The sequence below is a fragment of the Nomascus leucogenys genome, chromosome 25 (genome assembly GCF_006542625.1).
Source record: "Nomascus leucogenys isolate Asia chromosome 25, Asia_NLE_v1, whole genome shotgun sequence".
In the NCBI taxonomy this organism is placed as follows: Eukaryota; Metazoa; Chordata; class Mammalia; order Primates; family Hylobatidae; genus Nomascus; species Nomascus leucogenys.
In genome coordinates this window covers 28869618-29012325 of record NC_044405.1, presented here as the reverse complement: position 1 = coordinate 29012325, position 142708 = coordinate 28869618, and the positions used below count along the sequence as shown (strand labels likewise).

Here is a 142708-nt window from a genome sequence, read left to right as displayed (position 1 = left end):
CCGGTGACACATCGTCTCACAGAGCTTCCTGTTTCAGCCCAGATCAGAAGCACCATGAGACGCTCAAGGAGGAATATTTTAATACTTCTGCTATTTGGCCTCACCCAAAACCAGGAAGTGCAGGGAGTCGTGAAAATGAAGAAAATGATCAGAACCTGAGGGACCAGGCCATGCCATCCGAAGACAATCCTGGGATCTCTCTCCGGGCCCCGCCCGCCCCTCCCTCTCTGCCCCCAGCAGGAGCCCCCTTGTCCCTTGGGGCCAAGAACCCAGGCCACAGGCCACACAGGGTGCAGAAGACCCGCCAGGGAGGCCACAGTAGGGGACAGAAAAGAAGGCCTGTCGCCGGCATGAGAGGTGCCTTCCGTGTGGGGAAACTGAGTCAGTAGCCATTCCTGATTGAAGGTCCTAATCAGGTCAGGTATGCGGGCATCACACCATCAGCCAAGACCACAGCCCCACCTCCTCAACAGCTGGGCCCACGCCATCGGGGGGCGTTCCAAGAGACTTAAAAAAACCATAACCCAACCCCGAGGAGGTGCCCTCTGAGGTGGGGTGTCCCACACTAGAGTCAGGGTGACCTGAGGACAGGCCAGGCACACGGGGCCACCCTGAGTAAAGACGGGGGACCCAGGAGGGGCTGGGACTAGCCAGGATGGTGGCTGCTGTGTTGAGAGGGCAACTGGGACCCCAGCCCGCAGCCCCTCCTTGTCTCCTTGTGAGCCGTGGGGCCTCAGGAAATGCACCCCATTCCGTGCCTCAGTTTCCCTCCTGGGCTGAACTGTGTCCCCCACAGCCATGTGTCAAGGTCCTGACCCCAGACCTGTGAGTGTGACCTTATTTGGAGGCAGGGTCTGCACAGAGGTAATGAGGTTAAAGCGAGGTCAGCCGGGTGGGCCCTGACCCACCCAGACACACAGAGAGAGAGCAGGCCACATGACACGGGGCCAAGGCCATGGCAGTACTTCTGCCAGCCAAGGAGCACTGAAGACCTCAGGCCACAAAGCCAGGAGCGGCCTGGGACAGACTCCCCCTCACAGCCTCAGGGGCCAGCCCTGCCCACACCTGACCTTGGACTTCTGGCACCACAACCGTGGGAGGGTGAATCTCTGCTGGTTTGGGGGTGTGCGGTGAATCTCTGCTGGTTTGGGGGTGTGCGGTGAATCTCTGCTGGTTTGGGCGTGTGGGGTGAATCTGCTGGTTTGGGGGTGTGCGGTGAATCTCTGCTGGTTTGGGCGTGTGGGGGTGAATCTGCTGGTTTGGGGGTGTGGGTGAATCTGCTGGTTTGGGGGTGTGGGGTGAATCTGCTGGTTTGGGGGTGTGGGGTGAATCTCTGCTGGTTTGGGGGTGTGGGGTGAATCTGCTGGTTTGGGGGTGTGGGGTGAATCTGCTGGTTTGGGGGTGGGGTGAATCTGCTGGTTTGGGGGTGTGGGGTGAATCTCTGCTGGTTTGGGGTGTGGTGATTTTTGCCACAGCAGCGCTGGGTTTCTGATACGGCTACAATGCACGTCGGCAGCGACGGCTAAATGAGGTAAAATACGTAGAGCCAGCACGTGGTGGGCACGCCCTCGGAAGAAGTGGTGCGAGTAACAGGGCCCTGGAAGGTTCCAGAAGGCCTAAAAGATGGGAGAAGAATGTGAGCCGAGCTGTGGGATGGACCAAAGAATTCCAGAAGGGGTTGGGGCACCGAGTCTGACCTGGGGGGCTCCTCTGAGCAACCCCAAACCTCCCAGACACCCACGAGCCGCCTTGGCTCTGGGCCAGCACTGAGCCCCAACTGCTGACGAATCGAGGGCCCGCCAGCCCTGTGCACTTGCTCGGAGCCGCGCAGGTTTACAGCACGGTCTGGTGTGTGACCGCACTTGGTCCTCGGAACATTCGGAGGGTGTGTCCCAGCCGCAGCCCGAGGACCAGCAATGTGGGCGTCCCACAAGCCAGACACCACATGGCAGGAGCAAACTGCCAATCCTCCCCTCTGCCCACCAGGCAGAGGCGGGAGCCGGGACAGCCAGAGTGCCTGATAGCCCTGGACTGCCACCACCACAGGAGCGGGAGCGCCCGGCCAGCTCCAGGCTTAGAGACGACGCCCTCCCGGCTCCTGCCAGCCACAGGCTCCGCATTCGCCATAGAAAGGCTCTGCTGCACTCAGCACCCAGCCCATGTCTCTAAATGACTGGCTGCTGTTTGTTTTTCTTGTGGCTACAGTGGTTTTCTAAGAAGGTAACTCACACTGCAAGGCAATAAAAATAGTTACCATTCATGCCACACCTGCAGGCTGGGGCCTACCGGACCTGGTCCCAGAGGCTTACACATGTGCACAGATACACACATCACACATGCCTATGTGCACACATGTGCACACACACCTGCCTGCCCACAGGTGCGCTGCACACCTGCACACACACATGCACAGATACACACATCACACATGCCTATGTGCACACATGTGCACACACACCTGCCTGCCCACAGGTGCGCTGCACACCTGCGCACACACATGCACGGATACACACATCACACATGCCTATGTGCACACATGTGCACATACACCTGCCTGCCCACAGGTGCGCTGCACACCTGCACACACACATGCACGGATACACACATCACACATGCCTATGTGCACACCTGCACACACATGCAGTTCAAGTCCTTGCAAGCCCCATGAGCAGGTGTCCTCAGCCCCTTTCTCTGGAGCCGCAGCGGGCACGTGATTTGTCTAAGGTCCCACGGCAGGAGAGTCAGCTGCTGAGCTGCAATCAGGAACTAGGCCTGGCTGGCCAACACTGCTTGTCTGGGCAGTGAAACTCCTTCCTCATGAGGCCCTCAAGGCAACTCTGTGGCCGTGGGAAGAACGCCCTGCCCCGCTTTCCCCTGCCCCTCCCGCAGCACCAGCCAGGGTGCTGCACTCTTCTCGCTGGGGGCCTGCCAAGTCGTCATCAGAGATGGAATCTGCCCCGTCGGATGTCCAAACCACGCCCCCAGGGCCCTGAGATCAGGTCCCCAGGAGGAGCGGGAAGGGACTGGCTGGTGTCCCGGTAGCCCTGAGCTCCGCGAGGGCAGGGTCTGCCCGCTCGGGGAGGTCTGTCCTTTTGAGGCCAGGCACCCAGTCCTGGTCGTCCGGGTCCACCCAGGATGACCCTGCCCTGTTCCTGCTTCTCCCAAGCACCCGTGACCCTGGGAAGCCTGTCACAAACACCTCCCTGGACAATCCACGCTACAGAGTGCACTGCTCCATTCCCACCACAGCCTCAGGCAGCACTGGCACCCGCAGCAGAGGCCGCCCTCACAATCTCACACTTCAGGAGCCCGGGTGGGACGCTAGCCAGGCTCCCTAGAGGTGGCTTGGCCGGCCCAGGCAGCCGCATCTCTCCGGGACCCCACTGCTCCCCGGGTCCGGCCCGGGCCCTGCATTCGGCAGTGGCTCCATAAACAAGTAAAATGAGAATATGCACGGGGCCCACACTTAGGGGACTCCTGTCACATGGTGTCCAGCATGGCTCGTGGGTGAGGACAGCAAAACCGCCAAGAAACGACCCGAGAGGCCAACAGCAGCTCCCTGGGAAGGCCTGGCCAGAAATCCCCACAACCACCTCACATCCATTATCAACAAAAACAGTGACAAGTGTTGGCGAGGATGTGGGGAAACCGGAAGCCTTGTGTAGCGCTGCTGGGATGGAACATGGTGCAGCTGCAGGGAAGACAGGAAGGCAGTTCCTCAAGTCAGAACGACCACATGACGCGGCAATTCCACTTCCAGGCGTGTACCCAGAAGAACCGAAAGTGAGTCTCAGAGGGACACCTGGAGCCCATGTGCACGGCAGCGTTATTCATACCGGCTAAAACCTGGAACCAGCCCAAGTGTCCGTCACCAGAGGAATGAACACACAAAATGTGGCCCACGCACACGATGGAATATTTTTCAGCCATAAGAAGGAAATTCTGACAACACAGATGGGCCCAAGGACATGATGCTGAGTGAAATTGAGAGATTTTGTTAGTGGCTTGAAACAACCATCATTGTGTTTGCTCACAATCCCGTGAGTCAGCCGTTTGGTTTGGGCCGGTCTCCCAGCCTGGTCTACCCAGGCCGCCCCCACCCCTGAAGCCCTTGGTGGTTAGTGCCGGCCAATGACCCCGTGGTGCACACCTGGCTGACTTCCCAGGTTCCAGCTCCTCCCCTCTAGGGCAGCCTCTGGGCCTCAGGGTTGGGGTGACTGAGGCTGACGGAGATGGCACAGTCTCCTCCACGGCTGTGCCCAGGGAGGCTGCCAGGCACCCATCTACGCAGCAGCACAGTCAAAAGCCAGCCAGCCCCTCCCTCGGCCCCCACCCACGCCTTTCTCACCACGACTGGAGGCCCCAGGAAAGCAACACAGACACAGGGGTAGGGAGCACTTCCAGACCCAGCAGCAGCAGCCTGGCAGGCTTCCACAGCCACACCCCATTCCTGCAGGGAAACGCTGGCAGCAGCCGGGGTGAGTCCTGGAACTGTCTGCCCTGCGGGGTGCCTGTCCAGGCACCAAGTCCTGCTTGTGTTTGAGAGCAGGCTAAAAGCGGTATCATGCCCAATCTACATCTAGGCATTTGGTATCGACACTGCAGAAAGTTAAAGAAACAATCTTCAAAGAAGCCAGCACGGGGTGGGGAGGAACACTAAACTACAGACGAAGAATACATTCATTGCTTATAGAATTAGTTTTGACTTTTCAGAAACTGGGCAACTCAAAAGACAGTGGACTGAAATATTTAAAGTGTTGAGAAAAGATCCACAAGCCTAGAATTCTGTATCCAGCGAAATTATCCTTCAAAAGTCAAGGAAAAATAGACTGAGACAAAAATCGAGAATTCGTTACTAGTAGCCCTGCTTTGCAAAAGGTGTTAAAAGTTCTTTAGAGAGGAAAAAAATGTACAAGTCAGAAACTCGGATTTACATCAAGAAAGGCACGAGTGATGGAGAAGGAACAAGAAAGGTAATAAAAGCTTTTATTTTTCTTATTCTTTTTTTTGAGACAGGGTCTTGTTCTGTCACCCAGGTTGGAGTGCAATGGTCTAATCACTGCAATCTTGATCACTCGGGCTCAAGCGATCTTCCCACCTCAGCCTCCCAAGTAGCTGGGACCACAGGTGCACACTACCATGCCCAGCTAGTTTTTTTTTTTTTTGAGACAGAGTCTCGCTCTGTCGCCCAGGCTGGAGTGCAGTGGCATGATCTCCGCTCACTGCAAGCTCCGCCTCCCGGGTTCACGCCATTCTCCCGCCTCAGCCTCCCGAGTAGCTGGGACTACAGGCGCCCCTCACCGCACCCGGCTAAGTTTTTGTATTTTTAGTAGAGACGGGGTTTCACTGTGTTAGCCAGGATGGTCTCGATCTCCTGACCTCGTGATCCACCCGCCTCGGCCTCCCAAAGTGCTGGGATTACAGGCGTGAGCCACTGCGCCCGGCCGCCCAGCCAGTTTTTTAATTTTTGGAGAGATGGGGTCTCACTGTGTTGCTCAAGCTGGTCTTGAACTCCTGGCCTCAAACGATCCTCCCACCTCAGTCTCCCAAAGTGTTGGGATTATAAGTATGAGCCACAATGCCTGGCCATTAATCTTAATTGAACAGACAGAAGTTTGTTAAAGTTATAACAATGTACTTGATTATATATGCTTATGTATAAGTGAAACTAATAATAGCAGTGATACAGGGGACAGGAGTGAAGAATTGGGAACGTACTGTTATTAAAAGATACTTTTGGTGGGGCACAGAGGTTCACGCCTTGGGAGGCCAAGGCAGGTGGATCGCTTGAGCCCAGGAGTTTGAGGCCAGCCTGGGCAATGTGGCAAAACCTCGTCTCTATAAAAAATACAAAAATTAGCCAGGTGCTGTGGCATGCGCCTGTGGTCTCAGCAACTCAGGAGGCTGAGGTGGGAGGACTGATTGAGCCAAGAGTTCCAGGCTGCAGTGAGCCGTCATCACATCACTGCACTCCAGCCTGGGCGACGGAGCAAGACCCTGTCTCAAACAACAACAAAATAAAAAGATACTTGTGCTACCGATTAGCAAGCAGTTCAGTGTTATTTGAAAGTGGGCTTGAAATAGTTGGAAATGTGTATCACAAAATCTAGGGTAACCACTGAAAATGTGAAAAAGTATAATTGATGTCCAAGAAAGAATAGAAAATAAAATCATAAAATGGTCAATTAAAACCACAAAAGGCAGAAAAAATAAAAAACAAAAATAGAAAATAGGAACAAACATGGTAGATATTAATCCAACTATATCAATAGTGACTTTGAATGTCAGTGGTATAAATGCACCAATTAAAAGACAGAGATTGTCAAAATGGATCAAAAAATAAGACCTAACTATATGTTATCTACACAAAACCCACTTTAAAAATAAAAACAATGGCTGGGTGCAGTGGCTCACACCTGTAACCCCAGCACTTTGGGAGGCAGAGGCGGGCGGATCACTTGAAGTCAGGAGTTCGAGACCAGCCTGGCCAATGTGCCAAAACCCCATCTCTACTAAAAATACAAAAATTAGCCGGGCGTGGTGGCTTGTGCCTGTAGACCAGTTACTCAGGAGGCTGAGGCAGGAGAATCACTTGAACCCAGGAGGTGAAGGTTGCAGTGAGCCATGATCTCATCACTGTAGAGATGGGTGGCAGAGCAAGACTCTGTCTCTAAATAAATAAATAAATAAATAAACAGACACATGTAGATTAAAAGTAAATGAACAGAGAAAGAAATATCATACTCACATTAATCACAAGAAAGCTGGAATAGCTATATTAATTTCAGAGCAGACTTCAAAGAAGCTTATCAGGAATAAAAGGGGTTATGCATAATAAGGGATGTGGAATATCTTTCCATTTTACGTCTTTGACTTATTAAAGTTTTATAATTTTCCTCACAGATCTTGTAAATATCTTGTTAGATTTCTACCTAAGTTGTGTGTTCCAGAGCTGCTATGTCTTCCTGGAGAGTGTGGCCTTCCCAGGGAGCTGCTGTTGGCCTCTTGGGTCATTTCTTGGTGGTGTTGCTGTCCTCACCCACGAGCCATGCTGGACACCATGTGACAGGAGTCCCCTAAGTGTGGGCCCCGTGCATATTCTCATTTTACTTCTTTATGGAGCTGCTGCTGAATCAGGGCCTGGGCTGGACCCGGGGAGCAGTGGGGTCCCGGAGAGATGGGGCTGCCTGGGCCGGCATAGCCACCTCTAGGGAGCCTGGCTAGCGTCCCACCCGGGCTCCTGAAGTGTGAGATTGTGAGGGTGGCCTCTGTTGTGGGTGCCAGTGCTGCCTGAGGCTGTGGTGGGAACGGCGTGGTGCACTCTACAGCATGGGTTGTCTAGGGAGGCATTTGTGATGGGCTTCCCAGGGTCACGGGTGCTTGGAAGAAGCAGGAACAGGGCAGGGTCATACTAGGCAGACCAGGACAACCAGGGTTGGGTGTCTGGCCTTGTGAGGACAGACCTCCCAGAGCAGGCAGACCCTGGTCTCCTGGCACTCAGGGCTACGGGGACTCCAGCCAGGCCCTCCTGGGGACCTGATCTCAGGGCCCTGGGGGCATGTTTTGGACATCTGATAGGGGCAGATTCCAACTCTGATGACTTGGCAGGCTCCGGACTTACTATAAAGCTACAGTACTCACGACAGGGTGCTGGCAAAACAGACCAATGAAAGCAGAGAGAGAGCCCAGAAACAAACCCGCATGGAGAGTCAACTGGTCTGTGACAAAGTGGCAAAAGCAATGCAATGGGGCACAGCCTCCACCAAATGGAGCCAAACAACGGGGCGTTCACATTCCAAAAATGAATCCCAACACACGCGTTCCACCCCTACAGCAATCCACTCAGAATGATCACAGACCTAAATGTGAAATGCAAAACTATCAAACTCCTAGAAGATAACACAGGAGAAAATCTAGATGACCGAGGGTTTGGTGATGAGTTTTAAAAACACAAGACTGAGCCCAGTGGCTCCCACCTGGCATCCCAGCACTTTGGAAGACTGAGGCAGGAGGATCAGTTGAGCCCAGGAGTTTGGGACCAGCCTGGGCAACATAGTGAGACCCTGTTTCTTTCTTTCTTTCTTTTTTAATAAGGAGGGGGAAAAACACAATCCAAGAAGAAACCAGTGAGAAACTCGATTTCATTAAAATTAAAAACTGCTCTGTGAAGGCACTGTGAAGAGAAGAAGAAGACAAGCCCCAAACCTGGAGAAAATAACTAGAAATGAGATATTCATGAAAGGATTACGATCCACAATTTACAAACAACTCAACAAAAAGAAAAGGAACAACCAATTTAAAAATGGGCAAAAATTCTGAGCAGATAACTCACCAAAGAAGATACGCAGATAGTAAATAAGCCATGAAAAGGGGCTCAACATCATATGTCACTAGGAAATGGCAAATTAAAACAATATACCACTACACACCTATCAGCTGGCCAAAATCCAAAACACGAACACCACCAAATGCTGGTGAGGACGTGGAGCAACAGGAATGCCCATTCATTGCTGGTGGGAACGCAAAATGGTGCAGCCACTTGGGGAGACAGTTTGGCAGCTTCTTGCAAAACTCTCACCATATGATCTGGCAATCACACTCCCCGGTATTTACCCAAAGGAGGTGAGAATGTATGTCCACACCAAAACCTCCACACTGGTGTTTATAGCAGCTTTATTCATAAATGCCCCAAACTGGGACAAACCTAAGATGCTCTTGAGAGGGTAAATGGATAAACTGTGGTAAAGCCAAACAATGGAATATTATTCGGCACTAAAAAGAAATGAGCTTCAAGCCATGAAAACACACGGAGGAAATATAAATGCCTATCACCAGGCGAAAGGAGTCAATCAGAAAAGGCCACATAGTGTATGAGTCCAACCACATGACATTCTGGAAAAGGCAAAACTGTGGGGACAGTAAAAACCATCAGTGGTTACGGGGGTGGAGGGTGGGGGAGGAATGGGCAGAGCCGAGGGTTTTCAGGGCAATGAAACCATTTTGCATTCTCTGTAAATGGCGGACCCATGTCCTACATTTGTCCGAATCTACAGAACGGCTAACACCAAGAGTGAACTCTAATGGACGCCGTGGACTCGGGGTGATGACGCGTCCGTGTGGGTTGGTTGCCTATAATAAATGTGTGCTCTGGCGGGCGGGGGTGTGCGGGGGTGATGGTGAGGGAGGCTGTGCATGCGTGGGGGCAGGGAGTGTGTGGGACTCTCTGTACCTTCCACTCCATTTTGCCATGAACCTAACACTGTGCTAGAAAATAAAGTCTATTTAAAACAAAACAGAAAAGGTGATGTTGAGGGAGCCCTAGAGGAAGACACTGGCCAGCAGTAGGTTGAAGGGGTCTGGGAGCGGGCAGGTGCCAAGGTGGGCATGTCAGGTCCATGAGCCTTGGGCCTCGCAGCATGCACTGGCCGGCTCATGCCAAGAGCCCACCACCTCAGGGCCCAGGCCTGGCCGGGGAAGATGGAGGGGCACCCATGAGGCCCCCATCCTCTCTCCTGACGTTCCCAGTGCAGTGGGGAGACAGATGACAAAGCTGTGATACGTGTGTACTCACAGACCTCGAGATCTGTGAGGCGAGTGGCCCAGGGGCGTTGAGTGTGGAGGAGCTGGGAGTGGTGGGGGAGCTGGGGGCTGAGTATGGAGCAGCTGGGAGTGGTGGGGGAGCTGGGGGCTGAGTGTGGAGCAGCTGGGAGTGGTGGGGGAGCTAGGGGTTGAGTGTGGAGGAGTTGGGAGTGGTGGGGGAGCTGGGAGTGGTGGAAAAGTGGAGAATGAAGAAAGGATTATCGGGGAATGGGGCATGTCCACAGCTGGAGCTCTGATGACCTGGACAGGAGATGAGGAGGTAACCTGGAAGGAAACAAGAGGGATAGGGCAAAGGGGTGGGGCGTGTGGAGACCAGAGAGGGCTTCAGCAGACGATAGCCCAGACTCTGATGGCGCCAACAGGAAGCAGCTTGGTGGGGGGCTGCCTGCCCGTTGTCAGCCCCAAAGACAGTTCTGCCATGCCCCCTGGTGGCAGCGCCTAAAGCCACAACCACGTTCCAGGGTGCACAGCCCGTGGGATGCAGAGGCCTCTGGGATGGCAGGAGGGGCTGGTCCCGGGAACCATGCATGTCACCAGCGCCCCTCCCTCCCCACGCCCTGACCTTGAACCCCTGGTTAGCTCCTGTTCCCACTGGACCCCTTGTCCCCTTCCTTGATCACTTTATGCATGCCTGGCACTGCCATCCTCCTTCCCAGCATGTCCACACCCCCACCACTGCCAGGGGGACTCCATGGCTCACCGGGCCACGTACTGGCTGCCCCCACCTGAGCTCCAGGACGAGGACATGCTCATGACAGTGCCCTTGGTACCTGAAGGCGCCTGGCATGCAGCAGCCACGGAGTCACTGCCCAGTGAACCCAGGACCGAACTCCCCTCCAGTGAACCCAGGACCCCCCCCAGGACCCCTCTCCTCCAGTGAACCGACCCCTCCAGTGAACCCAGGACCGAGCTCTCCTCCAGTGAACCCAGGACCGAGCTCTCCGGTTCTGTCACGGCCCCTCTCTGGGCTTCCCAACGTCCCAAGATCTATTTCTAGGGCTGGGGTTCTGGTGCTGCGCTGCCGGGAGCTGAGTCCCAGCCAAGCCCTACAAGCTGCAGGGCTCTGGGCAAAGCAAAGCCTCATCTGCAAGTGGAGACACTGAGGACCCCTAGAGCCACCTAGGCTAAGGACAGATGCAGGTGAGGACAGGCCTGGCCCAGCAGAAGCACCTGAGTGTGGGGCGCCACACTGGATCACCTCAGAGAGAGAGAGAGAGCCAGAGAGAGTGCGCAAACAAGCGCGCAGCCGGTGCCTGCAGGAGGCTGAGAGGCTCTGGCAACAGTGCCACCGTTCCAGGCCCCGAGCTATGGTTTGGCGCATTTGCTTTGTGGAAACCCCAAAGTGAATGCTTGTGACTTGTGCACTTTTCCATACACTCACACATACGTGAATAAACATGCATGGTATACGGGTACCCCCCCACCGACCATGCAAAATGTGTCCATACCAGCCTATGAGAAAGGGGAGGAGCCCCACCTTACCCTGGACATGGGAGGCTCCTCCGCTGCCCGGGCCAGGGTAATCCTGGCCCCAAGGCGAGTGCTGTGGGCGTGTGCAGCGGGTGTGGGCGCCCGTGAGGCCTTCCTGAGGCCCGGCCTCAGTGGGAGGAAGGCCACTGGAGAACCCAGTTCCCACGGAGGAAGAACCAGAAGCGTCAGGCCGAGACCCGATGCGGGGTGCACCGGGGCCTTCCTGCCTTACCCATGGGCCCCCCACACCCTCTCAAGGCGGTGGAATGAATCCGCTGATTCCACGCAGCAGGTGGAGAGGGCCGAGGGGCTGTGGTGGGTACCAGTGCAACTGAGGGTTCGAGTCTTGCGGGACCAGGGCCTGCACCTCCGTTTCGGGCCCAGCACCTGACACACAGGGAGGTGCAAACCAGACCACACGGAACAGCCATACCAGCAGCCAGAGCGGGTGTTTCCCACACCGCCACCCCAACGCTGGGCAGGTCCTGCTACCCACCCAGTGTGGGGCCTCTCAGGCTAGCCTGGCCCTGGCTGCTCAGGCAGAGACAGACCCAAAAGGCAACAGATATGTGACACTGAGTGAAGTGTGCAGACACCTGACTCCCACCCCAAATGCTTTCTCCCCCAAACAACCCTGCACACACAGATGAACGCAGCACAAAGTTGAACGCCAACACACTTTATTTCCCTTCGGATGCATCTGCAAGCTTCTGCCACACCTGAACCCACGGCCTAGCACCAACGCTACAATCACTCCCCAGAGGTCAATCTTGGGGGCTGAGGAGCTGCAATTTCCCTTTCTTCCTGAAAATTAGGAGAACTGAGACTAATTGAAGAAACCTCACTGCCATTCCTCACTCAGCAGTCTCAGCAGGCCTGAAATGTGGCTGTGGGAAGTTGCCATTTTGGGAAGGCGTTTATTCTCTGCGGCTACAGGGATTGCCTGCTTTAGAAACCCCCTTAGGCTGATTAACTCAAAAGTCCCTTCAGAGTCAAGAACCAACCTTTCATGGTCCATAAATGTGGTATTTCTGGTTTCCTGATCAGGAGACTTGCAAACCTAAAAATGTTCTTCCTTCCAAAAACTAACCTGAAGTATAAAACCTCAGATGGCAGAATTTTCTATTTCTGGAAAAGCTGGCTGCGATTTGTTTTTGGGACACAGTGAGGCAAGTCCCTGTGGCAGAGAACGAATTGGCTCCTCGGCCTCTGTATGTGAGAGCAGCCCAGCCATGCCCAGGAAGAAACATCCCCCCATGCACTGCAGCACACCCTCCTTACAGAGAGAACGCCTGCAGGTTTCAGAAAAAAAAAAAAAAAAAAAAAAAAAAAGGCCTGCCAGACTCCCAGATGGATGGAAAGCAGCTGACAGCTCCTCAGCCAGAGGGTGAGGCCAAGTCCTGGAACCTAGCTGGGCCCCCGTCCATGAGCATCACTTTCCAGTGAGTTCCAGCACCTTCCTCACCATGGCTCCGATCCCGTCGTGGATGTGGTGGAGTGCCGTCTCGCACATGAAGGCTGGGGTAGTGACCACCTTGTTTTTCTGGTCCACGTGAGCTTCGTGTGCAGAGTTACGGAAAAAGCCACCCAGCATGGACCCGAGGGACTTTCAGGTGTGGAGCCCCAATCCCTCCCCCACCCTCACCGCGTGTCCTTTGTTCTCAGGTAACTTGGAACAGGAGAACTCACTCCTGGTGCAGTCTGTGCCAGCAGGACCCTACTTTATGTATGATTTATGCTGCTGAACAACGTAAGAAGGAAGCTGTTCCCAATTCACATGCATTCTAGAGGAAGAAAGCAGCGGGAAATTCCAGGGAATGGGGCACCTTTCAGCCAGCATCACACAGGCCCAACACCCACACATGGCCACGAGCTGCCCCGCCATGGGGCGCACACATGACTGGGGTCCTCACAACCACCACGGGAGGCAGTGGCAGCGCCTCCACTTTTCAGATGAAGAACTGGCCGTGAGGGAGCCGGTCCTTATGCTGCAGGGCAACAGGCAACAGGGCAGCAGGCGGCACTACTGGGGCCGGCCAGCCACAGACCTGAGCCTCCCCAGCACCACGCACATAACCACTGGCCAGGCCTCCACACCAACCAAGACATGTGCCCCCATCTTCCCGCAAGCAGTCAGAGGCCTGGGGCCAGCCTTGGCCTGCGCTCCTGCCCGGCAGGAAAGCCGCAGGGAGTGAGACGGGGCCTGACGTCCGAAGCTGCCTGTGAGTAAAAGGCTGCCCCACTAAGAGGAACTGCACCCTTCAGAACAACACCTGCAGGGGACCAGGTCCATGCTCTACTCATTCCAGTACCGTCCGGCACCCTGGAGTGTTCTGTTCTCTCAATTGGGCCCATGTGGACATTCTCCCAGATCCAGGCAGGGCCTTCCAGGAGCCTGCCTCCAAATCTCCCGGGGCAACAGCCCCGCTGGCATTCTCGGTCCATCATCTCAGAACGCAGGGACACACCTCAACAGGAGGGGCCGGGGGCCGCGAGGTGGGCTGAATCACCTGGCCACCAAAACTGGCCTGAGAACTTCCGCCCAAATAAAGCCAGGAAACCCCTGCCTCCTGCACGCCCGGCCGCTCTCCCTCCACACCTCGCACACACTCTTTCCTCACCCTCCCCCGGCTGGGGGGAGTGTGGCTGCCTGGGGGTTGCTGAACAGACTCAACAGTCAGGCTAGGGACCTGGATCTGCCAACCACGCACCACAGCTGCGCTTTTGACGTGTGTCTGCGACCCACCTCACACCAGCTGGGCTGTCACAGCCATCTGCTCTATGCCCTCAGACACGTGGCCGCGGTGCCCACTGGGGGAGGCCCCACAGGGAGAGCAGCAGGTGCAGCTCCCGGTGAAGAGGCCGCCCACCAAGGCAGCCCGGAGCGGAGGGCGTCCCTACGCACATCTCAGGGACAAGCGCGACGGTGGGCCGGGCCTGGCTACCAGGAAGGATATGATCACTTCCTTCACGCAGTGCTTGGCACCCAGGGCCGTGATGGCCTCCGCGGTCCTGGCGTAAGGCCACTTGCCACCTTCCTCATGCTCGTGGCCCACGGTGACTTCAACGCCTCTGAGCACCTTGGCCGCGAGGACAGGCGCGATGCAGCACAAGCTGAAAGGTGAGAAGGACACGGGTCAGGCAGGCTGCATGGCCTGCAGAACAGAAATTACCCTCGCCACGACCCCAGGCTGCCCTGCCACGGGAGCCCTGCCGTCCCTGCCCCTTGTGAGCCTGGGCTGCCAGAAGGCTGTGGCCCATGGGATGTGATGGAGGTGGCACCAGGTGACTCAAGGCTGAGAGTGAGGTGTCCTCAGCCCCACTCCCCGCCGAGCACTCCCTGCAGGCACTCAAGCACCAGGCCAAGGACCCCCGAGGGGAGTCCCTAACAGCCATGGGCTAAGCCCCAAGCCCCAGGACACCCCAGACTGGTGCGAGTCCCGGGCTGCCGAAGTCCACTCACAGAGAGGGTAATGATATGCGGCTGCCCCAGCCCTGAGTTGTGGGGTGGTCTGTGACCCAGCAACAGGTAACACAGCTGCACTTATCAGTCACACCAGCCCCCCTTCTACAGGAGGCACAACGGGCCAGGAGCAGCCTTGCCAGCCTCTGACCTGCAGCACAACTCTCGGCAAGTGCAGGCCGGTGGGCGCACGCCCGACCCTGACACACAGGCCGCAGCAGCTCTGCCCAGGCCACATCCACCCCTGGGACCTGCTTCTGCTTCACCAGGAACCCCTCCTTGCCCAGCCAACAGAGGCCCCTCTGTGTGCCAGGCACTGTGCCCACAGCAGGGCCTTCAGTGACCTGTGTTGTCCAGCACCTCACGGCCACCCAGGGGCAACAGTGGAAGGGGCACGGCCTCATTAAACAGCAGCCCCATCCCCTGGCAACCTGTGGTGTAGCCCACAGCTCTCAGGCCCCATCCTGCCCTCAACACCTCACACCTTGGCCCGTCTTCCTTCATCCCTCCTCCCGCCGTCTACAGTCCTACCCACTCCCGACAGGCCCAGGTGGAAACTGCTACCATGGGCTGTTAACAAAACACGGTTAAAAACACATTTCACAGCCAGGTGCAGTGGCTCATGCCTGTAATCCCAGCACTTTGGGTGGCTGAGACAGGCAGATTACCTGAGGTTGGGAGTTCAAGACCCGCCTGACTAACATGGCGAAAACTCGTCTCTATTAGATGAAATCCCCCTGCCGCCCTCTGAGCAGGCAGGAAGTCCGGGAAGCAGATTCTCAGTAGCTCCCGATGCTGCACGCAGCTGCCCAGCCATCAAGTGCCAGCTACAGATGCCACAGCGGCTCCTGACACAGCCCAGCACCCACCTCGACTACTGCATTCAAGGAAGGGGTCCTAGCAGTGAGCGGCGGGGCCGCCTAGCAGTCCCTGGCTGGCCACGCAGGCCTCTGGCACCAGGCTGAGGGGTGGGTGGGGCCGGCTGCAGGAGGGACCTCAAGGCAGGCTGACATGGAAAGGGTGTGCCCGCCCACAGAGCCACTGCCATGCCCCTTCTTCTCTTAGGAAAGCTGCAGCGGTTAAGGATTTAGGTTTCCTCAGGAAAAGAGCCTATGGGTCACCGTGCACGGAAGCCCCATGGCTGGACTGGGGAGCAGACGGGCTTGCGCCCCGCAGTTTTCAGCGGAGCCTCATGGCTGGACTGGGGAGGAGACAGGCTTGCGCCCTGTGCTGTTTCCAGAGGAGCCTCATGGCTGGACTGGGGAGGAGACGGGTTTGCGCCCTGCAGTTTTCAGGGGAGGCATGCTCAGAGGCAGTGGTTCGCCTGCCAGGGGCTGTCTTGTTTCACCGAGATTTTGAATCAGTCACAAAAGAAAGGGCCACGGCCTCCTCCCTCTGGGCGCTCATCCTGGGAACGTTTCTCTGACAAGGATGGGATCCCGAGGTGGAGACCGCGGGTGAAATCTTCACCCCGGCTGTGACGCGGCTGCAGCAGGGACCTCCTTCAGGAGCTCTGAGCCTGCACCTCTTCCTGTGGCTCCGCCTTAGGGGCCTCCCTGGACGGTGACCAGGCAGGTCCTTAAGTGAGTGACTGTGGGTGGGGAGTGTTTTTTCCAGCCCTGCTCAGACAGAGGATTCCGATACAGCCTTATCCTTGTTCGGTTGACAGAACCCGGTAGTGAGCGGCCATTGCGAGTGCGCCTCACAGATGTTCATCAACACAAGTGCGGCTCTCGCCCTGCCAGCACCAGATGCAGCTGAGACCTGGACAGCGCAGCGCCGCGTTCCAGGACCACCAAGGAGCAGGTGCCGGGAGGCTCGTGGAAGCATCACACCTGCCGAGGCGGAACCCGGCCTTGCTGGGTCACCCTCACACATCTGGGAGTGACTTCCCGGCAGCAGACGGTGAAGAGCACACACTCCCTGCGGGGCCGTGACCCGCCACGTAAGCCAAGGCGCTTATGTGGATGAAGGAGTGGGCACCCTACTCGTGCCGCCAGCCTCAGGACCCAGGCTTTGTCTGAGCAGGGACAAAGGGGTGTGGTCGGCTGTGGCTCCCCAGGAGGGAGGCCGCTGGGAGTGGACAGCGTCAGGGCCAGTGCACGTGCTGCAGTGACTGGCCAGAAGTCAGCGGGGTTGGGGGTACTGTGGCTAAGGGGATTGGGAGAAGGGGTCTGGTAAAGGCTAGGGGTCCTGAGGGACTGCCTAGGGATGCCTCTGGGAGCCAGGAGAATTCCAGGTCTCCTCTAGGGAAGTGGAGTTGCCCTCTCCTTTCTGTTAAGTCACCAGTGACGTCGTGTGAAATTCCCTCAGTTAAAACAAGAAAACCAGCTGTGAGTTTTCAGGATCAGTCACAGCTCCTGGCTGAGAACAGAGGCCGCAGGCCCACGCACCCTCCTCCCTCGCTCCCCGAGGCCTGCGCGGCTGTACACACCCGACGGGCTTCCCGGCCTGGTGGAACTCCTTCAGGACACGCTCCACTTCTTTATTCACCTTGCAATCTTTCCCGTCCACGGCAAACGTGCTCCTACCGGGAGACAAAAGGCCTCCTCAGACAGCCTCACAACTAGGGTCTATTCCTGGGGGGCTTCCTAGGCACAGCTCCAGACCCTCAGTCAGCTGCAGCAAGGGACATGGGCATGGCTGCACATATGCGCGTTAGATGTGAACACATTTTCCTGTTTTTTAAACAGAAAGAAGCATAGAAAGCAGGAGGATCAGGAAGTGGTGCAGCAGGAGGCCACCAGGGCGAGAGGGCCCACGCCCTGGAACCTTCCGCAGCAGCTGGCGGAACCCGGGCTGCGGTGCTGAGACTCAGACACTGGTTTCTGGCTCCTAACTCCCATGGTGCTTGTTAGCTTTCTGTTATGACATTGGCTGTGTCAGGCCTCAGGCAGCCTCTGACCTCCTGCCCGCCTTTCACCTGCCCCAAAGCAGGACTCTAATGTTCCCCGCCTTTCTGACTGTGGGTCTCAGGACCCTCTCCTGAGAGGGTCCCCCACTCCCTGGGGGAGAATGCTGATGTCATGTTTCCCTGAGCACTGTGAGCCACTCCAGCAAACGGGGTTGTGGGAACCCCAACTTGAAGCCAATCGGTCAGTTCCAGAGGCTCAGACTGGTTACCGGTGTGTGTCAGAGGGCAGTTTTGGGGATGGAGCCCTCAACCTGTGGGATCGGATGCTACCCCGGGTCCATACTGTCGGAACTGAATTAGAAGGCAGCAGTGACCCCTGCGTGGTGCGTGGGGAAGACCCTTCACACCCACCTTCTGTGTGGACGACTGTCGTGGTGGGAGGAGGAGAAACATGGTGTGAGAGTTTTTCCTTAAAACAAAGGGGCAGCAGGAAACTCCAGGAGTTCCCGGAAAAAGAAACGCAATCGGCCTCCAGGCATACCAAGCACTCTTGCTTCGACGACCGTGAAAGAAACGCCAGTTTACCTGCGACACCAGCATCCACACCTCAGGCCGAGGAGCAGGAGCTGTGGAGGGCACGCGGGGCAGGGGAGGTCTCGCCACACTGCCCATGGGGCATGTGATTTGGCAATGCCACCAAATCTACAAGTGGACACACCTTCCCACGAACCCACCCTTGGGCTCTACGCCACCCTCACGCACCCTAGTCCTCTGCCCCTGCATTTTCCACATGGCTTTGCTGGCAGAGTGCTGGGAATCTTCTGGAGGTAGTGGGTGTTTGCCGTCCCCATGGGTGACCGTCTCAGAGGGTGCAGAGTGGCCACGGCTGCAGCTCATCAGAGCGCGCCGCACCATGAACGCGCAGGGCAGGCTCACCCAGAATGCTCTGGACAGGTCAGTGAAAATGGGAGCTTCGCCCAGGGGACGTGGGCTCAGACACACAGGCACATCAACACCTTGAAGGCCAAGGCCAAGACCCACCGACCCCGAGAACCACCACACACCTCACGCCTGTGCCTCTGGGTTGGCAAACCGTGGAGGAGCCATGCCAGGGCACCTAGCCCCCAGCACACCCTCCAGCTGCCCCTGTGCCCCGCCACACAGTGTCAGTGGTCAGGGCCTCGTGGAGACGGCAGCGACGCGGGGACAACTGGACAAAAGATCGAGCCTGAAGTGGGGCTGCGTGAGGTCAGGGGTGTGGGCGGCACCGACGAGGCTTGCTGCCTTTCAGGAGAGGGGGGACGACAGGCTGGGGTGGGGCTTCCGGTGAGAGATAGGGGTGAGGGCATGGCCAAGGGCACTGAGAAAACGGCTGGCATCTGAGGAAGGAGGCCTCTGAGGTTTCAGGATAAGGAAGGGCGCATTCTTCGGATGGAGCCTGCCTGCCCCCCCGACTCTGGGTGCAGGCTGCCCAGGGTGGGGCGAGCGGCCAGCCAGCCTCCAGCCTGCCCTTGAAACAGGAGCTGCCGACCGACTGGGGCTGGCCCTGCTGGGGCTGCCACCCACACCGCGGCACAGAAGCCACCTGCACGCTCAGATGCACTGTGGCCAGTGCTCCTGCAGGTGGCAGAGCTGTCCCTGGAGGATCAGCCCAGCACTACCTCCACCTCGCAGGCAGGGCCATGGGGGCGGTGCCCAGAGAACCTCCATGAAAGTGCAAAGAGAGAGAGGAGACACAGAGAACAGAAAGAGGGTCTGGAACTCAAGGACGCCACCGTGTGGGAGCCGGCCAGGCCTCCACGGTTCACGGTCCAGCTACCATGGAAACAACCCTAACAGCCACGCCAAGGCGGCCTCCCTTCTTCCTGTCAGGACCACTGCCCAACCAAGAAGGAAACCCATTTCTGATCCTGCAAGGTTCCGTAAGAGAACTGGGGCCGGGCGCGGTGGCTCAGGCCTGGAATCCCAGCACTTTGGGAGGCAGGAGGGTCACTTGAGCCCAGAAGTTCCCAACCAATTTGGGCTACATACATGGCTACAAAAAAAAAAAAAAAACATGGGCATGGTGGCATGCACCTATAGTCCCAGCTACTCAGGAAGATGAGGCTGGAGGATGGCTTGAGCACAGGAGATCATGGCTGCAGGGAGCTGGGATCGTGCCACCGCATCCCTGCCTGGGCAACAGACCAAGACCTCATCTCTACAGAAAAAAAAAAAGAGAGAGAGAGAGAGAAAACTGGTACCCGCAAGGAGTAAATACTCAGAGACTGCTTTCAATGTGACGAGACCTACCAGCACAGTGATGAGATAAGAGGGAGCCCCAAACCCACTCTGACAGCTGTTGGGTACCAGGAATGCTCAGAGAAGAGGCAGCAGAGAAGCAGGAGAAAAAACATGTCTTGTAAAACGCTACCTAAGACCCAACCCTGAGAATGGCTCCCAAATCAGACGGCAGGCACGTGCCCTGCCCAGACCCTAAACCCAGAGGCTGCTCCTATCACCACCCCCTCCCATCGCCGCTCCACTGCCCACATCGGACAGCAGGCAGGTGCACCCCCTTCCCATCTGCTCCACATGGAAAGTGGAAGACCTTGAAGCTCAAATACGCACAGGTTTTTAGCCGCTCCAAAGCCTCCTGGAAAGATGGCGGCATCATGGTTGGCTGCACTGAGGTTGGCCAGGTCTGTGATCTTGCCACGGGCGATCCTTGCAGACTCGGTCAAAACATTCCTGGGAAAGAGCACAGGGCAAAAAGCCTCAGCATGCAGGTGGAGGACTGTGGAGCGGGGCAGGGGCACAGCCCACAGGCAACACACTCCACACACGTGGCTCTCAGCCACACGGGGACTTACTTCCAGGTCAGCATGTTTGGTCACTACCTGGAAAGGCAACATGGTTCTAGCAATGCTAAATCTATGCTGGGCTCTTCAGATCAGCACTTCAGAACCTGCGCCAAATCACTCTGAATCTTCTGCACCATCAGTCAAGGCCCATGAGAAATGGAAGTCTCTCCGAGTGTCTAAAGCAGACAGAATTCTGTGCACTCATCAGGACGGTGGGACTCAGAGGGGAAGGTAGGAAGCCAGGACTCAGGACCAGTGAAGCAACCCGAAGGCCAGCCACCGCAGGAAGCTGCTAGCCCCCAGGTGTGGGGGACAAAGATGCAAGTCCAGGTGCAGAAGCCAGGGTCCCAGGCAGGGAAAGAAATCACAGGGGTCCCCACTGGTGAGAAGCACAGCCCCAGGAGGCAGCTATGGCTTCTTTTTCGAATCTCCAGCCCTGACCTCTCATGGTCCAAAGCCAGCTGGAAGGCATCTGGGAATGGCCTGCACAAGGCTGTCGGGTAGGATGCGCAAGGGAAGGGGATCTCGGGCCACACAGGCCAGAACCACACACACCGCAGTAACAGACATGCTGCTGGGAACGAGCAAAACAGATCTGGAGTCCAGACAGGGGAAGAAGGTGGGCGGCCAAACTGAGAAACAGCACCTTTGCTCAAGACCAAGGTATGAGCAGCTTTACTCAGTACTCAGTGGGAAGCGATATGGTCGCTATTTTCACCCCTCCTGTGAGTACTGGAAGGAAGGCACTCCTGAGCCTCGGCAGCATTACTTCCAGAACAGGCTGAGCACAGCTGCTCAGAAGGATGTTCATTTGCACACAAGACTTGGTTTAAGCTAAGCCAGCAAAAAAAGGCTGCACCGTCGGAGGTGGACAAGAAGCAAGTTCCAATCCCACCCCCACACCTGCTCTCGCCTTCGGACGGCTGCCCCTTGGTGTGATCAATCACGTGCATCTGAGGGACGTCAGGAGCAAAGATCTGGACTTCAGCCCCTCCACGGCTCAGGTGCACCAGGATCCTGCATGGGGGAAAACCAGAGACAACTCTTCAAAACGTGCCCCACTCAGATTTGTGTTAACACATTTTTAAAAAGAGGATTTTAGCTAAGTGCCAGGAGCAAATTCCTAATGTATATTAATATCTTACTTGCTCTGCAAAAAGTTACGGTTGGTTCCATACCAAGCCAAATGTCCCCTACACCCCCATTCCAATTCACTGTCGGTTGCTGGGTTACGACTACGACAGACCCTCAGAAGTAGGCTATGGAGATCAGCTGGTCCCAACACCTCCCTTTGCAAACTGGGGTATGGGGGCCGGGTGACTCCACTGAGGGCACAGCCTGGAGGCGTGCGGGTCCCCGGCTGCTGAGTGCTCTGCCTACACCCAGGGCCTGGCTGCCCTCCTCCAGTTGCTTGCTGCAAGCACCAAGAGTGAGAAGCAGCAGTGTGCTCAGAGTGCCACGTGCACAGAGGGTGTGACGGGGCTTTCGGTCACTACTTAGTTCAATTTCTAGTCTCCCTCAACTTTCCCACCACAGATGGTGGGAGAGACACAGAGACCCCAGGACAACACCACAGGCCGGGCAGCTCCATCTCTCCAAGGGCAAGGGCAACAGAAGCTCCTCCTGGGGACAACAGCTGACATTATGAGGGCTCACGCTGGCCTCCGCAACTCCCGGTGCCAACAGGAGATAGGTCGCTAAGCCCACCCACACGCTAAGCCCTCACTGCCCCTTACATGGAGGAGGAAACGGAGGCATGAAGTGCAGTGACTTGTCAGACGGAAAGGTCAGGACCTGGCCCTGGCACTTGGGTTCCCCTACCCATAAGAAATCCACCCAGACACCCCAGACACAAGACCCTGCCGTTCTGCCTGGGAGGGCTCAAGCTATTCTGGGGCTATTTTCTATCCCATCAAGGCCAAATCATGAAACACATCCTGGCCCTTTCCCCCAGCTCACTCTGCCTAGTGCCAACTCCAACTGGCCAAGGTGGGCCGCCCACAAAGCACCAGCCTCAGGCCCCTCTCCATGGCCTGACACCCCTTGGCCACCACCCAGCTCTGCCCTCTCCAGTTCACCCTGAACCACATGGGAACTACAGGTACCTGGCACGCGTGGTGGCCTCCTGCCCTACCGGTTCGGCCTGCAGTCATTTCCAGTAACACAGGAAATCAGGCCACCAACCACTCAGCAATAGCTGACCAGTTACATAAACAGTAACCTGTCTAGGACCCAGAAATACCACACAACTGTTAAAATGATGTTGAGAACTGAATGAATGGGAATTACTTCCCATGCGTCAGAAACATTTGCAAAACACGGGTGAGCGTGATCTCAGTGTTTTCAAAATGTGTGTGTCCTGAAAAACACTCAAGTGAAATGCTGAGTGATCACCTCTAGGTGACAGCATAAGCAACACTTAAAAACTGTTCTTCCTTAGTGTCTCCCTGGGTTTTGCGAGTCGTTTTTGCTTTTTTTAACCAAGAATAGGGTATTTAAAATACAAGCTCTCTTGGCTGGGTGCAGTGGCTCATGCCTGTAATCCCAGCACTTTGGGAGGCCAAAGCGGGAGGATCACTTGAGGTCAGGAGTTTGAGACCAGCCTGGCCAACATGGTGAAACTCCGTATCTACTAAAAATACACAAATTAGTTGGGTGTGGTGGTGCATGCTTGCAGTCCCAGCTACTCGGAAGGCTGAGGCAGGAGAATCGCTTGAACCCAGGAGGCGGAGGCTGCAGTGAGCCAAGATCGCGCCACTGCACTCCAGACTGGGCGCTGTCTCAAAAGATAAAAAGTAAAAATAAAATAAAATACATGCTTTCTCTAAACTGTTCAAAAAAGAGTAAACTTCACTGGTAGAGAGGCCTTCTCGAGGTCCCCGGGGTGGTGGACCAGCTGCTCCTGAGGACTTACGCCGAGGCCTCGTGGATCTCGGTCCCATCGTAGACTCCGCATCCAGACAGCACCTGCGAGAGGAGCGGGAGCTGACCCGGGGGAAAGCGGCCGACCTGGGAGGCGGGAGTTGACTCGGGGGAAAGGGGCCGACCTGGGTAGCGGGAGCTGACCCGGGAAAATGGGGCCGACCTGGGCCGCAGGAGCCGACTCGGGGTGAAGGAGCCGACCTGGGGCGGCAGGAGCAGACCTAGGAAGAGGGGCCGACCTTGGGCAGGGAACAGCTAAGGCTGATCTCTGGAGGCGGGAGCTGACCTCACCCCCTCCGTCCACTCACCAGCGCGACCCTGGCCGCGGGGCGCGGCACGGAGAGGTGAAGGGCTGCGCGCTGGGGAGGCGTCCGACCGCCGGGGGACAGGGACGCGAATGCAGATGCCGCAGCGAGCCTCGAGGCCACCAGGGCCCTCACAGCCGCCATTGCGGTGAGGACAGCGGGGTCAAAAGGTCACGCCGGGACAGAGCGTGCGCACCTACCGGTCTACAAACGCATTGCTTGTTGGGACCGCGCCTGCGCAGCCTTCGGGGCGGAGCCAAGACCCGCCCCCGTCTCAGCCGCATCCCGTGAGTGCGCCGGTGGGCGGGGTCGCGCCTGCGCAGAGCCTCCGGGTAGAGTTCCGGGAACCCTGTCTTCCTGCTGGTGGTGGCTGAGGGCTCGGGCTCGAGGCTGAGGGATGCTGGTGACTCCTGGAGTCCCCAGCCCCGCCCCCATCGGACGCGCCCTTCCCGCCATCGGCGGAGCAGCCTTGCCTCGGGGCGGCTCAGCCCGGCGCTTCTTACCTACCTCCGTCTCATCCTTAACTCACCAGAACGAGCACCCAGGGTCCACATTCTCCTAAATGGCCACTCGTCTTAATCTCGGCGTCAGGACCCACGCGGGGTGAGGACTACCCCTCCGCTTCCATGACTGTCTCCTCGCGGCTCCCGCTCCCGCGGAGCGACCCCTCCGGGTTTTACTGACCCCGGGATGTTGTATCCTGGAAACTGCAGTTCCACCCAGGGGCTTGATCTGGGTTAGTCTGGGGGCAAGTGGGCCGCCGATTCTGTTTGGGCTTTTTTTTTTTGAGACGGAGTTTCCCTCTTGTTGCCCAGGCAGGAGTGTAATGGCGCGAACTCGGCTCAACACAACCTCCGCCTCCCAGGTTCAAGCGACTCTTCTGCCTCAGCCTCCCGAATAGCTGGGGCTACAGGCATGCGCCACCACGCCAGGCTAATTTTGTATTTTTAGTAGAGACGGGGTTTCTCCATGTTGGTCTGGCTGGTCTTGAACTCCCGACCTCAGGTGATCTGCCCGCCTCGGCCTCCCATAGTGCTGGGATTACCGGCGTGAGCCACCACTCCCGGGCACTGTTTGGGTGTTTTTTTTTTTTTTTACGTTCACAGCATGGATGGTCGGTGTGAAGATCCCAGCTGTTCAGGTCCTAGCTGGAATTCTTCCATTAAAAAAATCTATTTGTTATGCATGCATTAGTTCACAGAGGAATGGCTGGATAAGTGCTGGCTTTTTCCCGACTTACCCATTTTCAACCTAATAATGCAGGTTTTTGAAATAATGTGAATGGTTACTGCTGGAGGATGTTCACAGGGACACGCTGGATTCTACAGACACATCTGATAATCTAGCCCACGGCTGTCACTTTCCCCACTGTCACGTCGTCCATCATTAGGACTTTACTGCTAATCCTTGCAAGATAGTGGGGAACTAGAATAACAGACATGGGACATTACCAGTTACAACCAAAGACGAGCTTGGCACAGTTGACTGTCCTCGCTCCTGCTCCTCCATGCCTGGCCCTCTTCAGGCTTCTCAGCTCCTGGGGAGCGGCCAGCCAGGGAGCAATCAGCTGGTGGGAGCAATGGGGTTGTGGGATGGCACAAAAAAACACCAAACACCACTCGGAAAAGAAATGCCGAATGCAGACTCTCACTCACTCAGTCGGAGCGGGGGCCAGGACCCTATCTCTACCAAGTGCGCGGGAGCTGCCCCTGGCTGGGAGCTCCCAGACCCCACTGCAGAGCCACAGCTCCAGTTGTCTCAGGGGCGATTATTCAGGTGTCCATCGCCATGCACATGTGACACAGAAAAGGGTGAGGCAAGGAGGGGGAACATTGGAAATTGTTTCACAGAAAAGGGCGAGGCGAGGCAGGGGAACGGTGGAAATTGTGCTTTGGGCAGGCGATAGCTAAGGATTCTCTCCAGTCTAGGTCACAGAGATTGTGCAGCCACAGAACACCTGATGGCACCAGGGCCTGAGCTCCTCTCTTCTACAAAGACCTCTGGTCTGCAGGCCTCTAAGCACAGCGCTGTGGGCCACAAGGCACCGCTTGTCATATTCATCTCCACTCTAGCACATGAGGCCTCACACCACCCCTGGGAGGCCGGCAGGCAGCTATCAGCTCCACTTCCCAGATAAGCAAGGGAGCCAGGTACTACCCAGGGTCTTGTGGGCCACACTGCTGGCGAGGGACAGGCTGGGCCTGGCAGACAGCACTGGCAGTCATTGAAGTGCCCACCGCACTGGGTCAGCCTCAGGTCCTGACCCTGGAGGCTGTTACTGAGCTGTGGGGACCAGGATGCCCTACCATGATGGAGACCCAAGCCACTCTCATGATGATCGTTCCCAAGGGCACTGCAGAGGGGAGGAGCTGTCCCCTCCTCCGTGTGGCCCACGCAGAGCTGGTGCAGGTCTGAGTGAGCTTGCCAAGACAGGCCATTCCCAGCCCCAGACTCCAAAGTGTCCCCAAAAGGTCAGGGAGAGGCTATGTGCCCCTGACCCCAAGGATATGCACAGGTCACAGGGCAGGGCCCCCGCTAGACAGCAGGAGCATGCTGCTCTGTCAGCCTGTTTCCCCAGGACAGAAACCCTGGTGGGTGGGCAGGCAGGCAGGTCTTGAGCCCTCACAAGACACCAGAATACAACATAATCCTTTTTAATCTGAAGTGCAGACTACATCCTCACGTTAGAAAACTCCATCTTTTTTTATCCCTAAGTTCTTTATCAAACCTTTATGTTAAAGATATAAATAAGTCATACAAAGTTCATGTGAATACCTCTCTGAGAGGCATTTTCAACGTTCATGACCGTTCACCCGGCCCCACTCCTGGGGCCGGGTGCCAGTGTGTGCCGGCCCCTGGTGTGACCCATCGGCTCGCTGTCCTGATGGGCTACGTGTGTGCACAGGAAAAGCAAGTCACTATCACTAGCAACAGTATTTCAGCTGCTCTCTGGACCCCTCCTCTTTGCTGGCCCAGGGGGCACAAGGGTCCCACCTCCCTGGCAGGTCTTAGCTGGCACAATCCAACGCTGCAACCGGCTGGCTCTAGGCCAGCATCCCTTCTTCTGAGTCTCTGCCTCCTCCTCCGAGCAGGTGCAGGCTGTCGTCTTCAGATGCTTCTGCCTCCTCCTCACTTCCCAGCGGGTCTAGGGAGCGTTTTGTGCCCCGCTGCTTGGAAACTGCTAGTGCGTACTGCATGTTATAGCGGTTCCAGCTACAGCTGTCAATCACACACACGGACGGGTCAGTGCCAGCAACACCCAGGCCCTGGCCTGTCCTGCACCCCACCACCTCCTCTGCGACCCCCGAGAAAAGCAGCAGGGGCTGGACATGCCGGTTCCTCCACCTCAGCAGCCATTTGTTTCCTCTTTTCCCTGCCCCAACAATCTGGTTCTGCCCCACCCAGCCCTGGGGCAGCAAAGGCCTTCAAGGACCCAAGGACCCAACTGTAACATCCCATCCCTTTGGGGTCATGCTGGCAGCTCAGCCCTTCCGCTGGGCCCAATCTAGATGGCTTCACCAGCAAGTTCCACCAAACACTTAGGAAGAGACCGCTGCAGAGCTTATGTGGTGTTTTGGAGCGAGAGGGGAGGAAGGCACGCTCTGCATCAGTTAATTTCCTGAGTTAATGGAATAAAGGAGAAAAGTGACACCACCATCACTTTACATAGAAAAGCACCTTGTAAAGGAGAACTGAAAGATAAATGGGTGAGAAAGGAAGGAAGGCAGCGCCCCATCGCACCTGCAGGTCACAGGACCCTCTATGCAGGACTCTTCCTGACAGCCAATGGCAACCCTACAGATTGGCAGTGAACGCCTAGACAGGAGGTCCAAGGAACAATGCGCTTACGTGAACTCTAAAAACATCCCATAAGAGGGAATAAATCTAAAGGAGCTCGGCCAGGTATGGTGGCTCATACCTATAATCCCAGCACTTTGTTTGAGAGGCAGAGGCAGGCAGATCACCTGAGGTCAGGAGTTTAAGACCAGCCTGGCCAACATGGTGAAACCCTGTCTCTACTAAAAATACAAAAATTAGCTGGGGGTGCTGGCGTGTGCCTGTAACCATAGCTACTTGGAAGGCTGAGGCAGGAGAATTGCTTGAACCTGGGAGGCGGAGGTTGCAATGTGCCAAGATTGGCACACAGCCTTGGGCGACAGAGTGAGACTTCATCTCAAAAAAAAAAAAAGAATAATGAATTTAAAAATAAATAAATACATACATACATAAATAAATACAGGAGCTGGACACCCCTCCTCCTCTACAGAGCTCTGTGCAAAGTCCAGGACATCTCAGCCGAGGGAAGGCCGAGCACCAAAACTGTGGATCAGGGCACATCCCAGCCTTCTGTAGGGCACCCAGAACACGAGGGGAGGAAAGGCTTGACCTAGACTCTGGGACTCGTTCCAAAGACTGAGTGACACTTCAAGGACAGACGGGAGGACCACATGAACCCACAAGGCCCAAACTCAGGCCTCAGCCCCTGAACCCTGGACAGAGCAACTTGCAGACAGGGCAGAGAACAGACCTTTCAGAAACACAGCTGGGAAACCTGGCAACTGACTGGCAACAGAGGGTGATACCCCTCACATGGCTACTCTGAGGCTTGCCTAGTCCCGGCTCTGCTGGACCTTTAGGGAAGGTGAACTGCTAGGGACAAAAAAGGCACAAACCACAAAGAAATGACAGGAGAAGAGGCGGGCACCCCTGCAGAGTGAGCACTGTGGAGGGCCGGGCCCTGTCCTAGGCCCGCGGATGAATCCTCGCAGCAGCAGCACCCTTTTCTAGGGGAGCCACAGCTCAGGGCAGCCACACCTCCAGGACTCCAGGCTGCCCGGCTTCACAGTCCTGTGACCACCCCCACTGCCTGTGCAGGTGACCTGCAAATTCAGGAAAGGCTGCCTGGTCCTACGAATGGGGCAATCCCTCTAAGAGCCTGGAGGATTCCGGCCACCCCTGGAGCGCGCCACCTGCAGCCTGTCTGCCTGCCACAGTGCTTGCTGCTTTCCATTCAGCGCCAGGCCATTTCCCAAGCTGGTCAACCACGGGGTGGCCGGGCAAGTGCAGTTCACCCGCAGGTGAGAAGACAAGCCTCCAGCACTGGTTCCTTTTGTGCTCAAATCAGATGACACAAGGAGCACTCCACAGTGGGGACCAGCAGGGGACTGTGCACCCCACCCACCCCCAGGCCCTGTACCTGCACGTACAGTTTTGACAGGTCGTCCAGGTGCCGCTGGATGCTCTTCTGCAGGAACTGAATGACAGGCAGCAGCGTCCCAGCTCTGAAAGGGAGACTCCCTAAGCGTGCGGTGCTCACCCCATGGCACAGTGGGCTCACTTCATGCTGCATTTGCATGTCAAAGTTCCCTTTATCCAGCAGGACAAGCTGGTCCAGTGACCTGAGCCACAGATGAACTGCGGGGGAGACCCTCTACCTGGACTTCAGCTTCTGTCCGTGCAACATGAGCAGTTTGTGAGTCCAGAGGAGGTAGAATTCCAGGTGGCGAGACACTTCAAAGGAGGAAGCTAAAAACTCCAGCACTTTCTCCACATACAGTTCAGGAAGGGAGGAGGTGACCACTTCAACTGCAAAAGGAGAAAAAAACATGCTTATTCTGCCAACACCTCAAACCAGGGGAAAAGAGGGTGACCCCTGGCGCCCAACACCGAAGCCCCGACTCACTCTCGCCCCTGGGCACTGCCTCCAGGGCCTCCTGCACCAGTTTGCTCTCGTTGAGCCGGAGGGCCATGAGGATGGCCCTGGTGAAGTCCTGCTGGCGCAGTGCCTCGCGCACCCTCCCGGGGGTGACACTGGTGTCCAGCTCAAACGGGTCAAAGAGCACGCGGGTGTCCAGGGAGTAGATGAGGAGTCCCTCCGTGGTGGTGGCCGCCCAGCAGCGTCCTGGGAAATTAAGCAGTGCTTTCCTAAAAATTTAAGCTCATTCCTCCCGACATTTTTTTCTTTTCTTTTTTTTTTTTTTTAAAGAAACAGTATTAAGTACATTCCCCCGGGACAAAGTGCAAAAGTCAAGAGGAACCGGGACGTCTGCCTTTAGCCCCCACCCCACTACTCCCCTGGGAAGGAATGAATGGATCATCCCAGAAGTTACTCTCCCAGGGATGCGCATATAAGCAAATATGTACATGCATGCGTCCTCCTCTCCTGACACCAGGAGCCAGCCAAGTCTTCTGTCAAGCTCAGGCTTCTTCAGCTCCGCAGGCCCTGTGGTCTCTGCTACACCTACTCAGTGCTGCACGGAGCACTAGAGACAGCCAGAAGGATCCGCCAACGAAAAAACGCCCAGTAAAATGTCCCAGTAAAACATCAGTGACCAAAGCAGGAGGCCGGCCAGATTTGGCCTTTGGGCCCCAGGGCACAGACCCCTGGCTCACATGGGCCTCTCTGCCCCTGGCTCTGACACTCAGTCTAGGTTGGAGCACGCTTGCCAATAGCCCTGCTCCTGGCTCCTCTGTGTGGGGACTATGTGCACTGCCAGGCTCCACAGGCCCATGGCACAAACCCTCCTCCCCACTGCAAGAGGATGGGGGCAGTGCGGAGGAGACGGGCTCTCCATGATGGCAGAGCTGCCGCAGCCAGGCAGCACGTCCAGGGCACTCGGGGAGCTGCTAGAGCAAGGGCATGCCAGGCCTGCCATGTTTCAAAGCTCAGTGCATCTGAGGTTGGCACCGTCATAGCCGTCCATCCTCAGGGACAACAGCCATCTTGTGGCCTGCAGGGTTTGCAGGGCCATGTTCATACCCAGGTGCACAGGGCACAGCCCAGGGCCTGCAGGCAGCTCCATGGTGGCCAGCCTTGCCCCGGCACAGATGCCACAGTGCCCACCGGCACCAAAAGCCCATGGCTCAATGCTCACCAGTGGGAGAGAAGTGGAGTGAGGTCACCCTGATCTCAGGTTTGAAGTGCCGAGAACTCATGTCACCTGGGGAAGAAAGAAGCGACAGTGGTCACTGGACAGCACATCCAGGCTGCCCTCCCCATGAAGCAAGTCATCCTGCGGTCTGCCGGCTGTCTGGGGGGTGCCGTGGGAGCCCCATCAAGAGCAGCAGCCTCTACTCATTGGGCCCTGCACAAAACGGCGGCATAAGGAGCCCTTCCCTGGCTGCAGCTGCGGCAGGTGTGCCCGTGCTGGGGCCGCAGAGGCTGTTCTGGGTGAGCTGCCAAACAGATGGCCCAGCCCGTGGGGCAGATGCTCCAAAAAGCCAGCCCGGCCAGCAGACTGTGTGTCCAACCCAGAAAAGGGCCCCGGCCCAGCCCAGGAGTGGGTCTGCTGTGCTCAGCACGGTACCCTGGGCCTGCATATGGAGGCACTCAGGGTTTCTGGCTGGCGAGTGTCCCATCAGGATGGTCTACCTGGGACCCGGATCTTCTAGAGCACCTGGCTCTCTGTGCGGCACACGTGGCCTCATGCCAGAATGCTCCATGTGCTGTGCAGCAGACGGGGGGCACCCAGTCCCAAGAGCAAATGGATGGGTCCCACCAGGGCAGGGAGGCCACGTGCAGCAACACATGGGCAGCTTCTCCTGCCACAGGGGCTGACGGCACCAGCACCAACCCACTGGGCCTTCAACACCCCCAGTGTCCAGCAAACGTCACCACGTAGTGACCATTATTTCCACACACTGCAGCCCCAACCAGGGGCATGTGCACGGTCACCCAGGACCGGTGACTGGTGGGCAGATGCGGGAGGAACCTCTGCTCACCTTTCCTGACGCCTGGCAGTGGTATTGCGACTCCATCCTCCTGCCCAGCATCCTGATCAATTAGTGCCAGGTTGCCAAATTCTGTCATTTTTCTTCGGTTCAAAAATTCCTAGAACAGCAAAAGCAGTGGATGCCTTGCTTCTGATGGCCTGGCCACCTGGCCCTCCTCTCCTACCCTTGCTCTTTGACCCCAACACCAGACCAGCCTCAGCCCTGTCTAGAACGAGGACAGGGAGAAAGCCCTGCAGCGCCCCAGGGACCCTTCCTGCAGAGGTAGCTGCAGACAGGGTGGGTGTGGAAGCTGTGGAGCGGGGCAGGTATGGAGGCTGTGGAGGGGGATGGACTGAGGTCTACATGCCGGCATTGCTGCCACCATCACAAGGGCTGGGGCTCACAGTGAGGATGGCCGTCTACTCCCTCGTGAAAATGCCAAGGACACTTTCCCCCAGAAACACTTAGGGGACGGTGGGCTTCTGCCCCGATGGGGCGTGGACAGGTGAACCCAGCAGCCACACCCCTGCTTAGAGGCTACCAGGGCTCCCTCACTCTCATTCTGAGGTCCTGCAAGAGCCAGCATGTGAGTGGGACCTGAGCCAAGGGCTGTGCTGAGGGGGGAGGGCAGGCACCAGTGGGGACAGTGAAGGCAGAGCCCTGTACGCGGGACCCCAGGCAGGAAGCCATCGGGCAAGGCCTACCAGCACCCTCTTCATTCACTCCTTCCCTGACAGGAATCCATGTCTCCCAAGCCAGCGTGTGCTGGGCACTGCCCCCTACAGCTCCAGCCTCATAGCAACCACCCTCGGCAGAGTCATCCACAACAGGGGTCCCCAACCCCTGGTAGCAGCCCATGGCCTGTTAGGAAACAGGCTGCACAGCAGGAGGTGAGTGGTGGGCAGGTGAGTGAGTGAAGCTTCATCTGAATTTACAGCCACTCCCCATTGCTCGCATTACCACCTGAGCTCTGCCTCCTGACAGGTCAGTGGCAGCATTAGATTCTCATAGGAGCACAAACCCTATTGTGAACCACACATATGAGGGATCTAGGTTGCACCCTCCTTCTGAGAATCTAATGCCAGGTGATCTTGATCTGAGGTGAAACAGTTTCATCCCAAAACCAATTCCCCCAACCCTGTCTGTGGAAAAATTGCCTTCCACGAAACTGGTCCCAAACGCCAAAAGGGTTGGGGACCGCGGCTCCACACACGGCTGAGGCAGGCACTGGGCTTCACGGCCGGGCTATGCTGGGGCAGGTGGGGGGTCCGTGCACTTAGATACAGGACAAGCACCACAACTGTGCCCAAGGCCCCGTGGAGCCAGGAGTGCAGAATGCAGGAGCCCGACGCATTCCACCTGCACTGGAAGCAACATCCGTCCGGCCCCGCGCTGCCGGCTCACCTCCATGGCGTCCAGAGACAGGTTGCAAGAGATCTCGAACCTCTTCATGAGAATCTGCTCGCGGACGTGGTAGATGCACACGAACTTGGACATGCCTCCCGCCAGGATGCTCTGGCCGTCTGCAGAGTAGCACAGGGTGGTGAAGGCCCTGGGTGGAGAGGAGACGTGGACTTAGGGTGGCCACCGCGGAAACCTCAGCATATGGCTCCTAAAAACCAACTTCAGGCCAGCACGGTGGCTCCCGCCTGTTATCTGAGCACTTTGGGAGGCTGAGTTGGGAAGACTGCTTGAGTCCAGGAGTTCAAGACAAGCTTGGGCAATCCAGCAAGACCCTGTTCCTACGGAAAATAAAATTAACTGGGTGTGGTGGCACGTGCCTATAGTCCCAGCTACTCAGAAGGCTGATGTGGGAGGATCACTTGAGCCCGGGGGTTGGAGGCTGCAGTGAGCCATGATCGCACTCCTGTACTCTAGCCTGGGTGACAGAGCGAGACCGTCTCAAAAATCAAAAATCAAAATAAGAATAAATAAAATAAAAACTAACCTTAGGAAATAGAGGAGATCCTATACCAGCCCTCCAGGAAGCAAACGCCAGCCTCAGCAACTTTTGCCAAGGCCTGCTGCCTCAACTCAGGCGAGAATTTTAAAACCCACAACGTCCAATGGTGCTGTCACCTGGTTCAGCTCTGAGCCAGCACCACCCTTAGATGCTTCAGCTTCCTGAGAGTCAATGTCTTTTTCACAAAAGGAACAAGTGGCTCAAGGAACGGTGTTCCCTGCTGAGGTCAGCACAGAACGGCGGCCAGTCGGCCTCCACCCTAAGCAGCCTACTCTCAGTCACGTCTGCTTAGTCCTGCAGAAACCAGAAACCAGCCCTTACCGCCCCACTCAACAGACGCCTCGGGGTGGACAAGGTCCCTTAGTTATGACAGTAGAGAACAAAGAACAACAGAAAAAATGAGCAAAGTGGACGTCATCAGAACTAAGAGTGCCACCAAAACGGTGGAAAGACAGTTCACAAAGCGGAACAAATATCTGCACATCAGGTATCACAGAAACCCCTAAAATCCACAACCAAAAACCAAACAACCCAATTCAAAAACGGGCAAGAGACCTGAACAGACACTTCTCCAAAGAAGACTTACAAACGGCCAAGCTGCAGATAGAAAATGCTGAATGTTATTAGATAAACCACAATCACAACTACAGTGAGATACAAATTCACATCCACCACAACAGCTCTCATTAAAGAAAATAATAATAAAGCAACAAGCGCTGGCAAGGAGGTGGAGAAGCCAGAAGCCAACAGCGTTCCTCGTGGGAATGGCAACCGTGCAGCTCCTCCAAGCTGGAAACAGAACCACCAGCACCCAGTTCACTCTGGGCGAACCCATGAGGACTGCACACAGGTGACCACTTCCAAGACAGGGTCACTACTTCCTTCTGGAGGAAGACCCTCTGCTGAACAGGCTTCTGAGCTCCTGGGACACAGGTCCAGGCCCCAAGGCCACACCCACCCCAGGCACATCCCACAGATCCCCCCCCTTCTCCTAAGCCTGACCCCCACCCAGGTGAGCCTCATACAGCCCAGCCAGGACCCCGAACAGGCAATTCGGTGAGTGCTGTGCTGGCCCAACTCCTCGAGACAAGGTGACACTATTTCTTCACCATCCACGTAGCATTCTCTAGCCAGGTGAGGTGACTGAGGACCTGCATTTTTACTCTTAGGAGGCTGCCAGGGCTGTTTTCTGCTTTTGTTTGTTTTGTTTTTGAGACAGGGTCTTGCTCTAGCACTCACGCTGGAGTGCAATGGCATGACGCCATCTTCACTACAGCCTTGACCTCCCAGGTTCAAGCGATCCTCCTGCCTCAGCTTCCCGACTAGCCAGGACCATAGCCACCACACCTGGCTAATTTTTCTATTTTGTGTAGAGATGGTGTTTTGCCATGTAGCCCAGGCTGGTCTCAAACTCCTGGGCTCAAGCAATCCACCTGCCTCGGCCTCCCCAAGTGCCGGGTCTCTGGTGTGAGCTCGGGCACCCGGCTGCTCTCCCCTCTGCACACCAGGACAATGTCATAATTCAGGATCAAGGTTTGGAAGTGGATGCAAGCTCTCAGCTGAACAAGTTTATGTTCAGCAAATCCAGACGTCCTCCTATACTGGGGGCTGTGCAAGCCCAGGAGTTGAGGAGGACATGGCCTCTCCCCAGAGGGCTCAGGACCACCTGCCTCCACCCACAGGGACTCAGCGGTCTCAGGAACGAAGGACAAAGCCAAAAATGGAGAAGCTGCAGGAGCCTGGTGGCTGTCTGGGGTCTCGAATCAGGAGGCCCGACGCCGACACTCACTTCCCCTTGGCCGCGTGCTTGGCTGTAATCTTGTCCAGCTCCTTCCTGCCGGTCTTGAGGTCATGCCTGCCCTCAATGGAGCCCGTCTGCACCGCATTCTCGGGGTCCCAGAAGGTGATCTGTGAGTTCAATGTGGCCACAGCCAGCTCCGCACCATCAGGGCGAAAAGTCACAGCCAGAGCTAAACAGAGATGCAAAGTAAGGCCCAATGAAGACCCCAGTCTCCCACAGGCAGGCCACCAACCATCCTTGGCTGGAGACCAGGCCGTGCCCTGGCACCCCTAAGAGACCAGCGCCTGTTTGGTCTGGTACACAAGAATCTCCTCCCAGGAGAAACTCCAACAACCAGGAACAGGGCAGCAGGTGTGACGGCATGCTGCTGGTCCCCAGGCCGCTGCTGCCTGCTGCCTCGTGCTCACCATCAGAGGTCAGGGCCAGCGTCTCCTTGGTCCTCCAGCTGTCAAACATGTCCCATAGGCGCACCGTCTTGTCCCAGGAGGCACTGGCCAGGATGGACTTCATTGGGTTAAAACACAGACCACTGATGGGCCCTTCATGTCCAGACAAAACCTACCGTAGAGCAAGAAGGCGTGAAGAGTGGAGGTGGCGGCCGAGGCGGCTCTCTGGGCAGGTCTGGGCCAGGGGCATGGGCCCTCGGAGTATAACCTCAGCTCCCTGTGCTCCTCTCCCAGGAGACAGGAGGGCCCCTCCTGAGCCCCAGCCCTGCCCCTCAGGGTGCTTACGTCAAGGAGCCTGCCTGTCTGCATGGACCACACGAAAATCTCAAAGGAGTCCTGCGCCCCTGCAGAGACGATCTCGCCACTCGCATCCACCGCCACGCAGGAGAACTGGGTGGGGCGTGGAGAGGTGAAGGTGCGGAAGTTTCGGTACCTGCACAGAAGAGGCAAGGTCAGCGTCACGTGCCAGGGTGCCCTGCCCCAGCAGCTGCGCTGCAGCCTCACCCTCCACCTTCGCCTCTGCGTGGGGGAAGCCTACCCCGAGCCAACCCGGAGCAAAGACATCACCTGTGAAGGTCAAAGGCTCGCACGGTCCCGTCCATGGATGAGGTCACCACAACGTAGCCGGTGGCAGTAAAGGTCACGCCGGTCACCCCGCTGGAGTGCTCCGTAAAAGTGACGAAGCAGAAGCCGCTGAGGGTGTTCCACACCTTGACCTGCGGCAGGACAGGAGGGGCGGGGACAGACCCCAACCCTGTGTGCCACGGCTTCAGCCAGGATCCCTGTCCCCATGCCGCTCCATCTAAGGTGCTTGCCCCTGTACTGCCCCATCCCTGAGACCCTACCCGTGAGTAATACCCCATCCCTGAGACCCCCAACTGCGACTGACACCCCATCCCTGAGACCCCAACTGTGACTGACACCCCATCCCCGAGACCCCCAACTGCGACTGACACCCCATCCCTGAGACCCCCAACTGTGACTGATACCTCATCCCTGGGACCCCCGCACGTGACGCCACATGCTGAGAGCCTTGCCCCTGTGCCCACGGCTGCCCTGGCTCACCCAGCCTCCTCCACAGGCCTGAGGCTGTGATGAGTGGGTGGTGAGTGGGCAGTCTGCCCCAGTTTCTTCCTGTCACCTCCAGGAAAAGCCCATTTAAAGCCCAGATGGCCTGCGGGGGCACTGCACACACCAGAACCCTGTGGATGCTGGCCAGATGCCAGCTGCCGGTACCATGGACCCACCCTCGGCCACGTACTGGAGCCCCTTGGATGCTGGCTGGATGCCGACTGCCGGCACCACAGACCCACTCTTGGCCACGCAGCCACCACCATGCAGGAGACCAAGTCAGAAAGGGGAAAGAGGGACACCCAACCCTCTCCATTCAAATTTGTCTATGATTTTAAACGCCTACTGAGCTAATGAGCCTGGGTGAAGCTGTGAACACCAGCCCTACTGTCAAGGCACAGCCCCACAGACTGCTGCATCTTCAGAGCCCCCCAGGCACAGAGGCCAACAGGACGGGGACAGGAGCCTACCTTGCCGTCGTCCCCGCCAGTCACGATGTACTGCCCGTCGGGCGAGTAGGCCAGGGCCACCATGCTGTTGAAGTGGCCCTGCTGCTTGAGCACGTAGGACTCACTCTGCCACTCCCACACCAGCAGCTGGCCCAGGCCTGTGCACACGGGGGGAAGCTGGGGTACCTGGCTCAGGCCCACCCCAGGTCAGATGGGCCCGGCCCACCTTCCCACTTGGCACAGGCCTGAGAAAGCTGCCAGGCAGCGGGGGAAACGCACAGACCCCCAAGCATAGGCCGGGACCACTGCTCGATGCTGCAGCTCCACCAGCCAGTGATGGGCCCCGCCCATGCAACCCAGTGGCTGCCGGTCACAACTGAGACAGGCTATGACCCCCAACCCTTGAGCAAGAGGCTTAAGACAGAGAGGTGTTTGAGGAGGGCCAGGGCAGGGAGGGCACCCCCGGGAGGCAGCTGGAGGAGAAGAGGGCACCCCCTGAAAGGCAGTTGGAGGAGGAGAGGGCACCCCATGGCAGACAGCTGGGGGAGGGGAGGGCCCCTTCTGAAAGGCGGCTGGGGGAGAGGAGGGCACCCCATGGAAGACAACTGGGGGAGGGGAGGGCACCCCCAGTGGGTGGCTGTCAATCAAGTAGGCCTGTAGCCGGGCAGCAGTGGTCCCTAATGGGGAGTCCATCTCTACCACCCAGGCTGGGGACAAACCTGAACAGCCAAAAGCAATCCAGTCCCCCGAGCTATTGATGGCCACTGAGGCGATGCTCTGATCTGAGATGCTGCAGAGAACGGGCCTATAAGTGGGAGGCCAGCCTGCCCAGGCTGAAGCCCCAGTGCCCACTCAGGGCAGCCCCAGACACCAGATTCTATCCCTGTATGTCGAGCTTACCCCACCCACTCACCAGACTCCAACAGTTCACTTCAGTTCAAGTATCAGAGGGCCGGGTGCAGTGGCTCATGCCTGCCATCCCAGCACATCGGGAGGCAGAGGCAAGGATTGCTTGAACCCAGGAGTTCAAGACCAGGCTGGGAAAACCCAGCAAGACCCGTCTCTACAAAAAATTTAAAAACTAGCAGGGTGTAGTGGCGCACACCAGTGGCCCCAGCTCCTCAGGAGGCTGAAGTGGGAGGATCATTTGAGCCCCGGAGGCAGAGGTTGCAGTGAACCGAGATTACACCATTGCACTCCAGCCTGGGTGACAGAGCAAGACTCTGTCTCAAAGAAAAGAATCAGAGAAGGCCCAGAGGGGAGGCCAGGGTTCAAAAACTTGCAACTTCACAATTTTATGAGCATAGTATTTTTGTTGTCTGTGTCTCACAGATGAAGAAAAGCGGAGACAAAATCTCGAAAGGCTGTGACTGACCCGAGACCAGTGTTGCTGACTGCCGGTGGGGGCGGCAACACTGTCGCACTGACCAGCACCAGCAGCTGGGCAGGTTTCGGGCTGGCGTCCTGTAGCCTGAGCTGGCACTCCAAGTGGCTCTGCTGCCCCCACTGTTAAGGGCAGGCTTGGCTGGGCCCTGAGATTCAGGGCCAGTGAGTGCATAAAACCACATCCCACTGCAAGCAAAGGCTTACCTCAGGGAGTGGATGAGGTTAAACTCTGGCAGCTCATGAAGATGGAAGATTCCAGAAGCAAAGCCAGTGACCAAGAGGTGAGACTTCTTATGAAATGCTGCAGCTGTCAGGTTGTTAAAATCTCCTTCTTTATTGAAGAAGTACCTGAATTGACGAGAGAGAAGAGTTGTGAGGAGGAGCGCAGAGCCAGGCTGCCACCCCAGCTCGCTCTGGGCTCCAGGACACAGGCTACAGATCCAGGCGGGAGGGCCCAGACCTGCCCTCTCCCTCTCCACCTCAGGCCCCGAAGCTGCCCGCCTCCATCCCAAGCTCGGGACCCCAAGGGAACCTCACACAGCATCTCCACTGTCGCCAGCTGGCCCCACAGCAGAGCTAGTGGTGCATCCAGAGGCAGCAGTGCCCATGGGAGGCAGAGGAGGTGCGGGAGGCGCAGCATGGCTGCCGGGCATACCCCGAATCCCATCATCCCCTGCTGCTTCCTCCTCTAAGGAACCCTCGGTCCCCATCAGCAAACGAAGGTGACCCTGATGGCGCCTCCGCCCTCAAAACCTCCCCAAGTCACAGTGTAGCTCAGCCCTGGTCCTTCCCTCTTCTTTCTGGCCCCCGTCCCTCCTGAACAAGTGACAGGGAGCACTGGCTGCCAATGCAGGAGGCCCTCCCTTCACATGCTTCGCGCTGACAGCCCGCAGTCCCCACCTAGCAGGCACACTGTCTTCCTGGAGCTGCCTGGAACCTCCCTTCACCAGGGCGGGGTTGGGGGGGCCCATCATCCCTTCCTCTTCCTCCAGTCCCCGCTCAAGTCTTGACTCCAACACAACACCCCCAAGTCCCCGCGGGCACTGACCCACCCGCGGGCACTGACCCACCCGCGGGCACTGACTCACTCGCGGGTACTGACCCACTTGGACCTGTCCTGGCCACCCTCCAACTCCGCTGCCCTTGGCAAAGCACCCTCCTCCCACTGGAGTCCAGCCGGCCTCTCCCTGCTCCTCAGACCCAGGACTCTCATGGCCACAACTCCCACCTACCCATCAGACCCCAACAACCTCCAAACGCAGCCCATTCTGGCTGCCTAGCTCCCTCCACAGGCAGGGCCTCGTGTGGGTGCCTTCCCCGCCCAGGGACCCCAACTGCCACCCACCTCCGCACGCAGCCACCTCATCACTGCACCTCTCCTCCCCAGCGAAGAGGAGGCCTCCCAAGGGTGGGCAGTGTGTCTCAGTGCCAAGTTCAGAGCCCTGCACACAGCAGGTGCTAAGTAACTGCAGCAAGGAGGGGCCCAGGCTGGGACACCCGGGTGACAGAGACACCATAGCTGTGGGCAACTCTGCCTTCATGTGATCCTGACCAGCCTCCCCCACAGCCCAGATGCAGGACACCCCGAATCAGGGGGGCATCTCTGCCAGGGCTCCAGGCACAGCTAAGGCTGTCCCACGAGCAGTCCGCGGGGCCAGGCTCTGTCTCGTCTCATCTGGGGGACTGAGTTCGGATGTGGGGCTGCACAGCCCAGCTCAGTGCCCGAAAAAGCACCAAGCACCACCCACCAGCGGGCCCCGAAGCAGGACTCAGACCACCCGCTGCGCCCACTCACAGCCCGGCCCCTCCCTCCAGCCTTGCCAAATGCTCTCCCAGCGTCTCCCTGCACAAGGCCAAGGGACTATTGCTCACACCAAACTCCACAGAAGCTGGTGGGGCCACTGTCAACTCCTAACCCCCTTAGGGCCCAAGATGCTGCTATTCCCGTCACGGAGAGGCCGCACACCTCCCTACCCCCTATGCACCCCTACCCACCGCCCTCCACCCTGCCCTGGGCACACAGGCAGCTCAGATAGCCGAGGCAGGGACCCTGCTTAAGGGGCAGGGTCAACACCCAAGCACTCAAGGGTGCCCAAACCGGGGCCCTGAGACGCAGGCCTGCTCTCTGTACCTCCCACTCCTCGGCCCTGGGGACCCCACATCCAGATCCCTCCGAGGGCAAGAGATTCCCACAGGAGTGCCCCACTGCAGCCCACCACACGCTCGGAGACCTACTTGGCCAGCCGTGAGTACTTCACTTTTCCTGTCTTCTCCTCCTCGGCCGGAGTGGCTTTTCCCCGGATGGTGGTCTCTCTGTCTCCCTCCTGGTCCTCCTCCTCCTCCTCTTCCTCCTCCCGCTGCAACAGGTCTGCTTTCCAGCCTGCAGGGGGCTTCAGCCGCAAGCCCTCGGGGGGCGTGTCACACTGCCACATGCACAGCACTCCGTCCTGGCTGAGTGAGTACAGCTGCAAGGGGAAGCACAGGGTCACCCCAGCCCCAGCCACACTGGCCCAGCTGCCACAACCCAGCACCTCCCTCCAGCTCAGATCCAAGTACCAGCGGCACCGAAGGCCCCTCTGAACTCTGAGAACAACTCTCAATGGGCCGCAACAGCTGCCGTGGGTCCCTAGATGCCCCCAGGCCACATGGGAACAGCCTGGGGGAATCACAGTATGAGGCCACCTGCAGCCTGGGGCCTCCCTGAACTGGCCGCTTTTGGCCACTGTCAGGCTAGGGAACTTGGCAATGGGACGTACGTCCAGGCTGTTGGATTCAAAGAAGCAGGCCACGATGGCATCCTTATGTCCCCCCAGCGCATAGTAGATGAGGTTGTCCCAGCGCTCGGCTCCGAACACCCAGGTGGACATGTCTTTGCTCCCAATCACAAAGCACCTGGAAAAGCGGGAGGTGGCACCTCCTCAGGGCGTGGCCACGACAAAGCAGCCAGATGCACGTTCCACAGGGCCACACGGAGACCGCTACAGCCCCACGTGGTCTCAGAGTGAGCTGAGAAGCCTCCAGGCACAGGAAGACACCCCGGCACAGCCCCTGCCCTGTCTGCCTTCCTCACACCTCCCAGACGCTGCCCGAGCCAATCGCAGCATTCCTGGTTTCCGGGACAAACAGGTGAAAGAGCGGCGCAGGGGCAGGAAGCTCAGCCACAGCACACACTTCAGAGCCGCGAAGACTCGACCACAGCCACCCAGCCAGTCCCGCTGGTGCGGGCAGCACCCAGCCCCAAAGGAGACCGAGACGCCATTGCAGAACGAAGCTGCAGGGCCCAAGGGGGGGACCTGTCCAAGGGGCCTCTCTCAGGCCCCACTCCTCCCAAGCCTCCGAGGCCGCACCTGGAGTCATCCGTCCAGTCGATGCAGGTGGTCTCATCGTAGGGCCCAAAATACGTCTTGTCCAGAACAAAGGCGTTGAACTCCCGCTTCTTCCCAGGGGCATGATACATCTGGGCAATGTTACCCTTTGTGACAACAAACTTCCTATGGAAGGAATGCGGACACAGTTGATATTCAAGACCAGCAGTGGCCCTAAGGGCGCTGTGGAGTCTCAGCCTGCGCCCACCTGGGCCTTCTGGAGTCCCGCCTCCTGCAGGAAGGAGGCTGAGGAGCAGAGGAAGCGGAAGTCAGGGAAGAAACAGCCCTGGAGGGAGGGCAGCCTGGCTACACCAAGCCTTCTGCTCCAGAAAAAGGGGTCACCAGTGCCAGAGATTGGGCCGTGTGCCCAACGTCACAACCCGGGGCCCAGGGAAAAGAACTGGGCAGTGGGCCTCACTGTTGGCACGCACGGCCAACCCCCTCCTGCCCCACAGCCATCCCCCTTACCTGCCATCAGGGGAGAAGGACACGCTGTGCACAGAGCCCTTGAAGTGGAAGTGGTGCAGCACAGACCTGCAGACCAGGCTGACCAGCAGCGCATCGCCCCCTGCAGGACGCCAGAGGTCACCACCGCGCAGCTACCCCACCCAGGGGCCACCCCAGATAAACAGCTCAGGAAAAACGGAGAAAGGTCTTTCTTGCGTCCACTGTGAGGAGTCAGGACTGAGAATGCCCAAGGGCCATGAGGCCCTGCCCTGCCACAGGTGATGCCACAGACACAGCCTGCGGCGGAGACGCAGCCTCACCCGTGACACCCTCATCCCCAACCCCCACCCGGGCCCCGACACGGAAGCGACTGGGGAGTGGATTATTTCAGACCCACACAGCCCTGAGTCCTCCTCACTGGTCCCCTCAGTACCCCCCGACATCAAGGGCAAGTACCTTCATCAACGATGATAGCAAGGCGGCCATCTGGGGACAGTCCCACACACTTGACGTTGTACCGAGTGGCCAGGGGCAGCGTGTCAGATTTGTTGCTGATAAAGACAAAAACCAGTGTGCTGTTGGTCCTCAAGTCACATGAGGGAGACAGGCCAGGCCTGGCCTGGGACCAGTGGCCTACCCTCCCCAAGTAGCGCCTCCAATCTTACTGGACCCCACGTGCCAGAGCTCATCTGTGGATACCCCCCACTCCTGAAAAAGAAATGACATTGTTGGCCGGGCGTGGTGGCTCACACCTGTAACCCCAGCACTTTGGGAGGCTGAGGCGGGTGGATCACCTGAGGTCAGGAGTTCCAGACCAGCCTGGCCAACAATGATGAAACCCCATCTCTACTAAAAATACAAAAATTAGCTGGGCGTGGTGGTTGGCACCTGTAATCCCAGCTACTTGGTGGGGGGCCCGAGGCAGGAGAATCGCTTGAACCCAGGAGGTGGAGGTTGCAGTGAGCTGAGATCATGCCATCGCACTCCAGCCTGGGGGACAAGAGTGAGACATTGTCTCAAAAAAAAAAAAAAAAAAAAAAAAAGAAACCACTTGCTTTGCTCATCCATAAGCAGCAGCTCCTCATTCATTCAAGGTTGATGGCAACATTGCGGCAATTCAGTCCCATCTTCAGGCTCTGCTTTCATTTCTAATCTTCTTGCTATTTTTACTGCATCTGCAGTCACTTCTTCCACCAAAGTCTCGAACCCTTCAAAGTCATCCATGAGGCTTGGTACTAAACTTCTTTCAGACTCCTGTTAATGTCGACACTTTGCTCTCATTGAATGAATCATGAAATGACTAGAATGGTGACTCCTTCCCAGAGAGCTTTTTATTGGCTTTTCCCAGATCCATTACAGGAATCACTATCTCTGGCAGCTAGAGCCTCACAAAATATAGTTCTTAAATGGTAGGACTTGAAAGTTAAAGTTACTCCCGTAGGCTGAAGAAGAGATGTGGTGTTAGCAGGCATGAAGACAGCATCTCCTTATGCGTCTCCATCAAAGCTCATGGGTGACCAGGTACGTTGTCCAACAGCAGAAATATTTTGAAAGGAACCTTAGTGGGTTCAACAATGGGCTGGAAAGATTCAGGAAACCATACCGTAAACAGATGTGCTGTCGTCCAGGCTTTGCTGTTCCACTTATAGAGCACAGGCAGAGTAGCTTGAGCATCATTGTGAAGGGCATTAGGGTTTTCAGAACGGTGAATTAGCACTGGCTTCAACTGAATGGCCCCAGCTGCATTAGCCCCTAATAAGAGTCAGCCTGTTGCTTGAAGCCAGACATTGATTTCTCTCTAGCTATGTAAGTCCTCGATGGCATCTTTTTCTTTTTTTTGAATTTATTTATTTTTAGACAGAGTCTTGCTCTGTTGCCCAGGCTGGAGTGTACTGGCACGATCTCGGCTCACTGCAACCTCTGCTTCCCGGGTTCCAGCAATTCTTCCACCTCAGCTTCCTGAGTAGCTGGCATTACAGGAATGTGCCACCATGCCTGGCTAATTTTTGTACTTTTAGTAGAGATGGGGTTTCACTATATTGGCCAGGCTGGTCTCAAGCTCCTGGCCTCAAGTGATCTGCCTACCTTGGCTTCCCAAAGTGTTGGGATTACAGGCATGAGCCACTGCGCCTGGCCATCTTTTTCCAATAGAAGGCTGTTTTGTCTCCATTGAAATTTTGTAGTTTGGTGTAGTCAGCTTCATCAATGATCTCAGCTAGATCGTCTGGATAACTTGCTGCAGCTTCTCCACCAGCACTTGCTGCTCCGCTTTGCACTTTCATGTTGTGGAGATGGCTTCTTTCCTTAAACTTCATGAACCAACCTCTGCTAGCTTCCAACTTTTTTCCTGCAGCTTCCTCACCTCAGCCCTCACAGAACAGAGGACAGGTAGGGCCTTGCTGTGCATCAGGCTTTGACTTGCTTAAGGGAATATTGTGGCTGGTTTGATCTTCTACCTGGATCACTCAAACTTTTATCCGTATCTTCAATAAGGCTATTTTGCTTTCTTGTAATTTGTGTGTTCACTGGAGTAGCACTTTTAATTTCCTTCAAAAGCTTTTTCTTTGCATTCACAGCTTGCCTGTTTGGTGGCAGAGACCTGGCTTTTGGCCTATTTCAGCTTTTGACATGCCTTCCTCACTAAGCTGAGTCCCTTCTAGCTTCTGATTTCAGATGAGAGTTGTGTGACTCTTCCTTTCACATGAACACATAGTGGCCACTGTAGGCCATTATTAATTGGCCTAATTTCAATATTGTTTGTGTCAGGGAATAGGGAGACCCAAGTAGAGGGAGAGAGACGTCGGGGGGTGGGGAGCAGCCCGTCGGTGGAGCAGTCACAGCACACACAATGCTTACCGATTAAGCTCACCATCTTATGTGGGCATGGATCACGGCACCCCAGAACAATTACGATAGTAACAGCAAAGATGATCACAGATCATCCCCACAGGTATAATAAACTTTGAAAGATTGCAAAATTACCAAAATGTGACACAGAGACATGAAGTGAGCCCCCGCTGCTGGAAAAACGGCACCGAACGACTTTCTCCAAGCAGCGTTTCCACACACCTTCACTCTGTGGTAAAACAGCATCCGCACAGAGCCGTGAAGCAAAGCGCCAACAGCACACAGGAAGAAACCGCTAAACCCCAGTGAAAAACACTGACCTCCAGCTGCAGAGCTAGATTTGGGCCTGCCCGTCCGACTAGTGAGGCCCAGTGGCAGCAGGGCTCCCGAGCAGGGGTCCAAGGCACCTTTAAGTCCCCCAGCAGCCCTGGCCTCTCAGCCCTTAGGGGCATTCCCTGATGGGGGAAGGGCTAACCCTGCGCTACACCTTTTCCCCCACCCACCCTTCACAGCACAGAGACAGGGTCCCTTCCCAGGTAACAGAGCCAAGTGACACACCACTTTATGGGGCCTGGCTAAGGCACTAGAACGAAGAACTGGGTCTGGCTGCCAATTTCCACAACTGATCTGCGACCCTAATCCATCTTGTAGTCCTGTCCTGGGCTCCCTTAATTAACGGGTGTACCATTAAAAGGAAGGCACAGAAGACACTATCAGTTTTCATGTTACTTAAAAAATAGTGATAATATGGCCGGGCGCGGTGGCTCACGCTTGTAATCCCAGCACTTTGGGAGGCCGAGGCGGGCGGATCACGAGGTCAGGAGATCGAGACCACGGTGAAATCCCGTCTCTACTAAAAACACAAAAAATTAGCCGGACGTGGTGGCGGGCGCTTGTAGTCCCAGCTACTCGGAGAGGCTGAGGCAGGAGAATGGCGTGAACCTGGGAGGTGGAGCTTACAGTGAGTCGAGATCGTGCCACTGCACTCCAGCCTGGGTGACAGAGCAAGACTCCGTCTCAAAAAAAAAAAAATAGTGATAATAGTAATCAATATCACTATTATAAATACCACTTTCACATACTTACTTTTTAAGGTCAAATACAGTGACTCTATTGCCCACAGGACTGATAACTGAATTTCCATCGCAGGTAAAATTTAGGTTCCCACGCCGGTACACTGTACCCAGCAAATTTGAAAACTGTAAAGAAAACAAAATTGTCTTAACACAAAGAAAACAGTCGACTCCCAGAAAAGCACTAAGTGAGGCATCTGGGCAGAGAGATGGCATAGAAAACCCCACCTTGGGGGCCCGTTCACATTTCCTGGTGAAGAGAGGAAGAAGTGAGCCTGATCCTCAGGAGACCAGAGGAGCCCGGGGGGCCCCAAGCTCCCACAGAGATGGGTAAGATGTCCCTGTGAGCACTGAGGAAGCCTCCCAAGACAGGAGGCGCCTGCCAGGTGAAGAGGGGCATGGAGTCCACACTTCACCAAGAAAAAAGCTGCAACAATGGAACAGCACCCCAAAAGTGCTTAGAGCTCAAGGCATCCGGAAGTGTTGCAAGCCGGCATCCTATTGACTAATTCACGAGCACGAGCGTTCACTGGAGACTGCCATGCGCACAGACACGCACACCTTATATTCTATCTCTAGCAGGAGCGGATGAGAAGTGTGGGAGGAAGGGCTACTTTAAAGGGTGGTCACGGAGAGCCACCTGGAAGGGTCACCTGAGCTGGACTCTAAATGGGAAGGCACCAGCCAGGCCCCGAAGCTGTGAGTGGACAGCGCCCTCAGGACCTCAGGGAGGTGCTTGGTCAGCAGAAGGACTTTAAGCGGCCAGGCAGGCTCCAAGGCACATTTTTTGCCACCTTGCAATAGGAATTTGAGGGGGTTGAAGTCCTGGCCTGTGAGGACGTGGATATGGTTTCCGGTTTGGTGCTGGGCACACAGCGGTGCCTCCACCAGCACAGGGGACACAGGAGCAGCACTCTGAGGGGCCAGTACCACGCTCAGTTTCGGACACGACAAGTGTAGTACACGGTGGGCTCAGCAGCAGGCGCCCCGTGCAGTCCTGGAAGCCCCAACAGTCAGGGCCACTGTGCGAAACGCGGGCGTCCCCATAACCAGCCAGCTGTAGCAAACGCTTCAGAGACCCCCAGGCCGGCTCCGCGGCCCCCTCTTATTACCTGTCTTACCCGCTTCCTGCACTTCACATCTGAGACAAGTCTTCCCCGGCGCTCAAGGCTGAGGGCGTCTGCCTCAGGAATTCCCTCCGGCCTCGGGAAACACAACTCACACCTGGGTTCCCCGCCCTTCCGCTCACCTGGACGCTCGCTCGTTAGGGAGCAGCCCCGGGCCCCGGGTCCCTCCTGTTCTCACCCCTCCCGCGCGCGCCCACGCCCCGCCCCACCTCATCCCTCCCGAGGGTGCTGGGCCCTCCCCGACCGCACCAACTCCAGCCTTTGGGCTGGACCATACTCAGGTTAAAAATATCCCGGGACCCCGACAAATGTCCCTGTTCCCTCCGAGAAGCCGTCGGCGCCTCCGTCCCAGCTCTCCCAGGAGCCCCACCCCAGCCCGGCGTCCCCGAGGCCACGGGCGCGCAGACCGCCGGCGACCCCCACGCGGCCAGACGCCGCCAAAGCAGACCACGCGTCCCCAGCCCGCCCGGAGCCAGCACAGGCGCCGTCCACCGGAAGAGCCGCGCCGATCGAACAGACCGCCCGCCGCCCGCGCTCACCCGGTAAGCGAACTTCATCACGGCCGTCGCACGTGTGCCGCAGCTCAACCCGGCGGCCGCCCACAGAGGCACTTCCCCGGGGTCCGCGCGGCACCTCCCACAGTACGCACTTCCGGGAAGGGACGGCATGCACCGCCCACAGCGCGCGCGCCCGGGGCGGGGCCGCGCACCACAGCCCGCAGCGCCCCAGGCGGCCAGAGGAGCCTCCTCGCCCTCGCCCCGCCCCAAGGCGGAGTTTGAACGCGAGGCCCAACCCCTCCCAAGGCGGGGCCTTCTCCGGGCCCCGCCCACACCCCGGAGCCACACTGCAGGGCGCCCTCCGCACGGACGCCCAGCCTGGCACAGCAGCGTCCACAACATTTGGGTGAGCCCTGCACACCCAAATGTCTTCGTTCTTGTGAACTATTGGGTAAGGAATTATGAATAAAGTCCCGAATGCTGGCCAGTGCGGTGGCTCACGCCTGGGAGACTGAGGCGGGTGGATGACCTGAGGTCAGCAGTTCGAGACTAGCCTGGCCAACATGGTGAAACACCGTCTCTACTAACAAAAATGAGACGCATGTCTGTAGTCCCAGCTACTCGGGAGGCTGAGGCAGGAGAATGGCTTGAACCTGGCAGGTGGAGGCTGCAGTGAGCCCAGATGGCGCCACTGCACTCCAGCCTAGGCAACAGAGCATGACTGTCTCAGGAAAAAAAAAAAAAAAAAAAAAAAATCCGAATGCTTCCCAAAAGGCAAATAATCTATGCCCAAGAGTCAGGAACAAGGACTAGGGAGATAAAACAATAAAATCTTCACATTACATACTGTTGTCACACCATGTCGCAGCAAAAGATCCAGTGCAAAACAGTTTCTTCTTAAAATGTGTATTTTCAGAATTACAATGCTTACATTTTAAACAGTCTTAATACAATGGTTTTAATCTAACAATATATTACATAATATGAAAAATGACTTTTCACAGTAAACCATGAAAATGGAATACCTGCAGTGTCAAAGTCACCAACTTGTCACCTTTTCCAGTCACAAAATCCCAACACATTCTATTAATGATGCCTGGGGGTCTTACAGCCTGATGTATATAGGATGAATAAATGTAGAGAAAGGAGCATTTTCATGAAAAATAAAATTTAAAAACCAGGTAAGATTTATTTTAAAGAACACAGTTGAAAGTAAAACATTTAGATCAGCCCAGTTCGCCCTTTTATAAAAAGTAGTAGAGCTTTTCATTTTATATACAAACCTGGAGTGTCTGATTTCATTTTAAAACTTAATTTTAAGCACTAAAGAAAATTTGAATAGAAGCCTATGTGTATTTCCTCTGCTAATTCTGTATGGGATATCTAGCATCTCCACTAAGAGTAATTAATACAGGAATCTGACCCTCCTAGGCTGTGCTGACAATGGAACTGTTGTAGGTAAAGTCATTTTCAGATTAAATACAACAATTTCCACATTAGAATCAGAAGAGTTATAATTTTTCCAATCATAGGACATCCCATGAAATTCACAAAAATTATAACTTATTTTATTTTCCATTTGGCAGTATTTACATGTTCCACAGATATTTGTAAAATGGCTGCAAATTCCTTGCTTTTTAGATACATATTGTATATCTGGCTTCACAATTATTTAACATCTCTTATATCTTTATCAACAAAACCAGCTTGTCTCAAACACATAGACCTTACTTTATATAAAACAATAAACATCCAAGTACAGTTACTCTTTTAGGACTTTTATGATGAACATTAAGAAAAAAATGACAATTCTGGGTGACATTCTTCTTTGTCTTACAGAGGCAGAAGCATTCATGTAACATAGTTTGCTAAAGATCTTTTGGGTAATTAGGGGGAAAAAAACTGATAAACTTGATTTCATTCCATTTCCAGGCAATAAGAGTGCGCTGTAAACATTTTAAATTTCCCCTTCACTTTCTTCCTCTAAATATATACGTAGTTGGATAATTTCATCCTGGGAGTAGAACCAGATACAAGAAAATCAAACAGTAATAAACGAAATATTTAATCACATTCCCTCTTCCAGAAGGTAAGAGAGAAAGCTACATTATACACTGGGGAAGGCTCCCAGGCTGACAACATGGATTACAGGCTCTTCTGACACAATCAAATCTCCCATCTCTTTATTCACAGGACTTGGTAGAAATGCAGGGCAATCGTCAATTTTTACAATAAAAAACCTTATTTTAGAAACCCTAAACTTATCATTAGATTCTGAAGTTCTAATTTGCTAACTAGTTTGACCAAGTTTGTTAGTTTTAAACTGCACATGAGGAAGATAAATTTCTGCAAAGTTTAATTACACAATTATTTATCTTCTTTACGTCTCCAATTTCTACAAACGAAAAAAACAGGAGGAAAAAAAAAATCACACCACCTTTATTTATTGAATGAGCTAAAAGACAACACAGAGAATACTGGAAATGACGGCTGTCATGTTTCCCCGGTCTGTGCCTCCTTCCTCCCACGCCCCACCGCCTCCCGCAAGCACAGTGCTGGGCAGGAACCCGGTGCTCCTTCTCTCCATGACTTGCATATCCACGGGGATTCACACGAGGGCCACCCACTGCCGGACCCAACTCTATCTGCTTGCGCTAATCTTGTCAAGTTCAATTCCAAGCACATTTGCCCAGTAAATTAAGAGTACTCTATTTCAAATGTACAAAAATACGTTGCTTTGGAGAGCTGGAAAAGGTTTAATACATACAACACTTATTTACAAGCTGTGACTTTCATACCTGTAAAAACAAAACACTTATTTTTGTCCTTGATTTTTGGTGCAACTTAAACATTACATCAGTTAGTCTGTATTTTTAAAAATAATAAATCAACCATATGTACAATTAAATTTACAACCGAAAGCAAATAATCCATTGGAACAGTGTGACTGCAACTCAGTAGACCAGTGGAGGCCATTCCAGGACTTGAGTCCTTCCCTACGACCAGACCAAAAACACATGAGGACCTCTCTCATCCTCACGGTGGAACATCTTAATTTCTAAGACTTAAGATGCAAAAGAAAAATAATGATTATACAGCTACAATTACATGTAAAGACTTTAAAGGGACAGAAAAACAACATATTAACCCCCACATATATAATGATCATTAAATTAAATATATTTAACTCCCAGTACATATGATATTCTATCAACATTATGGAGGACCACAGGGTTCCAGAAACATTTATCCCTAAACCACCTCACCGCTGAGGCGCTCCTTACAGCCGGGTTTCAGCTTTCCTCAGTACCTTTCACGTGGCTCCAGCTGATGGGCCTCCAGGTCCCCCAGCTCCGGCATCCCAAGGCACAGAAGGGGTTATGATCCCTCCCTCCCCCCACCCACCTCCCCTAGAAGGGTGTTATTCTAGAAAAGCACAACGAGAGGATCTGCAGTAAACGGCTGTTTTACCCTTAGGGGACACAAATCCACCCCGATCAGGAAACTGGGCAGCTGTGTGACCAGAAAGGCACACACGTCACTAAGACTGTGAGGCCTGCTGAGTGTCTACCTGAAAGACGGCCTTCCACGAAGAGCCAGCAGACGGAGGCTGTTCCGTGGAGACGGTGTGGGTGGAAACTTTCATGAGCAGTGTGTGAGGTAGGGGAGGGAGGCCGGGGCTCTGAGTAAGCGGCGTGGGACAGGGTGAGAAAAGCAGGAATCTGAGATCACAGGCGGCATGAAAACAACAACAGAACTCAGCTGGCCAGCTGTGTGATGACACTCTCTGATGTCCCCACGGCCAGGCAGGACCACTGAAGGTCTGGTTGGAGCCAGAACGGAGAAGAGTCCAGTCACAGTCACATAAAGTGCCCTCCTAGCTGGGAAGTGGCATGTGTTCACCCTGGCGTTGTCATGTTACACTGACTTCCAGGACGTGGTCGTCTTGGCTGGGGATGACCAGCACTTGCGTGCCCGAGCTGGAGTTGAAGACCTGGCCGGCCGGCAGTGCCTGCAGCCGGGGCATGGGTAGGCCTTTGTGCTCGCTGCTGCAGGCCGAATGCACGCTGCCCCTGCTCTTGAGGCTGCTGCTGTCCGGCTGGTCGTCCCCGTGCTTGTCTACCGACAGGCTGTCGTTTTCTATCCAGCTGTCTGCAAAACACACAGGAAGTTAGACCCAAGCTGCGCCGACACTCACCTGGGGACGGGCAAAGCCACACGGAGCCAGGCTGAACGTGCAGAATGCCACCCGAGGCTGCCCCTTTACAGAGCACTCTGCGCACAGAGGCTTGGCGTTCAGAGCAGGTGCCTGAGATTCTAACAGCAGATGAGGCTCTGGTACCAGTTTCTACTGGCACTGAACACATGCCGCTAGTTCTCAAACCCGCTCAGTCCTAAGTTTATCACCTCTCGCACAAAGTGACCACCTGCTCAAATACTGAAGGTAAACTTTTTCTTAAGAAGTCCTTACCAGCGTCCAGTTGGGAGGAGTGTGCAGAATGATGGGGGAGGTACTTGAACAGCCTGACATCGGGCAGGGGGAGATACCCCGCGAAGAGCGGCATCACTTCCATGTGGACCCTGTAAGTGGCCCGAGCAGCCACTGGCATGGAGATGACACCGCAGCTTTTCCCACACACTGCCCAATTGCTACTGTTGTCGACAACTGAAATGAGAGGAAGCACTGTGTCATCCAGGACGGGCCTTCCAGTACTCAGGCGAGAGTCATGGCCATCGTTACCCAATCCTCTCACCCGACACTGACAAAACACTGCGGACACAGAGCCCAGTGCCTTGTAGCTGTGCCTGAAGATAAAGCCATGCACTTTCACGGTGACAACCCCTATTTCATTGAGTCCAATTTCAATTAGTTCTGGATTAGAATGAATTACGCTGGACGTGTACAGAAAACTGCATTTTTCCTGTGAGGTTAATAAATGAATGATTTAATTTTGTTTTCAAATTTTTGTGTCATCTTCCAAAGTATGGTTACTTTGGCAGTTAAATGAGTTCTGTCTGGTAAGTGGCTGTCTCCAAGACCACTGGGTCTGAAGCCAACTCTGCCACTCAGAAGAGCATCTCAAGGCCTCCAGGCTCAATGACCTCTGTATAGTGGTGAGAACACCACCGGCCTCACAGAGCTGCTTTTTAAGGATGGAAAGAGAATACGCATGAGGAAACGCATAATGGAAAAAGTTCACGCAAAAATGGAATCCAAAGATGAAAACAGAAAATATAAGCTTTATTTCTCAACATAAGCCCCACCAAGGTCAAGACATGTTTGTGAGCAATGATGCCATTGCTTACAATGCCATTTAGTCCGTCCCTGAAGAACTGGGAGGCCTGAGAATTTAGCCATGCCAAGGTAGTCTTTTTCTACATTATTAGCTGAATAAAAATGGGTGCCTTTTAAAGACTTTTTAAGATCAGGAAACAAAAATAAGTCAGAAGGAGCCGAATCAGGTCCACAAGGTGGATGCCTCATGATTTCCCACTGAAACCCTCACGAAGTTGGGCTTGTTAGAGGAATGAGGAGGAGCTTTGTCGTGGTGGAGGAGGACTCTCTAGTGAAGCTTCCCCACGGGTTTTTCTACCAAAGCTCTTGCTGTCTTCCTCAAAACACTCTCATAATACACAGATGCTGTTGTCCTTTGACCCTCCAGAAAGTCAACAAGCAAAATGCCTTGAGTATCCCAAAAACCTGTTGCTGTGGCCTCTGTCTTGACCAGTCTGCTTCTGCTTTGGTGGGGCCACCCCACCTCTTGGTAGCCATTGCCGTGTCTGCTTTGTCTTCAGGATGGTACTGGGAAGGCCACACTGCATCTCCTGTTAGTTCTTTGAGTAAATGCTTCAGGATCTTGATCCCGTGTGTCTGAAGTTTCCATGGGAAGCTCTGCTCTGGTCGGCCGCGGACCTGGGTACTAGGGTTTTGGCACCCACTGAGTGGAACGCTTGCTCACCCTTCAGTCATAATTGCATAAGCTGAACCAGTTGAGATGTCTGTGGTGTTGGCTGTCATTTCTGCTGTCAGTTCCCTCCAATTAGGGCATGAACAAGATGAATTTTTTTCCTTGAAAACGGACGTGGATGGTCTGCTTGCTGTGGCCTTAATCTTCGGCATCATCTCATCCCTTCTCAAAACAAGATATCCATTTGCAAACTACTAATTCTTTGGGGCACTGTCCAAAGAATTTCATAAACTCTTCATAAAGCATCAATGATTTCACCATTCTTCCACCCAAGCTTCACCATAAATTTGATGTTGGTTGTTTTGTTGTTGTTGTTGAGGCAGAGTTTTGCTCTTGTTGCCCAGGCTGGAGTGCAATGGCGCAATTTTGGCTCACTGCAACCTCTGCCTCCTGGGTTCACGCGATTCTCCTGCCTCAGCGTCCCAAGTAGCTGGGATTATAGGTGCCTGCCACCAGGCCCAGCTAATTTTTTGTATTTTTAGTAGAGGCGGGGTTTCGCCATATTAGCCAGGCTGATCTCGAACTCCTGACCTCAGGTGATCCGCCTGCCTCGGCCGCCCAAAGTGCTGGGATTACAGGTGTGAGCCACCGCGCCCGGCCAATGTTGGTTCTTGATTTAATTTTAGCAGAATTCATGTTGCTCTGATAGGGGCTTTTTTAAAACTGATGTCTTATTCTTCTTAGTGCCTCAAACTAGATCCTGCTCAGTGAGCAGGAGCTTATTTTGGTGCAAAAAGTGTTGAAATCCATGCATAGTTTTTTCATAATGTATCTTCCATGATTTTTTTGAAGACCCCTTATATGTAAAGCACTTAGTGCCACTCCTGGGACATGGTAGTGTCTTAACATATGGCGGGTGTTATTATTAACATTATTAAAACACAACCTTCATGTAATTCAATGCAATTCAAACACTTAAGCCATCATTCACTGGGACCAGCCCTGGAGATATGAAAGTAAGCAAGACAGGATCCTTGCCATCCAGTAGCAGTCGATGTGGTAAAGAGGTCGCAGCTTCCCATCATGAGGATACCGAGCAACCGCCCAGGGGGAGTGAGTGACCAGAAGGCCACGAACAGCAGAGAAGGACTCAGGGAGGTGGACATCCTGTAGGTGGGGATGGGGGACCTTTGAGGACAGGAGCTACTACAGGACACGCAGAGGCCCTAGGAGTGTCAGGAGGAAGGCCATGGAGTGACGGTTCTCAGAGTGTGGCTCTCAGGGCACCCGCAAGCTCATAGCTTTCACACTGCTGCCTTTCCACGCTGCTGACCTCGGCGCTGCTGGGGCAACCACAATGGCATGAACTCAGGGGCCTGACTGCACAGTCATGCCACTCATGTTCTTCACTACCATGAACTCACAGCAAAACACACACACAAAATGCCACGCTTCACAAAGCAGTCAAAGGTGCTCATTTTATTAAATTCAGCTCCTGAGTATACTTTTTTTAATTGTGAAATGTTTATAGACTCACAAGAAGTTGTAAAAGTAGTAGAGGGGTCACATACCTTCATCACCAGCTTCACCCGACTGTGCTATCTCATGTAACACAGGAAGCTGACACTGGTACCATACAGTGACCCAGGCTGTAGACCCCAATGGATTTCACTACAGAGTGAACCAGGCTGCAGACCTCACTGGATTTCAATACAGAGTGAACCAGGCCGCAGACTTCACTGGATTTCACTAGAGTGAACCAGGCTGCAGACCTCACTGGATTTCACTAGAGTGAACCAGGCTGCAGACCCCACTGGATTTCAATACAGAGTGACCCAGGCCGCAGACTTCACTGGATTTCACTACAGACTGAACCAGGCTGCAGACCCCACCGGATTTCACTAGAGTGAACCAGGCTGCAGACCCCACTGGATTTCGGTACAGAGTGAACCAGGCTGCAGACCTCACTGGATTTCAGTACAGAGTGAACCAGGCTGCAGACCCCACCGGATTTCACTAGAGTGAACCAGGCTGCAGACCTCACTGGATTTCGGTACAGAGTGAACCAGGCTGCAGACCTCACTGGATTTCAGTACAGAGTGAACCAGGCTGCAGACCCCACTGGATTTCAGCAGCTTTCGCAGGCATTCTTTGGGTCTAATGCTATGGCGTTTGTCACATGTGTAGATTCGTGTAACCACCACAGCAGCCCCGGCCCAGAACTCTCCATTACCACAGAGGATGGCCTCCTGCTGCCTCCTGCTGCTCCATGAAACACTGACCCGCTCTCCTTCTGAGGTTGGCATTTTGAGGATGCCATTTAGAAATGGAATCACACAGTACACCTCCTCATAGGATTGGCATTTTTCTCTTAGTATAATGCCCTTGAGATCCAACCACGGCACTGCATGTGTCAACAGTCCCTTCTGTTTCACTGCTGAGGAGGAATCAGATGTGCCAGTTTGTTTAACCACTCTCGAGCTGAAGATGTTTGAGTTATTTCCATTCTTGAGCGCTTGTGTTCTTGACATTCTCCGGGTCTCTGCTGCAGAATGACAGCTGGCTCAGGGAAAGCAAATGGGGAGCGCTCGGTGCTGTGAGCTGAAGTAGCCGCTGTTTTCACAGAACGCCCTTTTCACTTGCAAGAGTGCTGGGGAAGCTAGTTATTCAGTGTTGGGTATTTGGTAGACGTTTGATTAAAAATGAATGATGTGGCCGGGCGCGGTGGCTCACGCCTGTAATCCCAGCACTTTGGGAGGCCGAGGCAGGCGGATCACGAGGTCAGGAGATCGAGACCATCCTGGCTAACACGGTGAAACCCCGTCTCTACTAAAAAATACAAAAAAATTAGCCGGGTGAGGTGGCGGGTGCCTGTAGTCCCAGCTACACGGGAGGCTGAGGCAGGAGAATGGCATGAACCCCGGGGGACGGAGCCTGCAGTGAGCCGAGATGGCGCCACTGCACTCCAGCCTGGGTGAAAGCGCGAGACTCCTTCTCAAAAAAAAAAAAAAAAAAAAAAAGAATGATGTAAGCCTGTCACTTCAAAGGAAACAACACGAGTATTTGCTGTCAATGATGCCATCTGAGACTTTAAGCAAAAATCAGAATTTTGGAAAACTTACACTTGCCACTGTGAGCTTGAAGGAGTCCTGATGCTCCAAGCCCTACCTGAGATCACAAATGCAGATTTTAAAAAAATATCGTCAAACAAAAGGTGCCCACATTTGGAAGATCTGCACAACTCGGGAAACCACGTTTCCCACAAGACTAATGGCACAGGGTGTAACGCTATGATGCCTGGGTAAAAGAGCCATTCAAAATGCAAGATAGGCCGAGTGCAGTGCCTCACGCCTGTAATCCCAACACTCTGGGAGGCCAAGGTGGGAGGACCGCTTGAGCTCATGGGTTCGAGACCACCTACCTTCATACATAAGCTTTGTCGAAAAATGCTCATCAGATTCAGTCAGTGCTTCATCTTTATCCACCTCCAAGAGGTCTGAGAGCCTCGTGATCAAAACCTCCAGGGAGCAGAGGGAGCCTGTTCTGCAATACTCCATTCCCGAAGGGGGAAAGATCTCAGCCTTCACGTTGTATAATGTCTGGGCAGGAAAGGGAGAGAATAGAAAGGAAATGTACCTAAGTGGTCTCAAGAAATGCAACTAGAGGAAAACGCGGAGCTGCCCACAGACCCTGGAGAGCTGAGGAAAGACACCTATCTGCTCGGCTGGCCTTAGAGCAACTGTCGCCACTCACTCTCAATAATTCCCACTGGAGATGCAATGTTTTCGGAAGTCCTACACTCCGAACCTTAACATCCTCCTTTAAATTATGAACATTTTCAACCACAGGAAGAAAGGATAGCACAGTGACCCTCCAGCCGCCTATCACCCAGATCCCGAGATCTCAGCATGTTGCTGCCTCAGCATCATCTATCAAGCCATGCACATTTCTGTATTTGCCTGAGGTAATTTAAAGCGAATTTCAGGCCAGACATGGTGGCTCACGCCTGTAATCCCAGCACTTTGGGAGGCCGAGGTGGGCAGATCACTTGAGGCCAGGAGTTCGAGACCAGCCTGGCCAACGTGGTGAAACCCCGTCTCTACTAAAAATACAAAAATTAGCCGGGTACAGTGGCAGGTGCCTGTAATCCCAGCTACTTGGATTACTTAGCAGGAGACTCCCTTGAACCCAGGTGGCAAAGGATGAGATTGCACCACTGCACTGTAGCCTGGGTGACAGAGCAAGACTCATCTAAAAAAATAAAATAAAATAAAAAAGCAAATTTCAGACAACCTGTTATTTTGCCCCATCTGCTTCAGTATGCATTACTAACCACTAAGGCCCTTTTCTTACCAAAACACAATGCTATTATTACAACTAGCAAAAGCAACAGGAATTCCTTGGTATAACCCAATTCAGTCCATAATCTACTTTGTCCGTGTTTTCTTTCCATAATCAACCTATTCTCAGTGGCTATTCAAACATGCTTAACATTCTACCACCACCCATGACAAACGATCAAAACCCATCTGCCACTGCAAAGATGAAAAAGGGCTCACGCACTACAACCTGGCAGTTCCACTTCCGAGGGGAAGCGTTGTGTGTGCATGTGAGCGTGTGTGTAATACAGTATAACTTGACTTAAAAGTGTTCTATTGGCATTGTAAAATGTTCAAAGAAGAGATTTCAGTATACTAAGAAGTGTTTGTCTGGAGTCTGAGGCCAAGATGAAGCTGTTTGATGGGAGTTCACGGCCTAAACAGCAGTCCCAAGAGCGGCCTTTCTAGGTGATCTCCTACCAAATCCCCAATTACCTCTATTCAGACATGGGACAAACTCCCACCAGTCTCAAGAGGGGCCATGCTGGGACTTCCTGGGGCTCTCAAGCCACAGGGCAGAAAAGATCCCAAATACACAGATACAAAAGTGCCAGCCGTGGGCCCGGGTGCCTGTAGGTCCTGGGAACTGAAGCAGTGGAATGCTGTGCTAGAGGCCCACTGAAATACCTCCTCCTCAGAAGCTTCTGGCTGGAGCACAGTCTGAATGTTTCTGAATCCAGCAAAGAATGCAGATTTGCCTCAGGGCTTGAAGGACACCCAGAGTTGCAGTAGGACAAAGGGGGGTGTGCTGAACCTGCGTGTGCCTGAACGCTGCTCTCGGCTGCATCTGGGAAGGAGAGTGGCTGGGGGAAAGCACAGCCCAAGGCGAGCAGCAGGGGCCTCACCTGGCAGCACCTGAAGCTCAGGCACCGGGACCAGAACCGCGGAGCCTCTTCAGAGAGACACGCGAGCACTGACGGCCAGCTGGAATCTGACAAGGGGGCCAGGGCCACCCTGCAGGGAGGAAAGCATCGTCATGACAGATGGGATAGGGACACCTGATGGGTCATTTGAAAAGAACAAATTTGGACCCTACCTCTCACCATACGCAAAAATTAAGTCAAAGTAGATCACAGACCTAAACGTAAGTGCTCAAATTACGAACATCTTGGAAGAAAATGCAGGAGAAAATCTTTTTGACCAAAGGCAATGATTTTCTAGGTCCAAAGCAAAAAATTCAAGCAATAAAAGACAGAGTTGAATTGGATTTCATCAAAATTTAAAACTTTTGTGCTTCAAAAGACAACAAATGGAAGAAAATATTTGCAAATCATATATAAGGACCTGGTACCTAGGATATATAAAGAACTTACAATTCAATAATAAAAAACAAATAACCCTATTTAAACATGGGGAAAGGATCCGAACAGACATCCTTCCAAAGAAGGCAGAAAAATGGGCCACACGCCCACGAGCAGCAGCACAACATCACCAGCCACTGGGGAAACGCCCACCAAATGGGACAGCCACAACCAAACACAGTGAGACAAGTGCTGGCAGGACACACAGAAGCTGGGACTCTCTGGTCCCAGCTGGAATCCACTATGTTGCTGGTGGGAATGTAGAGCCCTCTAGAAAAAGTTGGCAGTTGCTCAAAAAGCTAACCACAGAGTTACCCTATGACCCAGAAATTCCACTCAGGTCTTTACCAGGAGAATTGAATAGATATGGCAACATAAAAACCTGTACTTTGGGCCGGGCACGGTGGCTCATGCTTGTAATCCCAGCACTTTGGGAGGCCAAGTGGGGTGGATCACGAGGTCAGGAGTTCAAGACCAGCCTGGTCAAGATGGTGAAACGCCGTCTCTACTAAAAATACAAAAAATTAGCCAGGCGTGGTGGCATGTGCCTGTTATCCCGGCTACTCTGGAGGCTGAGTCAGATAATTGCTTAAACCTAGAGGGGTGGAGGTTGCAGTGAGCCAAGATCATGCCACTGCACTCCAGCCTGGGCAACAGAGCGAGACTCCATCTCAAACAAACAAACAAACAAAAAAAACCCGTACTTTGGCCAGGCACAGTGGCTCACACCTGTAATCCCAGCATTTTGGGAGGCCAAGGCAGGCGGATCACCCGAGGTCGAGAGTTTGAGACCAGCCTGATCAACATGGAGAAACCCCGTCTCTACAAAAAATTAGCCGGGCATGGTGGTGCATGCCTGTAATCCCAGCTACTTGGGAGGCTGAGGCAGGAGAATCGCTTGAACCTGGGAGGCAGAGGTAGTGGTGAGCCGAGATCGTGCCATTGCACTCCAGCCTGGGCAACAAGTGTGAAATTCTGTCTCAAAAAAATAACAAATAAATAAAATAAAATAAAAATAATTAGCCAGGTGTGGTGACACGTGCCTGTGGTCCCAGCTACTTGGCAGGCTGAGGTGGGAAGATCATGAGCCCAGAAGGTCCAGGCTGCAGTGAGCTATGATTGTGCCACTGCACTCCAGCCTGGGCGACAGAGTGAGACCTTGTCTCATAAATAAATAATTTGTTTATATATAAATTATTATAATATATACTATTATTTGATTTAATTAAATTATTTAATAATTTGTTATTTTATTTATTCATTTAAATTTATTAAATAAGGAGAGTTATATAAAACATGAAGGTCAAAACAATTTGTCTTGGATGGAAGAAGATAGAAAAAAATTGCTAATATCAAAACTATAAAGACAAACACTTCAAACAAACATTGTCTAACAATTTCAAGTAGTAAAGAGAAGTATCACAAAATTGCAAAACATTAAGTCAAATAATCTCCCTAAAGGAACACAGCACACACCTGTATCTACTCACCTAGCTCAAGGCTACTCTTCATTCCACACTCAAACTGGCTTCTACCAAATGATGCACAAGTTCTAAGAAAATCTTCACAATATTCAGCTAGCAGTTTTCACAGGTTTTCAGCTTTTCTTTGAAAAACTAGAGATATGCCTTAGAAAGCAATGCCCCTGAAGATGAAATGACTCCGAGAAATATTTCCAGGGAGTTACTAAGTCAACATGAGAAAGGGAAAAAGATAGAAGAAAAAAGGAATCTTTGGGCTTTCCAAATGACAAACACTCCTCTTAGAGATGCCTCCAGGAGTGTGGGCATCTCAGATGTGTCACTTGAGAAGGACCTGGGGTTCTAAAATAAAGACAGTCAATGATTCAACTACCCCAACAACTGTTTTTCTCCAGCTGCTCCTTCATTATGTTGTCAGAAGCTGTCTATTCAGTTCTTCAGATTACAAAGAACATAATGCCATCTTTCGTTTTTCCACCCCACCCTCCCAAAATAATACACCACTTACAAAAAAATTTTCCACTTTAAATTCATAAGTATACGGCTTTAAGGAGATAGACAGCTGTTCCTCAGAAGCTGGGGAAAATCCAACAGAGAACCGGCAATGCAGAGAAGGGGGAGGCTCTTCTGTCCACTTGAGTTCCCAGACGAAGAACACCGACTGCTTGCTGTAGATGGGCTGGAAAGAGAGTCGGGGATCACTGTTCACACAGCACCATAACCGCAAAGAGGACACAGACACTGCAGCAAAACACACGCCATGCGAAGGGTGCTGAGCAGACACCATGGGCAGGCCCCTGCCTCACAGCACACCTGTGCATGCTGCTTTAGGCCCCATGGCACCTGTCCCTGCCCTGACTCCCTTTGCCTGGCCTTGTCCCAGCAGAAGATTGTACAAAATTGGTAAATCTTTAACTTTTTATGATTCCATAAGTTTTATATCATATGAGATCATTAAAAAGTAGCTTAATTTTTTTTTTCTTTTTGAAATGGAGTCTCGCTTTGTCGCCCAGGCTGGAGTGCAGTGATAGGATCTTGGCTCACTGCAACCTCCGCCTCCTGGGTTCAAGTGATTCTTCTGCGTCAGCCTCCCAAGTAGCTGGGACTACGGACACACGCCACCATGCCCAGCTAATTTTTTGTATTTTAGCAGAGACGGGATTTCACCGTGTTGCCTGGGCTGGTCTTGAATTCCTGAGCTCAGGCAATCCACCCGCTTCGGCCTCCCAAAGTGCTGGGATTACAGGTGTGAGCCACCGTGCCCCACTGATTTTTTTTTTCCCTTTTTTAGAGAAAGGGTCTCACTCTGTCACCCAGGCTGGAGTGCCGTGGTGCGATCACAGCTTATTGCAGCCCAACCTCCCAGGTTCAAGAGATCTTCTCACCTCAGCCTCCTGGGTAGCTGGGAATACAGGTGTGTGCCACCATGCCTGACTAATTTTTGTCTTTGTAGAGATGGGGTTTGCCATGTTGCTCAGGCTGGTCTCAAACTCCTAAGCTCAAGTGATCCACCCACCTGGGCCTTCCAAAGTGTTGGGATCACAGGTGTGACCCACCATGCCCAAAGGATATTAATTTATAGCATATCCCATGCAGCTCCAAAACAGGGGAATATATCATCAATTAATTTAACAGTACATCTTGGCTAGAGGTGGTGGCTTACAGCTGTAATCCCAACACTTTAGGGGGCCAAGGTGGGTGGGTTCACCTGAGGCCAGGAGTTCAAGACCAGCCTGACCAACATGGTGAAACCACATCTCTATTAAAAATACAAAAATTAGCTGGGCGTGTTGGCGGGTACCTGTAATCCCAGCTACTCGGGAGGCTGAGACAGGAGAATCGTTTGAACCCGGGAGGCAGAGGTTGCAGTGAGGCAAGATCACACAATTGCATTCCAGCCTGGGAGACAAGAGCGAAACTCCATCTCAAAAAAAGATAAATAAAAATTTTAAAAATAAGATAAAAAGTAAATCTTTACATCCAGCCAATTATTTTATATTTAAATTATTTTAGGAACCAGCACAACCTAATGTAGGGGCTGAACAACGCTATTACATGTAAAGTCCACACCTAAAAGCACAGTGACAAGCTCCAGTAATACCTGAAAGAGCTAAAGGATTAGTGGGGGAAAATCCTTTGAAAATGCTAAAGATTCAGACGTCCATTAAAAAAGCCTTTGATCTCTATAAACACTCAGCATTTACTGTCTAAAAACACACGTGAAAGATAAACGGAAAAGGCAAGGTCAAGATTCATCCAGGCAGCAAGGCATAAACAGAAAAAGCAAGGTCCAGATGCAGGCATGAGCATGGCTCTTTCACAAAGGCACCAACGTGTCGGGCACCATCGCTCTGGCCCTGGCAGGCATCAGGCTCTGGGCAGAGTGGAGCACCGCCCATGCAATCAACAGTGCGTTCAAACAGAAGCTTGGATCTGCACACGTCTACGCATAGAGTGGGACCAGTTTCAGATTTAATTCTTCTAAAAAGAAGAATTCATCCATCCAACCACCCACTGACTCAGCAGCAAGCCCCGATCCAGCCTCAGGGCAGCCGGAGGAGCTGCACAGGAGCCTTTACTCATCAGCAGTGCAGCTGTTCTACCTAAAGGCTCAGTTGCAACACATACTACATCATTTCCGTACACTCTGGTTCTCTGTTGAGAAGTTTATGCTCAGGTCTACACAATGTTTACCTGCTGGGACTGCGTGTTCAGTGGTACTAGCTGCAGGTCGGTACTATCACCGGTATCTACAAGATAACTATCTGACAGCTGAAAGTCAAGTTCTGACAAATTCTGGACACAAACTTGAACATATTTCCTAAAGTGGAAAAACAAAAAGAATTATTTTGATATGTAAGAACTTTATTAAATATATCTTAGCTTTGTTAAGGAGACCCTCTCTGCCTGGGGAATCAAAAAAAGCAACAAAGCAAAGTAAGCTAAGTTGTTGCATAAGTTTCCCTTCAGATTTCACACCGAAAAGTGCCAGAAAAAAAATAAACCTTTTTGGCTGGGCGCGGTGGCTCATGCCTGTAATCCCAGCACTTTAGGAGGCCGAGATGGGCAGATTATGAGGTCAGGAGATCAAGACCATCCTGGCCAACATGGTGAAACCCCATCTCTATTAAAAATATAAAAATTAGCCAGACGTGGTGGCACGTGTCTGTAATCTCAGCTACTCGGGAGGCTGAGGCACGAGAATCACTTGAACCCGGGAGGTGGAGGTTGCAGTGAGCTGAGATCGTGCCACTGCACTCCAGCCTGGTGACAGGGCGAGACTCCATCTAAAAAAAATAACAAATAAAAATAAACAAACAAACGTTTTTAAAGAGGTGATTTCTGTGAGGAAATGGAAGAAAGAATATAGTTTCTGACCAGCCTTATTAAGTGATCATGGCTGGTCACCCTCACTGGCCTTTGGGAAGCCATGAGGAGAGAGCAGCGGCCCTCCTCATTACAGGTGAAAACTCTCCATTGAGAGATGATACGCGGGGCTTATATCCATTTCCATTACATGCAAAGCTTTGAAAATATTAATAATAGTTATCATTTTTTGAGACAGAGTCTTGCTGTTGTCGCCCAGGCTGGGGTGCAATGGCACGATCTCGGCTCACTGCAACCTCTGCCTCCTGGGTTCAAGTGATTCTCCTGCCTCAGCCTCCCGAGTAGCTGGGATTACAGGCGCCCACCACCATGCCCAGCTAATTTTTGTATTTTTAGTAGAGACGGGGTTTCACTATGTTGGTCAGGCTGGTCTTGAACTCCTGACCTCGTGATCCACCTGCCTCGGCCCCCCAAAGTGCTGGAATTACAGGCACGAGCCACCACGCCCGGCTGAAAAATAATTTTTTAATAAGGTTCTTTTAGAGATTATTGATGTTTTTAACCATTAATATCTACAGTGCCCTTTGCTGTGATTTGAAGGGGAAAAAAGCTGCTAGTATAATGTTCCATTCTAAACATGGTTCTGACATTTTTGTTTCCAAATTATCCACACGTCATCAATGGATAAAAAGTTGTGGTGAGAGGCCAGGCTAGCATCCCGAGTCCACTGATCAATGCTAGCACTGTCACTAAGGTAGGACACCTGGACACCGTGGGCCTCCCGGTGCAGTCAACAGGAAGCACACAGCCCCGCCTGCCTCAAAGCAGAACTGGAGTCTACTCAAGCCTTTAGGCCGGCTATTTTCCACTGGGGCACGTCCGCCCCACCCAGAGGATACTGGGCAGTGTCTACAGACATCTGTGGCTGCCACACCTGCGGGTGGGGAGTGCTACTGGCATCTCGTGGGAGAGCCTGGGGTGCTGCTCAACACCCGACAGCACACAGGACAGCCCCTAGAACAGAGTTATCTAGCCCAAAATGTCACTAATGCCGAGCTTAAAAGCTCCTGTTCTAGAGGTTGCAGGCAATTGACAAGAAATACAGGGACAGGGGAACTAGTTAACAAATCCAGCCAAATCCAGAAAGGCGGGCCTCCAGAGGAAACCTGGCCTGCATGTGAGCAAGTCGATGGCTTGAAAACAGGGAAGAAAGGATGAACAGAGATCTGGTGGTCTGATGGAGATTTTGGACCCCGAGTCACACAAACCAACCATAAAAGATCATTTTCAGACAGTTGGGAAAACCTGAATATGAACTGGGTGTCACAGGATACCAGGGAATTGTGGATTTTAAGAGACGAACAATGGCCTTGTGGTCACATAATAAGACATCCTTGGTCATCACGAAGGCCAGCTTTGAACATTAGGAACCTCCACTTAGAAGAGTCCTGGGAAAGAAGCCAGGGCCCGCGCGCCACGCCTCCGTTACCGTGTTCCTGAGGACAGCAGGGCGTGTGTGGTCCTGAAGGGTACGCTGAAGGTCAGTGCGATGACTGTGGAGTAGATGGACCACGGGCAGTCAATCGACACCTGAGGAGGAAGCACAAAGACACTCTCAGACCACTCGCCCGACGGACAGCACAGCCACCACCACTGCTGCCCAGACACACCTGCAGTGCCTGCCCACGCCCTAGACATTTTATTATGGCTTCAACCACTCATTATCTAGGAAGCAAAGCCTTACCCAACACATATACAAACCAACGGGAAACAGGAAGCTATGTATACAGACAAGAGAAACGAACGCAGAACTGGCAAGACGTGCACACATCACCAGAGTCATCTCAACGGCGGAAGAGCACAGCCGTCCCCTAAGCAGCAGACCCACCTGCTGCTCCCATACACGCAGGGCCGCGGAGCCATGCAGGTTGCGATGTGCACAGGGTTTTGACAAAGTGCTTTCAGTCATATATTTCCAGATGACATTAGCCAATCAGTAACTACTCCACATTTAATGAATTACTAAGCATTTAATCCACGTGAGGCTGAATATGTAACTGAAAACCAAATCAGTTTAGGGGCACAGTGAGGACAAAGCTATTACATCCTTAAAGGGCAGGAATGAAGCAAGTCTCAAGCCTTATTCCCCACAGGGAAGAGGTGAATACCCCAGCACACAGCGCACGTGCCGCCAGCGCCAGGAAAGAGGTGAATACCCCAGCACACAGCATGCGTGCCGCCAGCGCCAGGGAAAAGCAGGATAACATGGCACACAGCACAGGTGCCACCAGCGCCAGGGAAGAGTGGGATAACATGGCACACAGCACAGGTGCCACCAGCACCAGAGAAGAGTGGGATAACACAGCACACAGCACAGGTGCCACCAGTGCTGTGCGCTCCTGCTGAGCTAGGCATCACCTTCGCGTCTGTGTGAGTTAAGGGAAAGACACTTCCTCAGGTGTCTTCAAAAGCTGAACATTACATTCTTCTTCAGGCGTGGACTTGTCTGGTGACTTCGTGCTTTGGAAAGACGGCATTCCTTGCCCTTTTCTCCTGCTGCTCTTGGGCCTATACTGCGACCCTTGGGCTGTTTTCGGGTCCTCAGGATTGATTTCTGGGCTACAAGACTTGGGCACACCCTGAGTAACATGATGTAGCGACACATTCCATGAGCTGATATCCTGTGGCTCTGGGACCGAAATCACATCTTTCTCAAGTAACTGTCAGTAAGTACCAGCACCAAAGCCTAAAATGAGACAGCTCCTCCCTGGCTGAGCTTATGATGTTTCAGTAGACAGACACCAAGGCACACACGACACAGACCTCCTCTGGCCTCGTCACCGGTCTAATGGACATGACCCAAGTTTAACACCCCTCATGCCTAGGCCGGCCCTAACCTCTTACAGGAAACTCCCTGGACCCTGGAACTGAGAGGGAAAGGTAGAGCTGGCTTGTCTCTGTCCTTGCAAAAAATGCACCCCTTATCTAAGAAAGGGTGATTCACAGACAGACAGAACTGCTAAACACATGCCCAGGGCATCGGGAATCAGAAGGAGCCAGGCTAACAGCAGGCATCGCTACATCGCCTTCCCAGCAGGCAGGCAGGCGGGGGAGGCCCACAAGCTAAGCTCCTCCACTGTCCCTACTCACTTTGTGGTCTGTGGTCACCATGCAGTGGCCAGTTCTCTGTTTGTCCTTATGCTTCCTATGGGGCTCTGCCGTCCCCAGCATGTCACTCTCCCCTCCGAGTGCTGGGGCTGAAGGTAAAGAGAGAACTTCCAGTTCAAATTCGATCACATGGTACGCAGGCGCAACGGGCAGACTGATGCTCGTGACCTTGTCGGAGGACTGAATCCGGAGCGCGGCCTCAGAAGACTGTTCTACGAAAGACAGAAAAAGTCACTTCAAAGCTGTTCCCTTGGTTTCACTTGTCCTTTTCCTTACAGCAGGTGACAGCCCAGCAGTGAGGCCACTGCTCAACTTCTCCCACTCCTGTGCGCCTGGCAGGCAAACCCAATAACAAAGCGCCTAGGACAGAGCAGCCCCGTGTGAAAGCCGGCAGGCGGGCGCCCAGACCCATCATTGATCTCAATCTGAAGACAGGAAAAGGACATTTCCCACGGGGCCCACCCAAGTCCTATGTAGGTCCCTGCATGACCTTCTCCCGTTCCAGCTCATCTGCAGATCCACCCCCACCCCAGGGGAGCAGGGTCCTCCCTTTCCCCTTCCTCGTGGCTTGGAGGATGGGAGTGCTCAGGGCTCTCAACAGCACCTACAAGGGCTGCTCTGCTTTTGCTTCTCGGGAGCAGGGCCAGCCCGGGGTGGACAGGGTCTGGCAGGCATCGCCACGGAACGTGACCCCAGCCGTGACCCCCATCTCCTAATCCTCAGCCAGACAAGCACTGCTCGGCCACTCAGCATGTGAACCACTCTATCACCTCAAATGGGACCCCAGCACAGGCACCAGGCCGCAGTGCTCCTATGGAACACTGACTCCAGACACTGTCGGGGGCGCTCAGCGGGATGGCAGCAAGGCCAGGCTCACCCTCACACCCACACGGTGCAGGGCAAGGTGGGCGTCCTCCTTGGGCCTGGGTGGGCGGCACCTCACCTCTTGTGTTGGAGTAGACCATGGCCCTGCTCTCCGCCTGGCACAGAATGAGCATGGCTTCTGCATTGCTGAGCTGCAGGCTGTCTCCATTCTTTATCGTATAATGGCCGGTAGTGACAGTGAACTTGACTTTCTGAGGAATGCCTGCCAGAAGGCTATCTAAAGAAAAAGAGATCACGGCTCAGCAGTGCTGCCAACCAGAAGACAGCAACTCAGGGCCTGCAATGGGGTGAAAGGGGCTCTATTTCCTTTACTATGAAAGATTTGCTCCTGTGGGATCTCCATGAATTCCCTCTACTTCCATTCCCTTCTGCCCTAACTTTTCATCTCAATGATGTGGACTACAGGGTTGAAGGAGAACCTTGCTGGGGAAAAAAGAATTCTGCGAGTCAAGGAGTCTTACACCCATCTTGGTTTAGCAAGTCAGGGATTATGATCATGACTACGTCTCTGAGGGTCACAAAATGTGCCTGCCAATAAGTAGTAGAAGAGAATCAGATAATGAGGCTTAAGAAGCGACTGTAAAGAAAACTTGACTGTGCTGGTGCTGTTCAAATATTCAAAACCTTCTCTGGCTTTTTCAGCTTCAGGCCACAGGCTTTTGGGTTAAGAACAGTCAGCAGTCAGGTGGCTCTCCCTCACTCCAAGACAGCAATGAGAGGCAGGAGTGAGCTGAGGCCTCTGAGAATCCTGCTGCAGGGAAGACAGAGGCAGGCAAGATACCAGGACCGGGGGCAGAGTGGACAGAGACGGGACACTAGGCAGGAAGCAGGAGCCAGGCCATGAGCCTGGCACTGCAGCCGCCGGGCCATGGGGAGGGCAGGGCCTGCTGGCTGGTGCTTCGGCTCCCCTGTGGGAATCGAGTTCAGCTTCTCTACACAATGTTCCAATGGAAGAATCACTGGAGAGACTGACTGCTGTGTCCCACATCTGACGGCCTTTGCTGGTGGCCACACAAGAGGCACGAATGCAGAAAAATAGAGGGAATGGGGGAATAACAGAAAAATGCTTTGTGATTTTTTTCCACATAGAAGAAACAGGCAAATAAACTGTTCCTAGCCCGAACAAAGGAGACATTCACTCACTCTTGTTCAGCTGCCACATGTTCTTCAATCATTTGTTTACAGCAACTCCTTCCAATTTTAGAACTTATCAGAAAGGACAATAGCTTTGAATTTCTCAAATGCCATGCCAGATGGACAAGTTTAATCAACCTTTCAAAGGAAAACTTTTTTTTTTTTTTTGAGATGGAGTTTTGTTCTGTCACCCACGCTGGAGAGCAGTGGCGCAATCACAGCTCCCTGAGGCCTCAAACTCCTGGGCTCAGGAGGCTGTAGCTGAGGCTCCAGCCTGTAGCTGGGAGTAGAGGCCATGGCGCACCACTACACCCAGCTAATTTACCTCACTTTTTTATTTTGTAGAGATGGGGTTTTGTCATCCTGCCCCGACTGGCTTGCCCATGCTGGTCTCAAAGCCTTGGCCTCCCAAAGTGCTGGGATCTGAGTATAGATCCTAACTAAATCTAGTGTTTAGCATTTGAAATGTACTTCTAAGCAGGAAATTATATACATATTTATGAAACTCTGTGGTAGACATTAGCTGCTTCTTGGCTAATGTGACACTGTAAAATACACATGTAGTTTTCAACCCCATTTCCAGGCATACTAGCTCCCAAATTCCTTAGAATCTCCAAAGTGATGTCTTTTTGTAGGCTAATGAGTTGACTGGAGGCTGGCAGCTCCAAGGTAGCTTTGAGATGAGGACTGGTCACCAGAATGACCAGGGCAGGATTAGAGGGGTCGGGCCTTTCAGCAGTGGCACCCAACCTCCAGGGAGGAAAGAGGGGCTGAAGGTCAAGTTGCTCATCAGTGGCCAGTGGTGTAATCGATCATGCCTGTGTAATGTCACGTCCATAAAAACCAAAGGACAGGGTCTGGAGAGCTTTCGGGCAGCTGAACACATGGAGGTGCCTGGAGGGTGGTGCCCAGGGAGGGTGTGGAAGCTCTGCACCCCTTTCCCCATACCTCGCCCTCCACACTTCATCTATATCCCTTATAATAATCCAGTCATCGTGTTTCCCTGAGTTCTGTGAGCTGTTCTAACAAATTCGTCAAACCCAGAAAGGGGGTTGTGAGAGCCCTGATTTCTAGCTAGTCGGTCAGGAGCACAAGCAAAAGAACCCTGGGCTGGTGGCTGGCATGGGAAGGGGGGACTGTCTTGGGGACTGAGCCCTCACCCTGTGGCGTCTGACACCAGCTCCAGTAGACAGGGTCAGAACTGAATTGCAGGACCCTTGCTGCAGGGCTGACTGCTTGCTTGCTGGCAGGGGGAAATCCCTGCACATATGGGCCCAGAAGTCCTCTGCATTGACCATCAGGTTGAGTGAGCCAATAAAAAAAAAATACCTTGAGTTTCTTCTTTCCACTCTCAGAGCTAATTCTTCTGTGTTTCTTATTTTCAGATACACCATGTTTATTAAACATGAAAAAGCAATTACAGGAAAGCAAATATTCAGATAAACAAAAGAGGCAGTCAGCTAGTTCCCAGGCAAAATTTCCATTATGTTACCCAAAATATCTCTTAAAGGCAGACACAGCTAAAACTTATGAGAAGCCTGGCATCTCAGCAGATCTCCTCAGAACCGCCCCAGCGGCGCGCCTCCTCAAGGGCTGGGGACCCCACTCACCAGCCAGCGGCTCCACGTGCAGCTGGGGCTCCTGCGAGTACACGTCGTACTGCACAATGGGGTAGATGTGAGGGAGGACGAACCACACAGAGCCCACCGAGGCGCACAGCTGCCTGAGTGTATACGTTCCAGGTTCCTTGGCCTAGAGTCAAAGAATCAGGCATTTGAAACCACGTCACCCAGTTTTGTAGTTAGGAGCTTCCTGCGGTAGCGCTGTGCAGGGGTCTCTCTGAACTACAGAAAGGCCTGTACTTCTTTCCCTCTTGTACCCCCTGCTCTTGTGCCTAAACCTCTAAGCTTGGGCTCTTCAAAAGGCCTTCAGAATCTCTCAATTTGTGATTTTCTGAGTAACTGATGCTTAAATTTAACTTTAATAAGGTATTTTCAACTTAATAAACTGTATTTGTGGCATTCTCTTTGAAGGGTGTATTTAGTAGAGACATTCAGCACGAGATTTAAGCCCTGCTCTAGACTAAAAAATGTGACAAACAGCTGTACTTTCCACAGGCCAAATCCTGTTGAGTTAGTGGAACTTACAGGATATCCTGTGTCAGAGAAAACTTTATGTTAGAATGGGTGAGAAACACCAGGTTTGACACCCAGCCAGCCACAAAAGGAAAATAACTTTGAGTGGGAAAGTGTACCAACTTCTTTGAAACCTCATTTTAACAAATGAGGGTGTATATTTTCATATGCAGGGGGAAAAGCTAACTGAATCCAATAATCCAATGAGTTAAAAAGCTAACTTAATCTAAGAACAAATATCTACGTTAAGAACTTCACTCAAAATTTATCAACTGTCAGAAAATTGTATAAATACAAAAGAAAACATCAGTGTATTTTTGAATAAGGATAGAGACAAAAACAGGGTTAGAACAAAGGATTCTACTCAATTCACACCACACTCCAGACAGTTCTTGTAAGCTCCATGGCCCTTCTTTACAAACTTGAAAGTCAAGTTCCCACCCTGAACGCATACCTGAGTCCTGAACGTTATCTGGTTGGCCCCTGGTTCCAGGGTCACGTGGCTGCACCTCAGCACGTGGGCCCCCTCCTCCAGAGCCACCCCTGAGGGCATCTCTAGAGAGGAGCAGCTCTCCTGCCTTCTCAGGAGCATGTGGACGTTTCTGCAGATAATCCCGGTGGTGTTCAAGGAGTTATCGGATGGGCTTCTCTCAAACATTTCATACAACTCCAGCGCGGGCAAATTGTTTTGGGATACAGGGAAAGGTGTGGTCTCAGGTGGAAAGTTAATGATCCCGTTGGACGTCTTGTGCTTGGTAAGCCACTCCGCGGTCTTCCGGTAGCTGTTTTTCTCAATGCTGAAGTGGACATTGACCACAATCTGCTCCACGTGAACAGGCACAGGCATCTGGCTGTACATGGTTATCTCAACGCACAAAACGCCGCCCACGTGGACCACGGCATTGGAGGGATCAAAATGGAGATCTCGCAGTTGTGCAAAGGAATGCATGGGTAGCACTATCTTATGACCTGTAAATAGACATTATCGTAACTGACTCCCCAAGTCACACTTCCTGGCAGTAAGCAGCAGCAGGCCGTGGACACAGCAAGATCACCGAGAGCAGACTGAAGCAAGAAGCAGTGATGTGCACAACGGCCGAGCCCAGCCTCTTGCCATCTTCACACCCCCCAAAAGCTATTGTATCAAAAGCAAAATATTAGCAAATACCTACGTAATGCCTAGAAATCATAAAATGTACAGAAATTAACCTTCTCAAGTCTGCTTTGACAAACCTAAGAGAAATACAGGTCAACTACTTCTCAGTTTCAAACTAAAATTTGTAAATAGTCCAATTTCTAGAGCTACTTCCAAGGGATTCCAATATTTTCTCACCTACTTAAAAACATGCTCAGTGAAGATGCCCAAGTGCCCTGCTGTGATGTGGAAACAAACCCCAGGTGTCTGCCAGTCTACAAGGTCAGCCGATTAAGTAGGACCCCTCTGTGCCCCCAGGCCCAGGACGGCAGCAACCAGCCAGGTCCACAGGTGCCGCTGGAGTGAGAGCCTAATGCTCTCTCTGGGCCCTTCTCTCTCTGACCCAACTGGAAGTGCCTTGGTTTTGCCTAGAAAATACACAAGGCTGCAGAACTGACCAGTTAAGTATTTATTAAATATTCATCAACTAAAGGACTTGCCAAGACTGATGCCATAGATCATGAGAAAGCAGTAAACAATTGTGGCATATTTTATTCATATAGAGATACCAAGGACTGTTGGCAGGAAAATCACAACTCAAATAGTCTCAAATACAAAGCAGCAGGTGTGGCCATGGCTCTACCAACAATCAGTTTGGGCACATTAAAGACTCTACAAAGCCAAACTCATGTCATGATGCTCCTGAGAAACCCATCCAGAGGGATCTTTTGTTTCCCCCCTTTCTTTGAGACACGGTCTCGCCCTGTCGCCCAAGTATAGTGGCACCATCTTGGCTCACTACAGCCCAGTCCTCTTGGGCTCAAGCGATCCTCCCACCTCAGCCTCCCCGGTAGCTGGGACTACAGGTGCCCGCCACCACACCTGGCTAATTTTTTTGTAGAGACAGGGTTTTGCCATGTTGCCCAGGCTGGTCTCAAACTCCTGACCTCAAGTGATCTGCCTGTCTCGGCCTCCCAAAGTGCTGGGATTACAGGTGTGAGCCACCACGCCGGGCCCCAGATGCCTATAAGTGAATACACCCCAGCAGTCAATAACCACATCAACCTGACCCTGAAACTTCTAGGAAAACTGGTTTTCAAGTAGTTAGTCATGGCTATGACTGAACTGTGTTCCCCGACTTGCATGTGGTGAAGCGCTAACCCCCAACCTGATGGTATTTGGAACCAGGCTTTGGGAGGTGCCTGGGGTTAGAGGAGATTGTGAGGGTGGGGCACACATGATGAGATTACTGTCCTTTAAGAAGAGTCAGCAGACAGCTTGCTCTCTGTTCTTTCCCACCATGTGAGGACAAGGCGAGGAGGCAGCTGTCTCCAAGCAGGGAAGGGAGCCCTCACCAGAAACTGGCCCTGGGGCACCCTGATAGCAGACTTCCAGCCTCCAGAGCTATGAGAAAATAAATCCTTGTTTATATTAGCCTGAGTAGAGTAACACAGTAACTACCTTAAATAAGTACACTTGATAAACTAAGGTGAGGAGCTCAGCTTCACAATAAATCTGATCTTACCACACAGCATGATCTACAAGTATATTTGCCAAAACAATTAATTTGACTCTAACTTCCATTTAGATGCTCCCATGAGGAAACACTGAGATAAATTCCAGAAGGCAGGCCAGCCTGTAGGACAACTGGCTTGGAGGATTCAGCAATGAAAGGACATGAAGCACTGACACAGGCCACAACGGAGATGAGCCTCGAAGACATTATGGTCAGTCAAGAACCCAGCCACAAAACACCACACACTGGACCATGTGTGAAAGTTGTCAGAATCAAAAGGGAGTCACTTGTGCTAAACAACAACAACAACAACAAAACCGTGACTAACAGAGCCAGAGAAGGCCATGAAGGGAGGGCTCTCATGCAAGCATGCCTGATAACAAAAAACGTTACAAAAGACTCCAAACGCCACAGCCGTGTGGAAAGGCCACTGCAGCCTTATACAGAACACTCTTCCACCAAGATACCTGCTCAGCAACTGCTGTCCAACCCTGACTGGCGCCACCCTGTTGATCCTTGTAGCCGAGAATCACCACCCCAGACCAGTGATGTAATCCTCATTTTCCCTTTAAAACCCCTTTCCTAAATATGCACATAGTTTACTATGGCCCGTGTCAATGCCCTATTTCCAAATAAATATCATTTTGTAGAGAGGCTCCCTATGTGTATTATTTAGGCTGACAGATTCTACAGGTTGAGTATCCCTTATCCAAAATGATTGGAACCAGAAGCGTTCTAGATTTCTGATCGTTTTGGATTTGGGAATATTTGCATGACATGCTGCTGAACATCCCTCATCTAAAAATCCAAAATGTTCCAATAAGCATTTCCTTTGAGAGTCATATTGGTCCTCAAAAAGTTTTGAATTTTAAAACATTTCAGAATTCCAGATTAGGGACACTCAACCTGTATTTGTATGAAACATCCAGAATAGGAATCTAGAGAGACAGAGAGTAGATTCGTGGCTGCAGGAAGGGGGTGGCGGGGTTAAGTATGGCATTTCTTTTTAGGGTGATAAATAAGTTTTAAAATTGACTGTGGTGGCCAGGCACGGTGGCTCACACCTGTAATTCCAGCACTTTGGGAGACTGAGGTGGGTAGATTTCTTGAGCTCAGGAGTTGAAGACCAGCCTGGGCAATATGGCAAAACCCTGTCTCTACTAAAAATACAAAAATTAGCCAGGCATGGTGTTGTGCTCCTGTAGTCCAAGCTACATGGGAGGTGGAGGTGGGAGGAGCAATTGAGCCCAAAAGGCAGAGGTTGCAGTGGGCTACAATCATGCCACTGCACTCCAACCTAGGTGACAGAGAAGAAAAAAAATAGCTGGGTATGGTGGCCCACACCTGTGGTCCCTGCCGCTCGGGAAGCCAAAGTAAGAGGATCTCTTGGCTCCAGAATATCACAATAATGCTGTCATATTTTTAAAAAAAAAGAAAAAAGAAAAAAAAAAAGCACTGTCTTAAAAAATGAAGAAAAAGGCCGGGCGCGGTGGCTCACACCCGTAATCCCAGCCCTTTGGGAGGCCGAGGTGGGTGGATCATCTGAGGTCAGGAGTTTGAGACCAGCCTGGCCAACAGAGCGAAACACTGTCTCTACTAAAAATACAAAAAATTAGCAGGGCATGGTGGCGGGCGCCCGTAACCCCAGCTACTTGGGAGGCTGAGGCAGGAGAATTGCTTGAACCCGGGAGATGGAGGTTGTGGTGAGCTGAGATTGCACCATTGCACTCCAGCCTGGAGGACAGAGCAAGACTCTGTCTCAAAAAAAAAAAGAAGAAGAAGAAAAAGAGATGGGAAGAACTTTTTTTAAATTAAAAGAGAACTGAGATCTAACAACCAGATCTAATATGTGATATCCTGTTGGACTCTATTAAAAATGATTTAGAAAATATTTTAAGACAATTAGGGAAATGTGAATATGGCCTTCTTAGTAGATGATATTAGAACCTTATTAATTCTTTGGGTGTGGTTAAGAGACTGTCCTTATTTTTACAAGATCCAATGTGGTCTAGAGTTTGACTTTAAGCAAAAATAAAAAAAGTCAAGTGAAAGACAGATACATGTTAGCTACACAGCAAAATGTTAGCAGTTCTTTACTGTAAGTGGTTGGTGTATCTTGTATTCTTTTTACTTCTGTAATATTTGAAAATATTCCTAGTAAAGTTGTAAGAACTGGTCTTACCTGGGCTGTCTGACGGCTGGCTGGCAAAGTCAAGTATCTCCTGGCAGAAGTGCTTGCGCTCCTCTTCAGTGAGGTGGTGGTCACTGGCTAAAAGGCTGCTGGTCTGCAGGTAGCTGGAGCGGAGAGGTAAGGAGCGTGGAGAGGCTCATACTGAGGAGTGCAGGGCAAAGTGGATGCAAAGTCTCCTACAGCCTTCACAGAGGCTTCAAAAGCCGAAGGGCTTTTTTTTTTTTAAGTTACTAGGACTCAAAATTAGATTATAAAAAATCGACTAGACATTTCATTCATTTTCTATACAATACATATGTATAAGTTAGGACTTTTCTCTCCTGAATAATAGGTGTGAATGAAACATTGATTGTGGGCAATGTTGCTGTATAAATAGAAAATAATTTTCCTGCTTCATGAAAACATTAAAGGATACTTTTCAATTTGTCCAAGGTGCTTTTGACATTCGGCCAGCTGCTTCCTTGTGTGTGTGATGGGGAGTGCCCAGCCCTCAGCCAGATAATTTTTCAATGCTCCTTGAAGATAGATTTCTGCCTTTTGTGGAGCCTTTTTCCTCCTTGAAAAGTCAACAAACAGTAGCCTTCATTACAGCTAGGGATAATCAACACACAGACCCCATCTCTCCCGCTTTGGCCTCCATCCTCCAGACCCCATGCCAGGACAGACTCAACATCTCTAGACAGCCCTTTTCCACCCACCCCGCTCCGTGAGAAAGAGCACCTACTCAGGACGACATAATTAGACTCCCAGGCAAAGATCTGAGAAATCGGCGTGTGGTGATAAGAGCACAACACATTGTTGGTCTGGCTTCATACACACGTCGAGGAACTTTCATAGCTGAATCTCAGGATCATGATCGCAAGCTGACAGGCAAGAGGGCCAAGGCTAAGAGAAGGTGAAGGAAGGGCTTGTCCACAAGTACACTGCTAGTCAGCAATGAAGCCAGGAAGTCCAAGTATGGGTCTACACTACCTACTAAAGGCACAGACACACAGAAGCAGTCTACAAGGCGCAAGCGGAAGGGCGCACAGAGCCACTTGGAAACTCAGGCAAAGAGCGCTCCACAGGCTCCGGCTTCCAGAGAACGCCGGAGAATTAAAATAGCAACACTTGGCCCCCAAAGCAAAGTTTAAAGCACAATTTTTTTTTAAAGATAGGGTCTTGCTCTGTCACTCAGGCTGGAATACAGTGGCGTGATCATAGCTCACTGCAGTCCCAAACTCCTCAGCTCAAGTGATCCTCCCGCCTCAGCCTCCTCCACTGTAGCTGGGACTACTGGTGTGTGTGGCCTTGCCTGCCTTTAAAATGCAAATTAATAAGGGCTTGTCAAAGCCTCAGGAGCAACAAGGATCCCCTCCCCTTTCCCAAGAAGCCTCTTTGCTTCATTAAGGAGCACCTTCCTCTTTAGATACACTACATGGAAATTCAAGACAGCTATATTCTAGCTGTGACTCTGCCGTTAATTAGTGGGTAATTGGCTAAGCTGCTCCAACCACATCTGGAAAACCAGAAAGTTCACTCAGCTGATTTAAGAATCCCTTTCCAGCCAATTCACATCAGTTCAAATCAATTCTCATTTCTTGCTTCACCTAATGAAATTACTTGAGTACAGATTTCAAGATCTCATTTCAATCATACTTTTTTTTTTTTAGAAAATGAAAACAAGCATCTTTTTCCTTATAGCTTGTGTCTCCTTTGAGTACTTTGAAATGGTAACCACATGACCCACTGGGGTTTCTTCTCTTTGATAGTCTGATTTTATGAAACACACTAGAAATACGCTAAATTTTGAGTTTTTCTGGAATCAAACTTCAAAGCTGGAGCTGGAATGGAAATCCTGCAGTATTTGTACACACCTTCTTCCAGTCATCCCTAGATCATCCCTCTTTCACAAACCTGACACATGCAGTAGCTTTACATCAATGGCCTTGAGGTTTTTCAGTCCTCTTAATACTTGATAAAACTAAAGAAATGCCATATAACAATATGTAAGAATCTATATGCCAATTTACTCACCATTATACTGTCTTATAATTCTTTAATTAAACTTAGTTACAAAAATGTATATATTTAATTAAATAAAAGAACCTCAAAGACCAATAACAGTTATTAAGAGTAACAAGCAGAAAAGCTCTCCATCTGGTTTTCAGAAGAAACTGAAAAACAAAATTATGAGGACTGGGTAAGAGAATCTACACTTTTCAATCTACAAATTTATGTACACTTTATACCAACTCCATATATAACAAATCTTCTCGTGTTATTTGTATGTTTACAATTCAAAGAAAAGTACAAAATCAATTACATGTAAAACTCTGCCAGATCTTTTCCCACAAACTTAGCAGATCGAATCCTCCCAATGCTTGTATACATTTCAATGGTGGCATGGGACAAATCCTGTGGGGAAGTAAAAACACAATTATGTACTTAAACTTTTAATGATGGACAAATACTACATTTATTCACCTAAAGCTCACGCAAAAGACACTGTTGGGTTTTTGTTTTGAGACAGAGTCTTGCTCCGTCGCCCAGGCTGGAGCACAGCGGCGAGATCTCAGCTCACTGCAACCTCCGCCTCATAGGTTTAAGTGATTCTTGTGCCTCAGCCTCCCAAGTAGCTGGGACTACACGCGCCACCACGTCCAGCTAATCTTCTGTATCTTTAGCAGAAATGGGATTTCACCATGTTGGCTAGGCTGGTCTCAAACTCCTGACCTCAAGTGATCCACCTGCCTCAGCCTCCCAAAGTGTTGAATTACAGGCATGAGCCACCATGCCCAGCCCGCAGAAGACACTGTTAATAATGTAACATTATTTTTTCCTTTGCATCTATTTTTGTGAATTTTTCTGTAATATATAATCAAAATTGGTAACCTGTGTATAAATTATGAAGCATAATAATAAAAGAAACCCACAAACTCATCCAAAACATCTAACTTTTCCAAGGACTTTCTGCATGTGGTGACATGCTGGGTATTTTCATACCTGTGTGTACAAGAGGTACAGCCATTACGGGCAGACCAAACACTCAAGTTGCCCATGACCCGGGGATGATGCTGACCCACCACACTTCTGCCTACACCGTTTTTTAAAGTTTTGCTAATTTAAGTCTTTCAAAATCAAAAACAATAGCTCTGCCCAAGTCCAAATTACTCCTTTTTACAAAGAAAAGTATTCACTATCCTCTCTTATAATTTCTGCGTGAGCAGACCCAATTTGAACAAAACTGTAAATATTCAAAGATGATTCCGTGCCTAATATGGTACCATGGGTACTAATACACATTTGATGAACAACTATTCCATGTTTTGTCCACAACTCCCCAGGTACCAAAGAAACTAAAAAAAAACAAGAAGGGGCCCCGAATACTAGCTCCTTCCCAACTCAACAGGCCATGTAGCAAAGCCTTCTAGAGACAGGTATTCATGGAACAGACATTGAACACTTGTTAATACTTACTAAGTAGTGTTTTTCAAAAGCTTCCACTGATGATAATGCTTCTTTCAGTTTCTTATAAGGACTCTGAGCTGTGTTGGCTTAAACAGAAAGAAATGAGAGTTCCTCTTCATCTTCATCATGTCCAGTCACATGACTTTACATTCACCTTCACATACTGCAGGTAGATGACCTCATCTGACTCTTGTGAAATTACAAACTGGCCAATGCCAACAGAAACTACATGATCATGTACATTCTCTTTCAATTCACATATTCATAAGATAGTCAAAACGCTTTGTGTCATGCTTTTCTCTGATCTTTAGAACTAGACTTTTTTAGAAATATATATTATAAATACTCCAATGAATTAAATTACTTCCAAAGTGATCTGAAATGCTCTCAAGTTGAAACAGTGAAATATAAATACTATGTATTTTTTCGCTTAAACATTTATTCAATTTACTAAGAATGCTTTCAGCTCATCAGATATTCTTTAGCAACAGTCTTGCTAAATAATACTCATCATATATTCCTACGTAAAACAATGAGTAATCCTCCTTTCAAAGAGCCTTATTATCCAGGAGAATTTTTTTTTTTTTAAACGGAGTTTTGCTCTTGTTGCCCAGGCTGGAGTGCAATGGAGCAATCTTTGCTCACCACAACCTCCACCTCCCAGGTTCAAGCGATTCTCCTGCCTCAGCCTCCCGAGTAGCTGGGATTACAGGCATGCACCACCATGCCTGGCTAATTTTGTATTTTTAGTAGAGACAGGGTTTCTCCATGTTGGTCAGGCTGGTCTCGAATTCCCGACCTCAGGTGATCCGCCCACCTCAGCCTCCCAAAGTGCTGGGATTACAGGTGGGAGCCACTGTGCCCGGCCAATTTATTTAAAAAAATTTGCTGGGAGGCCAGGGCAGGAGGATCACTTTAGGCCAGGAGTTGAGACCAGCCTGGGCAATACAGCGAGACTCCATCTCTACAAAAAATTAAAAAATCAGCCAAGTGTGGTAGCACACACCTGTAGTCCCAGCTACTTGGGAGGCTGAGGCAAGAGGACCCCTTGAGCCCAGGAGGTCAAGGCTGCAATGAGCCAAGATTGTGCAACTACACTCTAGTCTGGGCAACACAGTGAGATCCTGTCTCTTAAAAAAAAACCAAAAAAACATCAGGTCGTATTGTTAGAAAGACAGATCATCTGTAATTGAGAGAGAGGGTGGCGCATGTGAACACGAGCTTAAAGCCCCTCAAGCCCAGGGGAAACTCAGCTACATTTCTGAAACTCCTTCCAATTTCTCCAACTATTTCTAATACTGCATTATGCTGTTAAAAGGTAAACTATCACGTGCTTTCATCCAGTCAGCTAATAATGGGCATAATTTTCCAAATGGTGAGTAATATGATTACTCTTAGAACTTGGGTTACATGTGCCAACTTGCAAAGGACATTTTCATTATTGTCCACCTCACCACTCACATAGGTACACACAAAAAAGTACCTGTTTCTGGTCGTTCAGCTCCCAAACCTGCCAAAAGGTCAACTGTCCTGTTGAGATCTTCTGAGTTAGGTCCTTTCTCTGACACAAGTCCACATAGATAGCCCAAGGACTTTAACTGTTAAGATAAATCCACAATTTCAATTAATTTGCCATAAGAGTCATCAGGGAATTCAAGAATTTAAATACGGCTGGGCACGGTGGCTCACGCCCATAATCCCAGCACTTTGGGAGGCTGAGGCGGGCGGATCACGAGGTCAGGAGATCGAGACCATCCTGGCTAACACGGTGAAACCCCGTCTCTACTAAAAAAATACAAAAAATTAGCCGGGCGCGGTGGCGGGCGCCTGTAGTCCCAGCTACTCGGGAGGCTGAGGCAGGAAAATGGCGTGAACCCAGGAGGCGGAGCTTACAGTGAGCCAAGATAGCGCCACTGCACTCCAGCCTGGGCAAAAGAGAGAGATTCTGTCTCAAAAAAAAAAATAATAATAATAATTTAAATATAAAAATTCAAATCCAGCTAAATTCTAGAAGAAATTTAGCTTTCCTACCCAATGACTCAAATCTGGATACAAAAATACATCCTACACAACAGCTCCCAGTGAGGCCTGGAGGGTGGGAATCCTCCGCTTCTGTCCTTCACCTCCCTGAGTTCCCCAGGCTCCGCCTGCACCTGCATAAGCCCAGCCCTGGCAGCCTACCTGCTGCACACACCAGCACAGCTCTGCCTGTTGACGTGACCTTTCAGCACCACCCTCGTGTCCCCCGACTCAGGGTACGGAGTCAATTTCACAGGAGCACAGCAAGTGCTTGCTGTCTGCTGACTACATCGACATGTGGTGGGGAACTATGACTTCTTTGGCTGCACCCAGACACCTTCTATGGCCACTAAAGTGGATGCATCGTGATCTAAATGAGCAACACCTTTCCTCCAAACGGCAGACTTCCTCCGCCACCCAGGCATGGCCGCAGAGACAATGCGAGCATTCCACACTTGGGCAGGTAGGCACCTTTTCTGTGGCATAGCTCCACAGTCCCACAGTGTGGGCAATGTTCGAGTCGATCTGTGCCCGGTCACAGCAGCCTTCTATCCTCTGCAACACCTCCAGACAGCTCAGAAACACCCAGCAGTCCAGAGCACCAGGTGGGACGGAGACCTGTGGGGGTGCAAATGCGAAGGTGTGAGGGGAGCTCTGGGAGAGCTCTAGCTTGAACAAACCCACACGCTCTAGCTGGAACGTGCAAAACCCTCCATCCTTCAAGCAGCCACCTCATCTAACAGTTCTGTGATATGCAGAGCTACAGGAGAGAGAAAGGGGCAGAGAACACTAATCACCTACATTCACATGGGAAGAGAAAAGCAGTGTGACCTATATTCAAATGTGTTATCAGGTTTTATGTATAACTTTCAATTATTGTATTTTTGAAAACCTAATTAAGAAAAAGCCTCTGCAGGTCTAGATCTGAAAAATATATATAGAAAAAGAATTTTTTTTTTAAAAAAGGAAAAACCTAGAAAAAGACCAAATATGATCATTTACTCCAAGAGTGAGGATTGGCCACAGATCAGTGTCAAGAGGGGAGGGAAAACTAAGACCTCAAATGACTGCTTGGTCACATGTAAGAAAGATCACGTTCAACAGCAGAAACTGAATACTGAGTAGAAATATCACACAAGGAATTACAGTTCACTCTTCAGGCGTGATAAAGACAGTATATTTATGTTTGGAAAAAGAGCTCCCTATTGCTCCCTATACACTGCAGTATTTACAGGTGAAACCCAACGTCTGTATTTAAAAAACGTCCCAGGGCAAGTGAACGAGGATGCAGATGAAGTAGAGGCTGGCCGGGCGCTGCGCCTGCTCTGTTCATGGGTCCTACATGGGCATTATGTTATCCTCTCTGCTTCTGTATGTACTTGAGCCTTTCCACTTAAAAAACGAAAAAAGAAACACTATCAGAAAAGCAAAAGCGCCTGCTGTATAAGACGCAGTTTTTCCCCACATTTTAGCACTTCTGAAATAGGAATGTTTCTCTTCATCAAGTGGCATCTTACACTTTTAAGTGGCAATGCTGACTTTTTCTCTGGTGGCACTAACTTCATGATGTGTTTTAGTTTTGGTGAAATGTGTTCACCTGTGCTCTTCAAATCCCCAGTCAACAGGTGATGAGCTGCCAATGCCGGGGAAACTGACTCCCATAAGAGCTCTTGCAAGGCACCCTGAGCACAAATAAAGGACCTGGAACCAACAAGGAAGAACCAAAGAGTGCCATCAAATGTTCCCATAAAAGCTAAAAAGCCCAACTTTTGAAAAATAAGATACGCTACTTAAATCTTTTGGGAAAAAAAATCAGTGTAGGACAAAAACTGCATAATCGGAAGCCACTTTCATAAAGCTGCACCACTCTCTCACCCAAACATACCACACTGAGGGAAGGCACGGAAAAGCAGGGCAGCAGGACGCAGCTCTGAGATCCTGGACAAAGCGTGTCCCTCCGATTGATGAGCGTCCTCATCAGTCAAACCACAGCAGGCCTGGAGTGGGCTGACCTCACCTTGCAGGCCCACCTGGTTCCCAGGTGCCAGGAGATCTGGGATACTTTTCATCTCCCAAGACGCTACCACCATCAGTACCCACTGCGCAAAAGCTTCTGTAAACAGGCAAAGTGCCAGGATTACAGGTGTGAGCCACTGTGCCCGGCCTGAATGAATCTTTTTAATGGAGTTCACACACGGCCTCCTCTAGAAAGCTTCTCTAGCACCTATCAGGCACCTGCAAATGTTTACCAAGCTGACCTGAGGCATCCGGCAAAGCTGCCTTTCCCTCCCTTACAGTCCCCTGTGCGCAGACAACACTTCGTCACTACTTGGACACTATGCTGATGACCCGTGGCAGCCTCATGCCGGTAGGTGTGGCCCTTTCCTCTTCATTTATGTGCACCCCCTATCCCTGTCTCCCACAGTGCCTGGCAGGCAAGGAAACGTTTATTGAATGATTCTTGACAGTCCTCTCTTTCCTTTTGTCCAGTGAGCCATCAGTTCTTCTTCAGCAACAGCTCTCACAACCACCCCTCCTCCTCCAGCTCAGGTCCTCATGGCTCACAGGCACACAAGATCCTCACCTTCCCATGAGAGCACCCACCCAGCAGGGTGTCAGGTACACTGTAAGCCCTCAGTAAACACAACGTACATTCCCACACTACATCTCTGCCTTTGTCCTCTGCCAGGCCTGCACCTCAGAATACCGATCCCAGCTGGCCAGCTTTGACTGTAAACTTTCTTCTTCCTCTGGTTCAACCTGCAGGTTGGCCACACACAGCCTCTGTTCACAAACTGGCCAGCTAACTCCGATGGCGTCCCATGCACGGTTCCTCCGTGCCACAGGCTAGGCTGGGTGACTCTCCTGGGGTCTGGAGGAGTCCTGACCCTGCTAGGCCCACACGGTCTGTTACGTAACCAGCATCTAAGCTGATAAAAGGTCAAACGCTGAATGAAACACATTCCAAACCCCCACAAAAATCACTTGGGCAATCATTGTAACAAACACATTACCGCCTTCAAGAAAGTATCTTCCCCGTTCTTCTAATTTGGCAACAAAATATATATGTATCATACTTTTTTCTTACCAAAGGTGCAGGAAAACAGGCATCACTAGCATGACTGAAAATGGGAAGACCTTTCTGGAGGACAAACTGACAACATATAGCTTTAAAAACGTGTGTCTTCAACCTTCCAATTCTACTTGTATGAATTCACATACAAAGATGTATGTATAAGGATGCAAACTGCTGCAATTGCAAAGAATTTTGAAGAATTCAAATGTCCAAATAGGAACAAGGAAATAACTGCAGTTCATCTATACATAAGAAGGCCATGGACAAAAAAAGGGAACCTCTTCCTGCTAGCAAAAGCAACGACATTTTCTTCGTATATTTGTCTGTATTTTCCAAATTTACACAGAGAAAACATTCAACTTTTGTAAATGGAGGGAAAATTAGAAATTGTTACAGAAAAAAAAGGAAATACTCTGTGAAGGAGGATCCTGAACTCATGCAGAACTGGCCTCACTTCACGGGTGTTACCGCTCACCCCAGCAGCCAGCTGTGCAAGGTAGGCACAATCTCCATTCTTAACACATTTTCCATCAAGGGAGTGGGCAAGGCTAGTAAGCGGCACCCACAGGGCAGAGGCCTCTATCCGGCCATCTTGCTCCCCTCCTCAGCCCCCGTCGCCCCTGGAGTGTGGATCAAGCCCTACTACGGAGCAGGGCTAGTTTCCATCACAGCTGGCTGCTTCGTTGCCTCCTATTCTCTTTAAATAAATGAGGTACTTCAAATCAACTGGTAAAGCAACCAGGATGTTAGCAGGACATGTTTTATAAGCCACCCACTCGAAAGTGGGACAGTGGGATCTGCAACTCACAGTGGTGCACCTACCCCCTGGCCTCTGCTCAACTGTAGCCCTAAAACCTGACTCTTACCAAAAAATCCTAACGACTAGACTGGAGTAAAAATTACTGCACAAGAGAGAAAAACACAGCCAGGGGCAGCTCAGACCTGTAATCCCAGCACTTTGGGAGGGGAGCAGGGAAGATCACTTGAGCCCAGAAGTTCCAGACCAGCCTGGGCAACAAAGTGAGACACTCATCTCTACCAAAAAATTTAAAAATTTAGAAAAAGGGAGAGAAAGTGAAACACTTCTGACGTGAAGTTACTGGCAAAGCCCTCTAAGTAAACAGTGTGAATCTCAGTGTTGATCAAACATGGGAGCAAAGTATGCAAAGAAGATTGTGTGGGCTTCAACACAAGCGACAAGGGAGGCTGTCCTCTCCAGCCTGGGAAGCCGACAGGCACAGCGCATGTAAGGAGGCGCAGCCAGCTGTGTGCATCAGAAGGAGATGAGGAAACAGGAAGTGGGTTCTTAGAAGGAAACAGACTGAGAGACTGTGAGAAAGTCATCAGTGGGTGGCACGTCCTTGCCTCAAATCCAGCATTCACCTTTGGCCACCTCCTCTCACTGGAGACGCAGAACTCAACAGTGCAAAGAGGTACAATAGCTATGACTAAAAGCAATGGGGCAGCTTCCATTCAAGGAAAGGCCAAGGGGACAACAACTTCATTCAGCAAAGCAAAGGGCTCGGAAAATACACCACAGATAAGAGGCTCCTCACATGATACAAAGCCTTGAAAATACCTCAGTGACTTCCCGGCCCTGCGGACGAGCACCTAGAGGAGCCAACAGACAGACCCTGTGTGGCTCCTGTGAACCCTGACGCTCCAAGGAACTCCAGAGCCCACACCCTCTATTACTTACACATTTCTCCTTCCAGCCGCAAGGTAATAACAGAACTAGCAGCCCTCTCCAATCAGCCCTCCTGGGGACGTCTCACTCAGAAGACGTCATGTCTGAATCATTTGGACTTGAATACTTCCATTTTTTTCCCCCATCGGCTAGTAAGACAAAAATCTCAACATCAGGTGAAATCTCTAGGCACACGTGAACAGAGAGCCCGGCTCTAGGACTGAATGGTTCCCTCACAGCCCCATCCCCAGCCTGCAGTCAGGGCTGAGCAACCCAGGCAGAGTCTCTACATCCAGGTGATTACAGGCAGCCCAGACGGTCATTTCGAGGTGGAAAATTTTCCTCATTTGCTTCATTAGGTGAAGAAAAATCATTTGATAAAAATTCTTAAGTTTCTGAGTTTGTGGCTTGGGCTAGGTACTAATGGGCTTAGCTCTGAAATAAGAACTTCTCCTTTTGAAATTAACTAAAATATATTTCTCTTCATTAATTAAAGTTTAAATCTCTTAAAATTATTTCAAACCAAGCACACAAAAATAAGTTCCTATATTATGAAACACCATCCCCATCACTGGCTTATACTCTTCAGACCTAATCACTTCCAGACTCCGTTTTCTTGTTTACAGAACAGCATCAGAGACCACTCACTCAGGAGATCTGAACCAGGGGAGGGGTGGCAGGGGTGTACACAAATCCTCAAGTCGTAAGTATCATTTTGTGTGTGTGTGAATTGCTCTGGGTAAAGAGGACCCTGAAACAAGAATCACCACAGACTAGATACGGTCTCTACAGTCCTTTCATCTCACTAGAATGTCCACGGTTCGATGGACAGTAAGAGTTCAGTGCTTGGGTGAATTTATCTCTAAAGGCAAATGTTTTACTAACTACATTCATACACACACACACTTATTTATGTCATATCTTCCATGAAGCTCCGTACTACTAATCAATGGGGCACAGCCTGTTGTGTGTCACTCACATTGCTACCTGCATGGCCATATGCAAAACTATTTATCTGAAAAGACAAATAAAATAAATATCTACATGACATAAATGTCTGAAATAAAATAAATGTCTACATGCAAAATCTAGCTCTGCGTGTCCCTCAGGTGAGTGACTCTTCCCGTGGAGACAGCTCATGCAGCAGTGCAGGCTGCAGTCAGCCAGTGAGCTTCACTGAGAAGCTCATCTAAGAGGCTTGCTCTGGACTGGCACAAACTTCAGCATGTTGAGAACAGAGTTCTATTTTTGAGCAATTAATCAACGTAAAAAGTAACTAAGCAAATAATATACTGAAAATTAAAGACATTCAGAAAAGAAAACCCTTTCTTAAGCACAAACAGTTCAATGCCTGGGATCTCAAGGTTGAGAGATTTCTGCTGGAACAATCAAGAAATGGGTAAATTGGGAAAACAGCCGACTCACTTCTAAGAGCTTCAGTTCCTGCACACAGTTGTGCAGCAGCTCTAGGGCGCGCTGGGCCACCTCCCACGGCCTCTGCAGGAAGAGCAGCAAGGTGCACTGGCGAGAGAACAGGTAACTGCGCAGATCTAACAGGGTGGCTTCTCGCCTCTGGATCGATTCCCGCTTCTCCATATCTATGGGCTTTCGGAGGATCAATCCGTTCCAGCTCTTCACTGGCTGGCAGAAAAAAGTCAGCCAGTTGGCACCATCTAAACAAACACACATCATGAAAGGTGCTGACTGTGGGTACTTCACCTTCCGGAGCTTCCTGCTCAGGCTGAGGATGGTGGGCAAACAGGCAGCTTCATAACCAGTTTTTCTATGAACACTGCCCACCCCCTGTGGTCTAGTGATGAGCACCCATTCGGCTCCCAGCACTGACAGCCAAGCTGTGAGTAACATGACTCAGGCAACAAGGCACGCCACCCTACCATGCCCAGAAAGTCATGGGCGGGAGCTGAACAGTTTGGGAAGTCACCCAGAGACAGACAGGCTACATGGTTAGGGGAGCTCAGGCTCTGTCTCAGGCCGAGGGAGGGCTCTAGTCTTAGGCTGCAGCGGGGCTGGGCTTCCTTATCTTTACCTGTGGGCTGGAGTGCAGCCTGCTCTGACCATCCTGGTGTTTTTGGTCTTCCTTAGATTACATATTCCTTCCTTATTTCCCTAACTCAACCACGTCACGTCCCTGAGTCAAGCTCCTAGAGGAAGGGACAGGGAGGACTTGGTAGCAGCACATAGAAGGAAAAAGAATTACTGCTTGTCGAAAATTTCAGCAAGGCTCCCAGAGGTTTACTTACATCCCTAAGACTCAAATATGATCTTAAAGTAAGCATAACAATGTATAATAACAAGTCCCTCAATCATTATTGAAAAAAATCTTTGAATCTATTTTTCTCACTTCAACAGAGAAATGTCATAACCAGTTCATTCCTGGCATGGTTAAACGCTCCCTTCACTGACGTGAGCTTCTCCTGAGAGCCGGGGAGCACATCGTGGTGTGGTGTGGACCTGCCAGCCCGGCTCCTGCACCAGCATCCTCAGGCCTATTGGAGCACCCAGCAGCATGGTGCAGACCCGCCAGCCCAGCCCTGTACCAGCAGCTCCCTTGGCTAGGCTCCCCTCCCACAGGATTCTCACAGGGCACTCCCACGTTTCAGTCAGGCCTCTGTGCCAGTGCCGCCCCCACAGGGAGGCCACTCCAGTGCCCTATCTAAGCTCCATTGGCACATACCGCCCCATCTCTCACCGGAGCCCCTTTCTACAGCCCAAACTTACTACTATGGACAGCAAGTGATAGATTTACTTTTCTGTGCCTGTTTCCCCTTCATGTAAGCACCATAAAAAAAGGGATTCTGCTTTATTCCTCCCTGTATTTAGAACAGTGCCTGGCACATGGTGGTCCCTCAGTAAGTATTTGTTGAATGAAAGAACAAAAACAAACCATCTTATTCAGTGGCAAAATTTGGTCCAGGCTTACTTTTGGATTTTAAATTGCCCCAAATTTTAAAACTGAGAGAAAAAAACAAATAAATTAGGTGAAATATAAGAAATATGTAAGATATTTCAGCCTTGAAGGCCCCTGCTCACATGCACTGACATCCATTCAGGTGCCTGGTCCCTGAAGCCGCCCAGCACCTATTCTGCTGCCAGGGACCTTATGATCTTTACCTTATAAATGACACTTATTTACTCAATGTTGTGTATATGGCATCACAGGCACATGGACCTGTGATTACCAGCCTGCTGGAGGCTAACAAATGCCCTCAGTTAGAATGTACAGCTTAAACACAGCTTTTACAAGCTCATATGATATGACCTCAAGGTTGTTAACCTGCTCATCTCATGGTAATTAGAAACTGTGATTGGCAGTTTTAGATTTCTCGATTAAAAACCTAAATAAACAGATTAAGTTCTAGGTATTCTTTCAAAGGAGTTCTCCATGAAAAGACTGAGAACTATTCTATTTGGTGCTCAGTGAAAATATTTTAATATTTTCAACTAATGTATGTACCAGTTATTGCCGTTTCTTTATTAAATTCAAACATTTTTTGCTAAATAAATCTATTTAAAAAAAATAAGATATTTAAAAAATACAGGCCAGGTGCGGTTGGCTCACGCCTGTAATCCCAGCACTTTGGGAGGCCGAGGCGGGCGAATCACGAGGTCAAGAGATCGAGACCATCCTGGCCAACATGGTGAAACCCCGTCTCTACTAAAAATAAAAAAATTGGCCAGGTGCAGTGGCGCCTGTAATCCCAGCACTTTGGGAGGCCGAGGCGGGCAGATCACGAGGTCAGGAGATCGAGACCATCCTGGCTAACACGGTGAAACCCCGTCTCTACCAAAAATACAAAAAAAAATTAGCCAGGTGTGGTGGCGGGCACCTGTAGTCGCAGCTACTCAGGAGGCTGAGGCAGGAGAATGGCATGAACCCGGGAGGCGGAGGTTGCAGTGAGCCGAGATGGCACCACTGCACTCCAGCCTGGGCTACAGAGCAAGACTCCGTCTCAAAAAATAAAATTAAAATTAAAATAAATAAATAAATTAGCTGGGCGTGGTGGTGCGCGCCTGTAGTCCCAGCTACTTGGGAGGCTGAGGCAAGAGAATCGCTTGAAATCAGGAGAAGGAGGTTGCAGTGAGCCGAGATCACACCACTGCACTCCAGCCTGGCAACAAAGTGAGACTCTGTCTCAAAAAAAAAAAAGTGTGTGTGTGTGTGTGTGTGTGTGTATGTATAGGCTGGGCATGGTGGCTCACAACTATAATCCCAGCACTTTGGGAGGCCGAGGCAAGAGGATCACTTGAGGCCAGGAGTTTGAGACCAGCCTGGCTAACATGGTGAAACCCCGTTTCTACTAAAAATATAAAAATTAGCCAGGCATGGTGGCATGTATCTGTAATCCCAGCTACTCAGGAGGCTGAGGCACAAAAATCGCTTGAACCCGGGAGGCAGAGGTTGCAGTGGGCCAAGATCACACCACTGCCCTCCAGTCTGGGGGACAGAGTGAGACACTGTCTCAAAAATAAATAATAAATAGATATATTATGTATAATATGGACACACAAAGCCGGGCATGGTGGCTCACACCTGCGATCCCAGCACTTTGGGAGGCTGAGGCAGATCACGAGGTCAGGAGATCGAGACCATCCTGGCTACCATGGTGAAACCCCGTCTCTACTAAAAATACAAAAAATTAGCCAGGCGTGGTGACAGACGCCTGTAGTCCCAGCCTGCAGTCCCAGTCCCACTGCCGAGGCAGGAGAATGGCATGAACCCGGGAGGCAAAGCTTGCAGTGAGCCGAGATTGCGCCACTGCACTCCAGCCTGGGCAACAGTGCAAGACTCCATCTCAAAAAACAAAACAAAACAAAACAAAACAAAAAAAAGGACACATAAAATATAGGAAATAGAGTTTTACCTCTTCTGTTTTTTTACTTAGTAAACACTTTGCTTTGGTTCTGTGTCTATACTGGCATCTCAGGAGAGTGAGATATCCAGACCCAATCTTCAGAAGCACTACGAGCCAGTATCCATTGGCGCCACTGATGAGTTCCAGAGTGAGGACAGTGCTCACAGCTAGAACTGACTGTCCCCACATTTCATCTCCCTCCAGGTTCTCCTGCTGACACGGGGGCTCCTCGAAATTACTCCTTCCTTCACACATGGTGACAAGGGTTCTCAAAAAGAACACCTGGCAGAGATGCCCACTACAGCACTGCTTGTGGTGGCAAGAAGCAGAAAAGAACCCAACGTCCAACACCAGGTAATAGAATCAAGCCAGGAATACCAATTGCAACAAAAACAACTGCAAACCTCACCTGTTAACCTGGAGAGATGCCCACGATGGGCTGTGAGTAAGAAAAAGGAGCGACAGAGAAACAGCTACACAACATGGTATCACTTTCATCAAAATAAGCATCAGCGAAAAATACTGAGGACAATAACCAATGTTTCTCTCTGTGTATGGTTTCACTGTGCTAATTCTGTAATTGTAAAAGAGCTTAAGATATTATTTAAAAGTGCAAAAGAAAGATGAACACCCAAGGGTATTATATAAGCTCACAGCAACGAGCACTCGAGCATTCCAAAGACAACCCCTGGATGGAAGGGAAAGGGACGTGCACTCTGACTCTAACGAGGGACAGAATCGAGGCATCACCAGCAGGCCAGTGAGTTGTGGAAAGGACATCTTATACCTGGAAAACAGTTTGTTTTTTTTATTACTTTTGTTAAGATTCTTCTAAAAGTGAAAATGACTAATTCTTAATTCTCATTTCATTTCCTCTAGGAATATATATCCGATATAATGTGTATAAAGACAACAACAAAACATGCGTACTCCTGAGGTAAATAAACGGCTGCTTCAAGACTATCAAGTTGGAGAAAGCCACACTAAGACAAGCGTGCGTTACTGAAGTGCCACTACTCACCCCCGGCCCCGAAGTTGACCACATACTGAGAGAAGAGGGCGTCCAGTTCGTCGTACTGCACCAGGGCGTCCTCAAACTGCTGCAGCATCTCGAAAACAAAGGCAAGCTCCTCCTATTCGCCCAAGATACGTTTTTTAAAAAAACAAAAACATAAATCAACGTATTAAAGAAACAGTATGTAGCCATTAAAGATTACAACAGAGAAAGGCATGCGGCACTATGAATAACGGCTATGCTCCGCTAAGTAAAAACCAATGTGGTGACCACATATGTCAACATTCACGCATGCACAAGAAGCTAGAAAAAGCTAAGATAATTTCGGAACCCTCCCTGACCTACTGGCAGCACCGGATATAACTGGTCACCCCCTTGTCCTTGGGATGTTTCCTGCTGTCCAGGACCCGGCCACCTGCTCCCCTCACCCCTCGCTGTGGCTCCCTCTGGTCAGACAGCTGGTTCCTCTCGTTCCCCCGAGGCTCTCTGCTGGAGGCCGCAGGGCTCAGCCCTTGGACTTCCCTGTCTACAGTCACTATTCTCTCTCCATGATGGAGCCTATCTACACAGCATACCCACCACACATTTAGGACTCCAGCTCAGACCTGACTCTGGCTCCAATGGCAAGCACAGCACACTTGTGTGGACACCTAACAGACAGCTCAGGCTTACCCATGGAAACCTGAACCCCAAACCTTTCCCACAAAGTGCTCCACCCACAGTCTTCCCCATTTCAGTCAGCGACTGCTCATCACATTCAAGAGGCTCCTAAATTCTTTCAAGACATCCCCAGGCCCTGCAAAATCTATGTCCCCCACCCCCACCCCTTCCCAGCACCAGCCCTCTGGACTCAATCAGCTCCACCACCAAGGCCTCCTCACTGCTGCTCACGCATGCATGGCAGGGAGCTGCCTTGGGGCTTGTGCGCTGCCCCATTCCATGGCCTGGAACACCTTCTCTTCCTCTACACAGCCACATGGCTTGCTCTCCAAACTCCTTCAGCTCTGGCTAAGTCCCCAGCCCAGCCAGGCCTTCCCTCTTCCTGACCCGCGCAGCACCCCACACCATCTCTGCCTCGTGCCTCTCTCTTGCCCTAGCATCTGCGTTGCTTCCTTTCCTGTATCTCCTCCACTGTCACACAAGCTCACAAAAACCGTACACTGATGGCGTCCCAGCATCAAGGAGGGCCTGGCACCTGTCCGTGCTCAGTAACCTTTGTTGAATGAGAAAATGAAAAGAGACGGCAACAGGTGATTGCTTTCTGCTCTCCATTACTGCACATTAAGACGTAAAGACCAGGAGGATGTGCACGCACATAAACCTCCCCTGACATGGTCAGGTCTTTGGAATCCAGTTCCACCCCAGGTATTTGTGGACAATATTCCCAGACCCCTAAGGGCCCACCCAGGTCCCACTCACTAGGCGAGAACTGAGAGCTCTCCTTTGTATCCTGTTTCCCCTGAAAACAGCGGTGGGCTGTGTTTTGCAAGAGAAACTGCTAAGTTATGTTGAACTTCATTTTCTTTGTGAAGTATTTTCAAGACTGAGCACTCTAATAAACTAATCTTTCTCTTTTAAATTGTGATTAAAATGTATGTAATATAAAACTGACCATCTTAACCATTTTTAAAAGTACACTTCAGGCCGGGCGCAGTGGCTCATGCTTATAATTCCAGCACTTTGGGAGGCCAAGGCCGGCAGATCACTTGAGGCCAGGAGTTTGAGACCAGCCTGGGCGATATGGCAAAACCCCAACTCTACTAAAAATACAAAAATTAGCAGGGTGTGGTGGCGCAGACCTGTAATCCCAGCTACTCAGGGGGCTGAGGCAGGAGAATCGCTTAAACCTGGGAGGTGGAGGTTGCAGTGAGCCGAGATCGCGCCACTGCACACCAGCCCTTGGTGACAGAGCAAGATTCCATCATAAAAAAAAAGAGAGAGAGAGAAGAGTACAGCTCGGTAGTGTTAAATGCACTCACACTGTTGTGTAACCAATATCCCAAACTCTCTCATCTTCCCAAACGGAACCTCTGTCCTACTAAACACTCATTCCCATTCTCCCTCTGCCAGCCCCTGGCAGCCCCCATTCCACCTTCTGTCTCTGAACCTGAGCACTCGAGGGACCTCACATAAGCAGACACAGCATCTGTCCCTATGTGCCTTATTTCACTCGGCATCATGTCCTCTAGGCCCATCCATGCTATAGTGTGTGTCAGAATTTCCTTCCTTACTCATTTTAAATTCTGAACTAATCTTAGACTTACAGAAATATTGCAAAAAAAAAATTATCTAGTTTCCATATAGCCCTTACTCAGCTTCCTGAACATTGCCATCTTATATGACCGTGGTACAATTATCACAACCAGAAAATTAACCTAAGTATAATACTATTAACTAACTAGCCCTCATTGGAATTTCAGTGGTTTTTCCACTGATGTAGTTGTTTCTGCTCTAAGACCCCACCCTCGACCCCCAACCAGGCCAGAGCTGTTGCTTCCTTCAGCCCCTGCAGTCTGTCAGCTTCACAGTCTGTCTTTCACTGCCGTGGCACCCTTGAAGACAGCTACGTTGTCTAATGTCCCTCTACTTGGGTTCATTTGATATGTTCCATGACAGCCGTGAGATGATCATTTTTTACAGAGAAAAGACACTAAGTATTTCTCGGCACATCTTACCAAGGATTTCATGAGGTGCACACAGCTTCTCACGGGCGGAAGCGGCCTTATCATTTCATTCAGGTGGTATGTACCTGGTTTCCCCACGGTGGAGTGGCTACTGCTCCCTCGGTAGTTGACAGACATCTTGGGGGGCCACCGTGAGACTGTGCAAGCCCACCTCAGGCCTTTGCCCACCACCCCGGACACCCATCAGTAATCCTGCCTCCAACAGTTCTTGCTGGGACACTGGCTTAAAAGTGATTTTCTGTTTTTCTTTCCTTCTGCGTTTAAGTGGAATTCTCCTGTATGGAAGAGGTGACCCTTCTCCTCCATTTATTTATTTAACCGATGATTTCTATCGATACAGACTCATGGATATCAATTTTATTCCATGGGTTAAACCCCAACTCTATCCTTATTTATTCTGTCGCTGAAACTGCTCCAGCTTTGGCCCCCAGAGGCTCCCCGGGGCAGTGTGTGTACTTTTCATGCCCCATCTGCTTCCGCACACTTCCTTTCTAGTCCTAGATACTCCAGGTTTTTTGTTTTTAAAAACTCTGCCAATGAGATTACCACGAGAGGTGCCTTACTTAGAAAGAAAGGAGGAGAGAGGGAGGGAACAAGGGAGGGAGGGAGAGAAGGGAACTGTCTAGTTCTGTAATGAGTCAAGTACCTGAACCATGAAATATTCACAAAAGCTCCAGCCTGGCTCAGTCCTCTTCTCCCTCAAGGTTCTCATGTCATCCTCAAACTTGCCTAGGTTTTTGGTAAAAGACATAAGAAGCAATGTCCTGAGTTTGGTCAGGAAGGCATTCCAAGATTCCTGAGTTCGAGAAGAGTCCTTCAAGGGGTCGGAGAGCACAACACACCTGCAAAGACATGAACAGACTATCTGGGAAAGACCCTCCATGCACAGCGCCACGGCTCAGCAGCTGCCATTGTCCTGAGCAGCAATTTCGTTCCTTCCTCCTCCTGTTTTTTTTTTTTTTTGAGACAGAGTTTTGCTCTGTGGCCCAGGCTGGAGTGCAGTGGCACAATCTTGGCTCACTGCAACCTCCACCTCCCGGGCTCCAGTGATCCTCCCCAGTAGCTGGGATCACAGGCACGTACCACCATGCCTAGTTAATTTTTGTATTTTTTTGTAAAGATGAGGTCTTGCTGTGTTGCCCAGGTTGGTCTCGAACTCCTGGGCTCAAACAATCCTCCTGCCTCGGCCTCTCAAAGTGCTGGGATTATAGGCATGAGCCACCGCATCTAGCTTCTTCCGTCTATAAACAGTCAAAAACATGAGGCAGGCAGTAAGAAATCAGGTTAGGAAAAGGCTTCATCATGAACTGGTCATGAACATGAGCAGTAAGTTCTACAGAAATTCAAAGGAGAGTTTGCTATAGAATCAACTGGAAAGGGGGAAAGGGATTTACATGAGCCCTGAGCCAAAGACGCAGCTCTGAGTTCTCTGTAAAATAATGTGATCATGCCTCACTCGGCTCCCTGCCTCCTTCAAAATCCATTTTGGTTCCTTGGGATCGACAGGATAAATTTAGATTTCTCAGCACGACACACAAGGACCACGATGTCTCACTTTACTTCCTCTGCTTCCCAGCTCAAGCCTGCTGACCTTCTCCCGCTCTCCTCTCTTCATGAGCACATTCCTTCCACCCAGGCGTGGCATCTTCACGAACCTCCCCCCATCACCATCCCAACTGCTCTGCCCACACTGCTGCTAGGCTGCGGGCCTCACAGGAAAACACTCGCCTTCTCTGGACCTCTATCCTTCCCACTAGCCTGTGAGCTCTTGAAGGGGAGGGTTAATAAACAATTAACAAATAAAGGCTTAGAACATGGCTTAACATATAGGGCGGAACAGTTTAATTACAAAGAGGCTGAACCCATGATATAAAAAGGTCAAACACACGAAATTACACAAAGTTCCCAACAGATTTGGACAAGGCAATGTATTTATCTGATAGGCTGGAAATGGTAAATTTCTTTAGCCTTGGTAATAGTAATCTAGAAAGATGATGAATAAATCTGAACTCAGAAATAATTTTAAAACATTGATTCTATGAGTTTCACCAGTTCTCCTTAGTAAATATTTTACTTGAATTACCAAAAAGTAGCAAAATGAACTGGCTCTAAGTTCCTTTTCTCCGTGCCCCAGCATATCCTTTGGAGGCATGGCTAAATTCATGGAATTATAAATCAGTGGACAAAACAGTGAAGCAGCATACACTCTACATGTTCCTCCATGTGAACAACCAGAACCAAGAGGAAAACTTATAACTTGGTGGCTGGCTTTAATTCCATTCAATCCACCCCACTGCACACTTTCTTCCCTCAAAGACAAAGGGACCAGAGCCGCTCACTCCAAAGGTCCCCTAGAGGACTAACGTGTATTTATCCACAGTAGGAGCTTGCTGGAACCTATGAGTTAGGTAGTTTATCCTTAAGGCATTCTCAAGGATTATAATTACCAACGTTTTTTCCCGACCAGACGCGAATTCTCCTGCACCTACAGGTGTGAATGGAAATGGAAACTAAACAAGTGCCAACCACCGAAACAGTAACTGTTTTCAGAGATCAATCAGATACAGTCATGAAATGTCCTATCTCTATTAGATCCTGTTTCTATATCATCATCAATTTTTTTTTAAGTAAAAAAGAACTACACTTCAGAAGTTCACATCAAGCCTAAATCATTAACTCAGAAAAGGAGAGGCCAACACAACGAATGAAGTCAGGGATGGTGGGGCCAATCTGGAGAGCGGCGCGATCCCCCCAGACGCGCAGACTGCAGGGGCTGGGGCACATGTGGAACAAGGAGCTCCCAGCTGCAACCTCAGCAAGTCACCATGACGGCTACTGTCGTCACAAGTCACACTGCTGATCACAAGTCAACCCTTGTCTCTACCAGCCTCGTACTTAGCAAAAGCCCAAAAAATGCACAAAATCTGTTACCAAGCAATTTTCCTTTGGGGAAGGTATCCTGAAATAATTAACGATGCTCACAACATTTGAGCTGGAAAAGTATTCTAATATTTTTGTTTATAATGATAAGTAAGCAATAACCTAAGCCCAGCAGCAGAATGCATAAATAACTTACGGCACATTAATACTATGGAATATTATCCACTCACTAATGCTGAGAGTCTGGAAATGCATTTATTGTTTGTGGAAAATCTTTACAATATATTGAGTGAAAAAAGCAAGTATAAACAACACATAACGTTATATTCACTTAAAATACACACATGTATTATGTATGCATAAAGAAAAAAAGTCTGAGAAGATACATACCAAAATATTAAGAGTTAATATCCATTTTCTTTTTGCTCATTACCTTTTTCTAATAATTCTACAATGAGCATGTAGTGTGCATAATCAAAATTAAACACCAGTCTAATGTTAAAAAATAGCCACTTCAGGGCCAAGTGTTACAATATTTTCAAAGGCCAGAAATTATACTGGGTAACAAAACAATTGTCAAAAAAAAAAAGGAAAAAAACAAAACAATTGTCAATACAGACTCTATTAAATTTAAATGTATGAAAATCTCACCAAACTCTTTACACTAAAAAAAAATAGATTTGTTAAGGGGTGGCTTTAAATTAATAAAAATCAAATGGTAGAAGGTATATTTAAACCTACTCAAGATGAAATGTTGAAAATTTTAGTAAATTACATTTAATGTATAAAGAATAGTCATTAAAAAGCAAGTTAGTTTTAAACAGGCTCAGTAGAAACATATTGGAAATTAGATAAAGATTATAAACACAGACTTAAAAGTAATCAATAGGTACTTTGCAAAAATTATACAATTTGAACATTTCACAAGTTGAGACTAATAGACCTCATTAGCACCCATTTGTTTACTTAATAGAATCCCAAATAAATATGATTTCTTTTGTGATATTAATAAAAACCTCCAAGGCCACTTGGTTTTGATTCCTAGCCCTGCCTTGGTGGTCTCCCCGCAGCGCTGGCCTGCACTCCCGTTAGGCTACAGAACAGAGTGCTCCTCCTGCCAGGCTTCATGGCAGTCCACTCTCTTTTTCAGAACAAAAAGTGTCAGTACTTGAACCACAGAGAGGGCATGGATACTCAATCATGTAGCATCTTGTTAAATGCTAAGCTGATTCCTTTTGGTTAACTAATTTATGAGTAACACACCTTACAAAGAAGTTTCCATAAGTCCAAATTGAATGAAACTTCTCTAAGATAAACCATAAGCTCAACTACCTAATTATTTAATTCAAAACATTAAAAAAAAAGCAAGTTTGAACATTACTATGTATCCAGTATTGTGTGGAACATGAAAAAGGCACCCATCCATAGCTCCTCCCGCTGAAGAACTGCCACTGAGGCATGGAGAGTAGCGTAAGAGAACAGTGCAGGGCCCTGTCTGTTTGGGGCTGCAGGCTGCACTCGCGCCGCCTGCCCCTGCTCCTCCCTTACCCCCCCATGCATCCTTTATTTCTCAGCCCATCTCTGCTTTCTCAGTGAGCCTCCCTTGGCCCCAGAGAAGGCCAGCTGCCCAGCTGTAGGCTCTTGCAGTACTCTGGAGTCCTCCATCTGAACCCTCGCCACCATAAGCATGGTGACCATGGCTATAACAACCTGCTGGACCAGGGCAGGGTCCAGGTTCGCCGCTGAATCCCCAGGCCCTGGGTGAGTTCCAGTGCTAAACTACGAGATACAGACTATGAGTTACAGAGGAGTTAACGTGCTGGCTGGCTCAGCTGGCAATGGCATCACTGAAGAGAAAGGGAGTGAGCTACCCCAGGAGAGACAGCAGGGCAAGGCGGAGAAAGCCCATACAATCTATTAACTGCCAAAGTTTCAGGATTCCCTTTCACGGTTTCTGAAGGGGTTAGGTCAGCATTTTATAATTTGTGTTCTTAGGAACTCTCAGGAGGTGTTAAGGTAAAGAAAAAAAACACAGGTGCCGTCATTTCAAAAAAAGAAAACCTTTAAGGACCCCTGTTCTACAGAAAAACTGCAAGAGTTGCTGCTGTCAGTCTTCAGAAAGGACCCACCAAGAGGCCTCCCAGGACCATGGGGCCAAGACCCACTCCTCCCAGGCAGCACACTCAGGGGATGACTGCTTCGAGTTCTTTGCCTGCCTGAACAGGAACTCCACAAAGACAGACACCAGGTCTCCTTGACAGCACCCCATGGATGCTCACTCGAGATTGCTGAGTAAATATTTATTACTACCCAGGAAGCCAGCAATCTATATCATGTCAAGTATTAACCAAATGAGGTAAAATTAAAGATACACTTACCTGTCACTCTGTTTATTACAAAAATCATTTCTTATTTTGTCCACAATAGAGGTTCGGGGAAGGATGTTGGTTTTGTTTTTTTTCTTGGCATCATTTTCAACTATCACTATTAACCAGTCCACAGAGCTATGAGCCTTCAGAATATTCTGCCACTTGGTGAGGTCATCTTTTACTGTAGCTTTATACACTTCGGTATCCTAAAAACAAACAAGTCACTGTGAAAGCAGGTTAACTAATGCCCTTAGTTCATACAGCAAAATGTGCCTAATAACAGCCTGCAATGGCCACAATGTTTTAAAGCGTCAGGACAGGCTCGGGACTTGAATAAAAAGCCCAGCGGCCTAGCAAGCCTGCAGGTGTGCTCTGTGGGTCTCAGTGCCCACAGTTCTCACAACCCCAAGGGATGTGAGTGTCCCAGTGATCCAGATGAAGAGACTGAGAGTCAGAGGGCTGAATGAGCTGCCCACAGCAATAGTCTGTTAGGCAAGTCAGGGCTTTAAAACCCAGGTCCACTATGGCCAACAGCTCTGGGCCCAAGCACTACATGACTGCCATCCTGCTGTGTGCCGTGCCTTCGTCTCAGGAGGCAAGCTAGCTGTCATGGCACAGCCCAGACTGCCCACAGGAACCCCAGGCAAGCTTCCTGGCAGCTTCTACCACAGCCTCTGAGCTCTGTACCCCTGGGAACCGCCCCAACCGCAAGTCTGTGAAGGCCATGTCAGAGGCAAGCAGCTACAGCTGTGAGACCTCAGAAAGAAGGCGACCTGCAGCTTCCGCAAGGCTGCTCTACTTCCCGACAGGCAGCAAGGAGCTGCGCCATCCCAGAAATCAATCCTGCTTCTCACGCAGAGGCCCAAGCATGAGCCTGCCAAAGGGCCCTTCCTACACACATGCCAAGGCCTTCAGCTTGGTTCTCTTCCATAAAGAACCAGAAAAACAGACACTTTGCCTGTTATCACTTATAACTGCCCTTCTATTCCATAAATCCACTCAGAAGAGTCCAACTCCATTTAGATTTAGAAAATCTAAAACCAAGATACATAATTCATTTCCAAGTTAGGCACTGACAATATCTGGACACAGTAACTCACAGCTACCATCTAAATCAGTGCTTTCTCCTCTTTTGCTAGTTCCTCACTGTCCTGCCCTAATTCTGGACTTTCAAGTCACTCTTGAGTAACACTCAGGCAGAGAGAAGCCAATCAGAGTATCCACGAGTGAGTTAAATCTTAAATCCTGGCCGGGCACGGTGGCTCACACCTGCAATCCTAGCACTTTGGGAGGCTAAGGTGGGTGGATTGACTGAGCTCAGGAGTTCAAGACCAGCCTGGGCAACACGGTGAAACCCCATCTCTACTAAAAATGGAAAGATTAGCCGGGCGTGGCGGTGTGCACCTGTAGTCCCAGCTACTCAGGAGGCTGAGGCAGGGGAATTGCTTGAACTGGGAGGTGGAAGTTGTAATGAGTCAAGATCGCACCACTGCACTCCAGTCTGGGCGACAGAGCGAGACTCCATCTCCAAAAAAATATATTAAATCCTAAATTCTGTATCCAGCCTCTCTTTTGGTTTAATTAACTAAATAGAAAGTTCCAAAAGGCAGTACTTCTCATTTGTATCCTGATTTTAAAAACTGCTACATCCTGATTTAAATTACAAATATCATACAATCTGAAAAGATCTTTTACTTTGAAAACTGAGATTAAAACCATCTGGTAAGCTCAATTTTCTGCAAATAAATGTCCAACAGTAACTTAATTATCTAGTGCACATTTTCCATAGCACGGCAGTTCTTGGTACTTGAAGCATAGATTTTACAGCACTGGTGAGCCGTTCTGTGCTGGACGCCCCAACGCGCCATGCCTGGAAGCAAAACCAAAAGGCCAACAGGGCCCAGAGCCTGTGACTGCCAAGAAAATACACATAGCACCCAGCTGCCCCCATCCACACGTCACAGGTGAGCCATCCAAGGAGCTGCTGGAAACCTCTCTGCCTCTTACAAGGCCACCAAGAGCCCCTTACCTGGACTCCTCCCCACCCCCACCCCAGAAGGAGTCCTGGCTCCAGGTTGTCCACACCGGGCAGGGGCTGCCACATCCCAAGGGGACACTAGAGCAGCTCTGCTCAGTCAATTTGCAGGAACTCTCCAGAAGAAACCTCACAGAGCATGAGGCAGGACAGAAGGAGTACAGAGAAGTTCCACATAATTCTGGGGCAAACTGATTGGCAAGATCCAGCCTATCACTCATCCCAGTGAGCAAACAAAACGACGTGATAAAAACGACTCTGTGACTCTTAAGAGGACCAGCAGAGCCAGTGAAGCTAAGGGTCTCTAAAGAAAACAAAGTCCCAGCATGGCCAAATAGTGAAACCCCATCTCTACTAAAAATAGAAAAATAGCCATGCGTGGTGGTGGTTGCCTGTAGTCCCAGCTACCCGGGAGGCTGAGGCAGGAGAATTGTTTGAACCTGGGAGGTGGAGGTTGCAGTGAGCTGAGATCATGCCACTGCATTCCATCCTGGGCAACAGAGCAAGAAAGAAAAGAAAAAAAAAGAAAAGAAAAAGAAAAGGAGAAAAGAAAGAAAACAAAGTCACTACAGGAAAACCCATGAGCAGTGGGCAGCAACACATGCAGGACCCAAGAGCCGAGTCAGAGGCGAAGGCTCCAGTTCCAAGACAGAGGCAGCAGCCAGGGGCAGGGCATCAGGGCCCAAGGTGGGCAAGCACAGCAGGCCGCCCCAGGTACCAGAGCTCAGCAGTGAGGAGGGTGTCCAGGTGGCAGTAGAGGGAAGTACAGAATGAGATGTGAGGCCCCAAGTGAGATGAAGGATTTTCGGGCTGGCACAGGGGTATAAGGGTATAAGTGGGATAAGGGGCCAAGCAGGGCACAAAGGGCATCCCCCAAACAGGGATGCCTTTTCATTGAATTTAAGTCCCGAGCCTGTCCTGATTGCAGATCAAGTGAGGTGAGGAGGAAGTCTGTGCCAGGCACACTGCCAAGCAAGTGTGGGAATGGGCATCCACCTGCTGGGAGCAGAGCAGCAGTGACAGGAGGATGGTCATTCACAGAGGGATTACTCGCATCAGAAACACGGAGGAGAACCAGTGCCTGGCTCCTCCATGTGGAGAAGGGAGTTACAAACACAGAAGGGAGGAAACCAGGATCACCCTTGCAGTGCTGGACTGAAATGGGCTCATGTGTGTACATGTATGCATGTACATACACAAGCAGCTACATAGGAAATACAGATGTAAATGTGTGCACATACACATGTGGGTGTACACACATGTTCTCTAGCCATGCCCACTGAGAGCTCACCAGCAAAGCTCTCCCCTAGCTCCAGGTCCTGACTTCTAAATACAGTTTCCCACTGGAAGGAGCCAGGGCTGAGCCCTGAGATGAAGCAAGAGGAGGGGATGAGCCCAGAGAGTACTCAAAGAATCAGTACATTCTCAGTACATAAGTACAGAAGCCAAATTCAGAACAATCTGCACATCAATGATATTAATTATTAACACTATGATAGTAATAGATTACACTCCATCAAAAGCTAGAAATCAGTGAGTGAACTGCTTCTAGCCAAGATGAAGTGACAGGGACTAGATTTACACCACTGCCTGAACCAACCAAAAACAAAAAACAAAAAACACAGGGTGGGCATGGTGGCTCACACCTGTAATCCCAGCACTTTGGGAGGCTGAGGTGGGCAGATCACTTGAGGTCAGGAGTTCGAGACCAGCTTGGCCAACATGGTGAAACCCCATCTCTACTAAAACTGCAAAAATTAGTTGGGCATGGTAGCGTGCACCTGTAATCCCAGCTACTTAGGAGGCTGAGGCAGGAGAATTGCTTGAACCCAGGAGGTGGAGGTTGCAGTGAGCTGAGATCTAACTACTGCACTCCAGCCTGGGTGATAGAGCAAGACTCTGTCACCAAAACAAAAAAACAAAAAAACAAAAAAAAAAAACGAAACACCAAAAACCAAGAAACATGAATTAATGGTTTTCAAGACCATGGACACCAAGGAACAAAGGACAATGATTCCTCCCCTCAACACTCAGAGACGGGAAACAAGCCCAGCAAGCCCTCTGGGTGCCCACCAGAGGGTGGGGAGGGCGGGGGGTGAAAGAGGGCAAGCTGGCCGACTCCCTGAGTTGATGACACAGAGCCCAGGCCAGGGAGATCAAGACAGCTAGAATTCCTAGGACTGTGTTGGGACAGGAGAGGGACACAGTGAGTAAAGTAGACCGGCACAGGGCCCTCGAGCATTCCACAGGGAACTGACGAGGAAGTGCATGCAGGAACCACTCATTGCCGGAACAGAACCCGCAGACACGATCAGAGGCACCCATGCTTGGCAGTCACACAAGGCAGGGAACAGGGCTGTCCCCACACGCCAGTCTGGAAAACCAGAGGAACTCAAGGCCGTCTTGCCTCAGCTGTAAGGAATAATTTGTCCTGGACTGATCACTGCTCCAGACCTATCAAATCATAAAGCTATACTCAAAGGAAAAATCAATCAATAGAAATAGCTCCAGTAATGACACAGAAAGCAATTAAAAGAGTTACAGTAACTACTGTCACTTAGTTATTTCATATGTTGAAGAAGGTAGTGGACCGAAGTGAAGCAGTCCACTTACATGGAAGATACTTAATCAAGAAAAAGACCCATATGGAACTTTTAGAGATGCAAACCTCAACATCTAAAATGAAAAATATACTATGTGGAATGAGAGCCGATTAGACACTGCAGAAGAAAAGGTTAACATGAAGACAGAGCAGCAGCAATTACACAAATGAAACACCAAGAAAAAGGACTACAAAAAATAACAGATTATCAGTGAGTTACGGAACTTCATGTAGCGTGCACACACACACACACACACACACACACACACACACACACACACACACACACACAGCATCCCCAGGACAGGGAGCAACAGAAAAACAATCTGAGGAAACAATGACCAAAAATGTTCCACATCAGGCCATGTGCGGTGGCTCATGCCTGTAATCCCAGCACTTTGGGATCACTTGAGACCAGCCTGGCCAACATGGTGAAACCCCATTTTTATTAAAAATACAAAAATTAGCCAGGTATGGTGGCACGTGCCTATACTTCGAGCTACACGGAAGATGAGGCACAAGAATCGCTTGAACCCAGGAGGCAGAGGTTGTGGTGAGACAAGATGGTGCCACTGCACTCCAGCCTGGGTGACAGAGTAACACCCCGTCTCAAAAATAAAAATGTTCCAAATTAGATCAAAACTATAAACCCCAGGCAGTTTGAATCACAGTGCGCCGAAGGAGTAGGTGGTGGGATCTTGCCGTGGGTCTGATTAGCCCTTTCTCTGCCTTGCTTGCTTGAACTTCAGCAGAATTCGAAATGGCTGGCGGTAAGGTGGGGAAGGACTCCGGAAAGGCCAAGACAACGGCGGTTTCCCGCTCGCAGAGCCGGCTTGCAGTTCCCAGTGGCCCGTATTCATCGACACCTGAAATCTAGGACGGCCAGTCATGGACGTGTGGGCGCGACTGCCGCTGTGTACAACGCAGCCATCCTGGAGTACCTCGCCGCAGAGAGACTTGAACTGGCAGGAAATGCATCAAAAGACTTAAAGGTGGCCGGGTGCGGTGGCTTATGCCTGTAATCCCAGCACTCTGGGAGGCTAAGGCAGGAAGATCACCTGAGGTTGGAAGTTCAAGACCAGCCTGACCAACATGGAGAAACCCTGTCTCTACTAAAAATACAAAATTAACCGAGCATAGTGGCTGCCTATAATCCCAGCTACTCGGGAGGATGAAGTAGGAGAATCGCTTGAACCCGGGAGGCAGAGGTTGCAGTGAGCCGAGATTGTGCCATTGCACCCCAGCCTGGGCAACAAGAGCGAAATTCAATATCAAAAAAAAACAACAACAACAACAAAAAAACTTAAAAGGTAAAGCGTGTCACCCCTCGTCACTTGCAACTTGCTATTCCTGGAGATGAAGAATCGGAGTCTCTTGTCAAGGCTACAATTGCTGGTGGTGGTGTCACTGCACACACCCACAAATCTCTGACTGGGAAGGAGGGACAACAGCAGACTGTCTAAGGAATGCCTGGATTCCTTGTTTCTCAGGACTCTAAATACTCTACCAGCTGTCCAGTGTTGGTGATTCCAGTGGACTGCATCTCTGTGAAAAACACAATTTTACCTTTCTGTAATTCTGTTTAAGCAAGTTAGAAGTTTAATTAGCTTTCCAACCAACCAAATTTCTACATTTGAGTCTTAACCATATTTAAGTGTTACTGTGGCTTCAAAGAAGCTATTGATTCTGAAGCAGTGGGTTTTGACTGAGTTGACTGTTTTTTAAAAACTGCTCGGATTTTAATTGTGATGCAGAAGTTACAGTAACAAACATCTGGTTTTGTACAGACATTATTTCCACTCTGGTGGATATGCTCAAATAAAGGTCATATCCACCCCCACAAAAAAGAAAAAAAAATAAACCCCCAAACCCCGAGTACAAGAAATATGAAGAAATCGACACCAAAGCATACCATAATCAAACTGTTAAAAACCAATATAAAGAAAAAAATCTTGGCCCAGCGCAGTGGCTCACGCCTGTAATCCCAGCACTTTGGGAGGCCAAGGTGGGCAAATCACAAGGTCAGGAGTTCGAGACTAGCCTGGCCAACACGGTTAAACCCCGTCTCTACTACTAAAAATACAAAAAAATTAGCTGGGCATGGTGGCGGGCACCCATAATCCCAGCTACTCAGGAGGCTGAGGCAGAAGAATCGCTTGAACCCGGGAGGCAGAGGCTGCAGTGAGCCAAGATTGCTCCACTGCACTCCAGCCTGGGAAATACTGCGAGACTCTGTCTCAAAAAAAAAAAAAAAAAAAAAAAGGAAAGAAAAAAATCTTAAAATGCAAAGAAAAAAAGCCGCTTTATGTAAAAAATAACAAAAATAATAATGAAAGATTTCCCATGGGAAACAATGGAACCCAAAAGAGGTGAAACATCTTTAAAAAAAATTGTCAACCTAGAATTCCCTAACGAGTGAAAATATTTTTCAAAAATTAAGGCAAAATAGACTTTCCCAATATACAAAAGCCGAAAGAGCTTACCGTAACAGACCTGCACTACAAGCAAGGTTACAGAAATCCTTCGGTCAGAAGGAAATCCAGACCAGATGAAAATCTGGATGTGCACAAAGGAAGAGACAGCAACGAAGGCTGGGCACGGTGGCTCACGCCTGTAATCCCAGCACTTTGGGAGGCAGAGGCGGGCGGATCACCAGGTCAGGAGTTCGAGACCAGCCTGACCAACATGGTGAAACCCCATTTCTACTAAAAATACAAAAATGAGCTGGGCGTGGTGGTGTGCACCTGTAATCCCAGCTACTCAGGAGGCTGAGGCAGGAGAATCGCTTGAACCCGGGAGGTGGAGGGATTTTAAAGAAAAGGAACAGACAGCAATGGAAATGGAAACTGGGTGGGTAAATATGTGCAGTGGCTCACACCTGTAATCCCAGCACTTTAGGAGGCCCAGGTGGGCAGATCACCTGCGGTCAGGAGTTCAAGACTGGCCTGGCCAACATGGCAGAAACCCCATCTCTACTAAAAATACAAAAAATTAGCCGGGCGTGGTGGCAGACGCCTATAATCTCAGCTACTTCAGAGGCTGAGGCAGGAGTATCGATCGAACCTGGGAGGCGGAGGTTGCAGTGAGCTGAGATCACCCCATTGCACTCCAGCCTGGGCAACAGAGCGAAACTCTGTCTCAAAAAAAAAAAAAAAAAGACATGATTTTCTATTTTAATCTCTCCAAGGCATAACTGACTGTTTAAGGCAAAAAACAGTAACAATGTACTATGGGGTTTTAACACATACAGAAAATGTATGACAACAATAACAAAGGCTGGGAGGGAGAAAACAGAAGTCAACGATACAAAATTCTTATATCATGCATCCAGTAATAGAATTAATATTACTTGAAGGAAGAATTATGCTGTTACAGATGTACTCTATAAACCCTAAAGCAACTACTCAACATAACAAAGAGTTTTACTTTTAAATCTAAAATCCTAAATATTATCAACTTACTCCTTTTTTTAAATAGACGATAATCAAGATTTGGGGGAAAAAAAGGCTATTAGAATGTAATTTTAAGGAAAAAAAAGTCTCATTCAAAATGGCCACAAAAGCTAAAGCTAACAATAAAAACGTAAAACTTTTATGAAAAATAAGGGCAGAAAAAAGTCATAAAGAATGGAAAAACATACATACCACATTCCCTGATTCAAGAAGACTCACGATTAAAATTCTTCTCAAATGAATTAACAACTTATTCAAGGTAATCCCAATCAAAATGCCTCCAGCCTTCTCTTTTTCGACTGATATTCCAGTTATCTATTGCTGTGTAACAGTCCACTCCAAGCTATAGTGGTGTAAAACTTTCTTTTGCTCACGGATCTACAACCTAGAGAGGATTTGGTGGGAACCAAGGTCTCTGCTCCACCTGGTGTCAGCAGCGTGTTGAGGCTGGGAGCTAAAACACACAGTGGGACTCAGCTGGGGCAGGCTGACCACCTACGAGTGGCCTTCCCACAAGGCTGCTTGGCTTCCCCACAGCATGGTGGCTGGGATCTAAGAACAAGCACCCCGAGAGAATCCAGCAGAAGGCACGTTATCTTTTAGGACTTCCTCTCAAGTATCACAGTGTTGTTTCTGCCACAGTCAGAGGCCCACCCAGATTCAACTGGAGGAAACACAGGCCCAGCCTTTCAACAAGGGAAAGTCACTGTCACATAGAGAGGAGCATGTGGGATGGGTATGCTGCTACAGCCATCTTCAGAAAATGAATTTGGACACTCGACACGTGGAAGGGAAAATGTAGACGGCCACAAGGTTTATTTTAAAAGAAAGATATTGATACATATTATAAAAGTGTAATAGGCCGGGCACGGTGGCTCACGCCTGCAATCCCAGCACTTTGGGATGCCGAGGTGGGTGGATCACAAGGTCAGGAGTTTGAGACCAGCCTGGCCAATATGGTGAAACCCCGTCTCCACTAATAATACAAAAATTAGCCGGGGGTGGTGGTGAGCACCTGTAGTCCCAGCTACTCAGGAGACTGGGACAGAAGAATCACTTGAACCCGGGAGGTAAAGGTTGCAGTGAGCCAAGATCAAGCCACTGCACTCTAGCCTGGGCAACCGGGCAAGACTCCATCTCAAAAAAAAAAAAAAAAGCGCGTAATAATTAAAAGTCTGATTCTGGCACAGGATAGACAATGATCAATAGAACCAAAGTGTCTAGAATATTGTGCATACATGATGTTGGTTTAAAATAAAGATGACATTCCCAGTAAGTGGAGAAAAGGCGCACTACTATGAAATGGTGTTAGGCCAATCTGCTATGCATTCAGAGAGTAAAATTAGACCCTCAACTCCCACAGCTCCTAATATATATAAATAATTTGAAGCTATACAGGTCCCAATATAAGACATAAATTACAAAATTATTAAAATACAGAAAATCAGTTCTCTTCAGACAGACAAGGCCTCCCTAAGCAAGATACACTGCCCAGAAGCCATTCTGTAAATGACATATTTCACTCCATAAAAACTGTAAGTTGTAAACACCTAAGCACCAAATAATACATCAACCACCTATACAAAACAGAAACTACAGGAGACGCAAGAGAAACAGAAACACACCACTAACAGAAGACTTTACCATACCACTGTCAGTTAAAGATAGGTCAAATGGACAAAATTCAAAATATAAATGACCTAAACAACACAAGCAGTAAGATAGGTCTTATGGATATTTAACATTACAATCTGGAAACAGAAAATACATTCTCAAACACACATGAAATGTCCAAAAAAACTCATCATTTATTAGGTCACACAACAGTCAGGTTCATAAAATTTTAAAAATAAGTTTCGTAAAGCAAAAATATAAACACTTTCTGAACACGATGCAATAAAACTAGAAATTTCTAAACAAAATTTTTTTAATCTTTTTTTTTTTTTCTGTAAGCTAAAAAGCTTTCTGTTAAACAACTGTTTAATGAAAAGGTGAAATACAAATCAAAAATAGAGAATTTCTGAAAAATGATAAAACAATGGGATATATTTAAAGTATTAACTAGAGAAAAATTCCTAACTTTAAAGATCTATATCAATAAAAATTTAAGAATGAAAATAAATGCATTTCAAACTCCCGAAATCTAAAAAATGAACAAAGTAAACCATAAGAAAACAAAAAGAAGAAAATAATAAAAATGAAAGTAGAAACTTGAGTAGAAAACAGACTAACGATAAATCAGATAAATACATTAAAATCCTGGTTCTCTGGAGGGAAAAAATCGAACTAGCTAATTTAATCAAGGAAGAAAGAGAGAAAGCACAAATATACAAAATAAGAAATAATGATGAGGGCTGGGCGCCATGGTTCATGCCTGTAATCCCAGCACTTTGTGAGATCGCCTGAGGTCAGGAGTTTGAGACCAGCCTGGCCAACATGGTGAAACCCCATCCCTACTAAAAATACAAAAATTAGCCGGGCATGGTGGCAGGCGCCTGTAACCCCAGCTAGTGGGAGGCTGAGGCAGAAGAATCACTTGGACCTGGGTGGTGGAGGTTGCAGTGACTCGAGAATGTGCCACTGCACTACAGCCTGAGTGACAGAGCGAGAGTCCGTCTCAAAAAATAATAATAATAAATAAATAATGATGGGAAAATAATTACTGACAGCACATTTTTTTTTTTTTTTTTTGAGACGGAGTCTCGCTCTATCGCCCAGGCTGAAGTGCAGTGGCGCGATCTTGGCTCACTGCAAGCTCCGCCTCCTGGGTTCACGCCATTCTCCTGTCTCAGCCTCCCGAGTAGCTGAGACTACAGGCGCCCGCCACCACGCCTGGCTAATTTTTTTGTATTTTTAGTAGAGCCAGGGTTTCACCGTGTTAGCCAGAATGGTCTCGATCTCCTGACCTCGTGATCCGCCTGCCTCGGCCTCCCAAAGTGCTGGGATTACAGGCATGAGCCACCACGCCCAGCCACTGACAGCACATTTTAAAAGTCAAAAAAGCTGGGCGTGGTGGCTCACGCCTGTAATCCCAGAACTTTGAGAGGCTGAGGCAGGCAGATCACCTGAGGTCGGGAGTTTGAGACCAGCCTGACCAACATGGAGAAACCCCCGTCTCCAAACTACAAAATTAGCAGGGTGTGGTGGCGCATGCCTGTAATCCCAGCTACTCGGGAGGCTGAGGCAGGAGAACCGCTTGCACCCAAGAGGCAGAGGTTGCAGTGAGCCAAGATTGTACCACTGCACTCCAGCCTGGGCAAGAAGAAACTCCATCTCAAAAAAAAAAAAAAAAAAGTAAAGAAAGACCACTTCATATACTTCAATGAAAGTAAGTTTTACAACTTAACCGAAATACGTAATTTCCAAGAAAATGTAGTTTATCAAAATTAGCAAATGGCTGAAAGCAGACCAATTTTCATTGAAGAGTTACAAAAAAGTACCTGGCCCAGCTAGTTTCCCAAAATTCCATCAAACCTTAGAGACCAGGTAGCTCCAGTGCTACATAAATGACTTCGGAAACAGAAAGTAAGTAAAAACTTCCAAATTATTTTAATGAATTACGTAGAACATCAATACCTAAACCTCATAAAAAGAGCATAAAACAAAAGTTACCGATCAACCACTTGTGAATTATAGATGCAGAAACTCCTAAATAAAACTGAAGTGATAGACTCCAATACCACATTAAGAAAATAATACTATGACCAAGTGGGATTTATACCAGCAGTGCAAATATAGTTCAATATTGAACTATGGCGGCTGGGCGCAGTGGCTCACACCTGTAGTCCTAGCACTTCAGGGGACCGAGGCAGGAGGATCACTTGGAGCCAGGAGTTTGAGATCAGCCTGGGCAACATGGTAAGAGCCCATTTCTACTAAAAATACCAAAAAAAAAAAAAAAAAAAAAAAGCCAGGCGTGGTCCCAGCTACTTGGGAGGCTGAGGTGGGAGGATGGCGTCAGCCTAGAGGGGCAGAGGTTGCAGTGAACCAAGATTGCACCACTGCACTCCAGCACTCCAGCCTGGGTGACAGAGCAAGACCCTGTAAGGCACCGTGGCTCACATATGTAATCCCAGAACTTTGGGAGGTGGAGGCAGGTAGATCCCTTGAACCTAGGAATTCAAGACCAGCCTGTCCAACATGGCAAAACCCTATCTCTACAAAAAAATACAAAAAAATTAGCTGGGCATGGTGGCACACGCCTGTGGTCTCAACTCAATCAAGAGGCTGAGGTAGGACAATCACTTGAGCCCAGGAGGTTGAGGTTGCAGTGACCCAAGAACCCGCCACTGCACTCTGGCCTGAGTGACAGAACAAGACCCTGTCTTAAGAAAAAAAAAAAAAAAAAGAGAATTTTTAAAAATCTCTAATAAAATAAAGTGTAAAACACAGAAGTAGACTTGCACAAAAGGAAAGGCAGCCCTTGCTCTTGAGTATGTCTCAACGTGATCAAGATGTTAGTTCTGCATATGGGAATTTATAAACTTAGTTTGATCACAACAAAAATACCTAAATTAAACATGCAAGAGTAACTACAAAAACCCTGAAAAGGATGAAGCTGAAGGAGACATTAATAAACACTATGATACATACTGTCCAAAAGGAAAAGTTTAGTTGCAAATTTGGAGCTGTTCTCAGTAGGTTTGCTCCTAGTTGCGCGTAGGTGTAGCAATCCTGAAACTATCTTATGCACATTGTAGCACTGAGCAAATACAGAGATGTGTTGATGCTGGTGAGAGCAGAAATAAATGAGAGGCAAGAAGGAGCCCTCCAGGTTATAAAATTGGACGCATCAGTATCAGTTCATGATTTTTTTTCTTTTGAGACAAGAGTCTTGCTCTGTCTCCCAGACTAGAGTGCAGTAGCACGATCTCGGCTCACTGCAACCTCCACCTCCCAGGTTCAAGCAATTCTCCTGCCTCAGCCTCCTGAGTAGCTGGGATTACAGGCATGTGCCACCACGCCCAGCTAATTTTTGTATTTTTAGTAGAGACGGGGTTTCACCATCTTGGCCAGGCTGGTCTCAAACTCCTCACCTCGTGACCCACCCGCCTGGGCCTCCCAAAGTGCTGGGATTACAAGCGTGAGCCACCATGCCCGGCCCAGTTCATGACGTCTAAGGCACATCCCTATCAGCTCTGTCTGCTGAAAGGGTGGAGAGGCAGCAACGCCCCAATGGCAGCAAGCACACCTGCTGCCAGAGGAACCAGGGCTCCACGGAGATGCGGCTGACTCCAGCACAAGGGCAACGAGCTCCCAGAACCTAAAACATCTTGGTATGCCACAAATGATTAGAAAATGCTCAAAAGAACACAGGGGCCAGTGTGAAGTGACTCTCAATGGCCAAATCTGGGACAACCTGAGCATCAGTAAAGGTGACTGACTCTAACCACTGCCTGAACAGAAGGCTCTGGGGGCGCTCCCCAGAATAGGGGATGGGCTGACGGAGGTGGGTGGAAAGGTTAGCACCCTTAGTAAAGACTGGCTCAGGAAAGAATCACCACTGGGTGAGGGGCAGGACACTCATGTCGTCTCACAGTGGCTCCCCAGAGTTAGATTACTGATCGCAAGGGGACAACAGCCCCACACCAGGGAGAAACCGGACAACTCCTGGAAGGAGTGATCAAATCGAACATTACAACCAGGGGTTATGAGAAGAAGAGCTGGCACAGCAGGCCAGGGGCAGTGTCCTTCTCAGGCACGCCAGGCAGGGGGGGCCTGCGGAGCAGCATGGTGAAAACCCTGGGCACAGAGTCTCGGGCAGAGGCTTCCCTGGCGGAAAACTCCTACGTGTGTCCTCACTCGCTGTGTGGAGCCCCGGGAAAGGAGGCGGAGCAAAGTCAGCAGAGAAAGGGTGCATGAGGTGAAGTCTGAGGAAAACCAGGTGCAGACTTACAGCTCCTGTCTCATTAAAATCACCAACTACCTCTGTGCCTCAGGTTTAGGCTACAATGTCACAGTGTGTAATAATCTATGTACTTTCTATTCTGCTAAATCTTGCTTTATTTGAGTCAAAATACAGGAAGAAATGCCACACAGAATTTTCTATTAGTTCACAACAGAAGAAGTGTGTCAAGAATGAAAAAGTTCTTTCTGGATTCATGAATACGCAACTGGAAAATACAAGTGAAAGCTGTGGCGGCCACAGGGCTGAGGCCCACTCGTTCCACGGAGAGTCACGGGGCGCCTCCTGCCCAGGCACGGCAATAGGGAGGAAGGACATGGTCCTAGCCTCAGTGGGGTCACAAACAAGCAGAAGAAACAACAGATGACCAAGGACAATGGAGCCACGATGGGAACACGGGGGTCATGAAAACAAAGCAGAAAGTCATGATCAAACACAGCTCAGACTAAGCCTGGCAGCCATGGGGCACAGTGAGACAGCTCACAAGACTGGAGACATGGGAACAGGACTGCGCTCGGGGCCACAGTGAGCACAGCACACCAGACCAGGGCACAAACACGCAACAGCAAGTCCCGCACTTGCCCAAGGAATGAAGGGACAACCCATTTCGAGTATGTTAAAAAGTAAATTTGAAAAATTACAGCTGCCTCAACAAAGCCTAGACCCACACCTTTTCAACCCCATCCCACGGCGCGTCCTCCTCCCTCACGGGTACTCACGCAGCACTCTCCACGCATTTTCAACCCCATCCCACGGCGCGTCCTCCTCCCTCACGGGTACTCACGCAGCACTCTCCACGCATTTTCAACCCCATCCCACGGCGCGTCCACCTCCCTCCCGGGTACTCACGCAGCACTCTCCACGCATTTTCAACCCCATCCCACGGCGCGTCCTCCTCCCTCACGGGTACTCACACAGCACTCTGTCCAGTAAATATGGAGGAAGGGAAACGTGAGCAGAGCTTTGTTTCCTTCTTTGGGCAGCAGCTCCTCTTTGAATTGAACAAAGTTAGACTCTAGGTGAATCATCTTCGGAGCCCGGCCATAGGACCTGTAAACAATTGTTTGAAGTCACTGAGAAAACAACTAAACAACATTCATCAGAAGAGGGGAAACAGAACAACAAATAACGTAATCGTATCCATGAGTTCAGAGCATATATATTAACCCCAAATCATAACTATGCTATTCTGCTCAAAACATTCTATGAATTATTTTAAACACAGTTCACATGTACAGGTCAAAGCTCCATTTGACCTTCCTTCATTTTCCTCAAGTACAAAATCTTTCATTTTCCTCAAGGACACAGGCACAGTAATACATTCTTCCAAGTACTGCATTTAACCAGGGCCACTAGAGATTCAACGGGTTTCAGTGTAACGGAAACTACAATTATGTCACTATAAAAGAAGAAAAGTGTGTCCCAAATGTCCAAAGTGCAGTTTTAACTTATGAAAGCTTTAGGGTTGCATTCGTATTTTTGGAACAACTTGTATTTTATCCAAGAAACAAAGTTATTTGGCGAAAAGATAACAGATTTTTGTTTGCAGAGCACAAATAAAATAGCAGTACAAACCTCTACTTTATTCTCAACCCAAGAAGGAACCCATCAAGAAATCCCACACGCCCCCTGCATCTCATCCAAGGCTCTCAGTGACGGCCTAACGATGCTTCTAACAGCGAACCCTAACCGCATGGATCTCTGTGCCATGCCTGTACTTCTCACTTCTAGCAGCTGCGTCTCTTCTGAATGTTATAGCTGGACTTTGTTTTTCATCCAATCTAAGGATGCTGTGTTTAATAACTTAAAACCAACCATCACTAACGTGACTATGCTGATGCTTAAATATGTGCATTTTCTACTCGCCAGCTCTATTTTTCCCTGTCCTTTGGGAGATTAATCAAGTTTTCTTTTTCCATCTTTTCTCTCTGCTGGTTTGAAAGTCTTATCATCTATCTCTATTCTACCGTTGGTCACATTTTAATTCTCAGTATGTAACTTAAGGTTTTATCACAAAGACTAAAGTTAAAGTCTATCCCCCCTTCTCTCTGTTCTCCTTCACACACATCTGAAATTTTACATTTTTAATTTTTTTAAAAAGTGACACCTTAACTTCAGCAAAACATGTCATGTTGCTGGCAGACGTCGCTTTCACCCTGGATCCCTGGGTTCATTTGCCTTCGTATTGGGATGCATCCTTAAATTACTCAGAGGGTCGCAAGGTTTCTGTTCTTATAGATGTCTGAAAATATTTGTATTCACTTCAGCGCACCTATCTCCATATCATGACAAGCAATGAACATATGTGAATGGGACTCTGGGGTAGACACAAATGGCTTTCTGCACACAGAAGTGATGGGGCAGAACTCCTGGCCATCCTAGGCCCCACACGGCCACCCGGGAGCCTAGAGGAAAAACCTCTCGGCACCTGTGGCTCACGCAAAGCCCTCAGGGTGGGAAGCTGTGACAGAGTCTTCCCTCTTGATGACACTGTGAATGATAAAGAATTCTAGGGTCTGGGGTACTTTCCCTCAGGACTGTGGGGAGGCTGTTTGTAAATGTATTTTATGTTGCATTGTAAATAGTTCTGTTAGAAACTGTCTACTCAGTTCATCTTCTGTTTCTCTCTGATTCCCTGGCATGGTTTTCTGTTTGCTTTGTTTTCTTCATTCTGCTTGACATTCACTAAGCTCCTGCAGTATCCCGACTCCCTTCTGGGAGAAGCTTGACAGCCATTCTTCAAATGTCACCTGTCCTCTGTTCCCTCCACTTTCCTTCTGAAAAGCCCCTCAGGTGGATCCTGGAGCTCCTCGATTTATCCTCCCGAGCCAGCTTTTCCTCCATGCTCTCCAACTCCTGCTTTTAGCAATGATCTCCCGAGTCTCCAAGCTCAGTTCTTCCAGCTCACTAATTTGCTTTTCAGCTATACAGCTGTTCAGTGCGTCTGGTAAACTTTGTTTCAATTGTTTTCATTTCCTAGATCCAATCAATTAATTTTAAATTTCCACTTTTTATCAAAGTAATTATTTTGTTTTATTTTATTTCATTTTATTTTTTGAGCCAGTGTTTTGCTCTTGTCACCCAGGCTGGAGTGCAATGGTGCGATCTTGGCTCACTGCCATCTCCTCCTCCCAGGTTCAAGCAATTCTCCTGCCTCAGCCTCCCAGGTAGTTGGGATTATAGGCGTGTGCCACCATGCCTGGCTAATTTTGTATTTTTAGAAGAGACAGGGTTTCACCATGTTGGCCAGGCTGGTCTTAAACTCCGATCTACCCACCTTGGCCTCCCAAAGTGCTGGGATTACAAGTGTGAGCCACTGTGCTGAGGTAAGTACTTCAATACAAAGAGTACTGAAAAGCTTTTCTCTCTCTCCCTCTCTTCCCCCTCACCACCCACTAACACACACACATCCATGTCTTGGTCTGTTTTCTGCTGCTGTAACAGAATATCACAGGCTGGGTAAATTATAAGCAACAGAAGGTTACTGCACTCACAGTTCTGGAGGCTGGGACGTCCAAGATCAAGGTGCCAGCATCTGGTGAGGAGGACCTTCTTGCTACGTCAAAACCCGCAGAGGGCATCACATGGTGACAGGGCAAGAGCCAGAGAGCCAAAGAGAGCTCACTTTGATAACAAAGCCACTCACATGATAAGGAGCCCACTCCCGTGACAGCAACATTAATCCACTCAGGAGGGCAGAAATTAAGTTTCCAATGCAAGAATGTTTGGGGACACATTCAAACTACAGCAAGTACCTACTCCATCCTTCTCAACCTGCCCTCCTGCATGAGTTTCCAGAGCTGCTGTCACAAACTACCACAAACTTGGAGGCTTAGGACATTAGCTTAGCTTATTCTTGCATGTTTCATGAGGCCAGAAAGTTGAAATCAAGGTGTGGGTGGGCTTAGTTCTCTCTGGCTGCAGTGGGAGGTTCCTTGCCTCTCTCCCAGCTTCTGGTGGCTGCTGGCATCCTCAGCATTCTTTGGCTCACGGACACATCACTCTAATCTCTACCTCCATCTTCACAAGGTCTTCTCCCCTGTGTCTGTGTCTTCTCTTCTGCCTCTTATAAGGACACTTGTCATTCGATTCAGGATCTACCCTAATTGAAGATGATCTCACATTGAGGTCCTTATCTTAACTATATCTGCGAAGACCCTTATTCCAATAAAGACACATCCTGAGGTTTCGGGTGGACGTATCTTCCCTAAGGTAACACATTTCTTTCCTAAATTTCCAGGTCGTTTCTGAAAAACATAGTCTTTTCCCTGGGGCCATCCAATTTTCCTGAGATAAGTTCTCTACTCTCTTGCCTAGGAAGCATGGATCCGGCTACAGAGTTCCCGGAGCGGAGCTGTGCCCTGTTCAGAACCTAGGCCGGCTGGTTTTAGAATGGCCCTTCTCCCTTGCCTTCTGCAGCGCCTCAGATCCGAGGGTCTGGAGCTCTTCTGTCCACAGAAAGACTTTCCAGGTTCCTGAGGGGCGGTGGGGGGTGGGTAGGCAATGACAGCAATCACTTCACTACAGACAAGAGTGGGGACCCTGAGTCTAACTGTCCCTGTCCACACCTCTGCCAACCCCCATCTCCAGCCCTGCTTTCACCCGGGCCTTCCAAGATCTGGCACTTTGTCCTTTGTCAGAAATTCCCCTCCTCTCATGGAGCCACAAGACACAAGGGATTGAACTTCCCCAGCTTTCTCTCCTAATTCCTCCACCTGTTTCTCTTTCTCCCAAAAGCACAGCTACATCCTCCGGCCTCTGCTGCCTCCTCCTTTCTCTGTCTTTATGCACATCTGCCTTTTTAGTTCTTTATGTACGGTTATTTGTTTAGCAATTGTTTGGTCCATTTTTTTTTAGTCCATTTATTTGTTTAGTATTTATGTAGTCCATTTACTGGAGTTTCAGAGAGGAGAAGAGATGAATACAAATATTAAATCTACACAGTTTCTTTTTATTTATTTTTGAGCCAGGGTCTTGCTCCGTCACCCAGGCTGGAGTGCAGTGGTGCAATCTCAGCTCACTGTAGCCTCCAGCTCCTGGGCTCAAGTGATCCTCTCACCTCAGCCTCCCAAGTGGCTAGGACTACAGGCGTGCACCACCATGTCCAGCTAATTTTATTTCTTCTTTACAGAGACAGGGGTTTCACTATGTTGCTCAGGCTGGTCTTGAACTCCTGGGCTCAAGCGATCCTCCCACCTGACCCTCCTAAAGTGTCTGGATGACAGGCGTGAGCCACCATGCCGGGCCTACATAGTTTCTCTATTTAATTTTTTTCTCAAAATTATCTTGTTTCATGAACCCACTTTTTTTTTCCCTTTATCTATTAGAATGCCCTTACAGATTACTCCATTTGCTAAACTCTTTTCTCTCTTAACATGTGAGGGCCTCCTCACATGTTAAGCAATTTTTCTCTTACACTCTGTACACTCTTTATATTAAATATTAGCAACTAAATGCATATCTTGTAAGACACTATAATCAGCACAGAAACTAGACTATATTCACCTTGGTAAGTTAATTCCAGAAAGCCACCTTAATCCCTCATGTTACTAAGGCACAAACTGGTGGTCAGAAAGGAATAATGCTATGAGAATCAGAATTACATAAACACAAATAACAACAAGAAATTCTGTATACCCTGGTTAAAATCAGATTACCTATGTTACAAGACAAAATCCAAATTTACAAATTTACATTTACATATACACAAATTTATATTTACAAGTAACATCTGGTCTTACCAGAAATAAATTTGCCAAGGAGAGGATTCCCAGCCAGTGATTTCCTATGAGTATGTCAACAGATGACTATAAACATGCAACAGAGCAACGGTGATGGCTGATCTAACCTTGCTCCTAATTTTTAATTACCATCTTTCTGTTTACCTTCTTGTCCTTAAGGAAAATGCACACGAGCCAGGGTAGAGGGAGGGTCTTGTAAGATGGCTGATACAGCCCAGTTCTTCTGCTTTAAGGTAGAGTCTAAGTGAGTACATGTCTCCTTTGCAAAATGCCTGTGCCTTTAAGACATTCTGGTTAACCATGAAGAATCACAGATCATTCCTATAAAAGTGAGTCTTTAACTCAAAATAATTGTCTTGCTTCTACTTTCCAACGTCTCGTTAAGAAAACCATCGTAGTCTGGGCACAGTGGCTCATGCCTATAATCCCAGCACCTTGAGAGGCCGAGGAGGGCGGGTCAGTTGAGGTCAGGAGTTCGAGACCAGCCTGGCCAACATGGCAAAACCTGTCTTTACTAAAACTACAAAAATTAGCCGGGTGCAGTAGCGCACACCTGTAATCCCAGCTACGCAGGAGGCTGAGGCAGGAGAATTGCTTGAACCCAGGAGGTGGAGGTTGCAGTGAGCCGAGATTGCACTACTGCACTCCAGCCTGGGCGACAGAACAAGACTCTGTCTCAAGAAAAAAAAAAAAAAAAAACCATGGTATTCCATAAAGAATAAGACCCATAGATTATGTGAGGTCATTCTGTTTCTTTAGAACTGAGGCTTTTAACTTGTGCTACTTCACTTGTTCACACAGTCTAAACAACATACACTTATTTAAAAACATGTACTTCATTTTAAAAAATGAAGAGAGGGATACAGCCAAAAAACACACAGCTCATACCTTCTCCATTCCATTGGTTCTCTTGGAAGCTGCTGAGAGAGCGTTGGATAAACAGAGGTAAATAAATTCTGATCTCCAGCACCTATGAAGGGAAGAAAGAAATTCAGTTACCATATTTTTAGGTGAATACATGCAAAATGGGCCTAGAGCTTAATAAATTGGTGTTTTCAAGTAATTTTATGTTTAGTAAAACGATATCGCAAGATTCTTCTGTACCTGTGCCTCTACATAACGAGTCTCAGGAATACCCAGCGCGGGACAGATGTGATGAAGCTGAACCCTCATGACACCTCCATGGGGTGGGTGTGATTTTCCCCATGAGGAAAACGAGGATCAGAGAAGGTGAAGAACTTGCCCCAAGGACATGAAGCTAAGGAGAGAGGGAGCCTGCTCCACCTCACCCAGCTTTGCTGTATTCTACAGCCTCCATTTTCTCCCAGACAGCCAAAATCCATGGAGAAAAAGAAACCAAAACTTCACCAAAATCAACTCACTGTTCAACCAAATGCCAGGAGCTAAAATTTATAGGTGGCTCCCCATGTGCGAATATTACACAAGGCACCTGCCAGACACCCTCTTATTCTGTCTTCCTCATAACTCCTGGGAGGAAAGGCACAAACACGACCCCAATTCACAGATGAGGAAAGTCAGCTTTGAGGGCCAATGTGTTCAGTGCACAGAGCTGACAGTGGCAGACGCGAGTTAGGAGTCCAGCTGCAGCTGACTTTACACTGCACGCTCAGTGTTAATTCAGCTCTTTTATCTTTGCTTTAATAGAAATGAAAAATCCATTTTGTTCTCATAAAATGATGATATAACTGTATTACACTTAAGCCAAAAAAGAACCTTTTAATATAGATGACTAAAATTCTTATATTCAGAGGATCCTCTTTACTTTAGCAAACCATTTTCCAAACTGCTTTTATATTGATCTTTAAGAAATCACTGGGAATTGATGTGCGCCATTAACACATCTGCTTATTTTGCTATCAAAAGCCTAAAAATAAAAAACCTCATGAAACTCATATAATAATGTCAAGTCACTGAGGAAGGGTAATGACATTTCCGGGCAGATGGCACAGTGAGTGGGCAAGGCGCTGGGAACCTCACGTCCCGGTCCCCATCTCAGTTCCATCACTGACCAGCTGACTACACCTTGGGGAGACCATTTAACCTTCCTGTGCCTTGGGGACATGGGAAATGGGAAAATGAGAAGAGCTCGGCCAGAGGAGCTCTGGTGAGGATTAAATGAGACAACACATGTCAGTCACTTCAAACAAGGCATGGCACGTAGTGGTTAAAAAGCGACTATTACTACATTTTGTTAACACAAAAACAATAAGTTTGAACTTATCACTTTTCATCTTGTTCATTTATTTGGTAGTCATCTTAGAAATCAATAAAAGAGGCCAGGCGTGATGGCTCATACCTGTAATCCCAGCATTTTGGGAGGCCGAGGTGGGCAGATCACCTGAGGTAGGGAGTTTGAAACCAGCCTGACCAACATGGAGAAACCTTGTCTCTACTAAAAAAATACAAAATTAGCCGGGTGTGGTGGCGCATGCCTGTAATCCTAGCTACTCGGGAGGCTGAGGCAGGAGAATCGTTTGAATCGGGAGGCAGAGGTTGCAGTGAGCCAAGATTGCACTATTGCACTCCAGCCTGGGCAACGAGAGCGAAACTCTATCTCAAAAAAAAAAAAAAAAAAGAAAGAAAGAAAAAAAATCAATAAAAGAAAAGAAGAAAATCTTTAGTTAGCGTCTGGTTTCTTAACTTTGATTGCCAATTTCTGTTGTCCTGTTAAACAGTTCCCAGATTAATATATAAAAATCATTACTCTTTGCTAAGTGGAAAGTAAGGCAACTAAATGGAAGCTTTCTCCTCTTCCACTTGGTTTTCTATATAAAACTACACACACACACACACACACACACACACACACACACACACACACTCTCGCTCTCTCTCACATTGTCTTTGCAATACAGTTACTTCACATACATATACAAATAACATCCGTACAGAGAAAAAGAGGAACTGCCTCCAACACCTGCTCCAAGCTCTTCTCCCCGGGAACCCTGCCATACAGTAAGACTCGTCTAAATGGAGACTACCAAGTAGCAATGTCTCTCGCATTCCATCATGGACTAACTCTCTAACCTGTGTTCACCTAGAAGATGGCCGGTCAATCAGCACATCCAACAGCGGCAAAAGTGTCATCTGACGTAAGGAGGGATTTGACCTGTGACCATCTGACCTCAGTACCTGTTATGGGCTGAACTGTGTCCCACAAAAACCTACCTGTTGAAGCCCTAAAATCCAGTACCTCAGAATATAACCATATGAAGATAAGGTCTTCGAAGTTGATAAGGTAGCTCAGTTAAAACGAGGTCTTCGGGATGGGCCCTAATCCAACTGACTGGTGTAAAGAGAAGATTTGGTCACACAGACAGAAGGAATGCAGGAAGGCCCCATGGGGACACAGAGGCCCATGCTGTGGATGCCTGGACCTGGTCTCCAGAGCTGTGACACAATGCATTTCTGCTAAGCCACCCAGACTGTGTGACTCTGCGGCAGCAGCCCTAGCACACTAAGACAGCGCCCCAACGTAGATTTGAAGGCCAAATTCTAACCCACTGAAGCTCTGCATTAAGAATGTGAAGAAAAATCACAATTTTCTCAGCATATACAACCATTATTTTAATACAGTCTTAAATCTTCACATCAAGTCTTATAAAATTAGAGATGCCTTTGAAAATGGGGTATGGAGAACCAGCACTTCGAAGATGGTGAAGAGCAGCTGGGCGCAGTGGCTTGCACCTGTAATCCCAGCACATTGGGAGGCCGAGGTGGGCGGATCACAAGGTCAAGAGATCGAGATCATCCTGGCCAACAAGGTGAAACCCCGTCTCTACTAAAAATACAAAAATTAGCTGGGCAAGATGGTACGCGCCTGTAGTCCCAGCTAATCGGGAGGCTGAGGCAGGGGAATCGCTTGAACCCAGGAGGTGGAGGTTGCAGTGAGCCGAGATTGTGACACTGCACTCCAGGCTGTCAACAGAGCAAGACTCTGTCTCAAAAAAAAAAAAAAAAAAAAAAAAAAAAAAAAAAAAAAAAAAAAAAAAAAATTTTGGGAGGCCGAGGTGGGCGGATCACGAGGTCAGGAAATCAAGACCATCCTGGCTAACACAGTGAAACCCCATCTCTACTAAAAATACAAAAAATCAGCCGGGCGTGGTGGCGGGCACCTATAGTCCCAGTTACTCGGGAGGCTGAGGCAGGAGAATGATGTGAACCTGGGAGGCGGAACTTGCAGTGAACCGAGATCACGCCACTGCACAGCCTGGGCGACAGAGCGAGACTTCATCTCAAAAAAAAAAAAAAAAGGAGATGGTGAACAGCTTAAGTTCAAGAGCCCAAAAGAATTCAATCTTGGCTCACACGGTAGGTAATTAAATTAACAACACAGACTTTGTAGTTACCTGAACTAACCCAACCATTAAGCAGAAAAGTCACTAGGGCTCTGAGGGCTGAACTGCAAGGCAGAGCACCTTCCAGGCTGATTTTTCATTTTAATCCCACGGGCAACAGAGGCAGGAGCAAAACCCCAGTAAGAACTCGGTTGTTAATAAGGTAGTTCCTAAGAGCCAAAACGGGGCTTGAGATTGATGTGGCCACGTTCAGAAAACCCTGTTCACAAAGTCACCAAGTTTACTGTTCTGACTCAAGAGGCTATTTGAGTCAACTCAGGCCATTTATTCCAATAACTAAGGTCTCCTTTTTTTGGTGACAGAGGAGACCTATCAATATAATTTATAGGAGCAATTCAAAATACAACTTCACTACATACACCCCCCTCCCTGTGCGTCTCCACACCCACCATAGGCTCTCATGGCAACTGGGGAGACAGGGAGATAAGAGGGTGCAGCAGGTCAGGGAGCTGGGGCGCCATGGATCCCCAGAGCCCATGGGAGCACAGCATCACCCTGGCTGAACAGCAGGCACTGGAGCCCCCAAATGGGAAGAGACATGTAGAGGGAATGGCAAGCAGCAGCCACCCAGAGGGACGCGGGCACTCTTTCTAGGGTGCCGCCCGGACCCGCTGGATGGGCCCCCAGGCTGAGGAAAGCCCAGTTCAGAGAATCCCCGGGAAAGGGGGGCAGAGCTCTGGGGTCTGATTACATGGACCAATCAGTTTTCGGATTATTTATGCAGTTGCAATTGGCTTTTCTGTTACATGCAATCAGATTACTAACATAGGCTTAGCTATTTCCTGAATTATTACTGTATTCCCTGGGATTTTTACGAGCACGTACTCACGCGTTACTTGTGTAATTCAAAACCTTTTATGTTCAAAGCAAATGAGAATTAAACACGACGGGGGAAAGAATTCAAAAAGATGACTTCAGTGATTTAGTGTAACAGGTAACATTTCAATAAATTCAATGTCTTAGTCCGTTCAGGCTGCCACAACAACATACAATAAACTAGGATGGCTTATAAACAGCAGAAATTTATTCATCATTTCCGGAGGGTGTAAGTCTGAGTCAAGGCTTCAGCAGATTGAGTACCTTGGTATTGCTGTGCCTTCATGTGGGGGAAGGGGCAAGGGAGATCTCTGGGGCCCTTTTTTATAAGGGCACTAATCCCTTTTGTGGGGACTCCAGCCACATGACCCAATCACCTCCCAAAGGCCCCACCTCCCAACACCATCACATTAGGGTCACAGAACAGCTGCTAGGTAACAGAGTCAAGAGAAGGGCCATCTGTTTACTGTCCCTACAGACAGCACCGTGGGCCTGCTATGCCCCCGGCACTTCACACATACTCACCCTGAACCCTCATATGGAAACCAAGGCATCAAGAACTCCCCTAATTGGCCCAACATCAAGCAAATGAGCACCAAGGCTGGGATTCGAACCCAGGTAGCTTAGCTTGGGACTCAATACTGCCCTGTGCTCCTTCCCAACTTCTTAGTTCTAACAAGTTTACTACTTACTCTGCAGCAGTTGTTTTAACAATGGTTGGCTGAAAATATGGGTTCCAAAAGGCCTTCCGCAGACAGAGTGAACATTTCTGTCATCTGTTTTTTACTGAACCAATTATTGAACGCGCAAAGCTGTGATGGTCTTACTCATACAAAAGTATAAAAGGATCACGAAGTTATAGCCATGAGAGAGTGGCTAAGCAAAACAGAATGTTCAGTCAGTTTGTCGCTTTCCTAAATACCTGACATGATATATTTTCAAGGTCAATACTTTTATTTGGAGATTAATGTTGGAAAAAAAAATCTTGACACAAAGAGTCTGAATATTTGCTGATACTCTGATACAGGACAATTTTTCTTCAAATTCTTTAGTATAATCTTGGTAAAAGGAACAGTAAGTTTTCTAATAAAATACATCTCGCTTTATCTTAAAATTGTTGGAGACATTTGGAGTGTTTCAACCTGTTAACAAGACACTGTCCTCAGCCACCTAATGGGCTGTCTTATTTTAAAACGCTGGCTTTACTCTGTAGGGCTTCATAGGCCCCAGAGCACTAACCGGTGGAAAAGACAGAGAAATGGATTTAGCTCAACCCAAGAAGTGCTGTGGCCTAAGAGAAAAGAACCTGAGGGTGGAGGGGGGTGAAGAATGACAGAAAGTGCCCCACAGCTGGGGGCCTCAACCAGGGGCTGGGTCATCTCCCAGTTGCGACTACAAGCAGTGGAGTGACTGGACTAGACAAGAGATGAACTAATTTTAAGGCCCTCCAAGCAAGGTTCTATGATTCTATTTTTGAACACAAAAGTCAAAGGAAACGTATAATTTATCTAAGATTTGCTTTATAGAAAACTTTGCAGAAATGATTATTTAAGCCTATTAACAAAAGAAAGCTACAATCCACTATGAGGCAGTTCATGTTTGAAAACACCGGATTAGAAAGGGCACTGTCTTCAAGCCTAGGAATGCAAGTGCTTGCCCATAAGCCATACATTCATTTCCCCTCAATGGCTTTTGGTAAAACGGGCTTTCAAATGGACGATAAAAACATCCAAGATTATAAACTGGGAAGTCATCTCAGCCTGTTCAATAATGCATAAAGTATTTACTATAATTCGTGTATAATGTCGAAGCAGTAATGAAAATTAATGCTTCAGATTGGGATCTCTTTCATGGTGAAAACTAACATCAAATGCACAATCATGGGTATGGAGGCCTCCCCAGTGCTCCTGCCAGAGTGAAAAGCCTTCGCAGTCAGGGGTGGGGGCAGGGAGTGAAGGTCAACGAGAAAGCACAAAAATGGATCCAGATGTTATCCAGATTCTCTAGGTAGAAAGCACGGTTTAGTCATCCCCTAACATGACTAGGCAACTGACTCCACATTTCTAGCACAGACACTGTCCTCCCTTCATTAGAAGGCACACATTTGGGAAGTAAAGCAAATGAACCCTCCCACAGTTCTGCACCACTAAGTTTAAAGGCCAAGTCTAAAGAAGTACTCAGTACACCCCCTGCCATGTCATCGCTGGCTTAAGGTTACACCCATTCATCCTGGCTCTCCTCCAGGTCCTTCCTGTGGTCTCTACCTTCCCTCTGACACACACACACACACACACACACACACACACACACCCTGCCCTCTACCTTCCCTCTGAGACACACACACACACACACACACCTGCCCTCTACCTTCCCTCTGACACACACACACACACACACACACACACACACACACACACAACCTGCCCTCTGCTGCTCTCGCAGCACCCAGTTATATGACAATACTACCCACTGCAGGTGGGATCAAAAGAAAACCCATACATTAGTGTTCATCAAGTTTCCTACTGTGGAAATTTGCAGAAAAGGAACTACTACACATAAAGACTAGTCAAAAAACAGAAAGTCTCAGTCTTTTTCTGTTTTAACTTAAAACACAAGAACACACAGGCCAAGAATGTTAAGAAGTTGAATGAACTCTTCCAATCAAGGAAACACGTTGCCTTCTCTAGCCCTCGGAGAGCAAACTTAAAATTCAAGAGTTTAAAAACAAAAAGACTAGATAAGTGCATCTGAATATAAGAATACAGAGGCATCAGCCTTTAACAGTGTATACATTTTTTAAATAAACACAGCATTACTGTAACAGTTTGAACCACAGTACTGTATTTACAAGTTAAAAAGAGACACTCCTGTTCCTGGCACCCCAATGCCTTAAGGCTTTAGACAGAAGGGTTCCCAAACTGGTCTTTCCCCAGACTTCCCCTTTGCCACAGCCTTGTTCAAGGGCTGGCTTCTCAGTGAGGCCTACAGGCAGTTTCCCAATGGTGCAAGCATTCAGGAGGGAGCTGAGGCAGCATCAGCACAGTGACATAACCATTTACCTCAGCCCAGCAACCCGCCCTGCAGGGCTCCGTCTCAACAGGGCCATCGGAAAGGCCACAGACAGGCTATCTATGCACAACTACTGGAAACAGTAAAACACAAAACAACTCAAATTCCACCAGGAGGGGACTGGCAGAATAAACCACGGAACAGCGACATCATGGAATGAGAATGATCTCAACAGACTCCTAGCGTGGAGTGGAGTCCGGGGGAAAGTCAGGTGGGACAGTGTGTGCAGTTGGCAACGTCTAAGCTAAGAAAGGGAAATACAAATATGTCTGGATGTTTTTCGCATGGAAGGAAAACCATAAAAACTGTGATGGAGTACTCAGGAAGGGAGGAGCTAGCATGCAGAGGACAGAACGCACACAACACTTCTTTAAACAGACCTCATTTGGTAGATTTAATTTTGGAAGTAAATATTTTATATAATTATAAAGCAATTAGATTTTTTAAAGGTTTTCCCTAAAAATAATCAGGAAAAATAAAACAAGTGAACGTAAATGTATACATTACATTCAGTGGTATAATCTCAGAGAGAGGAGCTATGACAAGTAACTTTAAAACTACAGTAATTTGACAGTTCATTCCTTATAGGATACATCCAAATGCCAATAAGAATGGTCAAAAACTGTGCTAGACCTGTGTTCACTAGTCCTGTTGTTGACGGTGGAGTTAATAGTGTTATTCGGAGTCTATGTAATGAGGGATAAAGCAACTGAAAGCAACTGAGCAATCATGTGACGTTCTATTCAGTGGCCCCTGGCCCTGCAGCATCAGCATTGCCTGGGCATTTGTTAGAAATGCTCATTCTCAGGCCCCACCCAGACCTGTTCATTCAGAAATGGGGAACGGACCCAGCCATCTGTGTGTCCACAAGCCCTCCAGGTGACTGAAGCAGCACGAGCTGGGGAACCTCTAACTCTAGCCTCCTCAAGTACCCATGAGAATTAGGATTTTCAGTGTGGAAAAGAGAAAACACAGAGGATGGAGCTGTTAATTAAAACCCTGTCTCTACTAAAAATATAAAAATTAGCTAGATGTGGTGGCATGCACCTGTAATCCCAGCTACTCACTACACGGGAGGCTGAGGCACAAGAATCTCTTGAACCTGAGAGGCAGAGGTTGCAGTGGGCTGAGATCGTGCCATTGCACTACAGCATGGGCAACAGAGTAAGAGCCTGTCTCAAAACAAAACAAAACAAAAACAAAAAACAAACAAACAAACAAACAAACAAACATTCCTAGCTATCCCTAGCTCTGTCCATTGAAAAGGCCTCACAGCAACTAGGAGCCCAAGCTTGCAGACTATGGTCTTGAAATACTATTTTTCACTAAAAGGAATCAGGGCTGCTTGGCAATTGCTAAGCACAGATGTTCAAAATGAGCCCGGAACATCTTGTCAGGCTAGATAGGAAAGAATCTGACAAAGACACCTCTATCTTAGACCCCAACATGAAAGAGACTCTCCCTGGCTAAAAGGAGAACAACCTGCCCACCAACGAGGCAACAATGCAATGGATTGAAACACACCAAGTATGTTCATAATGATTAAGTTCACAGCCATACTAAACGAACAACAAAAACACACCAACTGATCACCTCTGAAGGATGCCAGTGAACCAACTCACTTTGAAAATGGTTACATAGGCCGGGCGCGGTGGCTCACGCCTGTAATCCCAGCACTTTGGGAGGCTGAGGCGGGAGGATCACAAGGTCAGGAGATCGAGACTATCCTGGCTAACATGGTGAAACCCCGTCTCTACTAAAAAATACAAAAAATTAGCCGGGCGTGGTGACGGGCGCCTGTAGTCCCAGCTACTCGGGAGGCTGAGGCAGGAGAATGGCGTGAACCTGGGAGGCAGAGCTTGCAGTGAGCCGAGATGGTGCCACTGCACTCCAGCCTGGGTGACAGAATGAGACTCTGTCTCAAAAAAAAAAAAAAAAAAGAGAAAAGAAATAGGGAAATGAGAATATCACCATTTTGCAACCTTTAGGGAATTAGTGATGTGAAAATAAATGGCTGCCAATTTCCAAAAGGAGAGGTAATCAGACACCACGCACCTGCTGGAAGAACACCACCACCCATGATACAGTCCTGCCAACAAAAAGTCCAGCCTGAAGCTGACCCAGCCTCCAGCTCCAACTACCAAAGTCTAGGCAGTGGGACCTCTTCAGGACAAATGAGGCAGGTTCATCAAGTTATAAAGAAAAAAGACAGAAGGAACATGAAGATTTTAAGAGACAAAGGATTTATCTAAAAACTGTCATTGGATACTAATTCAAACAGTTTTAAAAATAGACATTTAAGACACATTGGAAACTTAAACACTGAATATTTGGTATTAAGAAACGTTTTAGGGCCAGGCGTGGTGGCTCACACATGTAATCCCAGCACTTTGGGAAGCAAAGGTGGGCAGATCACCTGAGGTCGGGAGTTCGAGACCAGACTGACCAACATGGAGAAACCCCATCACTACTAACAAACCCCGTCTTTGTAAAAAAAAAAAAATACAAAATTAGCTGGGCGTGGTGGCACATGCCTGTAATTCCAGCTACTCCGGAGGCTGAGGCAGGAGAATCGCTTGAACCTGGGAGGCAGAGGTTGCGGTGAGCCAAGATCGCATCACTGCACTCCAGCATGGGCAACAAGAGTGAAATTCCTTCTCAAAAAAAAAAAAAAAAAAAAAAAAATTAGCCAGGCGTGGTGGCATGTGCCTGTAATCCCAGCTACTTGGGAAGCTGAGGCAGGAGAGTTGCTTGAACCCGAGAGGCGGAGGTTGCAGTGAGCCGAGATTGTGCCACTGCACTCCAGCCCGGGCAACAAGAGCGAAACTCCATCTCAAAAACAAAAACAAAAGAAAGAAAGAAAGAAACATTTTAGGTGTAATTAAAAAATACCATGAAAGAAAAAAAAAAATAAAAAAATTTTTAAAAAGAAAAAAATGCCATAGACTGGGTGGCTTAGAAAACAGTTTTTTTTGTTTTTGTTTGTTTTTTTCTCTGAAAAGACCCTATGAAAGAAAAAAAAAAATCGCAATGTATTTTCTCATAACTCTGTAGGTCAAGAAGCCCGAGATCAAGGTGTCAGTAGATTAGGTTTCTGGTGAGACCTGTGTCACAGACTGCAGACAGCCACTTCCTTGCTGTTATCCTCAGGTGGCCTTTCCTCGTTTCAAGGGGGAGGTGTCCTCTCACTCTTCCTCATCTAACCCCATAATAAAGGGCCCACCCTCCTGACCTCATCTAACCCTGGTACTTCTCAAAGGCCCATCTCCTATTCTTAGCACACTGGGAGTCAGGGCTTCGGTGTGTAGGAAGGGACACAAATGTTCAGTCCATAACATCCATTCGTGGATAAATTATATGTCTGAGATTTGCTTCAAAATAATATAAGACTGGGGAGAATGAGGGGTATAGAGAAGCGAGATCGGGCAATTCACCTAATTGTTGTAGTTGGGTGAAAGTTTTGTAGGGTCTCTTTATAATATTCTGTCTACTTTTATACATATTGCAAACTTTTATAATAAAATATGTGAAATGTTACAGTTCTTCCATTTCCCTTATCCTTCTCTTTTTCTTTTTTCCACAGCATTTGTCACCTAACATTATTTGTCTATTGTCTATCTCTTCTTGCCAGAATGTAAACTCTCAAAGGGTTGGGATCTTTGCTCGCTGACATAACCCAAGCCCCTTCAGCAGTAACTGGCATGTAATAGGTGCTCCGTAAATGTTTGCTCACTGATGAAAACAGCCCAACTCCTCCATACTCCACACTAGACAACCCAGGATCCCCAAAGGACAGAACAGACTACAGGAGAAGCAAAGACAGTGCTGGGTATCAAGTTCTCAGAATAGGAATTTAATTTTGGAATGAGTAAGACTATACTAAAAATTTCTAGTGTATAGCTGACTTACTCAATTCTTAGAATGCTAAAGTGACATTTTTATTTAATTATATGGCAAAGGCTTTCTCAGAGGCCTAATTTTAGGGACAAACTCCCTGCTTCCATGTGAACAGATGGTGTCTGCCTTCCCTAAGTACTTGGTAAAGCAGGAGTCATCAGACATGCTAATATTGGTCCGAGCTGTGCTACTGAACAGTTACACTGATCATGGCCAGTCACAGCAAAACCAGCCCTCAGCTCCTCAAATTAAAAATGACTTCTGATGGCCCTTCTCATTAACCTGGATGTTTAGAGCTTCCTGACTGGTCTAGGTGAACTGACAGTGCCCACAAATGGCATGCTACAGATTTAGTTAAAGTTACTATCCTAACAGGTGGTTGTCAGTTCCAAGGCTCCGCTAAAAATTTCAACCCTGAAATTGTTTTCTGTTTTTCTTTTTTGAGACAGGGTCTCCCTCTGTCGCCCAGACTGGAGTGAAGTGGCACAAACATGGCTCACTGCACCCTCAAATTCCTGGGCTCAAGCAATCCTCTGGTCTGTCTCCCAAGTACCTAGGACTAGAAGCACGCACCACGACGCCCAGCTAACTCTGAAATGTATACAATCGCTTCAAACTGCTAACAGATCTCAGTTAAAAATAAGAAAAATGGGCCAAGCGCACGGTGGCTCATGCCTGCAATCCAGCACTTTGGGAGGCTGAGGCAGGCAGATCACGAGGTCAGGAGATCGAGACCACCCTGGCTAACACGATGAAACTCCATCTCTAGTAAAAATACAAAAAAATTAGCCGGGCGTGGTGGCAGGCACCTGTAGTCCCAGCTACTCGGGAGGCTGAGGCAGGAAAAATGGCATGAACCCGGGAGGCGGAGCTTGCAGTGAGCCGAGATCACGCCACTGCACTCCAGCCTGGGCAATAGAGCAAGACTCCGTCTCAAAAAATAAATAAATAAGTAAAAATGTCCAAACATACAATGGAATGGTCCCTGGTCATTGTTTAAAAAAAAATAAAATAAAACTGCAAACAGGGGCCTAAAATAATATTCAGAAATGAAACACCATGTAACAAACGTCTAAAAAGCCACATAAGGGAGACAGCACAGAAGAGGCTGGACTTTTCCTAAGAAAGCATCACCCCACCTTGTATCCACATGTAGAACCCAAAAGCCCAAATGTCAAGATAACATTCCCTCGGTCAGGAGTACAGGAAGGACAAACCTCCAAAGACAGACGCAGCTGTCTAAAACCAAAGACGCTTGATGAATGCTGGCCACTGCACGCTTGGTAGCTAACACAGACAGTGGTGCGGCAGGTGGCATGGTGCCCCACAACATCCTAACCCTCAAAACCTGTGAATGTCACCTTATTTAGGAAAGGGGTCTTTGTAGACTTAATTAAGTTCAGGAGCTCAAGATGTGATTATCCCAGATTATCCAAGCAGGCCCTATATATAGCTGGATTCTAGATATATTTCAAAGATAATGTCAATTGTGAGAGAAAAAAGAAGTCACAAATGACTCCAAGGTTATCAATTTTTAATTTAAAAACAAATATTCTCTAAGGCCAAAATATTGTGACTATATTTGAAATTCAGGTTAAGAGCAGATAAAGATTTGAGGAAGAAAGACAGAAGGTGAGACACAGGAGAGGAAGCCACAGGAGGCTCTGAGGCAAACTCAACCACAGAAGCAGGCACTGAGGTGGGAATGTTTTGACTGTTTAAGACCCTGCAGCTGTCTGGGCACAGTGGCTTATGCCTGTAATCCCAGCACTTTGGGAGGCCAAAGAGGGCGGATCGCTTGAGTCCAGGAGTTCAAAACCTGCCTGGGCAACATGGCGAAACCCCATCTCTACTGAAAATACAAAAAATTAACTGGGTAAGGTGGCGCACAAGCAGCTACTCGGGAGATTGAGGTGGGAGAATCACCTGACCCCAGGAGGTCGAAGCTGCAGTGAGCCGAGATCATGCCACTGCACTCCAGCCTGGGCAACACAGTGAGACCATGTCTTAAAAAAAAAGACCCTGTAGTCTTCTGCTGTTGCTGGTCTGTAAGTCTAGATCTAAAGCCACCGGATCTAGAGTGGAGCACAGGGGTGGGAGGGTCAGTGCTTGGAGATCAGTGTGCGATACCTTCGGAGACCACACACTTACACACTAAAGCATGAGACTCCAGGGAAGACACTCTGTCAACTGGCAACAAACTTTTCTATGACAAAAAATCCTTAAGTCAGTTACTTGTATTTCCATTAAAAGATAACCAACTTTCAGCCAGGGTGAGCCACACAATCACACTGTCAGCTAGCAGGCCTCTGGTGGAAGCACACAGTAAAAACTCTCTAAGGAAAGACTGGCTCATGTGTTATGCCTGACATACATTTTTTTTTTTTTGAGACGGAGTCTCACGCCAGGCTGGAGTGTGATGGCATGATCTCAGCTCACTGCAACCTCCGCCTCCCAGATTCAAGCGATTCTCCTGACTCAACCTCCCGAGTAGCTGGGACTACAGATGCAAGCCACCACGCCCAGCTAATTTTTGTATTTTTAGTAGAGACGGGGTTTCACCATGTTGGCCAGGATGGTCTCAATCTCTTGACCTCATGATCCACCCACCTTGGCCTCCCAAAGTGCTGGGATTACGGGTGTGAGTCACTGCGCCCAGACTTTTTTTTTTTTTTTTGAGACCAGGTCTTGCTCTGTCACCCAGGTTGCAGTGTGAGGTACAATCACAGATCACTGCAGCCTGGACTTCCCAGGTCCAAGGGATCCTCCCACCTCAGCCTCCCAAGTAGCTGGGAGTACAGGCGCACACCACCACACCTGGCTAACTTTTTTATTTTCATTTTTGTAGAAATAGGAATTACCTATGTTGCCCAAGCTGGATCATACTTGATTATTTCAGAGATTCATCAGCACTTAAAAAAAAAAAAGAAAGAAAATTGGACCTTTCTATTTCATTTGCATAAAGAACTTATTAGAAACTCTTCAGAAACACATCTTGTAGTAAAGTAGGTGTGTGAGCTGAAAAGAAAGGAAGCTTTTCACTTCTAAAGCATCAGTTCAAACCCACCCTGGAGTCGGGCTAATAACACTAACAGCACGGGTTCTCAAACTGTGTACCTAGGCTTCCCACACACTACGCAGAGAGGCACCAAGAGATATTTTAAATTTATGAGGTAAACAGCAATGCTTGTGGTGTAGGAACCCCACATAAGGTATTCACAGTGTCAACATCAGATCAGAGCTCCACTTCTTTCAATTACATCATTATCATCGCAAAACAGGGTGGCTGCTCTGATAAAAAGCAAGTACCACCAAAAAGAAAAAAAAAAAAGAACCAAAGGGAGCAGCAGCGTCCAATCCTACCCTCAGGTGAGAGGCGCCACAGAGCTCCTGCGGGGCCTGCCCCCTCCCCCGTAGCACACTGCTGCGATTAGGAAGAATGATGAAAATATTTTTTTCTTCCAACTTACATATTTTTTTTTCAAACAGCTCCTGTTAGGATATAATATTTAATAAATTACTGGAACCTAACTACTTAATAAATGGAATTTTTAAGTATTCCTTTTAGCCTAGAGGGGCCATAAAAAAATTACCGAGACACTAAAAGCACTGTGAACAGAGAAAATTGAGGAATCTCTCCTGAGTAACTTTTTTTGCACACTGACTATAATCCTGACACTCTCCTGAGTGCTTTACACACCCTTCTCAACCCAATGAGGTTGGTACTCTACCCGTTTCACAGCTAAGGGTCTGTGAAATTATGTAAGAACCGAGGTCATGCGTACAAGATGGAATGGTTTTTAACCATGCTCGGGTAGAAATGACATAGTAACTTAAGCACATTTGTTGGTGCCTTTAGTCCCCGCCTCCAAATATATACTCCCTGCGACAACTGAGGTTTCCTAAGGAGAATGTTTCTCCTACTTTTCAATCTTTGGTTCAACATTGCCTTGAGAATTCAATATGGAACAAAATCTGCATTTATAACATATTCACCCATTTAAACAGACGTTTCAAGTGACTTTTCTGGTAGTAAAACTAGTGATGGTTAAATCGCAAGCACCACACTTTCAGGTTCAGTAGAAAATTTCAATGTGCAAATTTAAAATCTTTAACCTGGCTGGACGCGGTGGCTCATGCCTATAATCCCAGCACTTTGGGAGGCTGAGACAGGCAGATTACGAGGTCAGGAGATAGAGATCATCCTGGCTAACATGGTGAAATCCCGTCTCTACTAAAAATACAAACAATTAGCCAGGCGTGGTGGCGGGCGCCTGTAGTCCCAGCTACTCGGGAGGCTGAGGCAGGAGAATGGCGTGAACCTGGGAGGCGGAGCTTGCAGTTAGCCAAGATCGCACCACCCGCACTCCAGCCTGGGCGACAAAGCGAGATGCCGTCTCAAAAAAATAAAAATTAAAATCAAAAAAACTTTAACCTACAGGGGAAAATCCCAAAGTCCAACCAGACACGAAGCTCTACAGATCTGCTCATTTCTGTTGCCTGTTTTCCCCTTTAAAAGTTTCTAATATCAGACTTGGAACCCCAAATACAGAAACTCAGAAAAATGAAACAGGCAATAGATGTGACTAATGAAAACAGATCATCTAGAGGGAGGGTACCATTATTGTTCAGATAAATTCAATTCCAAGGTAATAACAGATATGTGCTACTGTAGGTATGATGACAGTCAACAAAGAAAAGCCACGAATCACTGGAATTACATTAACTTTGTCACTAACTGAATGAGATAGCTGGAAAAGGAACTTGTCTTTCCTCACACACCCTTAGACCAGAAACCCAAGTCTATTTCAAAACAGAAAACTGACCCTGTGGCTGAAAAAAAAATCCACGCTAAAATTTATATTTAGACCAAATGGATCTGCTGGATTTGTTTCAGTTTTGCCAGGCATTTTTCATGATTAATAAAATATACTACAGGTTTTCCTATTGCTATGATTCGGTCATTCATCATCCAACCCTGTCAAAGCATTAGTTCCACTAACTGTTCAGCTCCCATCCCTGCACATTTCACATACACTCTTCAGTATTTACAAGCTTTAACTAGTTCTGAGTTTAAGAAGGCCCCTACTGTGGTAGTCCCTCTTCACAGGAGCCTATTAGGCAGGAGGTTTAATTATGGGCCAAAGTCTATTAAAACATTTAGGGCCAGGTGCGGGAGCTCACGCCTGTAATCCCAGCACTTTGGGAGGCCGAGGCGGGCAGATCACCTAAGGTCAGGAGTTTGAGACCAGCCTGACCAACATGGTGAAACCGCGTCTCTATTAAAATACAAAAATTAGGTGGGCATGGTGGTGTATGCCTGTAATCCCAGCTACTTGGGAGGCTGAGGCAGGAGAATCGACTGAACCTGGGAGGCAGAGGTTGCAGTGAGCCGAGATCGTGCCACTGCACTCCAGCCTGGGCAAAGACTGTCTCAGAGAAAAAAAAAAAAATTTGGAGAGCTTCAAAATACTATCAAAATAATTCAGGCCAGATGAGGTGGGTCATACCTGTAGTGCTGGCTACTTGGCAGGCTAAGGGAGGGGACCACTTGAGCCCAGCAAGGCTGCAGTCGGCTATGACCATGCCACTGCACTCCAGCCTAGGTGACAGAGCGAGACCCCATCTCTAAAAAAAAATAATAATAAAATGAAGCGAAATAATCAGCTAGGTTTTAAAGTAATAATCTGTTCTAATTACCCTTAATCTTTGGGAACTTTTCATTCTTCTATCCCTACATATCCTACATATACACAGTTTTAAATTCACCTGAACCAGTTACATTCTATATTCTTCCCAGAAAGGTCTAAGCAGAATGCATTTTCACTGAAGTAAAATATTATACATTCTATGAAAAAGAATTCACAACATGCATAAACTTTACTTTCATTTTAAAATGAACAGATCTGAGGTAATACCATTTCAAGTAAGAATTTAAAAGATTTTTGAAAACAAAAATGTTGCCTACTAAGAGAACTATATACATAATATTAAAAAGTTAAGAGTTAATTAGCCTCCGGGTGGATTTTTTTAAAACAATTGTTCATACCACCTTCTCCTTTCAAAACATATATAGCTGAAAGAGGGGAGCAAGATGAAGGTATAATGTGAAACCAGGCCAAGTGCTTCCTAAAGCTTCAGTTCCAGATATACCACAACATAATTTCAAGTGGGAAATATGAAGTCAGCTTTTTTAAAAAACCTTCACTTTTAAAGTGATCATTTTTCAAGTTAACTTTGAAAGTCTACTGAAGCCCCTTTCTCTTCTGAGACTCCAAGGAATGAAAGTTTGCACCTTCTAAGACAGTGTACCATCCGTGCAGAGATTTACATTCACTATGCTGCTCGAGGCCAAGGGTGGGGGCTCACGCCTGTAATCCCAGCACTTTGGGAGGCTGAGCAGGTGGATAACCCGAGGTCAGGAGTTCCAGACCAGCCTGACCAACATGGTGAAACTCTGTCTCTACTGGAAAAAAAAAAAAAAATTAGCAGGGCATGGCAGCGTGCGCCTGTAATCCCAGCTACTCGGGAGGCCAAGGAAGGAGAATCGCTTGAACCTGGGAGGCAGAGGTTGCAGTGAGCCGAGACCACGCCACTGCACTCCAGTCTGGGCGACAGAGAAAGACTCCGACTCAAAAAGGAAGAAGAAAAAAAAAAAATTCACTCTGCTGCTCAAAACACAGGAAAAAAACCATCACCAAGATGACAATCCAATAAATCTGTAGGAAAGAAAACTGCATCCTTTAGCTGTCCGTGATGCATGCATGTACAAAACTAAACATTAAATATCTCCAACACTGACCATCCAGATAACAAATTTTACCCCTTTAGTTATGGTTGAATCCAATAGAGCTTAGGAACTTTCTCCTCAGAAATGTATTTACATAATGCCTACAAATACATATTGCTATTGAAATGTAAGCAAGCTAGGAGGTAGAAGATAAAATTAGATGTGTGGATGTCCGTACAGGCAATTAATGTGTATCCAGCATTCACAATGTGCACAGCACTTCAGTTGAAAAATGTTCAACATCTGGAAGACAGTAAAACTTAACATGAACTGCGCATGGCTTCATCTTCCTTCCCTGAGCACTGGGAAAGCCCCTGGGAAACTGCAGGGTCTGCAGACCAGCTCTACCCACATCTGCCCTCTGGGGCTGAAGGTACAGAGTAGGGAAAGACTTCCAGCTGACAAATATTCTGGGGAGGAAAAAAGACAGCTACTGCGGAACTATGCAAGTCTCCAATTTTAAATGAGACACAGTCCACTTCCCTAAGAAAAGTCTATCATCTCGTCTAGATCTCTGTAGAAAAAAAAGGGGGGGAGGAAGAGAAAAAATAAAGCAAAAGGAAGGAAAGAAATAAGTCTATCATCTAAAGCTGAAGCAACAAAATTCAACCTTCAATATCCAGTTTCTCCGGGATCTAACAGGAAGGAACACAGCAGGTGCATCCCCGCTGACAGAGCGAGAGGAAACAGTTCTCACGACATACAGTCTACCGTGGCCTGGGCACCCAGATTCTGCAATAGAGAGTGCTTCCTTTCAAAGCATGAAAGACAATTAGAAAAAAACTAACTGCATACATGCATGAAAATACAGAATACTGTCAAAGGTCAAAAATCGTTAATAGTTTGAAACACCTCTCTGCAAGTCACCAAAAAGCCAACCAACACTTCAATACTTCCCATAAGCTCACTGTTCTTAACCGTATTTAAACTGGAGAGTCACACTTACAAAATTTAGGAAACATTTTTCCCGTAACAGAAAAATAGTTCCTTTGTGTATGCATTAAAAGAGGGGTGCGGGGAGGACACGACACCCAAGAGGCACCAGGTGTCCGTAGTGTAGACTTGAGCGGGAGGCTGTTCATGGGGAGCAGCTCGCCTAAGCGCCCGAGCCTCGGCTTTCTCATCCGTAAAATGGTTTGAGTGCGCGGCGGGGAAGTGTGTGGGAGCGAAAGCAGTCCCGGCGGCTCTGCCTGACGCTTCACCCCGCAACAAACTGTTGTTCCTACTTCGCCAACACCTGCAACTCTGCGAGCCCCCAAGGACTTCCCCGGAGTCGGGGAAAGGGCACCCGTGGGGAAAACTGCCGGGCGGAAAAGGCCGGGGCCCCCAGGTCCCGGACGCGCGGCTCAACGGGGGCGGGACGGGGCGCCGGCAGCCCCCGCTCCTCGCCCTCGACAGCAGCGCGCGCCCAGTCCGGGGCAGACTCCGCCGGGTTCCACCGGCTCCAACTGCAGCCCGCCCGGAGGGCGCCCCCCAGGGGTCAGAGGTCGCCCGGCGGGAAGGTCAGAGGGCGTCCCCGAAAAGTCGGAGGGCCACGCCTAAGCCGCAGCCTCGGTCACACCTCCAGGAAGCGGCCCAGCCCGGAGCGCGCCGGGGGCTGAAGGTCTGCGGGCGCCGGGTGCGTGACGCCAGGGCCCGGGCCCGCCCAACGACCGCCGCGCCCTCCCCGCCTCCGGGCACTCACAGGTGACGATGGGCTTGTTCTCCATGGTGTAGATCACCGGCGGCAGCGGCTCCTCAGAGGCGTCCATGGGCGTCCGGCGTCACCGGCCCGGCCCCCCGCGCCCCATGGGCAGCCCCGAGGCCGCGCCGGGCCCAGCCGGAGCCCGAGCCTGAGCGGCGCCGCCCGCCCGGCCGCCCTAGGCAGCTCCGGAGCCGGTTGCGCCGCAGCTGCCGCCCGCTGCCGCCGGCCGCAGCCACTTCCGGCCCCGGCGCCGCCGCATGACCATTTCCGGGGCGCGCGAGGCTTCATGGGGCGGGTATGAGCGGCGCCTGGCCTCCGACGGAAGGGCGCCCGGGCCGGCCGCGCGGGACCGGGAGGTGGGAAGTGGGAGGCGGAGCGGGGCTCCCAGGACGCGTCCATCTTCCTCCCTCGGCAGTGGGCGCCCCGCTGGCCCCTGCGCCGGAGCTGAGCCCAGGACTCGGCAGGCGGGCCTCGCGCGCAGTGAGCGATCCTGGACGCTCCCGGACCGGAGACGCCGGCCTCGCTGCCCTCGCGCTCCCCGCAGCTCGGGCGTCCCGCGGCGGGGTCGCTACTCCGCGGCCGGGCTCCTTCTCGCTCTGGGGGCTCCCGCAGGCCCTCGCCGCTGAGTATCCCCGGCGTGTGCCTTCCGCCTACCGCTGGGCTCTTCCTGTCTCCCTCACGCCGCAAAGGTTTTTGTGGGGACCTGGCCCTCGGCATTTCGGAATGCCACAAAATAAACCTCACACTTAACTGCATATGGGCTTCTTGTGCATGTAAACGGGGGAGGGGGCGGCGCGGGTGTTTCTTTTTTTTTCTTTGGAGCAGGGTCTCCCTCAGTTGGCTCAGGCTGGAGTGCAGTGGCGGGATCACGGCTCACTGCAGCCTCGACCTTCCAGGCTCAAGCGATCCTCCCGCCTTGTTTTCCCCCCACCCACCCCCTCCGCCAGTAACTGGGACCACGGGGGCAGCCACCACGCGCAGCTAATTTTTTTTTTTTTCTTTTCTTTTTTCGGGATCTCACTATGTTTCCCAGGCTGGTTTCAAACTCCTGGGCTCAAGTGATCCTCCAGCCTTGGCCTCCGAAAGTGTTGAGATTACAGGTGTGAGCCATCACGCCCAGCCATAAAATGATAAAAATTGTCAACCAAAAATAATAAAAAGGGTTAGAATCTAGAGTTTAGTCAAATGCGAAGCTTGAGGCCGCCCAGGAAACATTATAAAGGATGGAAGTCAGTGTTCTCAAACGTAGAAATTTGGGGTCGTTTGTATAGCCAGCGTTTCGGGAAGCCTAACCAAATTTCAACATCTTTCTGTATAAGGCCTAATGCCTAGTTACAACGGTCTGTTTAGTCGAGGTGGTCTTTTTCTTTGGGGACCCACTGAAGATGAAACAGTCCTGGGGTCTCTGTGCCGTCTAGTCTAAGTCGGGTACAGGACAATGGAGACAGCTAGTCTGTAACAAAAATCACCAAATGGAGACCTGGTCTCTCTTAGTCATTAACAGCAGCAGTCCCCAACCTTTTTGGCACCAGGGACCGGTTTCACAGAAGGCAGTTTTGCCACAGACAGAGTTGGGGTGGTTTCAGGACGATTCAAACATTTCATTTATTGTGCACTTTATTATTTTTATGTTGTAATATATAATAAAATACAACTTCCCATAATGTGGAATCAGTGGGAGCCCTGAGCTTGTTTTCCCGCAACTGGACGGTCACATCTGGGGATGATGGAAGCCAGGGACACATCATCAGGCATTAGATTCTTATAAGGAGCGCGCAGCCTAGATCCCTCCAATGTGCAGTTCACAATAGGGTTCACCCTCCTAGGAGAATCAGTGCTGCTGCTGACCTGACAGGAGGTGGAGCTCAGGCGGTAATGCCAGCCATGGGGCGCGGCTGTAAATACAGATGAAGCTTTGCTCACTGGCCTGAAGCTCACCTTCTGCTGTGTGGCCTGACCAGTAGGTGTCTGTGGCCCTGGGGGTTGGGGAGCCCTAATTTACAGAACAAGAACAATGAGGAAGACACTTCTGCTCAAGAACAAGGAGGAAGAGCATTAAACTGTAATCGAAGAAGCAGAAT

The 142708-nt window shown here is 49.6% G+C and overlaps 3 protein-coding genes and 1 pseudogene across 9 annotated transcripts; 1 reads left to right on the top strand and 3 right to left on the bottom strand.

Moving 5' to 3' along the window:
* Window positions 1-11733: 11733 nt before the first annotated feature.
* Window positions 11734-23686, bottom strand: GATD3A (glutamine amidotransferase like class 1 domain containing 3A). Of its 4 annotated transcripts, XM_003277361.4 has the most exons (7): window positions 23461-23686; window positions 23145-23197; window positions 21134-21247; window positions 19998-20117; window positions 16968-17060; window positions 14028-14184; window positions 11734-12631 (listed from the first exon to the last, which is right to left on the bottom strand). In XM_003277361.4, exons 1-7 carry the CDS (start codon window positions 23599-23601, stop codon window positions 12503-12505), a joined length of 807 nt encoding a protein of 268 aa, XP_003277409.2. In that variant the 5' UTR covers window positions 23602-23686; the 3' UTR covers window positions 11734-12502. The 4 variants fall into 4 exon arrangements, with proteins under 4 accessions (XP_003277409.2, XP_030661981.1, XP_012357337.2 ...); XM_030806121.1 differs by lacking the exons at window positions 23145-23197; window positions 23461-23686 and adding an exon at window positions 23085-23123; XM_012501883.2 differs by lacking the exons at window positions 11734-12631; window positions 14028-14184 and adding an exon at window positions 14196-16124.
* Window positions 23687-26095: 2409 nt separating this feature from the next.
* Window positions 26096-47879, bottom strand: PWP2 (PWP2 small subunit processome component). Of its 2 annotated transcripts, none has more exons than XM_030806368.1 (21): window positions 47685-47879; window positions 46032-46144; window positions 42555-42649; window positions 42120-42219; window positions 41634-41777; window positions 41043-41178; window positions 40522-40751; window positions 38491-38634; window positions 37620-37690; window positions 36922-37058; window positions 35948-36096; window positions 35666-35813; window positions 35342-35492; window positions 34923-35103; window positions 32575-32722; window positions 31180-31288; window positions 30333-30398; window positions 29141-29359; window positions 28893-29043; window positions 28665-28739; window positions 26096-26676 (listed from the first exon to the last, which is right to left on the bottom strand). In XM_030806368.1, exons 1-21 carry the CDS (start codon window positions 47811-47813, stop codon window positions 26502-26504), a joined length of 2871 nt encoding a protein of 956 aa, XP_030662228.1. In that variant the 5' UTR covers window positions 47814-47879; the 3' UTR covers window positions 26096-26501. The 2 variants fall into 2 exon arrangements, with proteins under 2 accessions (XP_030662228.1, XP_030662229.1); XM_030806369.1 differs by lacking the exon at window positions 47685-47879 and adding an exon at window positions 46672-46848.
* A 653-nt stretch (window positions 47880-48532) lies between these two features.
* On the bottom strand, window positions 48533-140879 carry TRAPPC10 (trafficking protein particle complex 10). Of its 3 annotated transcripts, XM_030806365.1 has the most exons (23): window positions 140628-140879; window positions 120881-120962; window positions 115166-115301; window positions 100267-100463; window positions 95655-95850; window positions 92331-92442; window positions 87861-88108; window positions 82144-82290; window positions 81137-81251; window positions 79663-79739; window positions 78509-78600; window positions 76619-76759; window positions 76195-76307; window positions 71816-72330; window positions 70837-70978; window positions 68151-68309; window positions 67190-67419; window positions 65529-65629; window positions 63407-63533; window positions 61221-61391; window positions 56973-57150; window positions 52114-52308; window positions 48533-51794 (listed from the first exon to the last, which is right to left on the bottom strand). In XM_030806365.1, exons 1-23 carry the CDS (start codon window positions 140692-140694, stop codon window positions 51556-51558), a joined length of 3780 nt encoding a protein of 1259 aa, XP_030662225.1. In that variant the 5' UTR covers window positions 140695-140879; the 3' UTR covers window positions 48533-51555. The 3 variants fall into 3 exon arrangements, with proteins under 3 accessions (XP_030662225.1, XP_030662226.1, XP_030662227.1); XM_030806366.1 differs by lacking the exons at window positions 115166-115301; window positions 120881-120962; window positions 140628-140879 and adding an exon at window positions 114971-115033; XM_030806367.1 differs by lacking the exons at window positions 115166-115301; window positions 120881-120962; window positions 140628-140879 and having other exon boundaries at window positions 95655-95737; window positions 100267-100375.
* LOC100580349 lies at window positions 105593-106369 on the top strand (annotated as a pseudogene).
* Window positions 140880-142708: the final 1829 nt, after the last annotated feature.

Coding starts and splice junctions, on each gene's coding strand:
- GATD3A (XM_003277361.4), bottom strand. CDS start 23,601: ATGGCGGCTGTGAGGGCCCTGGTGGCCTCGAGGCTCGCTGCGGCATCT. Junction 21,248..23,144: donor GAGATCCACGAGGCCTCGGC/GTAAGTCCTCAG, acceptor TCCCCCATGCAG/GATCCTGGTGCACCTGAGCC. Junction 12,632..14,027: donor ACTGCGTGAAGGAAGTGATC/ATATCCTTCCTG, acceptor AACTCTGCACAC/GAAGCTCACGTGGACCAGAA.
- PWP2 (XM_030806368.1), bottom strand. CDS start 47,813: ATGCCGTCCCTTCCCGGAAGTGCGTACTGTGGGAGGTGCCGCGCGGAC. Junction 42,650..46,031: donor ACTGTATTTGACCTTAAAAA/GTAAGTATGTGA, acceptor TGTCTTTATCAG/CAACAAATCTGACACGCTGC. Junction 35,814..35,947: donor CGAGCCTTTGACCTTCACAG/GTGATGTCTTTG, acceptor TCTTCTGTGCAG/GTACCGAAACTTCCGCACCT.
- TRAPPC10 (XM_030806365.1), bottom strand. CDS start 140,694: ATGGACGCCTCTGAGGAGCCGCTGCCGCCGGTGATCTACACCATGGAG. Junction 81,252..82,143: donor GGAGCTATGCCACAGAAAAG/GTGCCTACCTGC, acceptor TTATCTTAACAG/TTAAAGTCCTTGGGCTATCT. Junction 63,534..65,528: donor CTGCTGTCCTCAGGAACACG/GTAACGGAGGCG, acceptor TTTCCACTTTAG/GAAATATGTTCAAGTTTGTG.